The sequence below is a fragment of the Rhinolophus hipposideros genome (genome assembly GCF_964194185.1).
Source record: "Rhinolophus hipposideros genome assembly, chromosome: 3".
NCBI classification, from domain to species: Eukaryota; Metazoa; Chordata; class Mammalia; order Chiroptera; family Rhinolophidae; genus Rhinolophus; species Rhinolophus hipposideros.
In genome coordinates, this window is record NC_138049.1 from 89,640,654 (window position 1) to 89,784,832 (window position 144,179).

The following is a 144,179-nucleotide window of genomic DNA, read 5'->3' on the forward strand; positions in this document are numbered from 1 at the left end:
AAATAATGGTAGAGTTCTTTCCTAGAAAAATCTAGATTGAAATTATCGACTCCCAAGGAACTCTGAATGATTCAATGAGAAAAATAACATGGTAATCACTTTCATAGCAGAATCAAACAAAGGTAAAGATCAACCTACGAAATAAGTGAGGAATATTTTCACTTGTGCCTCTAATGAAGAGTTGGTATTATCATTTTTACTTTTTCTCCTTTCTTGATATGGACATTTAGACTACATTAAAAATGATTACTTCATTGTGAGATTAGTCTAAAAATATTTGTGATTAATCTTTTACATGAATGATAGAATTATGAAAATAAGAAAAATCCATTTAAAGTTCATAATGATTCTTTTGTGATGTAAATATTTTATAACGTTTGTTACCCATCTTTGAGAAGCACTGTTAGGAATCACGTTAAGATTATTACATTACCATAATAGGAAAGGGACTAGAAAAGTCGAACTCATACCTTGGCCTATTAGGCCTTCTACAATTTATGGCCCAGAAATGAGGATTTTCAAGTGAGTAGTTGCCTGTTTTCTAGATTAGTCTTAGCTCATTGTTTGAAAAACACACAAAAGAAGAAGAAGAAGAAGAAACTTCAGATGAACCTTTATACAGATAGAGGACAGCCTCCCATCTGGGCAAGGATAAGAGTTATGCTCTTAAATTTTCATAACAGAATGTCAACTCCTGCCTGCACATATGGTATCTCAAGCATATGGATCTTTCTTTAATCAACGACCCAGAATATAGACACTTCAGGCAGTTTTCAGGAAATTTAATCTTTAATTGCCTTTATTCCTGTACTTGCTACAACCTTGTTTGGAGATATCCAATATTAGGAAAGACAGAGTAAGTTACATGTTAATACTCTCTTCCTTTAGGATCTCTGAGCTCCACACCTACATTAGTTAAGTCATCAGAAACAACGTTATTCACCTCCATTATATTAGGATAATAAAGGATTTCACTAACCTAAGCTGTAATGCTATGCCTTCCGTTGTTATAGAAATCATAAAATAAAGGTCCATGTAAAAATGATTTCTAGAGATTAAAACAAGATGTCAAAAATAAACTCAGGTAGCCATACTCTTGCCCACTCCAAACGCTAAGATATGGCCTAAAAGACGTAGGACCACACATAGTAATAGGGTTTATTTACTGAAATGGTTATGGGTGTAGAAGTTATGGATATGAGGATAGAGGTGGAGATAAAAAAAGAAATAGAGAGCTAGAGATATCTATTCATCTATAACAATAAGGGAAACAAGCAGGCATGTCATTTAGGGGTAAGAAATTTTGAAGAATTCTTGAAAGATTGAAAGATGGGATTGAGCTCTTAGAAGAAAAAAGCAACCAAAATATACACAAGAACATGTCTGCTAAAGTAGAAGTGGTTCTGGGAGTGCTTCGTTCTTGAGGCAACAGAGACATGGAGTGGCAAAGGGACCCATGGCAATCATCACAGCCATTATTTGAGAAATCCATTCAGAGCACCTGGGTATCCTGGCTTCTATCCTTCCACAACTTGTCACAAGTAGGTTGCAGTAAGACATTTAGCTCTAGGCTACAGCAGAAAGTCTGGGTACACAGGGCAGGGAGGAAGAGCAGCACCACAGGGAGTTAGTAACATCTAGAAGAAAGAGGGAAACACTTCACCCAAAAGATAAATTATGGGCACACTTGTCCCAATCCTACATCCTGACTCTTCCCAATAATCATCTAAAAGTAAGGTGTTGAATAAGAATTAACATGTGTGAATAGACAAAGAGAGATTCACAAACACAAAGATAAGAGCAGACAAGGAAATACCACCAGATATTTAAGTTCAACTAACACCATGAAAACGAAACACCAAACTAAATCAACCAAAGAACTAATACTTGAGAAAAGAGCATTAACATTGCAAACTGACAATTTTTTAAATGTTATCTTACTGACTTTCACAGAGATCAGAAAAGTTACACCATCCATTAAAATTAACACAACTAGCAATCTTGGAATAACAAATGATTCTCAGAATTTGAAACATACTGAAATGTATGGAATAAACAGCAGAATGGACACAACAAAGTTGGGAAGGGGTGGGAGAATAAGTGAAGAGAGTCAAAGAACTCTCCCAGAATAATCACTAAATGACAAAGTACCCAGAAAAGTACCCTGAGTACTCAGAAAATCATTCAATAAAAATAGAAACACATTGAGACTATGTCCAGAAGGCTAATATCTACTTAAAAGAGTTCTAATGCGACCAGAAAGAATGGAAATGGTGAATGGGGATAAACTAAGAAATAATAGAAGAAAACTATCCAGAGCTAAAGACAAATAAGACTGCATATTGAAATATTCCATATTGAGTAGACTCATTCTTCAAGGGAATGAGAAAATAGCTATCCTAAGCATGCTTTGGCAAAATTTCAGAAAGATAATTAGAAAATCACAAAAATTTTTGAAGAGGAGATTATTGCTCACAAAGCCAAAAGAATCGGGTTGGCATCAGACTTCCCACTGAAAACACTGGGTGCTAGAAGACAATAAAGCAATATTCTCAAAGTTTAGAAAAAACATTACTTTGACCAGAATCTTATCCCCAGTATTCGAGTGCAAAGCAAAAGGAATTTACTGCTTACAGAAACTTTCTTTTTAAAAAAGTTACAGAAAGTTACATTCCATTAAAACAAAAGCATACTTAAGAGAATATTTTAGATACAGAACATTCATAATAAAGTCTGAATAATTCATATGCATAATGTAAAGAAAATAATCTGGAATTAAAATCTCAAATGATCTCAACATAAGAGACATGGAGGAGGAGAAACATGAAAACATGCTAAGCTTTTTTGTCATCTTCAGAGGAAAGAAACATACTAATTAAAACTAAACTATCACCCAAAAAGTTTAGATACATATGTTCAGGAAGTTTAGGATTGAAGAAAATGAATTAATAACAACAATTTAATTGATCCCATATGAAAGTCAGGAAAGGAGTGACAAAGAAAGGAGGAAGAGAAGGAAAAAGAAAGAAGGAAAAGAAGACTACATAGCAAATAAACACACAAGGAGGATGGTAAGGCCATGTTCAAGCATAGTAATAATCACACACATCTAAACTTATTAAATTCTTCTATTAGAAGAGACACTCAGGCTGGATAGGGAAAAACACTATGGCTTACAGACAGTAAACATAACACAAACTGATATAAAAACTTTGAGACCGAATAAAAATTAACTAAAATTACAACACGAATAAGATACAATATCTGCAGTGTTTATTTTTAACAAAAGGTTAATTATCCCTAGACTAGTTAATCAGAAAAGGAAAAGAGAAACTATCTAACAGATAATTGGCTAAGTATGTGAACAAAATGCCTGCCTGAAAGTAAGCATTGGGATTGTGAAAGATTTAAAATGGGATATGATTTACACCCGTCAAATTTTTAGAGTATAACAATTTGCAAAAGAAAAACAGTAAACAACTTAAATGCTCATCAAATAGGGAGCTATTAAAGAGATTACAGTATGTCTACACTACAAAATATTCTGCAATCATAAAAATAACGTATGTTTCTATAATAAATATTAACATAGTAAAAATAAAAATAAAAAAATACCTGTTACACCCAAACTCAAATTTTAGAAGATAGTGTGATCCCATTTATGCAAAGAAGAAAAAAATGTGTGTGTGTGTGTGTGTGTGTGTGTGTGTGTGTGTATACATAAATAGAAAAAGGTCTATAACGAAACATGCTAACTGGTAACAATAGTTTCTTCTATAGAGACAGTGGAAATGTAATGGCTCTGTGCGATGTCAGAGGGATAGTAAATGGGAGGAGGGAGGTTGACACAGTGTGAGGGATATAAATGATAAATGTCTAACTATTACATTGTTTTGTGTACCTGAAACTAATAAAAAATTATTAAAAATAAATAGTTCCTCTGAGAAAAGAAGTAGGATAGAGTATGGGTGGAATAGAGAGAGCTAGGAAAATAGAAGACTTATTTTTTATTCTGTATCTTAGTTTTATTTGACTCTTTTCTGAAAAAAAATCTATTTATGCATGGACTTCTATAATTACACATGGATATACTATGTAAACCCATTTGACGACATCTACAATTTTTTCTTATGTATTTAGCAAACATTTACTGAATACCTATTATGCTCAGACTATGATGGCTGATACGTAAGAAGAACAAAAATGAATCAGTTCCAGCCTCCACAAGAAGGGCAATTTAGATTTTAGTTACATTAAAAGAAGTTTATTACAGTGGGGGAGAGATAGAAACTGATGCTAGAGCCAGTTGTAGATACATGAAAATACAGGAATGAGACTATGAGTTTATAGGTAAAGTTGTTGGTGGAATAATACCAGTGCAAATTTTGGGTTAAAAACAGCTTCTCTTACAACAAACACTCACACATAAATGCATTTACACACAAAAATGCAGTACCCAAACCCTCAGTTTTGATATTGCTTCTTTGTTCTTTTACTCACATGATCACAAGTCACAAGAGCTGGAATACAGGGCAATATCTCTAACTTTTGATTATGACAAATATCTTACCCATGTATAATAAAAGTTTATTATTTTCTTCACTGAAACATGTGTTTCTTGGTCTTCCCATACCTTAGTCTCCCCACTTAAAAAGCCACATATATGCTCAATGTCTATATTGTGATGCTTGTTGTCATTTGGAGAAAAAAATAATATGTAAATATGTGTCATACAATATTTCATCCAAGGTTCTTAGGTATCCACCTGTTAAATCTGAAGAAGGTATAAAGTTACCTTTGTAAGGCTGCAGAATATTTAATTTATGGCACTAGAAGCAGCTAAAGCTATGGAGAATACAAGTGAAAATCAGAAAATAATACAGTAAAATACGTATCTTTGTTTAGTTCCTAAGGCTCTAATACAATGTTGAAGATACATGATCTTGTTTTCATACACTATTTGGATTTAAAGCTGGTATATTATAATGAATAATTTAATAAAGCTACAGCCTAAATGCAAAGGGGAAAAAACCAAAATGTAATTATAACCTTGTGAAATGCCTTCCACAACAGCAAGAAGTCTTAAGGGCAAGTGGATTTAATAGATTCAATGACTAGCATATCATAATAATTCAAATTTGATTTCCTTTCTTCTGCTTTCCCAACCTCAAAAATATTGCTTATTGTTTTATTAAATATCAAAAATGCCGAATTCTGATGGTAGAATGACATTGTAAATTTGAGTTGAGGATTTATTTTTTTAGTATTAATCTTTACATGTCAATTCATAGATTTACTCCAAATTAAGATCTTTCATTATCTAGACCTGACTATGTAAAAGAAGTCACTAAAAAGCTAATATTATAAATTTCATAAAAGGATATCAGCTCTTTCCACCATCTTTCCACGGTGCCATAATGGTGAGCATGAATGTCTTGACTGACGCTCTCGAGAGTATCGATAAAGCCAAAAAGAGAAGCAAACGCCAGGTTCTTAGTAGGAGATGCTCCAAAATCATCACCCAGTTTCTAATTGTGATGATGAAGGTTGGTTACATTAGTGAGTTTGAAATCATTGATGATCCCAGAGCTGGGAAAATTGTTGTGAACCTCATGGGCAGGTTAAAGAAGTGAGGAGTAATTAACCCTAGATTTGATGAGCAACTCAAAGATCTAGAAAAATGGCAGAACAACCTGTTTTGGATCAGTTAGTTTGGTTTCTCTTGTACTGACAACCTCAGTGTGCATCATGCACCATGAAGAGGCAGGAAGAAAACACACAGGAGGGAAACTCTTGAGATTTTTTTTTCTAAGGATGGAATACATAATGCAAATAAAATGCCTCAGTGGAAAAAAACAAAAGCATATAATAATTACTTGGCATCGTCCAGCAACTGAGTGTTTTGGGAACTTAATTTTGTTAAATAAGGAATTAATCCCTGTTTGTTTCAACCTATTTGGGAAATCTTTAAAAAGTACACCAATACATCTCCTTCTTAATGAGTGAAGTTGCATTTCTTGACAATTGAGAGCAATATTCCTTAAATGTGCCATGAGTGGAAACACCACAGTTGGCAAGATCAGGGCTCATTAAAAAAAAAAAAAAAATAGGAAGTTAGGATTAGAACATTAAGGTTAGCATTAAATGCATGTGCATGTATTTTAAAAAGAAAAACAAATTCTTGAATATAAGTGTATATCAAAAAATAGAATTGCTACATAACTCTTTTCATAAATTACTTTCTTATGTAATTCAAGAAACATTCCTGAAGAGCAGATTGTCTCCTAAAATCTATACTGTTTAAAATTTTCCATCTAGCACCTAGCACTCTGAGATTTGAGGTCTCTTGTACTTTGCATGCTCCCTTGTCTGTTTCCCAAGTCTCAGCAACCTGTTTTGTAACCAATTGAACTTTACACAGATTATCAAAATGCCTAAAGGTTACACAATCAGATGTACAAAACAGTACATTTATTTTAGTATCTGATATTTATTTCTATTTCAAGCAACACAGCTGGGAACTCAATTTCAGTCAGTTAGGGATCCCACTCTCTCCTTGTCCTGGAGTCATATAAAAGCTCAAAAATCTTCAAAGATTTTGTATTCAACTAGTCTTTGGTGTATCCTGCACCCTCATGGGCACACTCTGACATAGCCACACCTCTGTTCACTGTGATGCGACTCTGGGGTACTTGGAAAAGCTGCAGCTTTGAACGTAGGAAACTCTTCTTCCTGAAGCTCTCAGGCACCTAGAAACATTCTGCTGCTCCAGTGCGTGACATGCCACAGGCAACTCTGAGACACTTTCTCCCGATCATCTGCCTACAGAGACAACCGTATACATCTGCTCTCTCATCATGCTGGGAATGGGGAAGGTGTACTGTTTCTCCACTTTTGCATACCCTGCTCTGGGATTGGATACAATTTTTCTCAGGTCCTCAAACCTATCTGGGGGTTTATCAAATCCTCTACCCAGATTTTGACCTGCATGGTGTGGGCAAGGACCTCTCAGGAACCTACCGCCATCTCAACTGTCTTCACTTCCCCTCTGAATCCTCCCCTCCCAAAGGAACTTCTCTCGTCTTGAACATGGAAAACATTGACCTCTGTCATTAGAAATTTTTCCGTATCCTTTGTCTTATATCTGTTAAGCAGGCAAAACAGTGTGTTCATTCTTACTTTATGGGAAATTTGTGGCATGGCCTACTGGCTTTTGTTTCCAAAAGCCTCAGCCCACTGAGGAAAAGGGGCTTGATGAGAAAGGAATTTCTCCTAAAATAAATATATTCTTAGGAATTCTGAAAAGGAGGATACAGAGTATGCTAGGACTCCTTGAAGCCATGGAGATCTACAGCCTTCATGAGGGAGTGCCATAGGTAGGGAGTTATATTCCGGAGGTAAATATGCTCCATCCAGGGCTCCCACCATACCAGTTGCCAGTGGCTCACGTTTGACATAGAAGGACCTGAGATGTGTGCCTGGTGCAACCTGCAAGTCCTTACGTGACGTGTCTGTCACCTACATCTCCACCCCAGCTTAGAAAGTGCAGAGAAATTCTCATCCTCTAAACTCTAAGAACAATAACTAGTTTAGTTAAAGTAGAGTTATGTTTTAGATACCTGTGGCAACTACAAATGTATAGCAGAAAATTGGAAGGAATCAAGCGTGTGAACTGGGCTGGAGAAGATTTTGTATTTTTCAGTCTGGTGTTAAATCAGGTAGGTGGGTGAGATTCCCCAAGAAACGAAGATAGAGAAGAGGCAATGAGAGAACAGAGGTACAAGAATGTTTAACAGAAAAAGGAAATGAGGAAAACTGGAAAGAGAATGGGAGTGCAGAGAGGAAGAAGGGGAGCCCAGAAGAGAGTCAAAACTGGTGAGCCTTTCAATAAGGAGAAATTACGGATCTAATACAAGAATTACGGATATGGATTTTTGGTAGAGTGGTGGCAGAGTAAACCAAACTGTGATGCATTACTGTCATCTCAAATATGTCTGACAAAATTTCGGGAGCTAGACTATATCTAGATAAAAGAGAAATATAGGAAGTAACTTATAAATTCCCTTACTCAGTGTGTCTCCCCTGGTCCCTGAAAGCTAACAGCTATTCTTTTCTACCTTCCTCAGTCAGTCAGTCAATGAGTCAAACACCAATCTTAATTTTTTATGTTTCTGTGAGGTAGGTATGCGTTCTAAGCATTGTGCTTAGTTAGTACTTTAGTTAAAAAAAATGTATGGTAGTTTTCCTCAAGGAGAATGTGGATAGGAATAAATATGAAAATAAAGACTTATGAAACAACATTGTACTGAGTTTATTGCTTCTAGTAATTCCAATACCACCACTCTGTTCCGCTGGACCTAGGACTGGCAGCTGCTTCCTGAAGTTCTTATATTTCTGTTAACCTCAGTGTTCTTGTCGTGCTTCTTCAGTCCTCCAACCCCTGTTTAACAAGTTCCTGTTATTATGTTTTCTCTGTTGATGTATCTAGTGCTGTTTCTGATTTCCTGACCTCAACATCTCCATGAATAACTCTTCATTTAATACTTGTCTTCAGTAATTCCCGAATGACAGATAGAGCATAGGAGGGATAATATTCACCTGGCACTTGGCAGTATAACTGTACCAGTTGATTTCCTCCAACATCTGTTCTGGTTAGTCAGTGTCGAAGCTTTAACGGCTGTAAAATATTTTGAATATCAGCCATGCCTGTCACTGCAGACACTGAGATAACCCCTTTGATATTTAGTATTGCTGATGTCTGAGATTTAATTTGTATATACTTCATTTGCCTCTAAATGTTACTGGCAGACAAAAGCCTGGTACATTAGGGTTAAAGAGTGACCAAGGAAAGTTCTGGCCTGACTTTCTTTAATCTGATAGTATATAACACAGGGCAAAGGAAGGTGCTTACTTAGCCAGTTACCTATGCTGTTTGCTTAATGCCAGTTTTATGTGAATATGAACAACTCTTTCTGAATCAAGTATTCATCCTGTGTTTCTAAATCATCAAATAATGCTCAATTGTATCCGTGTCAGAGATAAATGTGTCCCCTTTACCCCCTTACGGTGTTGACAGAGCTGACGGGAATGGAGGAGAGTATGGAATCAGAAGTGGGGATGTCACCAAAATCTATCTTTATGGTCATAAAGACGACATAGAGTTTAATGTATCTGGTTGTTTAAGACAGTACTTTGTGGCTTCTGGGAGGTCAGAGCTTCTCTAAACTCTGTCATTCTCTAAACTCTGTCAGAAATCAGCTGTGTTGGAAATCTTCAACACTGACCCAACTTGTGAAACCTTCCATTTGTCAACAGAAAATCTTCCAAAGGAAATCTTGCATAGCCTCCTATAGACTTGATATCTAAATGAAATATGATTGCTTTTGTCCCAAATCAGTTCTCAGCATGTTTCTCATGTGGACATCTGAAAGCCAACAACAGTATAGCCACTGAAAGAGATTGTAAAAGAAATGTTGCTGACTCAGATTTGGTGGGAATGAATTCTAGGAATGTGAAATAATATTTGGTTTCCATTTTGTTGCTAGGAATTGATAATACCTTGTAGTGTGTTGCAGAACGATGAGCAACATGCATTGAGCATATATTATGTGCCAGTTCTAAGCACCTCACATGAATTAACTTATTTAATCTTCAGGGTAATCCTGTTATTATCATTATTGTAGAAATAAGAAACAGAGGCATAGGAAGTTACATAATGTGCATAAAATTGCACAACTCATAATTGTTAAATTCAGGACTTGTACCGATACAGTCTGGCATCCATACACTCAACCACAGCACCACGCTGCCTATGCGATAGCCATCAAGGCTCACACGTGGCAATTAGTCCACTCTCGGAAATCTCAAAGTTCCAAAGAATCATCAAGATTTCAATGCTTAATTTAATATATATGTAGTCATGGGATGTGGAGTACAGCATAGGGAATAAAGTCAATGGAATTGTAATTGATATATATGATGTCAGAGGGGTAGTAGATTGGGGGAAAGGATTATCACTTTGTGAAAGGTGTAAATGTCTAACTTACATTATTTTTTGTACACGTGAAACTAATTTAAAAAAACCTTTTCAACACTGAACTTTATACATGAGAAAAATAAAAATTCCTATGCCAAAATCCTCTCACTCATATCTAAAAACAAAGAAGTAAACCTAAAACTTTTACAAAGAGTTACTCAAGAGCTCTTTAGTCATTTAACTTTGGTGAAATATATTTTATAATGTCAATCAACTTAATCAACAAAATACGGATTAAATTTACCTGGAAATACAGCTAAGCTTACTTATTTTTTTTCTTTCAAGGAAAACACATTTGGGATTACTCTATGCCAAGAAAGTTTAGAAAATATTTTGAACTGCTCTGAATACTTGAAACAATTGCATACCTCATCCTACCTCACACGTGGTTGATCTGAAAGCAGAGAGATTATCAAACTACTGTATTAACACACGGATGTCTTACAATACAAAAGACAGAATAGACAGAATGGTAAAGGACTAAGAGGAATGCTTTTTTAATAGGAGAGAGATTTTTTGTGATTTGTTTCACCACATTTGAATGTGTTTTATGGGAAGGAGACAAATATTGTGGTATAAATCATCTGTCAACCAGCTAATGTCTTTTAACAGTCAGCAGGTGCTTTTATCAAATTTATCACTCGAAATTAAATGTTTTGCTTTTATTATACTTAGTTGATAGTTTCTATGATTATGGAGGCTATCAAAATATATTAGTTTAGTTTGTCAAAGCAATAATCCTTTTTGAAAAAAATACTGATTTAGCTTCAAGCAGATAAACTTTGTTGAGAACATATTTCCTTATTTTTGTTGATCAGTGAATGGAGAAGATTATTTAAGCAGTCTTTTGATACAGTAGGATTTCATAATATCATGATAGTTCCAATATCAGTATCTGAGTTTTTACGGCTCTGGAAAGGTTTTACTTTCCTTTTCTGTGCAGCTAGAATAGTACTTGATGTTTTTAGGTTGTCATGTAAAGTTGCATTTCTATACATAATTTTGGATCTAGTTGTGGGATTCACTAGCTTCTATTAGCTGTTTGAATTTTTGTAAATGGCAGCAAGGAATTATTGGGGAGTAGTTTTTAATTAACTAATTTTATTTATTCATTTATTTAAGTTTAATTAGTTCTAATTAAGTATAAGTCTTAATCTAATCCTTCAACTACATACACAAAAATATAACTGTCCTCTTGAATCAGAAGTCCCTTGTATTCTTTGATGTTATTATTGGAGCTAAAACAAAAAAGAAACAGTAATAAGTTATTTCTAGGTGATTAGATTCTTCAGAGACCTAAAGAAATTTTCCTAACTTGTATTTAAGCTTTTGTTATCCATATGGAATTAATATACCCTAGAACTCACCATTTTTCTGACATTTTTTCCCCAGTTTTATTGAGAAATAATTGCCATTCATCACTGTATAAGTTTAAGGCGATAGCATGATAGTCGATTTACATATATTGTGAAATGATTACCACAATAGGTTTAGTTAACATCATCTCGTACAGACACAATTAAAAGAATAAAAGAAAAAAAACTTTTATCCTTGTGATGGTAACTCTTAGGATATATTCTCTTAACAGTTTTCCTATACTGAGGGTGCCAAAAAAAAATGTACACACATTTTAAGAAAGGAAAAAACTGTATTAAAGTTGTAATACCCCTCAATATATACTGATAAAAAAAAGATGAATACAAGTCATGTGTATACATTTTTTGGCACCTCCGGTATATCATACAGCAATTGTAACTATAGTCATCATGTTGTTGAATTCACCATTTTAAATTATAAAATTCAGTAGATTTTAGTATATTCACAAGATTGTGCAACTATCACCTCTATCCAACTCCAAATCATTTTCATCACCCCAAAAAGAAACCCCATGCCCATTAGCAGTATTCTCCTTTCCATGTGTTCTCAATCCCCGATAACCACTAATCTACTCTCTATAAATTTCCTTATTCTGATCATCTTAGATAAATGGGATAATACAATTTGTAGGCTTCTGTGTCCAGCTTTTCATTTGGCATAATATTTTCAAATTCATCCATATGTGTGTATCAGTACATCATTCCTTGCTATGGGTGAATAATATTCTATTGTATGGATACGCGGTTGGATAATTAAGTTCACGAACTTTCCACCGTGTAATTGCATACCACATTTTTATTTATTCATCAGTTGATGGACATTTGGGTTGCTTCCACTTTGTGAATATTGTAAATAATGTTGCCATGAACATTCTTGTATAAGTTTTGAACGAGCATATGTTTTCAGTTATCTTGGGCATATACCTAGCAGTGGAATATCTGGGTCCTACGGTAACTCTATATCTAACATTTTGAGAAACTGCCTGTTTTCCAAAGTGGTGTACCATTTTATATTTGAAGCAGTAATGTATAAGTGGTCCAATTTATTCTCATCTTTGTCAACACTTGTTATTTTACATTTTTTAAATTAGTCACACCTGGTGGGTGTGAAGTAAAAGCTTTTAATTTTTTTTTCTTATTTCTATGTCATTAAATCAGAAAGAATAAATTACTCAGTTATCAAATAGATGTGGCATATACATCAGTTTCTGACACACAAGGAAAATTCAATTAAAAATAGACTGTGTAGATGAACACACATGAAATGTACACAGAAGAAAATATAAGTTAGTCCACACTCACTGAATATAATGCAAAAATAAAAACAATAAAACTACATGAACAAACTCTCATATAACCTAAAGCCTAGGTCCTAGACATCTGACAATAAATAAAACAGACTTCAAAATAATTCATGGGTCATGAAATTAAAAATAAATTTTTAAAAATCTAAAGGTGAATCATTATGAAAGTGCAACGTACACTGCGTTTCCCCGAAAATAAGACCTAACCAGAAAATAAGCCCTAGCATGATTTTTCAGGATGACATCCCCTGAACATAAGCCGTAATGCGTCTTTTGGAGCAAAAATTAGTATAAAACCCAGTCTTATTTTCGGGGAAACATGGTAGTATAGACCAAGATGTATATGATGGAGTTGAAGAAGTCCTCAGAAGGAAATTTATAGTCCATATACATTTATTGTGAAACTGAATAACATAAAGAGGGCTAAGTGTTAAATTAAGAAGTTCAAAAAGTACAAAACAAACCCAAATAAACAGAAGAAATTAATAAAATAGGATTTCTGTAACTTGAAAAGGAGTGTCAACTAAAATCATCCAGCTAATATCATACTTAACATTGAAACATTAGAAGGGTCTCCATTAAAGTCAAGAACGACTTAAGAATGTGTGTGTGTGTGTGTGTGTGTGTGTGCGTGCACACACACACACACACAGAAACATGAGTGGCCTGTATAAAACAGGATTAAACTTGGTTATTAAACTAGGTTATTTTTTGTTAATTATGTGATATTTAACTAGATAATTCACAAAATTTAACTAAAAAAAATTAGCACTAATAGGAGAATTTAGCAAGATTGTGGAAATTAAGATCAACATAGGAATCTAAAAAATATTATGTGGAACAAAATAAGCCAGACGCAGAAATGTACCTGCTATATACATTTATATAAAGTCTAATAATAGACAAACCAATCTCTGGTGATAGAAATCTAAATAATGGTTGCCTCTGGGGATGGACTAATAACAGAAAATTTTGAAATGGAATAAAAAAGTTGGCCACCTTATAAAAACTTAGATCCTTACCACATACCATACACAAAAATATCCCTGGATTAAAGACTTATATCCAAAATATAATGGAAAATTATTAGAAGATAGAAACAATTATTTATACTTTAGAGTTATATTATTTATAACTTTGAGCTTACCAAAACTCAAAAAGCAAGATTCATATAGAAAATAATTATTAAATTTGAACAAATCAGAATTAAAAACTTTTGTCCAGATAAGATACCTTGAACAAATTTTTTAAAAGAAACTAACAGGAGAATTTTGTTTTCAACTTATATTACAAAGTCATAGTATCCACAGTGTATAAAGAGTCTCTACAAATCAGTAAACAAAATCATTCTATTGCAAATATGGGCAAAGTTTCTGAACAGGCAATTCATAGAAGAGGAACTACAAATATCAGATAAACATATAAAATATTTTCAAATTTAATATCTTATTGGTTGAAACTATAAAATACTATTTTTCATTTAGCAGAGTGGCAAAATTAGAATGTTTTGCAGTATGAAGTGTTGGAGATGTAAAACAATTAGAATTTTAATATTCTACTGATGATAGTGCAAATTAACATAGCTAGTTTAGAGGTCAAATTGTTAGGACATCCTAAAATTATGTATTTCATATGAGCCAGAGATTCAATTTTTTGGTATACAATGCTGAGAACCATTGGCATATGCACACAAAGAGACAGATCCCAGAATTTTCAATCATCATTACTTATAATAGAAAAATATCAAAACAACATCAATAAATGAATAAAATTTTTTTATGTATATAATAAAATACTATACAACAGTAAAAAGGAATAAACTAGATCACTATTATATCAACACTGATACCAAAAACATGGGTGAACAGCAAAAACGAGCTGGGAACTATACATGCAGTAAGAAATCATTTATAATTTTAAAAACACACACATGCACACACACATACCAATGATATATTTTCAATGGATTCAAATATAGGTATGTAAAAAGACTAAAAGAGTAAAATAGTTCATCCAACACGTTACTTGCCTATAGGAATGATGATAGAGAACCATAATATGGTAAAATAAAGATCAAAGAAGACATTAGTTTATTTTTTATGTTGTAATTTCTTGAAAAATAAAATGTTTTCATATACTACTTGTGCTTTTAAAAATATTAGGAGTGATTTTTTTTTCTGAGTAGAGAATATGGGTAAATATTATTTTCTTACTTTCCCAAAATATAGAAGAGGTAAGTGAGAGGAAAGAGGAGAAAAAGGGAGATAGCAGACTAAATAGTTAAATTACTAGTAGTGCCTGGTGTAAGAAAAGCATTTTCTGGTGATCCCATATATCCCTTTACTGCCAATAGTGTCTCTTTGATGTCAATAGTCACCAGGATCTAACACTAATAATGAGCTGAGTAGGCCAAACATCTTCACTGAGTCTCAATTTTCTCTTCTGTAAAAAGAGGAGGCTGGACTTAGTTTACTTTTAAGACCCCTTCTAGATGGGCTATTTTATAGTCCTATAAGGGTATAATACTTCTCCTTTACAGTTGGGGAAGGGAAGCTCCTTTTTCCTCTTTCAACTGGGTATGTGTCCCTAAGGCAAAAAGGGAATTTAGATTGATCAATCACCTCTCTTTTCTACAACCAGTAATTATTGCCCTCAACAGTCACTAAATATATATTGAAAAGACAAGAAAGATCACCCCCCAGTATACTGTTCCCTTTTTCATTTCCTTTTGTTTGCTCTAAAGAAGTGTCACCTATGGTAGGCCATCGGTGATATGGTGAGACTTATTACCCTTTCGTAACTGTCTTGAGATAAGCTTAGGAGGTAGGTGAAGCCTGCATTCCAAGCCTCCCCATTACCCAACTCAGGCCACTTCTTCCATCTCATTGGTGCCCTCCACTTTTGAATGGCCAAACCTATCTCCAAGTTTAATTAAAAGCTTATTGTTAGGAAAGTACCTGGTGCCCTTGGTGAAATATAATATGTTATCTTTGCCAAGCATATTTTAACTTCACCATTGAATAAAGCTACATGTTAATGGCTTCAATGATATGTGAGGGGAACGCTGAAGCTTTTCAGAGCCCCCTGAAATTTCAACAATCGATATCTTTCTACTTAAGTTACTTGAAAGCTGGCTCCTCTCACTCTCACTGAAGGGGAAATTTCAGATGCCAATAAGTCAAGTCATTGCCTTTATATCTCACAAAGAACTGGGATTAAAATCTGAATTCATGACTTCTGAACTCTTGGTCTTGCTCTCGGTAAGATACACTGGACAACTTTCTCTCTGATCTCTTCCATTTGCCTAGCATATCTCTAAAAAAAATCCCCCTTCCACTTTAACCCTCTTGTTATCATTAATTGATTCTAGATGTCTTGCTGTCCTTATCTCCACTGCTCTGACAGCTTTAACTAATGTGGTTTTTGTAGCACTTCCTGGACAGTTTTGTCATAGCCCATACCAAGCTTACATGAAGCCTCAGTGAGGGTTTATTAATTTGTTTCTCCACCTTTCTCTTTCTGAGGAATTGCAGTCTAGAAAGTTGCAATTATAATTGTCCTCAAGACTGTGTTTACACCCTACCACTGTACTGAGTTTTAATATTTTCTATTGTTCTTACTTGATTCCTTAATATGCTACCTCAGAGTTCAATTCTCTGGTACTGTTGTATTCAGTTTTCTCACTTTTATTCTACTTATGTACCCATCATCACGTGAGTAATAGTATTAAACCTATCTCTTGTTTTCTTACTTCCAGTAAAATCTTACCTGTTCATAAGCGGGAGATCTAACACAATTTCTTCAATTACATTAGCTGTGGTTGGTAACAGAAAGTCGCAGTTCTCCAATTCAGAAACTCCTTTGATCCTTCATGGGTCTTTTACCCAGCAGATGTCTGGGGAATCCAAGTCCCTTTGGAGTTCAAGATTATGAGAGTTCAACTGACCTCAGCAGCTGGTTTTCCCTCACCTACCATTTCAATGGCCTATAGCAGATGCCCCCTAACACTGTCTTTGTTTTATGTTTTTTTCTCTCTCTCGATCTCCTAAACCCAGAGTACCCTATGCCTCTCCAACCTCTATATGCCTAAACTACTTTATGTAAAAATTTCAGGAAAATCATGTTAATCAAAATTTCAGAAAAATCACGTTAATTATTCTAAGGTGGAGGGTGTTATTTTTTTGAGGGGAGGGGATAGTGATGGTCAGAGAAGAAAGGCAAATCTTATTTTGTTATCATTATTGATATCATGCTCTTTATTCCAGATTACCCAATGTCCAGTCAGGATTGTGGTTCTTTAAGCCCATAATTGATCTACTTAGCACCCTAAAGCCTAATTGCTGAGGTCCCACAACGCTGAACTGTTAGAAGGCATTCCTACTCCCTAACTTTCCCCAGGCAACTGGAGAGAACATACAAGAATATTCTATTTTCTACCCATTTCTCAGGAATCACTTTAATTTTTACCAACTATGAACTGAAAATATACTTGAGCTGCTAAATTCAAGAGATTTCATCCCAGTGTGCTCCAATAGCAGATGATTGGAAAATCATGCAGGTTGGTTCAAATGAAATTCCTCTGTAGTTAGAATCCAAGCAACATTATGCAATGGAGTGATTAGAGGTTCAGATTCTGGAGACAGAAAGATTCTAGTTTCAATCCTGTCACTGCCTCTTATTATGTGTGCTTAAGTAAGTCACACAACCACTGCAGGCCTCAGTTTACTCCTCAGTAAACTGCTGATAATAATAGCAATTTGCCTCACAGGATTATTCTAGGAATTGAAGGATATAATCAGTTTAGAATGCTTAGCGAAGTTCCGAGGACATAGTAAACACTTCATCAGTATTACCTGTCATTATTACATGCTCTGAAAAATATAAGATTATTTTAATATTAGAAACACCTACTTTATGTCACTCAATTGCAAGATATTTTTGAATTTCATCTTCTTGACATTATTTCAATTTCCTATTTATGAGAAAATCAAGAACTGACTATATTTTGAAAAACAAATATGTAACATCACTTACTCAGAATCAAATTCTGCCTTAGGACAGTCTACCACCAACTGAATTTTTACAGATTGTGATAATTCTCTGTTTAGCATCATAAAGTCAGAGAATTTTAGAACTGGAAGGTATCAATGTCAAGTTTATTAGTAGTACTCTAGAATTTCATAAAAACTTTACAGTATGTTTCGTGAATGATGCCTCCTAAATCCCCATGAGGGAATCTACCATTACTACCAGTATTTCAAAGAATAGCAAACTGCAGGTCAGAATATTTGAAATGACACAAAGCTAAGTTAGTATCGTCGTTGATGAGAGATTTGTTGGGTTTTCTGAACGCTATCATTCCTAACCAGGAAGAGACTACTACCTCACGTTACTGGACAAAACCCACTATATGTGACAGAGTCCCAGAAATGTATACACTCCATCAGTATAAGGGAAAGGCCGCCAAGTATCTGTACCATGTCCTTCCTGGTGAACTGGGCTAAATACTCACTCCATGCTGAAGCTTCACGACCCTGTTTGGTTGCTAAGAATCTCAATTCCAATTCCTAAAGAACTGTGAGGCTAGAAGTTGGAGGAAGCTTAAGAGCTCTCCTTAAGGATACACTTAGTGAGCGTGCACATTTAACAATACACTCAAAGTCCTCTTTTTGAAATCCTGAATGATAGATACTTCACAGACAGGTCAGTAGGACAAGAACCTGGAAACAAAAATGTTCCTCTAAAAAGTTGTATTCTCTCAAGAAGCTATTTGTTTCATAAACCTGTGTTAAAAAGAAAACTAGTCCAGAAGGTATGAGGGCATCTGTCCAGTGACTTGCACAGTTATAAAATTTTTGCAGTTTTTCTGGAATTAAGGACAAAGGTAATTAAGTTCATGCAGCAATGATGTTTGTTACTATAAGAACTTCCCCTCACAGTACTTTATTAATTCTCCATTGTCTTCTGTGATGCTTTTATACCTTCAACACTTCAGTTTATTCATCTATCCTTGAAGACCATAACCATTAGGAAATTGCCCAAAGAAGAATTGTGTGATTATTATTATAATAGACAAGAACCACGTCAGAAAATGTCTATAGGTGTCAATTTCCTGGCAATGGAGAATAGAGATAACACATAAATAGAGGCAGACTATAAATAGAAGAGAGGCAATAAGAATAATCGAAATCCATAGATAGTTTCAAACATATTCATTTTCACATGTTAGCCCATCAAATATTATCCCTGAGTTACTAAGCAATAGCAAGGTGAAGGAGGTTAAATCACATACTTTTCTTTGCCTACCCACCCATTAGATTTGTTATGCATCAAATTAGATGGCAGACAGTAAAAAGAAGTAAGAGGCTTAAACTATTCTCAGGAGAAATAATCAGTCCCTGATATGTTTTCTCTGCAAAATCCAAGATACATAGATGCCAAATTATCAACTGTCTCTTTATGCTTTGAGGTCAGTTAAGATTTAAGAGCAGAAATGATCAAGTTTCCTGCTTTCAATTCCATCATCCAAAGGTTTAAGGCAGGATTTCTCAGTCTTCATGCTACTGGCATTTGAGGCCAAATAATTTTTGTTATAGAAGCTGTCTGTAGGATGTTCCACAGTATTCCTGGCCTCCACCCACTAGATGCCAGTAGCGTGCCCCAGAGTTGTAATGACCATAAATGTTTCTAGACAATGTCAAATGAGAACCACTGGAGTAGTGGCTATTTTTTTCCTCTTGTACCAACTGTTACTTCTGCATGATTCTTTCTGCTATAAGGAAAATCCCAACAAAACTGACATAGGTTGCCTTGAGTGTGCCTCTCCATTTTGCTTTCTGTTTTTGTCTCGTGTTCTCGCTCTCTCCACACACACACACACACACACACACACACACACACACACGTGCACCCGCACACACGTGCACGTAAACCTTTTATCTTCCAAGCCTGCATGTTAAAGATGAAAAGGAGCCCACGGGTTTGTGCTGCCACATTACCACTTAAACCTTTTCAAACTTACAAGTCAGCAGATAAAGCGTTGTACGGTAACACGGTTTGCCAGTTCACTGTTCAAACCTGATAGTAGTGCCGTGCCATAATTTCAGCCAAAATAAAAATTTTAAAGCAAAAAACCAAATGACTCCCTCATATAGTTAGCACTTTACAGTCCAATATGGAACATTCTTTTCTTTATGAGCTGTGTGCTATAAAGAAAGTGTATAGAAAGATGTTTAATGTGTCGTTGTGAGTAAAATTATTAGCAGATTATATATGATGCGGTCATATAGCAAAAGAGCTGAAGCTTGTGTTTGCCCTGAAAGGGAGATGCAGTCATATACGAGAGAGCCTTAGAGCTAGGGTTTACTGTACTTTGGGAATTAATCACATAAACTATAAATTGGGTTCAACAGGCTGGCTGGGTAAATAGGCGCAGCTAATGAGGACACTATGAGATCTTATAAGAGAGCTGACTGCCCCAGGACAAATAGTCCGTGGCGCACCTGATGGAAAACTAGAAGACATCAAAGCATAAAGGATTAGTGCTCTCACAGTGTTGAGAAATGGCCGGGGGGAGATTCACCAACTTATTACCCACATCCAAGCTAATCCTGTTATCTGCAAAATATAACTGTGTTCAGGAACTGCCACCACCTCAACTTGCAGGAAGATAATTTTGCGTTTACATGAACAAAAGTGCAGAAAATTTTCATCTGACTAAAAAAAATAGAAGATGATTAATATTTTTAAAGGTTTTTTTTTTTTTTCCCCTTCTCTCCACATTTGGCTGCATGTATGAAACCATACAGAATACAAAAGCTTCTGTGTGTATAAGTGGTGTAGCTGGGAAGGAGACAGGGAATGGAGAGGTATCTGCAAAGAAGTTACTGAAAACTGTCAGTGAAATGAGTATCAGTGGAAGAAGGGATACATGTCATTTATAAAGAACTCTGCACTAATTTCAAACAGACTGGATTTACCTTTTCAAAGCAGGCAGGGAAGCGCTCTATTTGAAAGGTGAAAAAAAAAACTAATCAAAGCAGAAGTCAGAAACTGCCCAGCCCATTTGCTGCCCTTCCCTGCCCCAGCAGCTCTCCCAGGGTATTGATTGCTGGGGTGACACCCACCTGATCCCAACAGATGATCTCTGCAGGGAAAAGGGGCAAAACCCCTGAGCTCCCTGCCAATCTGCCTTGGGGGAAATGGCTCCCTGGGCTGGAGCTGACATTCAGTTCAGGCTTGTTTATGCAATCGAGGGTTGCACTGTTTGGAAGCGCACTACAATTTATCCCCAGCCTTTACCGATTATGAAGGCACAGGGTAAGAGTGAAGCTGTTTCATCCATCAGCCAGCCTCCCAGGAGCACCCTTTGTCTAGCTGAGCTAACAATAACATGGATTGGAGGTGAGTGGAGAGGGGAGACTCCGCCTGCCTACCTGCAGGGCCACGCCTAGCACAAGACCTGGCTCCCAGGAGGAACTTAAATGGTTATCAAGTGGGCCTGTGAGCACGCCAAAGATTTGAGTGACAATGTCAGCAATTAACACTCTATGGAAACCTAGGGAAATATACTGTTTCAAGTTTAAGTTATATCGGAGCAAGTTCTGCAAAATAGCTCTTCCCTTGCAGAAAATCTGAGAATCACATTTGTACTATTTGCCTGAAGAAATAACAAAAGAGAAAAGATCTTTGAAATGATACACACACACACACACACACACACACACACACACACACACACACACATGAATTTTTCCATCTTCATTCTAATAGATTTCTCTGTTGTAATCAGAATTTCTGAGGATTAAAGGGCCCAGTTACTCCTGTATCCCTGTCCTCTGCTCTACTCATTTTCCTGCAATTCATTTTCTCCTCAACTTCTAGATATTCTGCTCTCCTGATTTTCTTCTGTTCTCCTTGAATATTTACTCTGTCTCCCATGCAGATTCCTCTTGCTCTTCCCACATACGTCCTGGCAATGTTCTTCTCTCTTTCATTTTCATTGCAGAGTTCCCTCATTTTCAACATTTCAATGATCTCTCTTCACTAATAATTCCCAGTGTTTTCTTGTTAGCTCTGCCTTAAAGCCAAGATTCCTGCATCTATGGCAGCAGCACCCTTCTGGACACTGCCAATTGAGGAGATCACTTTCACCTCAGACTGATTATATGCAAGATTTAAGTCACTTCCATCTCCAAATCAGCATCTCTTCCTACTTGATATCAGAGGAGTGGAGAATTTCTGAGTTTTTCATATTCCAAACATTGCAGTCATCTTTTATTTATCCATTTCTAGCATTATAGCCTCATAACCAAACCTGTTTCCCTTTAAGCCATCTAGAATATTCCTTGAGAATGACGGCCTCCTCTTGCATCCTGCCACCCTTAAGCCTGCATTACCTCACCGCAATTCCGGCTTCCAGAATTCTAGATACTTCTCACTCCATTTTTTCATAAAATTGCCACAACACACACTATTTCACATTCTGGTCCATCCAGAACTCTCAGGCTTTGAGTCAAATGGACTTGAGTCCATTTATTTACAGGGTGAACAGAGGCCAATTACATAACCTTTCTGAGCCTCATTTCATCACCTGTAGGATGGGGAAACTCAGGCCTACTTTCTCTTTTTTTTAAACATTTTTAATACATTATTTTATATTGTTTATTCTTTTTCCCCCCTTCTTCTGCCTCCTTCTCCACTCTGGTTCAACCAGTTGTTTCTCAGTCTAGCGGTGTAGGACACAGCTCCCTGGCCCATGCTGGTATTATGAGCCTTGCGCTTTCCTTAGCTGAGGCAGTCGGTCACCAGTCATCGGTCGGCCTGCTCACAGCAGCTCACGGCAGCTCACGCTGGCTGCCGGCCACTCATGCTGGCCACCGGCCACTCATGGCAGCATACAACAGCACACAGTGGCGCCCTTGGAGTTAGGAGCACAGCGCTCCAACCATTTGAGCCACTGAGCTGGCCCAGGCCTACTTTCTAGATGGTTGCGAAAGCACCTGGCCAAGGCGTGGGATGCTATAGATGCCCTGTCCATGTCATTCCTGCCACTCTGCTTTTTCCCTTTCTCTTTCGTTGGTGCTGTTGTTAATTGGGTTGTCACCTTTAACCCAAACACCTGAAATCCAAATGCAATTTTAGGTAATTTGGCCTCACTCGTCTCTTCCAGGCTGTGCCCTCAGCTGGCCCCTCACCAGCAGGACAGCAGGTCATATTCATTACTGTTTCATTACTGTTTTCCGGAAGTACCTCTCCCTCTCCCTAGGCCAAGGTTACCCACTCTTCAGGAACCAAATACAGTCCCTCTTCCTCCCCAAAGCCTTATCAAACCAGTCCCTCCAGGATCACTCCTCTCCTGGGCTCTTACTACCCTTACAGTCTCCACCATACATTTTAGAATCTGTATTCTTCAGGCTGCTAAGCAACCATGATGACAAGACAGCCTGTCCCCTCAATTTACAGAAGACAAAGAGGGCTAGTGAGTTATAGAATCACACAGCTCATTTCTGGCAGAACTAGAAACAAATTACTGGTACTTAGCATGTAATTTTTAAAATACATTTTTATTGGGTTTCATGATTGTAATTGTATTACTCTTGTTGATCCAAGAAAATTGTAAGAAATCTAAGGGCAAGCTATCTATGCTTCCTTCTAACATCTAAAACATACACACACACAGACACACCTGAACACACATGCACATGCACAGGCCACAATGTAGGAACTCAATAAATGCTTGGAAATTAATTTGAGTTTATTATCCCAAAAAGATTAACCACTACAAGACCTGTGAGCCTCTGTCATAGGGAACTTGAAGTGATTTGGAAATTCCTCCTCTTAAGATCTTTAAACAAAGGGAGAAAATTGTCTAGTTTAAATGAACCACTGCCTGAAGGCAGGGGGATAGATTGGCTTTAGGAGTTTCATTTCATCACTATAATCCTATGATTATCTCACTTATATCCCTGGAAGGAAGATAGAAAGCAGGTTGAAAAGGAACCATAAATCATCTTCTGTGGGCTCATGAATCCCAGCCCTGCCATCCCTCTCCCTCTTTCCTCAACACCTTTTCCGTGGACAGTACTTATGTCACCTGCCCAGCCTTGTTGCTCAGAGCATTCCTCACATATACCTGCACTCGAGAGCTCCTAAAGCAAATCTAAGGCTCAGAATAAAACTGGAAATTATAGTGGTTTCCAGTTTTAAGAACACAATTTTTAGAATTAGCCAGACCCGTTTTCTATGTGTGTGACTTTTAGCCCTTTGCTTATCCTCTGCACACCGAAGTTTCCTGCTCTGTAGCATGGGGGCAATGCTCTCCCAAGGTTTTATGGAGATTCAGTAAGATAATGCAGGTGAAGGTCCTGCCCTGATAAGAAGCTGCTCTGGATGTCATCAGACCTGAGCTGATATACACGCTCCATACCTGGCTCTGTTTGGAGTTGGTCATTTCAGTCTCAGTGTCGCTGGAGCGAGCTGGTAGATAGTCCTAGTAGGAAAATCATACCACTGTTGGCCCATATTCCCCAGCACCACATATCCACCAAATGTCTTGAGCTCCTGAGGAGTACAGGCATGTGCTCCAATTCCTCCCAGCAGTTTGGGGGGACAGCTGGGATCAGAAGCCAACTCTTCTGAACCAGAGTCCCTATTCTCTTCCATCTCTTTTTAAAAAAAAAAGGTTCTTCAAAGGGTTTTGCCTTTCAAGTGGATCTTTTTTTGAACTATCAGTGATGGAGTTACACTAATGGATTTTTTTCCCCATTCCTTTTTTTCCAGCAGGGCTACAACAAAGGTATCCATGTTAAAGAAGCAGCCCAGTGTTCTGCCTGCTGGAGCCCTCAAGACATAATTTGAGTAAGTTTAAGGTAGTCTGCAAAAGAGAGAGTGACAAGGATCAGATTGGGGGGGTACAGTTCCTTCATCTTTTTAGAGAAGTCTTATCATCAGAACATTTGTTTCTGTGATTGAAACACTTTCACCATCAATACCTTCAATAAGAGACAAGTTTGTTTTATTGAGTTATTTATTTGATTTCTGGAAAATTATAAAAACCAGCCACAGTGGGCTAAGTCCCCTTCTTTTCAGAAAACACGCATCCTTTTGTGTGATGTGGCAAAGGGCCCGCACCTCTTGCCCATTCTACTCTTTGCTTAGAAGATAATAAGCTGCTTCTCTCCCCCAAACTTCATATCTGCCTTGGGTTTAGGGCGTTGATAGGATCGTGCAGAGGCAGGAAACCCTGGATGGTTCCCCAGAGAATCCTGGGGTGGCATCTTCCTGGGCTTCCATCTTTCTGCCCCTGGTCCAGCCACCGTCCACACAGGCTTTGCCCAGGGAAGAGCTGCCATGGCTAGGACACACACCTCAGAGTTCTCCCAGCCTGAGCTAAGCACACCCCAGAGTTCTTATCCCCAGTCCTCAGCAGCCATTCCAAAACTCAAAAAGCTCTGAAACCCAAAAGTTGTTTTCCCATTGTTCAGCAAACACATTGAAGAAAATAATTAAGATGTGTTTTTTTTTTTTTAATCTTTATCCCATTTGGTGTAATAGTCACTGTATTTTATTTAAGAGGGCTACCCCTAGACCCCACTGGGGCTGTTAAATAATATACAGTGTATGTAGCATGTTTCCTTTTTAAAATACAAAAAATTCCAAATTCCAAAACTGGTCCCAAGAGTAAGACAGGTGACTTGAATTACCCTTTCAGAGCAGCAAAAGGGAGAAAGGGAACAGAGGTGCGGAGCTATAACAACCACTCTATCTGTGTTGTGCCTTAGAGCTGTGACACTTTCACAATGCTTCCCACACACATCTCTTGGAGGACCTGTTAGAATGCAGATTCCCATTCAGTACATTTGAAGTCGGGCCTGAGACCCTGTATCTCTAAACCGCTTCCAGTGGTGCCTGTGCAGCTGCTGTGTGGACCACACTTTAAGTAGAAAGATTTAGAGATCTAGAAATGTTGACATTCGAGAAAACCCAGAGCCATGAAAAAGGCAGGTGCTTCTTACTATTGCAGCATGATTTAATACAGGGTCCCAGAGGAAACGAGAGCGGCCTAGTTTCACATGGCTAGAAAATACAGTCAGTCGGGACCCTGGCGTCGTCACCAGCTGCCCATCCTCCTTCAGGGTACCACCTCCTCCAGCAGGAAGCACTCGGGATGAACAGCTCATAGAAATTGGAGCAGCAGAAGAGGAAGTAAGAAAAGAGTTACGGGAAGATTTCCCAACGAAAGCCACTTTAATTAGTAATACATAGTATGAGAAAAGAGCTATTGTATAAGGAGAAAGGAAGCCAGATTTTGAGCTCTGGGTCTCACCAACAAGATGGACATAAGTGACCTCTAAGGTACCTTGCAACTCTAGCTTTCTCTTTTCTCTTCCAGTTGATCTAGAAGAAGGGAGCAAGCCTTAATGAATTCTCACTTATCACTGTCCCTCAGAAGAATTCACCACCACCCTTTGTGTTTCTCACAAGACGCAGGCTTGTATGATGGGAAGAGCGTCCAGAGACAAACTGCCTGAGTTTGAATTCTATCTCTAACACAGAATTAGTTGTCACAACCTGAGCAAGAGCCTTAATTCCTCCGTGCCTCAGCTTCTTTATCTATGAAATGGTGATGATCATTGTATTAGGTTGGTGCAATTGCGGTTTTTACAATTATTTTTAACCTTTTAAACCGCAGTTACTTTTGCACCAACCTAATACCTGCCTCACGAGGTTGTTATGGAGACCTCATGAATTCACATGAGGAAAGCATTTGGAGCAATGCTTGAGACAAAGTGGCCTTTTTAAATGCATCTCTTAAGACTTTTGTTCATTTCCACTACCTACAGCAAGGCTTACTTGAAGAACTGAGCTTCATTATTTTGAAATTCCTGTGAAATACTTGTTGATTATGTGACTATGTTTCTCCCAATGAAGAATATTCTTTTAGGAATCAAGGAGGCCAACAGTGAATTTTTATAAGTTGTGAGCCTCGGACATCCTAAATAAAGGGGGAAAAAAAAAAGGTTTGCTATCGATTTTCATGATACTGGTGAAGATGAGAGAAATGTATTGTTCTCCGGACAGGAGGGGGAGGAGGGGTATTTGCAGAGTTTAAGGTAAATGAGGGGATGGACATTTTAGGAGCCCACCTCACCCCTCATCTATGTGCTTGCATCTGGTTATCCCAGGTTTTGACAGGTTGTTATTAACATGCTCGCATACCCCTCGGCTTCATCTGATCAGTTACTCTCCCTCCTTAAAATCACTTTTGTGGGAGGATGAAAGGGAAAGCAAAATGATTGAGGTGACAGGTCCCGTGGTGCATTGAAGAACTGTGTCAGAAAATGCTGCCAAAAGCTATTTTCAACTGGAAAGGGAACACCCTTTTGCGCTTTGTAATTCATGGGTGGACCACAAGAAAGTGAAAATAGTTAATGTCTATGGAACGTTGCCACTCACACATAGCAACGGCCTTATTTACAGATACAAAAATCATTACTTCTTGCTGTTCCCTGAAGCACAACTTTAATGCTGGGGAAAATTCCTAGGATCACAAATACACAAGGCCAGATCTTCCAGGTGGCTTCACTCCAACATCCAAAGTTGGAACAACAACCTTGTGCACGCAATTTTGACTACTTCTTCCCACAGCCTATTCCATCCTTTCTGCTGTCATATAAAATTGATTCGGGCAGGTACCAGAAGAATGGTTTGAAATTCAGTCCCTGGTCTTGATTTATATACAAAATAACATCTGGACTTTTTTTTAAATCCATTTTCTATGTCCACTGTATTTTGCCCTAGTGAAAATACAATGTCTTACAGAGTATTGAGTCTAATTCTTTTCCCTTATAGGAGAAACCTTTCCTAGGTTCTCCAAGGGGTCTCTTCTTTATATCTTGTATTTCTACAAGGTGAAAATGTTTATGTAGACCCTATTCATAATTCTGGCAGTAATTATAATACATAACACGGAGGCTGTGTTATGTGCCAGGCACTGTTATAAGTGAAATATATGTGTATATATATATGTATACACATATATACACACACACACACCTATATATGACATATATATCATATATATGATATCACACACACATATATATATGAATATTAAGGAATATATATATGATAAATGATAATTATCCTTATTTTGCACAGATAGGTTCAATAACTTCCTAGGTCATACAGGTAACAAGCTCAGAACTGGGCTGCATAAATCTATTGGGCTCTAAAGTCCAATTCTTAACCACTATGGTATTTTTTCTCTCTCTGCAAGAGAGGACACAGTCAGAGAGAGCAGAAAGACACACAAGCAAAGTTTTTCTGCCCCTACTTTTGTTTCGCAGTCTGCTGCTGCCCCCAGTTTTCTAAAATACTTTTGTAAGTAGAAAAGACAGATTTCATTGTCAACACATGTTGCCTGTGGTAAGAGGGTAATATTTCCAGAGAGCTAAAGAGTATGTAGTTTCATAACTTGGGAAGGGATAGAGGGGCGGGAAGTGTCCCGTAGATCTACCTTCAAGTTGCACTGCTTCCCAACAAGGACTATTTTGAGCCATCTATATGGCAGACTATCAAAAGAACAAGTCTGGAATGTGACAGGCCTGGGTTCCAGTACTCACTGGGGATGGGCTGTGTTACTTTGGGGTAAATGCTAAACTGAAATTTCATTTCCCCACTTGCAAGTTGGATGTTCATTTATTTTTCCCCTTAACTCTCTTCTGAGAAGGCTTGCACCAATGATGTATGCATTAATAGAAAATACAACTATGAATAAAAAGAAAAACATCAAGAAGCATAGAAAGTCAAAACCAGAAACAAGTGGGGCAGGAGCAGGCACGCCTATGCAGGTAGTATGAGCCCTCACGTGGCTTTTGACATTCAGAGTTGATTCCAGACTATCTTCAGAAAAAAAAAATTGTTAGTTTCTTGGGAGAAACTAAGTCTTTTCTAAAAATTATCTCTAAATGAATTTTATCACATGGTTATTCTTAGGGAAAGTTATCAATAATGTGATAAACAATATCCTCAACATTCTAAACATATGTAATAAAGATTGCACAAGTCTATTTCTTAAAACCTCTGCAAAACTTTGGGTTCAAAATTGAAGCGCAGTTCAGCATGGTTTATTCTTAGGCAAGGAGGTAAATGAGCAAGGCAGGGGTGGACGCCAAGGCTCAAGATAATATGATAAAGGATATAATCTTTGATAATCTGGCTTGATCCAAGGAGAGAATCTAGGGCAGGGTTTCTTTTTTTTTTCCTTTGTTCATGAGTCCCTTTAAGAATGTGAAAGTTACAGACCTTCTCCTTAGAAAATCATACATGTCCATACATATAAACATTTTTGTGTATTTTTAACAAGCTGATAGGTCTCAAATCCCATCCATCAGCTACTGACTGCGGGCCATGGGATTTCAGATGAGGAACTGTTCCTGGAAGAAGAGATGGACTACATGCCTTTCCTATAATATTCCATAGACATTGTTTCTATCATCACAGCTTCTGATAGGCATGGAGAAATAAATTAAATGTGAGTAATTATAGAAAACACATAAGCAGGTAACTTGTTGAAGAAATCAAGCAAGAAGCCCTAACAAAACTCTCGCTTCATGGACAATATTCCGATTTCCTCATGGACACTCCAATTGGCAATTCTCCAGAAACGGTTCAGTCCACTGAACTATTATTTAGTATGACTAAATAATTTATCAAATACCCACTATTGTTATTCTTAAGTATTTCCAAATTAACTTTGACAGTCATAATATTCAAAGTAGACTATTATTTTGAACAACACCGTTGACTAATGAATCTGCCAAGGCAAATTAGTTGTTAAGTGTAGAGGTCAATAAAGACCTTTGTAAACAGACTCATCGATACAGAGAACAAACTGACGGTTACCAGATAGAAAGGGAGATGGGAGGCTGGGTGAAACATGTGAAGGGATTAGGATGTACAAATTAGTAGTTACAAAATAATCATGGAGATGTAAAGTACAGCATAGGGAATATAGTCAATAATATTGTAAAAACTATATATATTGCTCGGTGGGTTTCAGACTAATCGGGGGAATCACTTCATAAATTACATAAATGTCTAACCACTGCACTGTACACCTAAAGTTACATAAAATAACATTGAATGTCAACCGTATTAAAAAATTTAAAATAAAAATAGTTAAATAAATAAAAAGATCTTTCTTGAGACCTTATATGATTGAATAAGAAACATATTAAGTTAAATATTCTACTTTAAATACATTATTATTATGCTGTTAACTGTCTCAAAGAATTTTGTACATATTTTTTTTTAACTAAAGTTTATCGGGGTGACAATTGTTAGTAAAGTTACATAGATTTCAGGTGTACAATTCTGTATTACATCGTCTATATCTCACATTGTATGTTCATCCCCCAGAGTCAGTTCTCCTTCCATCACCATATATTGGATCCCCTTTACCCTCATCGACCCCTCCTCGCCCCCCTTACTCTCTGGTAACCACTAAACTATTGTGTGTGTCTATGAGTTTTTGTTTCTCATTTGTTCTTTGGTTGTTTTGTTGTTTTTGTTCTTTTGTTGTTTTTGGTTCATATACCACATATTAGTGAAATCATATGGTTCTCTGCTTTTTCTGTCTGACTTATTTCCCTTAGCATTATAATCTCAAGATCCATCCATGTTGTCACAAACTGTCCTATTTTATCTTTTCTTACCGCCAAATAGTATTCCATTGTGTATATATACTACAACTTCTTTATCCATTCATCTATCGGAAGACATTTTGGTTGTTTCCATGTCTTGGCCACCGTAAATAAAGTTGCAATGAACATTGGAACACACTTGTCTTTATGTATAAATGTTTTCACATTTTTTGGGTAGATACCCAGGAGAGGGATTGCTGAGTCATATGGTAATTCTACTCGTAATTTTTTGAGGAACCTCCACACTGCCTTCCATAACGGCTGCACCAGTCTGCATTCCCACCGACAGTGTATGAGGGTTCCTTTTTCTCCACAACCTCTCCAACACTTGTTACTATTTGTCTTGTTGATGATAGCCATTCTAACTAAGGTGAGGTGATATCTCATTGTGGTTTTTATTTGCAATTTCTCTGATGATTAGTGATGTTGAGCATTTTTTCATATGTCTATTTGCCATTTGTATGTCCTCTTTAGAGAAATGTCTCCTCAGGTTGTCTGCCCATTTTTCAATTGGGTTGTTTGTTATTTTGTTGTTGAGTTGCATGAGTTCCTTGTATATTTTGGATATTAGCCCCTTATCGGAGGCATTGTTTGCAAAAATCTTCTCCCATTCAGTTGGTTGCCTCTTTATTTTGTTGATGGTTTCTTTTGCTGTGCAGAAGGTTTCAAGTTTCATATAGTCCCAGTCATTTATTTCAGCTTTTACTTCCCTTGCCTTTGGAGCCAAATTCATGAAATGCTGTTTGAACCCAAGTTCCATAAGTTTAGTACCTATGTTTTCTTCTATGCAGTTTATTGTGTTAGGTCTTATGCTTAAGTCTTTGATCCATTTTGAATTTATTTTGGTACATGGTGACAGATAGCAGTCCAGTTTCATTCTTTTGCACGTGGCTATCCAATTCTGCCAGCACCATTTATTGAAGATGCTGTCTTTTCTCCATTGCATGTGTTTTGCTTCTTTGTCAAAAATTATCTGTCCATATTTATGTGGTTTTATTTCTGGGTTTTCAATTCTATTCCATTGGTCTACATGTCTGTTTTTCTGCCAATACCATGCTGTTTTGATTATTGTTGCCCTGTAGTACAAGCTAAAGTTAGGGAGTGTGATACCTCCAGCATTGTTCTTTTTTCTTAGGATTGCTTTGGCTATTCGGAGTCTTTTGAGGTTCCAAACAAATCTGACGATTTTTTGTTCTATTTCTTTAAAAAATGCGATTGGGATTTTGATGGGGATTGCATTAAATCTGTATATTGCTTTAGGTAGGATGGCCATTTTAACTATGCTGATTCTTCCAATCCATGAGTACGGAATGTCTTTCCATTTCTTTGTGTCTTCTTCAATTTCTTATAGTTTTCAGCATATAGGTCTTTCACATCCTTGGTTAAGTTTATTCCTAGGCATTTTATTCTTTTTGCTGCAATTGCAAAGGGAATTGTTTTTTGTATTTCTTTTTCTGAGACGTCATTGTTAGTATATAGGAATGCAATGGACTTTTGTAGGTTGATTTTGTAGCTGGCAACTTTACTGTATTCATTGATTGTTTCTAATCGCTTTTTGGTGGAGTCTTTAGGGTTTTCTATATATAGCATCATGTCATCTGCAAAGAGTGACAATTTAACTTCTTCATTCCCAATTTAGATGCGTTTTGTATATTTTTAAATCTTGAGTTTTATGAAGAATAAATAATTCATTTTGTTCTTTTGTTTTAAAGTTATATTGACATATAATGTAGAAGGTGGCACTAAATTAGTTAACCCAATGTTAGCTTTAAAAGACTTATGATTCAACAGTTATCCATTTTTATTAAACAGTTTTACTTCCTTTTTTTGTTTGTTTGTTTAGCAGTTTCCTTTTTATATTTTGAGGTCAATATGTTTTCTTTGCTGGATTCAAACATTTCAAAAGCCCTAGCAAAGCTCCTACTCATTAGGCTCTGAGTCCAAAGAGTCTAAAACAGCCCTGGCGAAGTGACTCTATATTAATAAACCAACTTGAACCCGAAGTTTTGCAGAGGTTTTAAGAAATAGACTTGTGAAATCTTTACTACGTCTGTTTGGAATGCTGAAGATATTGTTACCACGTTATTGATAACTTTCCCTAAGAATAACCATATGATAAAATTCCTTTGGAGATAATTTTTAGAAAACACTTAGCATCTCCCAAGAAACTAACAATTTTTTTACTAGATACAAAAGAATTAAATTTGGGAAAATTTAGTAATCCTTTTGATTTCAGCATTGTTGATAGTAATCCATTTTTCTGATGACAACTGGGTGGCATGACCAATTGTCTATTGAGGCTATTCCTCATTCATGACAATAGAACTGTAACATCGACATATGGAAGGAGAAGTAAGACAAAGGGGCATACATCCAGGTCTTCCAAAATATGTTGGAGATCTTTAAGAATTAAATCTCAGTACATTTGAAATTGCCGATTTTTACTTTCCAGGGGGATTATCCTGAAGCCCTGAGAGTTGAAGTCATGTTAAAATACAGGTTTTGCACTTGTATCAGTCAGTGAGCCTCAACATTAAAGTCGTGTAGCTTATTACATAACTGATTTCTATACATGAAACTTACATCAAAGAGACATTATAAAGGTAAAAACGACATTATTCTAATTTTGATGGATTTCACCACAAAATTGCAGAGTTTAAGTTATGCATGACACAAAAGACATTCCTAAAAACTGTTTGATCTCTTCTTGATCATTATATAAAGTATTGGCCTCAGAAACCAAGATTTATATTTTTTTTGAAGAGAAAATAGAACATAGTTTAGAAAGACCGCCCACCAACAGAATGGATGTATAATATTGGTGAAGAATATAACTCACTTCAAAAAAATAAATCAGGTTCATCAATATTTTTCAAACTGTTCAATTTGAAGCCCTTTCTTCTGGGTAGATTTGTTGTCCACACCAAAACCAGAAAAATTCAGCCTTTACCTATGTACTGGACTTCCAAGTAAATGATCTTTGAAAAAGAGATTCTAATGCCTTAAAAAGTAAGCGTTTTGAAAACCAACGGGGTAAACTTTCTTAGCGTTCCACCGAGATGGGATCACACCTGGGCAGTGAATCAGGGTTAACCTGTTGGGAGAGATCAGCACTCACAAGTCAAAACAGGCTCTGAACAGTTTGAAGGCAAAAGGTCTTCATTCAGTATTATCTTTAATTTAAGCTTTTCAACTGATAAACTATCTGCAGAAGTTTTACTGTCTCTAGCTGAGATGGGGTTTAGGGACTTATAATTTTAGGAGTGTTATCTTAAAACCATATTGCTGAGAAAAGGAAGTCATCTGTAATATTAACATATAATCTTCTTAATCTAGTTTGCAGATGAAACAAAAGCTAAAATTACTGGAAATTGGAAGACAGGAGCAAAGCAGAGATGTAATTTGCAACATTTTACAAAATACTTTGAAGGTAAAAAGCTTAGGACTGAAGAGAGAACACCAACCCAAGATAAGGCTATGGAGAGATGGAGATACAAAGCACGTGGGTTTTTTCCTAAAAATGTCATTGTCACTAAATTGTATAGCCAGCTGGTTGCTTTCTTCACAGGAAAGAACAAGTCGGCAAGCTGGAATGACTAAACGCTTACAGGCTGTATTAAAGGGAAAGGGAAAAGAGAAGGCACAAAACTGCCCAGTCTTACTTGGGCGGACGCTTCTCTGAGGCAACAGAAAGACAAAAGTAAAGGGGGCTGTGAAAGCCAGGTAAGGAAAGGAACAGATATTAGAACAATGTTGTAGAATAATAAAGAGGAAAAAGATGAATGAAAGAATTCAAGGTCTTCTAGTAGAAATAACTATAAATAAATATCATTTCTAAAGGCCTCCAACCAGTGGTGTGTTGGTATATTTTCAACTGGTTCTTGGGAAAAGGGAAGGGATGGGGAGCCCCTGTGTGTAGTGGTTGCTGACTTCCAGGGTGTAGATGTTCTCCTCATGATTAAGTGTGACGTCAGTGAACTCAGAGTTGGGAAAAGACACACACATTCAGCTTTCCTGAGCCAGGTCAGTCCTGCTCCAGTGCAGGACTTGCAGAAGATTCTATCTTCATCGGTGTTCCTGTGAGCTACTAGACACCAGCTTTATGCTTTCACATGTTTCACGTACTCCTCTCCTCTCTAACAGCTAAGTATTATTATCCAAATATAGGGCTCAGAGAAGCCACCTGCTTGTCCAGAGACATAGAAGATCTAATGCCGCATTCTCCGATATGCGAGCCACTAGTCACATGTGGCTGTTTAGAGTTCAACTTAAATTAATGAAAGTTAAATAAAATGAATAATCCAACTCCTCAGTCACACTAGCCATGTTTCAAATGATCAATAGCCACATGTGGAAAATAGCCACCATATTGGAGAATGCAAATATGGAATATTTTTACAATTGCAGAAGAAATTCTACGTGATAGTGAAGGTTGGATGTCTTTTAAGTTCAAGTCTCAAGCTTGGGCCTAATGGTCAAAGGAGACCAGACGTCTTAAAAAATAGAAAGTACTATACAAATATAAGTTCTTACAATACTTTGTTTCTGAACTTATTTCACCTGTTCTCTAGTGATGCAATTATCCCCCAGTGTTTAGCTCAAAGATTTGGATTCCTATAATTGTGAGGAAGAAATCTGTGCTTTAAAAGGCCAAAGGGAATTGTAGAACGCTTTTAATTGAAGAAATTTAAGAAAAAAATGAGTTTGATCACCCAGATTTCCCTTTTGCCCTCTACAATAAGCTTTCACACAGCATCCAGAGTGATCTTCTTGAAACAGAGATCTGAACATATATCTCTTCTGCTTGAGATTTAATAGGGTTTCCTATTAAACTTCAAATTAAATAACAAATTCTTTACTTGCCTCTCCCTACAAAGCCAATCTCATCTTGTATCATTCTCTTTCTTCCTTACTTTGCTCCACTTACATGGACTTTCCTTCAGTTCCATAAAATTTCCAAAGAATTGTAGACGTTAGAATTTTGTGCATGTCCCAAAAGAGTCAGAGCTTTATTTTCATTCAGTAGAATAGGGCTACATAGTAGGTCCTCAGTGATTTTTATTATTAAAAGAGCTGCAACACATATATGCTAAAAATATAAAATTATACAATTAAGTCTTTCTGGAAAGGGAAAGCATAAATTGCATTTTTTTTTCTATTTCAAGAGGAAAAATAAGATAAAGCAATCAAGGTTGTCAGTCATGATCTTTCTGCCAAAGTACCTCACCTATAACTTATAGGCACTATTTTGAATTCTCTGAGGGCTAAGTATATGGTTTAAACTAAATGGAACCACTCAGTAGTGTGTTAATAAATGCTTAACAACCGGCTCTGGGGTGAGGAGAAGGGATCTCATTTGTAGCACTCACCAACTTCCATGAGCCAAAAACTCCCACCATAGACATTGTCAAGCTACTGTGCCACTGAATGTAGATATGGGAAACGATGTACCCAGGAAGCTCTTGCAGGCCAGTTCTAGTACACCACTGAATCCACAACACATACATACAAACACACACACACACACACACACACACACACACACACACACACACTCCCCATCCAGAGTCTCTTAAATCAGGGTTTCACAATTTGATCCATAGTTCATTTTCAACAAACACTAGAGGTAAGTCTGGTACACACAAAAGTGTGAGAACCTTTTTATAGAGGTAGCAACACTAGCAGCAGCTGGTAGGCAATTAGCTACAGGAAATATTTCCCATCAGAAATGAGAACCACAAGTTAACTGAGAATCCCTAAGGTAGGCAAGAAGGGCTGGGAATCAGTACACATCAGCACAATTTATAGGATTCAAGGGACCACAGAGATAACTCTCATTTTACAAGGAGGCCCCATCCCACAAAGGAGAGGCAACTTCTCTTTGACTGTTAACCATTTCAGGGGAATCTCTTCTCTGGGTTCCTTCCTTACAGCTCTTCTATGTCTCCAATGCTGCTGTAGCACCTTTTCATGTTCCAGGCTGTCACGAACTCATTGTGTGCCTGGAACCACTTAATGTCTCTGAATCTACATTTCCTTCTAAAGGTAAAGTGAAGATGGGAACGTTTGCACTGCACACATCACAGAATGGTTGTGATAAAGTACTGTATATGAAAGTTCTTTGAAAAGAATATAATGCTATGGAAATTTCAGGTAGTGTTATTACCTGCTAAAGAGTGCTTAGATCTAAAATCCTATCAAACTTCCACCTAAGGGCCTCTAGGCTCTGCATAAGAAGTCCTGTTAGCCTTTGGGGCTCACTCTGAGTCACCACCAGCTAAGAGTCTTGGCTTTCTGCCAGTTTATGTATTTATGCATCAATAGGTATATATTCCTGTACCTGGGTGCTCATCTACAGAGGATGATCGTTTACTTTGTATGCCAAAATTGGAGTCTCAGGGTGGTCTCTAGTCTCCTGGGATAACCTAAGCGATCAGACGATAAACTACAGACAAAGTTTTGACTCTTGACCAAATCAAGACAATTCAGCTTTGGAAATGCGCCCATCTACCCAGCATGTGTCAGAACAAAGAAATGGCAAATAGCAAAAAGAAGGGTGTGTAAAAGAATCTCACACCTGCATCCTGATGGAGACTATAGAGAGAGTTTATTTTAATCGCTAATTAAAATCCATGAATTGAGTATGAATACAGACTTTTTTTTCCCCTTGCCATACCAGAAAATCTAAGGACACAGACCAAAAGCTGTGTTAAGGGCTTTTGCCAACTTTGTCATAGTTATTCTCCGTAACAACCCTGTAGGTGGTCCTGCAGGGTGGCAAATATAATAATACTAATTAACTTTCATTGATCATTTGCTTGATACTGAGCACTGGGAGAGGTGCTTTATGTACACTTATTTAATCCTCAAGAAAACACTATGAGATCATTACTCTCATGGTCCCCATCTGAAATATCAGATAACTGAAGTTCAGAGAGGTTAAGTAACTCATCCAAGGATATACAGTTAGCAAGTGATGGAAATGATGCTGAATCTGAAGTTTCTGTGCCAACACTCTTTCCCCATCCCCCAGAGAAATGTGGGTATTTCAAATGTCCTGCATCAACTTTCATTTTCTCTTCATTCAGAAATGTGAACAAACTTGTGAGCATAGTCAGAAAGTTGCATCACAAACTCTATTCCTGGTAAGATACGCACAGACAGAACAAGACTCTTCAGGCATATCATCAAGGAGTATGTTTTAACAATCTGCTTAGCTTCTAAATTGGAAGAATCTCCTTTCCTTATGTGTCTGGCCATGGAACCAAAGGGGAAAAGGGGGAGTGGCCTATGGAACTAATTGATCTTCTGTGTGTACAGGCCACGCCCACACTCTTACATGAATGTGTCAGAGACAGGGTCTGCTGAAAGTCTTGGCAAATATAGACACACCAAAGCACAGACAAATACATAAGGAAGCCGTTTATGGAAACTTAATAACTGACACAATGATTTAGGTTCTCAAATGAATTTCTGATGTTTATCTTTATGAGCTTGTTAGTACACTGTAAACATTACTTTTGATATAATCTCCCCTATACTGCAACTGGGTGATGGCTGAATTCTAAGTTACAATGAAAGTATTGTGCAACGTGCCATGTGATCCATGACATAATAGCTATGTTAACCACTGTGTTCATGCAGAGTGTAATAAATAAGTCTAGTAGGAAACAGGATCACAGCTTTTTTCTCAGGGGAAGACACAACAGAATTCGACTCAAGCAAACCATGAAGAAAAGAACTAAATCAGAATATGCCCTCAAAATTCATTCAACATTAATATGTTTGAGTAAAAGCTTTAGAAAATGAGCTGGTTTTCCCTCTACTTATTTGTTCTGAACACCAAACACACCGGTTTTGTTTGTTTGCTTGCTTATTTGTTTTTTTAAACTGCTGCTTTCACCACTGAATAATTCTTCCTCATCAGGGTTATTAAATCCCACCCAGTCAAATTTGTTGTCAGGTTCAGATCCCAAGGAGATTTGGAAGAAAATGAGATCATCAGACTCAAAGATACGCCATGTGGATTTGCAAGAGAAAGTGTCAAGTACCACTTGGTTGTGGACAAGGGCTAAGGCTATTCAGTCCTAACAGAGGGTCTAAGAGTTGTGCACTGAGTTCTGAGATCCAAAAATGGAAAGGTGCCTCTTCAGGTCCCATGGTATTGTATCTTGTCCAGAGATACCAAATACACATTTGGCTTCAACCTTTCAAAGGTGGGAAAGGTGGTTGAGATGAGGAAGAGATGGTCACGATCTTGTCTCCCTCCTTCTCACTTCTACAAACTCATCAGTGAGAGAGGAGGAACCTTATAGATTCCTTACCCTGAGTAGCCCAACCAGTTATGGCTTTGAAACCTGCACTGGCTAAGATTTTAATACCATCTGTGGTGTGAAATATCTGTGCAATGCTATGCAAACCACTTAATGACTGTATGCCTCATGTGACTACTTGGAGAACTGGGAATACAACAGCTGCACTAATTACCCTCCTCGGTTGTATAAATATGAAGTAAGAAGTAGCTAGGAAAGGGCTCTGAAACTGTGAGAGGCCTATAATACAAATTTTCATTATTTCTACCCCTCATACCTATACTACTCTATTCCCGCATCATCTCCAAACTCAGCAGCTGTGGGAATTGGGGTGAAACAATGTAGGGCTCTCCATACCTATGTTCTCTACCAGCATCCCCAGACACTACTGTGGCCAGACTAATTCCTGTTCTATGTGAATTGCAGGAAAACGTCACAGACTTGCATTTATATTTTTATTTCATGATTTTTTTATAACACCCTTGGGCTTGCTCCTTCCTGGATCTTGACTGATTAATAGCAAACTAGGTTTAAAATGGGATTATGTCTAATTAATTCCACCTCAATCTTAAACTTCTTCATGCATAACTTCTCCAGCCCACCAACCTCCAGACCTCTGGATAATAATAACTGGCGAGCTACCACTTGAGAATGGGGAAAAAGTTTCAATGAACTAACTTGCTGACATCTGAGGTGGGGCAGTCTTAAAGATGCCCCATAACCAGCCCTAACATTATAGAACCCCTCTACGACCAAAATTTCCTTCCCTTTGCAATTAGATATGTGCTGTTCATCACACAGTGTTCTAAGAATGTCTTTAAGGGAAGACCTATCACCCTAATAAAATTGCTTTCTGGGATTCTAGGGAGTGCTAAGTGCTGTAATGTGCGTGGTGGCTGGCTTCGAAATGAGACGAAAACATTCGGTGATGAGAAGGAGGATAGAGCTGAACTTTTTAAGCTGAGAGGTGAGGAGAAAGGGTCCAGGGTCCATCCTGTCTGGTTAGCAGTCAACACACTGTAGGCCTGCTTGCAGGCCAAGTCGGGTTGGAAAGCTCTAATTAGATTAGCGATGTTTTGCTAGAAGGCAGAAAGCTTAAAACATTAACTTTTTAAACAAGTACATCAGTTCTGAGTAAACATTATTCTTTTATTTAGTCGTATGGTCTGAGTCAGCCTATTTCCAGGACAGTGGTAATGCATGCGTTTTGATTCCTGAATGCAAATATGCTTTCAATTTTACTATGCAAATCCCCTGATTTTGGAATGCTTCTCCAGGGCTTGCAACTAGCTATCTGCTGCTGTCTTCTCTCCTGCCTGATGGGGTTCTATTCCTGCCAGGTGCCATCAGACAGCCTGTGGCACCCTTGGTAGTCCTCCCAGAGCTCCCAGTTCCTTGTTCCTGCAGGTTGAATGGCATTTTGTTGTCTGTGGGATAAAACCCACATTTCTCACCAAGTCCATAAAATTAATCCAATTTTTATATTCATATATAAGAGGGTCATGAATCTTTTTTGAAAGTAACCATCGGCAACAACAATCGAGAAATATTTTTTAAATTTACACAGATTGGAGTAGAATTCTAAGACTATCATGCTGATGTGTGGCTTGGTCAAGACACAGTTTTCACATTTGTCAAATGTGGATATTTCATAATTCTCTGATTTGTTGCGAGGATTAAAGAAGACACCATATCAAGGGGTGAGCTCAGTGACTGCCCTTTACACAGATAACTCAAATTAGTTCCCTCCAGCCCCATTCTATCTGCTCTTTCATGGTTCAGGTGAGAAGCCAGAAATAGATGTGAAATGGACATCCTAAGCCCACTATCTCTCCATAGTGGGGATGAGAACCTGCGGAATTATGTGAGGCCTTAAATGTCCCCTTTCCAGCATCATCTCCCATTAACTCAAGCAAACCCATACCCCGCATTCCAGCCATACTCATCTATTCAGTTACAAAAGTTCCTATACTTTTTGCCTCCACACATGTGATTTCCTCTGTCCTTAATTTGCTTCTCATCTTTCTACATATAGCACAAAGTCCTATACCTCCATAAAAACCACTTCAGTATCACCTCCCTGGTGAAGTCTTCCCTGCTGGCTTACTCCTCATTACAAGCAGCGTTATCACATATTCACACACAAACACTAACACTTACCCATGCCTGTAGCACAATCTGGGAGTCCTTCAGCCTACTATAGAGTTATTGGGTATTCATTTCTCTCTGTGTCCTTCCAGTCTATGGGTTCCTCAAAGGCAGAAGCTTATATTTGAATCCCTGGAATCTCACACAATAGACAACACACATTCAACACTAAATAAATATGTACTGAATGAATAAATGAATAAATGTCATGACTGGGCAGCTCTCTCGATGAAGAGTGGAAAAGTTCATAAAAGAAAATCAGCCCAGTAAAACGTTCCCTGATAAGGACACAGCCTTTCCTCCAACAGATGTCAAATGCTCACTGAGCAGTCGGTGCTGCACTAGTATGGAGTGGGGTAATGTCCCAGGCATCGCTCATGAGCCCCTTGACAGTGTTGAATGTGGCTCTAACCGCTGTCCAGCTGTAACCACCATTGCCCCTGACACTCAGTTTCATGCTCCAGCCCATCATGAGCTCCTGAAGGGAAAGAAGAAAGCTGCTATGCCACTAGTCCCAGGAGCGGCGTGTTCCAGGTGAGCGATACTAAGTAAGCTGCAGCCAATAAAGCAGAGAGGACAGAAGGGAGATGGAGTGCTTTCATCTCGCATCCTCAAAGACAAAGACAAAGACATAGTGAAGACAGAAGAGAGAACTGAGGAGCGATGAATCATCTTTGCGGGCAGTTCTGCTTCACCTTTGAGTATGGTGGTCCCACAAGGGGTTTCCCATGTGACATGTGTCAACTGTCACTGAGCCACACGTAATGGGCCAAGTTACAAACTAGGGGCATTTCAGAAGTATGAAAAATGCCTGGATCTGAGTTTTATGCAAGGCTACTTGCAGACATCAGAAAAGTTAAAATAATGTCTTTCTCCTTTCCTTATTTGCACCTTTACTCCATTCGTTTATCTTTCTCATCGCCTTCTTCTGAACCACAGCTGGAGTGGGGGAGATTGAATGTGAAGGAAGAATGTTTAGAGAAACTTAAGAGTTGTCCCCAGGATCATACACTTGATTACTCCCGGCTGTATTGTGACTTTCTGAGGAACTAAAGAAGAACTTGGAAAGTGCAAGTGATTTTCATGACATCAACTGCAAAAAGTAAGCTCTGTCATTCCAGAAATCATTTTAAGTATGCATTAACAATCATGCCTATAGAGATTAAACCAATCCTTCATAAACATATTCATATATTCAATTTGTACTGTATTGTTGAGGTTGATTGCCTCCATTTGTTTAAAAAATACTTATAAATGTATAGAATGTTAAGATTAGATCTTTGCTCTAGTTCAGTGTTTTTTGACAGATTTTTTACAAACTAATAATAGTTTCACTTCAGTTGAGATACTGACATAGGGTTGCCAACATAATATTTTATCATAGCAAAAACAGTTTTAGAATCACCAATTATCATCATCGTTTCATAAAAGAAAGATTCTTAGCACCAGGAATTAGGATGGATATCACCTCAGAAAGAACAAAGAGATTCACCATCCTTACACTGTCACAGGGTACATACATTATGACATCATCCTTACAGGTGCCTACACTATGACAATGTAAGGATGGCAAATCTCTTTTGATTGGGAACACCAATCCCTGTTCCCTAGGGAATTGTTCATGGAGACCAAATCTATTGCATTATCAATGAGAAAAACTGAGGCTTAGAAAGTCCATTTAATACATATTCATTAAATTCCACGTATGTATGAGGTTCCATTCTGAGTAGTGCAAGAAATTTAGAAACCTGTGAGATAGAAGTCCCTGTCACCCCAGAGCTTACAATGATCTTGGAGAGATGACATATGCAAAAATAATGGTAAAACAAGACATCCCACGTATTTGAAACTCAGTTCCCTGGCAATCTCACCTATCTAGAGCAGTGTGGAAGTCATATGTTAGGGCGGAAGGAAGCCTTCGGGAGCCTAAACTCATGACTCAAAGCTTATGTACATTATCTATACAAAAGCCTTCTCTTGGAGCTTCGTTTTAGTAAAATGTAAAACGCTTGGTGGCCAGATGTACTAGTCCACGAGAGATGAAAAGAATAAATCAGAAGAGATTTGGGACTGCCAGGAAGACCTCTGGAGAAAGATGCAATTTGACTGCGATGCGATGTTGACAACGGTGATAGTTATCAACAAAGGGGATATAAAAACTACTGAAATCTACAAGGCACTGGATGAAAAGGCAGAGTCTGGAGCCAGTTGGCATAGTGGCGAGTAACTCCATACCCGCGAATAAGCACTGGAGACACCACTGCCTGAAAGCACAGGACAGGAACTGATGGCAGCGCGTAAAGAGTCTCATGCAGTGGTCACCCCTACATAATGACCAAAGGGTCGATGTATTGTTTGGGGACCTTAAAAAATGCCCATTTCCTAAGATATTTACTCATGTGGAACAGTTCCTTTCACAGCCATGCCTGATTACAGAGTTGGCCCTGGGTTGACAATTATTTCTGTGACTAGTACAATAAGAATTCAAAGGGACTATAAGATCTGGCTTTCTACATTATTCAATATTCTCAGACAAGTATGGAGAATCAATGTCCTTATTCAGTGTGTCAGGATTGTGTGTGTGTGTGTGTGTGTGTGTGTGTATTTGCCTACTATATCTTTTTCTGTTTCTTTTTCCCCCCTAAAAAAATCCCAAAAAAGTCCATACTGGTATGTTTTCCCTTTTTTTTGGTGCTCTGGGAATGAAGGACCTGTTTTTCCTCTGAGGTGAAAATTCCTGCCCCTATTTTCATTTCTGCCCTATTTTCATTAATCATATAATCAACCAAATAATGCTAATCTGCCTGCTGTTATTAGAAAAAAAATACAGGTATGTCCACACTTGTCTCCCATGTCAGCATCATGGGCAATAAACCCGCATTAGTCATCGAACATTGACAATCTCATTATGTTTTGTTCATTTTGATACCTGACCTTGACAAAGTGGCTTTTGATTCCTAAGGGGTGGGGGAAGTGGGTGGGTATAGGCAGCCTTGTAGATGAAAGCCCTTTCAAGCAAAAGAATGCTGACTGGGGAGGAAGACATAAAGCAACCAGCTCGAGATTTTTTTAAATATATTTTGCCGAGGAGCCAGTGTGATGCAAATGGCATACCAGAGCAGAATGTGTACACTTTTTGCAGAGTTTACTTCCAATACTCACCACAGATGTTCTCTAATAAAGAACACTTGGCCAGCCCCCGCTGGTGAATACACTACTTCCTTTTGGAGCAAAAGGGTTCTTTGTAAGGGGGCCCCCAAATCATAAACATCTGAAAGAACCTGCAGCCATCAGAGCTGCTGCCACTCCCTTCGTGATGACCCTCTCAATCCCCCAGTCCCCCTGCTCCTGTAAGTGCTATCTTTTCATTCCCAGCCACAACTCATGCTTCTGAAACACTCAGCCACTATTCGCACCATGATTCCTTTCACCAGTATTAATGGTCACTTGAACCATGAAGAACACAGCCCTGCCCGCGCGGGGTGAGCTGTGTGTATGGGGAAACAGTTAGGACTGACAACACATTTCCCTAGGAGGTCCAGGTCCTGGAGAAGGGCCCATGGAGGACTCAGAAATAAGATGGGTTCTTTTAAGTATTATAAAAAGTGTTGACAGAAAGGAAAATGCTCCAAGAAGGAAATAAGTTAGATAATAAACGAAAATCAAAATGAATGAGGCAGGTATGTTGAACCCTGAAGAAACAGAGTTAATTAATTGAGTTTCTATTCCAGGGCACTAAGGGAGTTGATTTTTCTCCTTCATCCTCGGAAGTGAACTTGTATGCGAGACCAAGATTAGGGCGAGAGTGAGGCAGGGTTGTGCAAGTACAGGGTAGGATCCTGTCTTCATTTTAAAAGAGATTTTTTTAGAGCAGTTTAAGCTTTACAACAAAATTGAGAGGGAGGTACAGAGATTTCTCATATACCCCCCACCCCCACCACATGCAACATGCACAGCCTCCCGCATTGTCACTACCACTTAACAATGGTTTGTGTGTGTGTGTGTGTGTGTGTGTGTGTGTGTGTGTGTGTGTTTTAACGGAGGATGAACCTACATTGACACATCATAATCACCCAAAGTCCATAGTTTACCTTAGGGTTCACTGTTGATGTTGTACATTCTATGGGTTTGGACAAATATATAATGAGATATAGCAATAATCATATATCATGAAGCATTTTCACTGCCCTAAAAATCTTTCATGCTCTGCCTATTCATCTCTCCCCATCTCCCACCCCTAGCAAACACTAATCTTTTTATTGTCTCCATGGTGTCTTTTCCAGAATGTCATACAGTTAGAATCATATAGTTTGTAGCCTTTTCAATGTAGCCTTTTCATCATATAGAATGAAGCCTTTTGGCTTCATTCACTCAACAACATGCATTTAAGTTTTCTCCATGTCTTTCATGGCCTAATAGCTCCTTTCTTTTTAGCACTGAATAATATTCCATGGTGTGGATGGACCACAGTTGATTTATCCATTCACCTACTGAAGGACATTTTGGTTACTTCCAAGTTTAACAATGATGAATGAAGCTGCTATAAACATCTATGTGCAAGTTTTTGTGTGGACATAAGTTCTCCACTTCTTTGCAGACATACCAAAAAGCATGATTGATGCATTGTATGGTAACAGTATGTTTAATTTTGTAAGAAACTGCAACTGTTTTCCAAAGTGGCTGGACCATTTTGCATTCGCACCAGCAATGTATGCGATTTCCTGTTGCTGTGTATCTTCAAGAGCGTTTGGTGTTGTCAGTGTTCTGGATTTTGGCCATTCTGATAGGTGTGTAGTGGTAATCTCATTGTTGTTTCAATTTGTAGTTTCCTGAAGACATATAATGTGAAGCATTACTTCATGCTCATTTGCCAGCTGTATTTCTTTGGTTAAGTATCTGTGAAGGTCCGTGGCTCATTGTTTTAATCAGGTTGTTTGTTTCCTATTGTTTAGTTTTAAGAGTTCTTCATATATTTTGAATAACAGTCCTTCATATGTCTCCTGCAAATATTTTCTCCCAGTCTGTGACTTGCCTTCTAATTTTCTTGATATTGTCTTTTGCAGAGCTGAAGTTTTTAATTTTCTTGAAGTCCAACTTATTAATTGTTTCTTTCATGGATCATGTCTTCGATGTTGTACCCAAAAAGGCATCACCACACCCCAGGTCATCTAGGTTTTCTCCTATGATCTTTTCTAGAAATTTTACAGTTTCGTGTTTGACATTTAAGTCTATGATTGATTTTTATTTAATTTTGGGGAAAGGTGTAATATCCATATCTAGATTCATTTTTTTCTATATAGATGTTCAATCTTCTCTTTAAAAAATGCTGATATTTTGTTCATTATGGGTTTTTTAACATACATTTTGATTGCTTCAAATATTGCATTACAATATTATTTATCTTGATTACTGAGGTTTTTTTATAACTCCTTAAACTTTGCACCAAGGTAAGTGCCTTACTCTTGTCTTATCTCTGCTTGAGTGGGAAGAATTATCCCTTATAAAAATCCTACCATGTACTAATAATACAGGGTAGCAAGAAGACATTGGGTTTGGAGTAACAGGTCCAAGTCATAATTATCTGAACCTCCAGTTCCTCATCAGCAAAATGGAAATAGAACATCACATAGAGAATAGAGCCATGGAACATAGAACATAGAGGCCAGATGAGATAAAGGGTCTGAAAGTGTTTTGAAAATGTAAAGCAGTACATTAAAGCATTATCATGATGCTGTGCCTTCTATGATATTTCCTTTGTGGGTTTGTCAATAAAACACAAGACCCCTTGATGAAAACAGTGACAAAATCAGCCAAATCCATTTTTTTCCCCAAGGCAGTGAAAATATCTGCATGCTCTTAGAAGATATAGAGCTTTTCTCACTTACATTTGGTGCAAAGGCATTAACGTTGCATGTACCTTTTGAGCTCAGGGCACTTTTTACCAAGAAGTCAGATATCAGGTAGTAAGGCAAGACTACTTGCCCACTGCAGAGTACAATTATGTAAAAAGTAGAATTATCAATTTCTTAGGGGCTTTGGGACGGGGGCGCGGGGGGTGGGGGGGAGTCTCTTGTGACACAAGACTGTCAGTGCTAAAATTGGGACTATTCCAAACAAACTGGGAGACAATTTAGTCACTCAGAGAAGCATGATACAGTCATCAGGAAGAACTTGGACTGAGAATTGGGTGTCTAACATTTTTCTCTTAGCTGCAGTACCTGCTGATGTAGTGACTTTGGTCCAGTCACTTACCCTCTGATACTTGGGTCCTCTGTGTGCAGAACTGGGGGTTTGGACCTAATATCTACCTAAATGACACACATATTAAGCATGTACTATATTTCAGATCTGTGAGAAATGCTCCTAGGACTTACCTCATTGAAAGCTCCCAACAACTCTATAAGTACTATTATTATTTCCCACTGACATATGAGGACACAGAGAATTAAGAGAGGACAGGATTCAGGTCACACCAAGTGAGGCAGAAGTCTATCACAGCAGTGATGAGCATGGCATCTTGAGCCAGAGCTCAATTCCCAGCCACCCTACCTGATGCATGTGTTACCTTAGGCAAGTTCCTTCATCTGTGTGCTCACTAACATGGGGGCTTCTGAGAAGGTCGTTTGAGAGTGCTTCAAACAGCGCCTGGCACAAGTTAAAGGCTATAAGCACATATTTGTTAAATAAATAAAAAAGAGGCATCCATGCTCTGAAACACTCACAGACTGCTGCCCATCTCAAAGACCTCTTCCAGGTCTTATGAGGCTATGACATTATGAATGGCTATGTCCCATTGTTTGTTCCTCTGCACAAAGGTGAAAAACAGAATGCTAAATGCAAAGCATTGTTGTGATAATGAAGGGTTAATAGACTGCCCTTCATACCAAACCACAATCTCAAAAAAACACTGCTAATTCTCATGGAGTATCTGTGTGATGGAGAATCTGTGAATTCACTCCTGGGCATCTTTAAAACGAAAAGAAATCAGCACAACATTTGTGTTATGCCTTCACATTAATCTGCAGACCTTTGCCAGTTTATAAGTCATCTGGAAACTTTAACATCACTTAAGCTTCGAGTTTCTTTGATGTAATTATCTAAGAAGAACAGAGAAGTTTTTAAATCTTTGACCATCATGAGAAAAGTTGTTTCATCTCTCAGTGAATCATATGGAGGCATTTTTTTTTCCATTATGTTCCTGACTATTGTTTAAATGCAATGTCCAGGATAAAGGGATTGATTTTAATTTCTAATATTCTGGCAAAATAACCAGATAGCTTGTCAAATTAGCTGTTGCGTTAGCATGTCTATATTTGCTAGTTCCTGTGTATAATATACCAATATATTACAGTTCATAAAATACATTTTTACTGAGTTTGTATTATGTGCTAGGCCCATTTATTTAACAACTTTCTTTGAAACAGTTCAAGCAGTTTCCAGGATATGTGTTGTAAGTCTCCTAATTTGCCATTCAGAGAAAAAGACAACTGTCATAGGAACTCAATGTTACATCAAACAATTTACAAAGAGCTTCAGGAAGCTGATACTGTGATTCATAACAGAATATCAAGTTGGCTAAGTCCAGTCCATTACTAGAATCGTGGCACAAGACTCCTTGCCAGCTACAATCAGACGTAGATGGGCAAAAGGCTGATTTCCTCATTCTGCTTAGAAGTGTTTACTTCAGTCTTTAACTGGCAAACTAACCTGAATTGTTATGGTTTACCCAGTTCTACGTGCAATTTTAAAGATGGCTGCTGGTAGGAGCTTTTCTTCCTGTGCATGGCTGGGTCACACCTTTCCATTGATGGTAGAAGGAACAGTGGAGACCCATAATTCCTCCAGCTCCTTTGCCGAGCCTAGTTTCAGCAATAGTAGCTGACAATGTAATACTCATTCAGCAGCTGATTATAATTAAAAATATCAGAATAATTAAAGTCCTCAGCTTGACAAGCAGAGCCATAACTTTGCCTTCAGACATTCCTCTCTAATTAGTTAATTAATCCTAATGCAAATTATAAGCAATAATTAGTCAGCCAAGCTTGACATAAAAGTCTGCTGACTTACAGCTAAAAGGCTTTCTGCTTGCCGGTTTGTAGTTTCTAAAGGTGTCTTTTGTCCACTCATGGTTTCTGTATCCATCCTACTTCGAACTTTCTGCCGACACATAGATACTCAAAGCAATTTAAGCTGGAGAAAACCACAGCTATAAAAACCTGTATTACCACAGGCATTTTTCAGTTTGACATAATAAATTGCATGCTCAGTATCTGTATTGAATATCAATTTGGGGTATATCCTATTCAGGGGAGAAAAAGAGAAGGCAGAGAGGAGGCGGGGATATTTTGACCCAAAACATCGTCTGTGATATAGTCCACATTCATTTGCACTAGATTACTGGGGTGCTTTTTAGCATGTGCCAAGAAATTGAGTCATAATGAAGCATATCTGAAATTTGATATCCTTGTAATAGAAAAGCTAACATTTGATCCAGATTTTCAGTGAATTTAAACAGATCCGGAATCTGTTAAGTGAGATAATTTCAATTATCTTCCGATAAATCTAAACCTGAATATTGTACTTATTACATATCTCTGCTATTAATGAGGAAAATTCTCTCCTCCTAAAACTGAGAGAGGTACAAGAGCATGATCTTACAGAATACTGGGTCAATAGTTTCCGGACACCTCAGACAACTGAATACTCTACCACCAGTCACTCCAAATATTGACTGTCCAGTGGCCTGAACAGTCTATCCTATGGACTAGACCAGGGGTGTCCAAACTGTGGTCCGTGGGCCAACTGTGGCCCACAATCCAGTTTTTTATTGGCCTGTAGCAAATTCCAAAAACATATTTAGTTTACTTAAATAAACCAGGTGAGGCAATACGTACTTCACCTCGAGTGAGTGGCCTGGCTGTTTGTGTATTTTACCGCATATGGCCCTTGGTGAAAAACGTTGATAAAAGTTTGGACACCCCTGGATTAAAAGGTATCTCCTGAAAAGATGATGTCAGAGTAATAACAAAGCTAGAGGTAAATCAACATGGAAACTCATCCCTCAAATTCTATATTTGGCCATATCTCAATGACTTGAAAAGACTATTTTAGTATATTGATAGAAATACATTTTTTTTTTTTAAAAATGGCCTGGATATTCCTTTCCCTGTATCTATGCCTCTTGCAATGTGATTTTGTACTGAGCCCATTAGGAAGTTGAATGTATTTCTCCAGGGCTTGAATTTGGGCTTGTCTTGTGACTTGATTTGCCCCAAAGAATGAGGTGGTAATGACAGAATGCCAGCTACAAGCCTAGGCCTCCAGACATCTTGCAAACCTCTGCTTGCTCTCCTGAAACCCTGATTCTACCATGAGATAAGCTGAGGCTAGCCTACTGATGGATAAAAGAGAGTATGGGATGGAAATAAATCATCCCTCCTGGGACTCTCTCAGACAAGTTGACTCATTCGCTGATGGCAAACAAATGAGAAAGCCTAGCAAAATTCAACCAAGCCAACCAAGACTAACTGTTACACAAATGTCCTATAAACTCATGAGCTAAATAAATTATTTTCGATGCAAGCCACTAAGTTTGGAATGTATTGTTACACAGCAATACCTAATTGATGCAAATATGAACAAAACAGCTTCGTCCAGTGCCTCCTACTCTAATGGAGCAGAAGAAGGGGACCTCACCTCACTATATGTATAAAATCTCCAGATATTCCTTCATGTTAATATACAGTACTCTTCTTACTAGGGGAACAGAAAGGGAAATAATACAGATTATTTCTTATTTGAGCATTCTCTCCTATAACTTCTCTAGTTTCTTTGTCTCAGCCTAAAAAATTATTCAAGACTTTCTCAGCCTAAGTATAATGCTTCCCTTAATAATACTCCAATGCACATCACCTCACCACTCCCAAGTACGACTGTAACTTTCTCTTTTCCATAAGCAATAAAGTTTTAAAGAAAGATCCATTCTTCTACTTCCTCACCTTCCTTTTGCCTTCCAAACCACTGTAATCTAGCTCCTACCCCTATCATTCTGCTGAAGTTCCTTTTAATAAGGTTATCAATGACTTCCTAATTGTCAAATCTAATGATAATTCCCCCATCCCACATTTTTCTTAATGTAAGTTTATACTGAAGTATCTATTTCTATATATTCATACACAGTATAATCCAGAGTAATCCTCCAATCACAAAATGCTCAAATTAACCATAAGCAAATCATTCTTGCCATGTAAGGTAATATATTCACAAATTCCAGGGATTAGGGAATGGATACCTCTGGGCAGCCATCATTCTGTCTAGCACACCATGTAACCATTACCCAAACAGAACCCAAAAAGACCTCTTGTGGCCCCTTCCAGTCATATCTATCTCTCAGGGGTAACCATCACCTAATTTCTAATACCATGAATTGCATTTGTCTATTTTAAATTTTATATAAATAGAATACTGCAGGATGTATTTTTTGTGTCTGGTTTCTTTCAGCCAATATTGTTTGAGAAACTTATCTATAATGTTTATTTTTATTATGGTATGGTATTCTACCAAATGTATATACCACAATTTATTTAACCATTCTACTACTGATGAACATCTGAGTTATACCCAGTTCTTGGCTATTACAAATAGTGTTTCTATTAACATGCAAACATGTCTTTAAGATCACATATATATTGCTTTTTCACCTTTAGCAGATGTAGTTTTCCAAAGTGTGTATATTAAAATTATAGCGGCTCCCCAACCTTTCTAACACTTGGTATTGTTTGCCCTTTCACTGTCCCATCATGTTGATCACTTTGTAGTAATTAACACTTTAGACTTTTGGAAAAACTCTCCTCGCTTGGCTTCCAGAACATTCTCTCGTAAGATTTTTCATACCTCTCTGAATATTGTTTCTTAGTTTGCATTGTTAGAGCCTCCTTTCTCGTATATCACCACCTACCTCTATTTTTCCCTTCCTTTCAACCACTTCCTTTAAATTACTTTCCAATGTTATTATCCAATTTCTATAGTAAGGTAATACAAGGCTCTTTATAATTTGGTTCTGAATTATTGCTTTAACCTACCTGGAGCAAAGGATGGCTGCCCACCAACACTCTCTTTCTGTTCTTCATCCTAGACATACACCAAAATATATTTCCAAGCCTCCTTGTAGTTAAATGAAGCATGTGACTGAGTTATAGACAATGGAATGTGGGCAAAAGTCATGTCTGATATTTTTAAGCTTAACACCCATTTCCCAAATTCCCCATGCTCCATCCTTTTTTCTTTCTCCTCTTAGGAAATCATACATGTCATATATTGAAGACAATGGTACCAAAAGATGGAAGGATTCAAAAGATCTGAATCAGTGCTTGGAAGAGTTACCTGGCATACACTGGATATGATAAGAATGAGAAAGATCTTTTAATAGTGTTAAGCCACTGGGATTTGAGGGTTGTCTGTTATGTGGTTAACCTAGTATGACAAATATAGAAGTCAGTAGCTTGATGTGGGATGCTGCAAAAACAAATATCTCAAATATGTAAAATATATGACAAAGAAACAGATATAGCAGACTCTTGATCTGTATTATGCGGTGGTAAATTATTTGGTAAAACTGTCACCTGAAATAATGTGAGAAGGAGACCATGGGCTTCCTGAGCTGGCAACTCTACAGGAGGTGGTTGGAAGGAAACACTGTGATAGTGTGTGTTGGCTGCTGTTGGCTGTGCTTGACAAGGTATTTCAAGAAAGAGATGAGCCCATGATAAATATGGCTGGTTAGAAAGAAGCAATAAACAAAATTGAGAATAAAACTAAAGATTTTAAAGCTTTAGAAAAATGGACTTTTTCTAGACCCCAAGAAGTAGAAAAGTAAGATTGATAAAGCTTTTGACAAATAAAGATCCCTTAATAGCCATCGTTGGGAAAAAGGTTGGCCATCTCACAAAAGCCGTACCTTCAAGGTAACAAGCAGGAAATCTAGAGAAAAGATATGCATAGGAGTAAAGAAGTAAATAAATATATTTGGGGATGATGTCCAGAAAATAAATTTGGGTATGATTTCTGCCACAAGGAAATTATTGGAAACAAATAGATCAGAAACGTATTAAGTTTTTAAGGACTGCATTGTCAAAGAAACTTAGATTTTAAAAGTAGCTCACTGCTTAAGATTTAAAATGACTCCTTTGCCCCACCCTCATCCCCACCCCAACTTTTCAAGAACAGGAACATTTCTTCAAAATGTGCACAGCCTCAAGGACAGAAGGCTCGACACGACCCACCCACTTCAGAAAAGCACCTGGGAGATAACCAACAAGCCAAAACTTCTGCAGAAGGCAGAACTATAGAGAAAAATGGAAAGAAGTTTCTCCCAGAGATCTCATCAAATAACTTCTCCTCCTACAGGGGACAGAGACTTCCTTGATTTCCAGTTCTGTTACAGACCTATTATTGTTCTGTCTCTCCCTTTCCTGGATGGCAGTTTGTAGTTATCAAAATGATGCATCTCCTGGATCCCACTACAAGACAAAAGGATTTAATTCCCCAGATGTTAGGAGTGCTGAATAGAGATCTCAGACAGCATTTTTTAATAATGGTCTCAGCTGAAGAAAATTGCCTCATACTTTGTCCAAGGTCATGTTCTTTTCCAGGAGTATTTAAATCAAATAACTAGTCACCTATGGTATACGTAAAGGTCCTGCCTTCTCGACCAACCTTGGGGCAATTGTGAAGGGCCATTCCAGCTTCCTCATGGGATTGACTAAGGACTGTGTTGAGACTGCTTTTCTCCCTTTGCTTCTACATGTTAGGTTCTCAAGAGTACTCCCTGAAAAAACTACTGCATGGCAATCTCTGTCTCAGAGTCTGTTTCCTGGGAAGCCAGACTGTGACAGATATTATATTCCAATTAACTTGTCCCCACTCCTCCATTTTATATTAAGTGGAGATGGGATGTAAATAATTTGCCTTTATTGTTCTTATGTCACCACAACCTGACTATATGTCTGGAGGTCCTGGATGTGAAGATAGATACAATGACTAATGGGACTTTGGGTTGGAGGAAGCAAATGGAGACCTCATGACCAGAAGGGTAAGAGGTGGCAGAGATCGCCCCTTTTCACTCATATCTACGCTTCCAGTGAGAGGATAGTAAGGGTCCCCAAACAAATTTCACCAATTTCAAATTCTTTTGAGAAATGGCTTTGATGTTGTGCACTTTAAAAGCTAAGTTTTCTCTTGTGACACCATCTATCACTGTTTCCTGAACCAATAAATCAATAATTTAAATAAATCAGTAATTTGATTGCTGCATGTCTGCATATCTTCATTGTTGCTGTTGTAAAAGAAAGTGAAGGGGCTGGCATCTATTGGGGAAATAGTCATGAATGAGGAAAAGGAAGTCCAGGCTTTTCCATTTCAAAGAATGTATCTGACTATGAAGTGATAGTCCCTCCCCAAAAACAGAAAATGTGCCCCTTACATCTATGTGACTATGATATTCACCAAAACCCCAAAACCCAAATTTGGAATGAGAGGAAATGGTCTATTAAGAATCTCCATCTTTAGGTCATATGACATATCCACTAGTACAGACTCACAGCTAGTAAAAAAAAAAAAAAAAATTAACCACCCCTTAAAAGGTTCATGCTTCCGACTTTTCCCTCCAGCATGCATTTATTCTTATCATCCTCCTCATCCAATAGTATTTATTAAATGGCCACATTTGCATGGCACCATACCTGTGATTTTCCATTTCTCTCAAAGGATGATTTCCTGGTTTAGAAGTTTTAATGGCTGCTCCTTTGAAAATGTCTTAAGAGGGTTTTGATTGTAATTCCTTTTCTCCTAGCACTTATTTAATAGGTACCGACCGATGCCTACCTTTTGCCTGGGGTATTGGGCTAGGGAGAGGAAGATTCATTAACCATGGTGAGTTATGGATTTCAATGCCCTGGCTACTTCATTTCTCATCTCCAAGTAGATCATTTCCTTCCTGGTCCTCCTGAGCCCAAGGAGTCATATATTGTAAGGAACCCTTAATCGGCTTCATTAGACATTTTTTTTCTAATTTTTAGAATGATACCACCAATATTATCATATTACTTCTGGTGATGTGCATGGCAGTATAATTATACACTCATACTAGCTGGCCGTGATAGTCGTGATTTAATTGTGATCGTAAAAGTAAAAAAAACATACAATTTTAAAGCTTGAGACATTGAAATTAATCTCATTTTCAGGTATAGAAAGCTAGATCCAGGGAGGGGAAGTGCCTTGCCTAAGGTTACACACTAGTGACTAGTGCCTGAGAAAGTGTCAAATCTTTGGTCTCCAGACTCATCACCTTACATGTTTCCTCAATGCACTTTAAAAAAAATATTAGGGTGGTACTGGTAGCAGGAAAGGCACCAAGGAGTTTTGGAGTCTGATATAAATAGTGGCACCTCCAATGGTTATTATAAAGCATACAACAAAAGAGAAAATGTGGGGTTAGGAAACCCTGGACACATTTCAGTTAGATAATTCTCCCTCTTTGTGTTTCAATAAATAGTCTTACTAGGACTTATGCCTGGGAATACTAGCTGCAGATTTCTCCCTATGAGACCAGCCCTATCTTCTCTTGGCAGACCAGTGTCTCACAATACTCTTCAATGTATCCTCCAGCTTTCAGCATCAACTAAATGAGCCCTAACAAGCAAAATGGTATCTGTTTCTGAGAAAAATGGTAACTAGTTTGGTTCAGGGACTGTGACTTCTGCTCAAATCTAGCCATGACAAAACCTGTAAAGTAGGTGAAGTTCATTTTTTATCTCTTCCCTGGAGCACTGATTCCCAACCGGGGTGATGTTGGCCCCTCCCCACAAGGGATATTTGACAATGTCTGGAGACATTTTTTTTGTCATCCCAGCAGAGGCAGAGTTATTGGCATCGCAAGGGCATAGATCAGGGATGCTGCAGATCTCCTACAGTGCACAGGACAGGCCCCACAACGCAAGTTGCCCAGTCCAAACGTCAATGTGCTAAGGTTGAAGAACCAGCCTTAGAGTATTCTCGCCCCCTCCCAGATCTCCTGACATTTTGAAGCCACTGGTCTACACCACTCTTTGGGGACTTGCTCTCGGCTATCACAATAACACAGGACTTAGGAAGCCCATAGAGGGAAGACAAGGATTCTGGACTAGGAGTAAGTTTTCCTGGCTTCATAAACTTCCAATTATATGATCATCTACAAAATAGATATAATTTATTCTTACTTTATTGGGTTGGTATAAAATAAGAACTTAAGATAGTATCTGTTAAAGTGTTTCATAAACTCTAAAATGCTACACAAATTCATGATATAGTCATAGTATGTACTAATTACCATCAAAGAAGGGCATTTCTAAGTGGGGAATTTCAGACATATGACAGCAGGTGCTTCTGGTGCATACGCTTGCACTGTAATTCCACAGAGAGCTGGCAAATTCTTCACCAATGTTCAACACCACTTCTGTCTTTACTGGTTTTAAATACTCTGTGTTTAGATTAGCAAATGAAAAAGTGCTCTCAGTGCTAATCAGAAGTAGATACTTAATAAACTATTGACATAAATTATACTACATAGTTCCATATATACCGTGTTTCCCCGAAAATAAGACCGGGTCTTATATTAATTTTTGCTCCCAAAGACACATTAGGGCTTATGTTCAGGGGATGTCATCCTGAAAAATCATGCTAGGGCTTATTTTTCTGGTTAGGTCTTATTTTCAGGGAAACACGGTAGTTATAAGGAGAGTTTTCCACCTCTTCTAATTCTAAAAAACTCACATTTAATAAACCTGTCCATGGTTTTATCGTGTTTCCTTTTCCGGTCATCATAACAGAGGTTGGTTAGTGACCCCAACAGAGTTTATTTACAGAACTTAATTTGATTGAGCACTTATTACATACCAGACATTGTGTGAGGGACTGAAGATGTAAATAATAACAGGCTAGCATGTATTATAGTCTAGCCCTGTGTCGGTCACTCTTGTATGCATTCCATCACCTAACATTCCCAGAAGCATGTGAAGTATGCATTTATTCCCATTTGATATGCGAGGCAACTGAGATTCAGAGAGTTTACATGATTTATCTAAGACACTCAGCAAAAAGCAAAGTATTAGAACTGAGATTCAAACTCATGTCTATCTGACGGAAGATTCCATATTCTGCCCCACTAACCCCAACAGTCTCCTGTAATTCTGGGCGTTTGCTAGAAACAACACATGGAACTCTTGCATATCCAGGTACTGTGACAGGAGTCAGGAAACTTCTGTGCTACACAATGGCATGGTAATGGCGACAATACCCATCAATCCCCATCAGATGGTAGCGTCTCTCAAGTCAGCACCAGTGGTACACATTGTTAGTGTGAATGAATAACAAAAATGCCTCAATCCTTCTCTTTTCTCAGCTGCTTAAAATTTGTTCACGAATGTGTTCAGCAACTCATCGGTGGATATTCGTAGGGCAAGTTGTCCCAAACAGTGAGGTGATAAGGGCTAGATTAGTGTGACTCTGAGGATTTGTGTTGCAATTCCAAATGAATGAATTCTGACTCAAACAAGTCTGTTATTTCTTACCCATTGGATTCAATTCAGTTACATTCAGTGAGAACTTGCTGAGCCACAACTGTGTGCCTAGAGCTGTGGGAAACAACAATGGAGTGACATGATGAGTGATAATGTCTTTACTTAAATGTGAGGGGTTCATAGTTAATAAGAGCATAATAAAAGTCAACTGGATCCCACATAGTAAAGTTCGTATGATCTAGTTTAGTCATCAACACACTTGTTTCTTCTATGACAGACTCCTATAGTCAGTGAACATGGGGGTGCTGTGGGGTCCCATTCCCCACCCTCAAAGCACTCTCATTTAATGGGCACCAGTGTACAATATGGACAAGTAATATAGTATAACAGACTGGTGTTTTCAGGTGTGACCCGGAGACTTCAAGATGGCAGGAGAGACTTAGTAAAGAACAGAGAACATTTATATTGTCCTCTAGGAATGTGTTTTGGGGCAGAATCTGGTAAAATTTTATTCAAGAATCAATAATTGGCCACTAAACTTCTATGGGTTACAGGTGTTTGTAAAGAATCATGATGTGCCTTCTCTGAGATAATAATCTAAAAATAGTAACACAATGACACAGTTTCAATCAAATGTGGGGGGAAACAAAACCAAAAAAGTAATCTCACATCCCTTTGATGCAGGAAAATCTCTCTCTCTAATAAAAGTAGGACCTACTCTAGCATAACGAGGTAAGAATATATCCCCTAAGCATCCAAAAGCGCATGCCTCAATAGAAACTCTTAATCCTTGACAATAGGAACTCTCCTACATGCAAAGGAGAGGAAGACGTTTTACATGCTTTTCTTTATTTTACATGTATGGCAACATAATCTTTTCTATCTTTTCATCTAAGTGTTCCTTTAAAAAATAGTTCTGTAAGTGCTTTAAAATTTGCTGAAAAGTAAATTTAAAATAAAAGAATGCACAACAAGAAAAATATGGACATTCTCTCCAAATATAAGAATTGGAATGAAATTTTATCATACAAAATAAAATATGTACATTCTGTTCATAGTGTACGTAATTTAGGCTTAGAGAGTGCGTTGGTAACATTTATAGCCTTGAAGTCTCCTAAAAAGGATCATGAACTCTCATTTTAATCTAGCTATTACCAAGAATAGGGCTTAATTTTGTGGTCTGCTTTCAGAGACCAGTAACTAAATAATAGCATTATATGACTCACTAAGAGAATGTGTATAATGTAACACCATGTAGCTTCAGTATGTTTCTAGTTCATTACAAACACCAAAGGTCATTTTAACGTATGTATTAGTCAACTTCGCTGCAGTAAGAAATAACTCCAAATCTCAGTGGTTTACAACAAAAACATTTCTCTGATTTTGTTATGTGTCAGAGGCTGAAGTTTATCTGTGTTGGCTCTACTTTACTTGTTTTCTCATTCTGGTTGAAGAAGTAGCCCTTATTTGGGACATGCCTTCTAGTGGTAATGGGGAATGCACAAGAGAAGGCAGAAGCATGCAATGCCTCTTAAAACTTCCGCTTGGATCAGGCACTCTGCCTTCTCACATTCCATTGGCCCAGCAAATTATTTGACCACCTGACATCGAGGTAGGGAAGTAAATTCTGCCTACAAGATGACGTTTTATGGCAGGGAGTGGGGAGATATTTAATACTATAACAGGGAAGGGATCAAAAAGCTGGAAAAATAATACAGTTTATCACAATGAATATATGCATTTACTGATTCACCGTTTTTAAAAAAAATTTCAAAACATGCTATTATTGATTTTTTTCCAGTTAGTTGAAAAACTAATAGATCAGCTCCTAGATCACTGAATAGACTGTATGTTTGAAACATGGTTGAGGTAATGAAGGAGAAAGAATAGGGGGGAAACAAGAAATATATGTATCAGGGGTGTCAAAAAATGTACACATTTTAAGAGATGGTATCTATGTATTACTTTTGGAAGTTGAATTAAATGACGTAGCAATGTGTAGTATAATGTTCACTCAAAAATGGAGTTCATCAAATGAACGCTAGTGTCATTCATTGAATTATAATTTTAATGCAATTTTTTCCCTTCTTAAAATTTGTATACATTTTTTTGGCACCCTTTGTATACAACTCTTGTGTTGTAGATCTAACTTGGCTCACTTAAGTTACCTTTAATAACATGCTTGATAATTAGATTCTCTTGGCGTTAGTCACCAGAAACAAGAAACGCCCCATAGTGGAGTCTAAGACTTTCAAACTTAGTAATATTCTAGTCACATGATATTGAAGAGAAACATTGACTTAAATAAACCCTTAAAAGTTTAATAAATGTTTGGGTTTGTATGAGCAAATATATACAAACCTCTCAAGCTCCATATTTCATGGGCTTTTTCCTCTTATGGCTATTCACAATTTAGATCTGCAAATTTTAACCATTTAACTTCCTGAGAAAGGAAATTGAAACAACAAAAGCAAATGTGTCCCCTACTCACGTATGAAAGTAGTTACTTCAGGTTAATTATTATCAAGAACTGTGCAAAACTAAGAATGTGATTAAACATTAGCCCATGTGATATTTAACAGTGGGGTTCTACAATAAAAACAGAATATCGTTCTTTCTAGGTTTTTTTCCAAATGGTCCCAAACTATACATGCGGATGAAGCTAATGTCTAAATAATTAAATGATAATGTCATTGTTATTCAATGTAGGAATACACTTGAGAATCAAATTGAATCAGTTTTTTCCCCCTTGTGGCACAATAACAATTCATGTTCAACTGTACTTAATATATTCCTTGGTTAACAGAAAAATCAGTCTGTATACTCATTGGCTTCTAGAAAAGAGAACTAAGCCTAGGTAACTGAGGGACAGAGCAGTGAAAAAACCAAAAAAAAAAAAAAAAGAAACCAACAACAACAACAAAAAAAACAGCAAGAGCCCCGGGTTAAATGTGAATTAGGCTAAGAATGACAACTCTGCACCTTTGTCCTAAACTCCGTTCTCATTCCCAAACCTTAGGTATTCAGAGCCCTCTATCCGTGTTACACCTCAGTCCCTAAAACTAGTTTGCTCCTGAGAGCATAGTGTGCTGTCTCACCTAGGAGTATTTGCACTTTCATTCAGTCTCCTTTATGCATTGAAAAGCTCCATTCACTTTAAACATTCATACGCACTCACTGTCAGGCTTAGTTCTAAGCACATTCCATATATGAACCCATTTAATATGCACAACCACTCTGAAGTAGGTACTCTTATTATTCCTGTTTTACAAATAAGGAAACCGGAGTCACAGAGTGGATGGGTAACTCTCCTATGGCGAACCCATGCATTCTGATTTGAGAGTCTGATTTGAGAGCCTGTGTTCTTACCACAAGAGCTACACAAGAGGGAGATTCTCCCCTCCCCTCCCCTCATCATTGCCTCCAAATCCTTTCCATTATTATTTGGTTGTACAATTTCTAAATGTCATCTCACAGCATTAAAATCCACAGGAAGATACGATGGATTTTTTTCACAGAATCCATGAACACTAACTGGGACAATATTGCCCTCACAAGAGATAAGGAAATGTGTTTAGGAAGATGTCTTCACACACCCTCTGTCCAAGATCCCCTGAATCTCTCTAATCTGTTATCCCGTGGCTGACACTAAAGAGATTATTTAGCCAGGTGCTCCAATACTTTTCCATTAGTTTTGTTTCATTTGCTTTGATACTAAACTTCCAACCATGATTGTGAGATAATGGCAAATCCTGAAAGGACTGGTTACAACCCCTCTCTTTAATATTTTTCCTATATGCTGCTACCAAAACTGGTCATGGTAGAAAAACAACAGAAAACAATCCACTGAATAATGGGGATTTTTTTATTTTAAATCTGTTAAGCCTGTTAACAGCAACAACAAAAAATCAGGTAAGATGCACATAAATGTCTTCCTAAGTATTTTATTCTTTTTGATGCTATTGTAAATGCTATTAAATTTTCTTAATTTCTTTATCTAATAGTTTGTGGTTAGCATATAAAAATAAAACTGATTTTTGTATATTGATTTTGTATCCTGCAACTTCACTGAACTCAGTTATTAGTTCTAATAGTTTTGGGAAGAGTCTTTAGAGTTTCCTCTATGTAATATAATATCATCTGCAACACAGACAGTTTTACTTCTTTCTTTCTAATTTAGATGCCTTTTATTTCTTTTTCTTGACTACTTGCTCTGGTTAGGACTATGTACTATGTTAAAGGGGCAAAAGTGGACATCCTCATCTTGTCCCTGATCTTAGAGGAAAAACTTTCAGCTTTTCCCCATTGAGTATGATGTTAGCTATGGGCTTGTCAAGTATGTCCTTTATACATTGAGGTACAGTCCCTCTATACCCCATTTGTTGAGAATTTTTATCATGAAAGGATGTTGAATTTTGTTTTTTCTGCATAAAGCAAACCCAGGTGAAACTATTTTATATGCATTTTAGAATAAGAGAGGGTATATATTCATTCTAAAATATCAGAGGACAGCAGTTTCTAGAATATGGTGAGTGAAGTCATTAAGACCATCCCTTGATCTCCCTCCCCCAAAGAAACAACTAAATATGATGGTAAAAAAAAAATAATAATAATATTTTTTATGTTCTTAGAATATCAAAGAATGGGCAAGTTATAAATAATTATCAGGCAAAAATCTAAGTAAAACTTCTAATTTAGAGACCTAAGGGAAGTCACTTTGGCCTTGAGATACTTCTTTCATTTGGCAAACGCTGGCTTCCTAGTATGTCTCGGTCTATAAAATGGTCAAAAGCCAGAATCTGCCAATTTTGGAAAAGAATGAAATCAAGAAATGAAAAGTAACTAAAATTTAAAACTGAAAAATGAATTTAACCAGAGATTAGACATAACTGAAGAGAAAATCAGGGAACTGGAGGTTAGGTAAAAAGCACTTTTCTAGAACATGGGAAAGAAAAATAAAATAAAAAAGAAGTTAAAGGACATTGAGAATATATGGAATGAAACAGTCTGACCTACATTTAATTGGAATCTCAGAAGGAGATGAGAGAGAACATATGGCAGAGGCAATATCTGAAGACATAATGTGAAGGAATTTCCCAGGTATAGACTAATCCATAATTCAGGAAGTACAGGGTATCTGAAGCAGGATAAATACAATAAATTAATACCTGGATACAATGCAAAACTGCAAAACACAAAAGGATAAAAAATATTAAAATCAAGTGACAACCACCAAAAAAGTTGATAGACTGGTGACTTAACAGGGATGACAAACTGACAACCACATTAAAACAACAAATGGTTACACACATCAGTGGACCAACATTCTTAATATGCTTAAAGAAACGATTGACATTGCTGAATCCTCTGTCTACCAAAAATATATTTTAAGAATGAGAGAGATTCAAAGATATTTTCAGATACCTCTTCCCCTCCAAAAAAAAATGGCAGAAAGTTTAGTACGAGCAACCTACAGTAGAGAAAACTCTGACATGTTTCTGGTGGAAAAAAAGTGACCTTAGATAAAAAGAGTGGGATGTGATAATAAACAAGTAGCAAAGATAGAGAAATCTGTAGGGGCAATTCCACACTAACACTTATTAAATAAAATAATAATGCCTTGGAGTTTTAAAACACAAACGCAAAAGTAAAATACATAACAATAATAACCTCACTTGGGAGAGGCATAAATGAAGTTAAATGTTCTAAGGACCTTGTATTGTCAGGATAGAAGGTGAAGGCAATGATTAACTTTTGACTTTGACAAGTTAAAAATGCATGTAGTAATTTCCAGAAAAAGCACTGAAAGAAGTATAACCTATAAACCAGTAGAAGGAAAAAGTGGAATTAACACAAAAGAAAGGAAGGAAGGAAAGAAAAATATGTAACTGGCACGAGAGATAACACAGATAAATTGTAATTATAAACCCAAATATGTTAAAATGCACTAGTAATAACATTAAATAATGTAGACTAAATACTCGAATCAAAGACAAAAGTCATAGGTCTCAATTTACATTTATATATAAATATACATACATATTTGTGTATATATGTATATATATTCACACATCTAATACATATGCATACAGAAAGATTGAAAGGTAACCCATGTAACTAATACCCCCCAAAAATAGCTGTTGTAGCTATATTAGTATAAAGCAAAATATATATTTTTCTTATTAGAGTGAGACAGATTAGTCACACAATTTAAAAAATGTTCAATTCATAAAGAACGTATAACAATTTTTAACTTGGTTGCGTGAAAGATTATAATCATTAAGCATATAGTGTAAAAATATTAGGACTTCAAGTTGAAATAGAAAAATTCAAAATCATAGTAGAAGATTTTAAAATACTTCTCATTAATTGATAAACCAAGGCAACAAAAATGAGGGTAAAGATCTAGAAGATAAGAACATAGAAACGAACAAATATTAACTATGGATGTACATAAAATGGTGCAGCCCAAACTGAAGAAACCATGTTCTTTTCTACTATATATGAGACATTTACAAATGTTGAACTTATCCTGCAGGATAAGCAAAACGCAAAAAATTTCAAAGGATCAAAATCATACAGTGCATGATTTTCAACCACAGTGCAATTAATTCACATATAAATAATGAATAATAAATAAGAAATCATTGTATGCTTGGAAATTAATAAACACACTTTTAAAAATCCATAACCAAAGGAAGTATCATAACATAAACTTGAATATATTTTGCAATGAAATTATTACATATCCAAACTAGGGAGATGCAGCTAAGGCAATATTAAAGAGAAAACTATAGCATTTAATGCACATGTTAGAAAAGAAGAAAGGCTGAAAATTAATGAGCTTATAATATCAAGATCTGAGAAAAGAACAGGGGGAAAAAGGTAGAAGAAATAATAACAGATAAAATGAAAATTAAGTAAATAAGAATGAAAAGCATTCAACAGAGATTATCAATTAAACCAAAAACTGGTTTTTAAAAGTCCAACAAAAATTCCCAAATTGCTGTCAAGATTCACTGAGAAAATCAGAAAGAAGTCACAAATAATCAATATTGAGATTTAAAAGTGGGATGCAGTAAGAAACTGCAGACATTAAAAAGTCAATACAAGAATGGTATGTTATGTCAATAATTTTGAAAATTTAAAATCAAAGGAAAAATTCCTAGAAAACATATTTTAACAAATTGACTTAAGAAATAAGAACTTAAATAGTGCAATAAAGATGACAGTAATTTAAGCATTATACACTTGTCACTTTTTAAAATTATCCAGTGTTTCTTCCCTTCAAGCAATATACCCTTCTTGATAATATCATGAAAAAAAAATCATGATATATGTTGAAGAGAACATGTGGACTTCTTGCTCAACTGGTACCCTTTTGGACACAGAAGCAAATATCCCATTATGAGCTAAAAGAATTAGTTCATGAGCCACTGAGATAATGATTTTCTGACATTCTATAGATCAAAAAAAGATCAACTGCCTGCTTGGGATTTTCTGTGTGGAGGTGGGATATGATGACCTTCAGATTAGAGAACCAGAGCCACCATCAGAATAATTGAAATGAGTTATTACCCAAGACAACTTGGTTGTACTGACTTTTTTTTTTAATTAAAGTTTATTGGGAAGGCAGTGTAGAGGTTCTTCAAAAAATTAAAAATAGAATTACCGTATGACCCAGCAAGCCCTCTCCTGGGTATCTACCCAAAAAATCTGAAAACATAGATCTGTAAAGATATATGTATTGACTTTTAAATGCTCACAAAGATCAGAACTTAGAAAAGAATTTTCTAGTTTTACCACATTAGCACATTACTACTATTTAGATCCTTGTGTTACTTAATGTCACACTTAACATGTTTCATTAGCATATAAAAAACCATCACGTGGAAAAAAATCCATTAAATGATTCAATGTGGAAAAATCAACCATCGTAGTTTATCTCTAGAAAGATAATACTAAACCTCCTCTATTTACATTTAGCGAGGAACATATAGTTTTATTGCTTACAGAGCAGAGGCATAGAGTCCAAGCGACAATGCAGCTGTTTCAGTTTTCTTTTGGATGGTTTATAGCCAGCCTGCATGAAGTTCACAGCAATAGAAGGACATAACAACCCACAGGAGAAGGGAGGAGATGCAGAAAAAAGTGACAGCCACTCTCTCTATAAATTAACTCATCTAATTGTGATAAAGGAAGAAAGGCTTTCATAGGTAACATAAGTACCAACGGAAGTGTCACATAAATACAATGCATCGGTATTACTCTCATGAGTCTGACATGAACACAAGAATAGTGAGGCATCATGGCCAAGTGTATGTTTTGGCATAGATACACATTTTCTGGTAAGACAACTGATACTTCGAAAGAATATATCCTTTTGAATCGTTTCCAAATAATGCTACTTTCCTGTTCCGTGAGTATCCCAATAATAAAATGCATGACATTACTGTGCAGTGGACTTTGATATGTTTAAGTTCCCAAATGTGCGATGGTCTCTTACTAGTCACATAATTGACTATTTACGTGCCATTATGTGATGTGGATTTCTTGTGACATTTTTGTGAACTTGGATAGATATATCACAAAGTTTCATGATTTTGTTTTTATCAAAGAGCAAATTTCCAGGTTTATTAGCTGGGTTTTTGTTTTGTTTTTCCCTTTTTATCCCAATACAGGTTGAGCTACTATTTTCCTAAAATTTTAGTGAAGCATGTACTTTTAAGATGAGAGGGATGATTTCTGACATTTGCCTATTGAAAAATTTACAACATCCAGGAAAGCACAATCTCCTATTTTTAATACCCATTTACTTTGCAATCCAAAATTTGTTGGTCATACAAGCTAATAAAGATTTTTCTATGGACTTGCAGCCACATTGTTAATAATCTTTATATTATTACTAGTCATAGTTGTATTGGAATGTTTAGAAAACTCACGTGAATTTGTATAATTTATAAATAATTCACTTAAGTACTTCAATTGAAGTAGAAATTTCCTGGTCCTGAACTGGACTTTCCAATCCCTGATTGTTCTACTTTCTCCCGGTTAGTCTCTGTCTGCCTCCACTTCCACCCCACTAAACTGAATACTTAGACTATCACTTCAACTACTCTGTTCTAACTATTCAATACTATCATTCCTTTTTCTCTCTGCCCATCTTTCTGCCAAAACCCTAACCCAGAATCAAGCCTGCATTAGTTTCCTGTTGCTGTTGTAACAAGTTACCACAAATGGTGGCTTAAAACAAGAAATATGTTCTCTTATAGTTCTTGTGATCAGCAGTCCAAAATCAGTTTCAATGGGGCTGAAGTCAAGGTGTCAGCAGAACAAGTTCCTTCTGGAAGCTCTGAGGGGAGAATCAATTTCCTTGTCTTTTTCAACTTCTGGGGGCTGCCTATATTCCTTGGTTTTTGGCTCTCTTCCTCCATCTTCAGACACATCACTCTAACGTCTTTTTCCAGTGATCACATCACCTTATCCTTTTTGTCAAGTCTCCCTAGGTCTCCCTCCTATAAGAACAACTCTTGATTACATTTAGGACCTGCCTACCGTAATAATCCAAATAATCTCCCCATCTCCAGATCTCTAACTTAACCTCGCCTGTAAACCTCCTTCAACCGTATAATGCAATAGTCACGTGTTCCAGAGATTAGGACCTGTTTATTTTAGAGAAATATCATTGTGCCTACTACTCTGTGCCTACTGGTCCCCAAAGACTCGTATCAATCCCACATGCAAAATATATTTGCCCCACCCCAACATCCACAAAAGTCTCAACCCATTTACAAAGCCCAACTTTCATTTCACCTCCATAAGGGCTGTTGAAAGCATCAGTCAGGTGTACAAAATGGAGCCACTAGAGAGTCAGAATTTTTCAAGTGGGTCTCAGGCTGCCTAAGAGATCTCCTGAATTTTCTGGGTCATCTCTCTCTCTCTCTCTAGTTTCTTTTCATTGTTATTATAAGGACTTTATTTTTTAGAGCAGTTTTAGGTTCACAGCAAAATTGAGTGGATGGTATATTGATTTCCCCTCTGCTCCCTGGCCCCACACATGTATAGCCTCCCCCATAATCAACATCCCACACCAAAGTGGTACAAGTGGTACATTGGTTACGATTGATGAATCTAAATTAACACACCATAATCATACAAAGTCATACTTTATATTAAGTTTCACTCTTGGAGCTATACATTCTATGGGTTTGGATATATAATGACAGGTACCCATCATAATAATGTACAGAGTGATTTTAATGTGCTAAAAATCCTGTGTTCCACCTATTCACCTGTTCCTCCGTCCCTCCTTGCCAGCCTGGCAATCGCTGATCTTGTAATTGTCTCCACAATTTTGCCCTTTGCAGAATGTCATATAGTTGGAATCATACGGTACCATATGATGATGAAGCCTTTCCAAATTGGCTTCTTTCACTTAATATGAATTTAAGTTTCCTCCATGTCTTCTTGTAGCCTGAAAGCTCATTTCTTTTCAGCACTGAATAATATTCCATTGTCTGGATATACCACACTTTATCCATTTACTATGAAGAAAAATGTCATGGGAAAAAAATCCATGTTTAGTTTTGTAAGAAATGACCAAACTGTCTTCCAAAGTGGCTGTACCATTTTGCATTCCCACCGCCAAGAAATGTGAGTTCCTGTTGCCTCATATATTCATCAGCATTTGGTGTTGTCAGTGTTCCAGATTTGGGACATTCTAATAGGTGTGCAGTGATATCTCATTGTTTTAATATGGAACATCTTCTCATATGCTGATTTGCCATTTGTATATCTTCTTTGGTGAGGTGTTTATTAAGTTCTATAGTCCATTTTTATTGGGTTGTATTTTTTCTTATTGTTGAGTTTTAAGAGTTAGTGTATTTTGGATAACAGTTTTATGTCAGATGTGCCTTTTGCAAATATTTTCTGCCAGTCTGTGACTTATCTTCTAATTGTCTTGACACTGTCTTTCACAGACCAAGCAGAAATTTTTAATTTTAATGATCTCCAGCAATTCCTTCTTTAATGGATCACGCCTTTTGTATTGTATCTAAAAAGTTATCACCAAATCCAAGGTCATCTGTATTTTTTCCTATGTTATCTTCTGGGAATTTTATAGTTTTGCATTTTACATTTAGGTCTGTGACCCATTTTGCATTAATTTTTGTGAAGGATGTAGGAATTGTATCTAGATTCTTTTTTTGTGTGTGTGATGTGGATGTCCAGTTGTTCTAGCACCATTTGTTACAATGACTGTCTTTGCTCCATTGTATTGCCTTTGCTCTTTTGTCAAAGATCAGCTGACTATACATATGTGGGTTTATTTCTGGGCTCTTTATTGTGTCCCAGCAGTCTATTTGTCTACTCTTTCACCAAATCTTGAAGTCGGGTTGTGTCAGTCCTCCAACTTTGTTCTTCTCCTTCACTAGTATATTGGCTATTCTGAGTCTTTTACCTCTTCATATAAAGTTTAGCATCAGTTTGTCAACCACAAAATAACTTCCTATGATTCTGATTGGAATTACATTGAATCTACAGTCAAGAACTGATCTACAGTTGGAAAGAACTGATAGCTTAGAAATACTGAGTCTTCCTATCCATAAACTTGGAACATCTCCCAATTCATTTAGTTCTTTGATATCGTTCACCAGGTTTTGTAGCTTTCCTCATACAGTTTTTTTCATATTTTGTTAGATTTATCCCTAAGTATTTCATTTTGGGGGTGCTAATGTAATCTTTCTAGTTTTTCACTACTATTTCATACCTACCCTGTTTTCTTCAAACTGATCATTCTGTCAAAACTCTCTTCAGCCTCCATTCCCAAAACTATTACTTTAGTTCAGGCAGCCTTCATCTTGGGCCTAAACTACTGTAAAAGCTTTTAACTGAGTTACCTGTTTCAAACAGTAATAATCATGAGTCAGGAGGCTGTTGAAGTGGTCCATACAACAGTGATGAAAGCCTAAACTGAAGCTCTGGTAATAAGATGAAAATGAAACGACAAATATGAGTATATTTACAGGGGAGAATTGATACAAATTGCATGTGTCAAGGAGGGAGGGAGTTGGAAGTAGACAGGAAGACTCCCCAATTTCTGGCTAGGGAATCTAGATGAATGGCTATATCCTTAATGAGGATCAGAAATAAGATGCTGGAGGAAGCGCGTAGGGGAGGTGATAAATAAATGTATGATGAATTTGAGGATTCCACAGTAGATCCAAGTGATAACATCAACAAGCAGTTGGCTCCGTTGTTCTAGAACTCTGAATAGAGAGTTGAAACAGAGATACAGAATTTCACATCATCAGAAGATAGGTAAAGTCACTGCCTACATAAGGTCACCTGAGGACATGGTGTAAAGTGGGAGTAGACAGCTGAGAAAAGAACCCACCCCATATTTAAGGTTTAAGTGTAGGAAGAGAAGACCATGAAGTCAACTGGAAAGATTCCAAGAGGAAAGAAAGAATTAAAATGTCGTGAAAAAGAAAAAAAAAAAAACAACGACAAGCATATACAATTACACAAACATGCCCCATGAAGTCAGAACTGAACATTATCCATGGGCTGGGTGGTTACAAAGTCATTAGCCTTCATGGAGGGGAGGTGATAAAAGCCAGGTTGTCAGGGACTGAAGAGTCAGAGGCAGTGGGAAAGTGAAGACAAAGCTGGGAGAAAACTTCAACAAAATTGAAAGAAAAATAAGGAGACAGAACAATAGATAGAGGAGATACAAGAGCAAGAGAAATGTGGTTATTTTTGAAAATCATCATTTTGTTTAAGACATGAGAAACTAGAGCATGTTTATAAGTAAGAGGAAAGAATCAGTAGAAACCGCAATATAAAAGTTGTGGAAGAAATACTGCAGCAACAGAGAAATGTTAAGAAGATCCAGAACAGAGGTAAAATCATTGTCTTCAAATAAAAACATGTCTTTTTCTATAAAACGTACCATGAATTTCCTCATTTATAACACGGGGGGTTAAAAATGTACCTTATTCAGGTTACATACATAATGCAAGTAAGAGAGATGATGATAGATTGATGGATAGATAGTTAGACACTCAATAAACAGTGTCCGTTAGGTATTACTGTCTCTTGTTTTGACAGAGGAACAATTTAAAGAACAAAAAGACACAACACCCCAAATGTGAGCTAGCCATCAAGAAGAAGTAACACAAGCTGAAAGATAGACTTCACTCAAGCCACGATTTAGCCTAGGGCCAAACCTGTTTTCTGTCTGCTGTTCAAGATGAAAGAAACATAGTCAATGTAGGATGGATGTGGATTGCAACTGTGACCAGGCCAACCTAAAAGGGTCATTTTTTGCTGAGCCCTATGATACACAGCCATACTGGTTCACCTGCTTTATGCCTATTTCTCAAATTAGCACAGCCAACTTCACTAAAAAGTCCCTGTATTTCCAGACCTTCTCTTCACTGCATCAAATGTTCTAAGAACAAAAAATTGCAGAGCTCTCATGTCACCTTACTGTGGGACAATGCATTTTAATTACTGCTGCTTTTGAGAAGGCAGGAATGGCTCCCACATTCACAAAGTGTTTTCTTTCCCAAATGTCATTGAAAGGCCCTGAAATCCACACCTCAAGAAGAGTTTGCCATAGATGGAAGGAAGCTGCTTTTTTTTCTTTAAAAAGAGAACCAAAGCATAACCTTGAGACCACCCTCCCAAGTAAGAGATAGAAAATGTCAAGCACCGTTGAGCACCCAGCAAATTTCCACAATGGATCAGTAAGAAGTTATTTAGCACAGGTGTTTAATTATGATGCATTAGGGAAATGGGTAGTGTTCAATGGCCCTCAAATATGAACCTCCACCTGTGCAGAGGTCTAGCATTGGTTCATGGAGTGATAATACCGAGGGAAGCAATTGTGTTCCAGTGCTGCTCAAGGGCCTTTCTTTTCTTGGTTGGTTCAACCAAGTTCACTGCCAGGAAGCTATGGGTTTTCCCCACATGAGCGGGTCCATCATGCAAGTTTATAATCTGCATCTGGGTTATCTCACCAGGAATTAGCCACGTTTGAAAGCAAGTGAAAAATCAGAATCATTCCAAACGCCCTTCAGAGAAAATCTCTCCAGGTACATTCCCAGAACTCCGGTTTCATATAAACAAAAGACACCAAAATCCAGGCCAAATGACCAGGCAAGGTCACCATGATTCATCCTTAAGCATAGCCAGTTTCCTTCAGCTAGGCTGGGTACCATTCCATAGTCAGCGCTTCCAGGGGGCACAGTTATTGAGCACCGTCCAAATGCGTTGTATACATCATCTCAATTAAATCCTATTAGGTAGATACCATTGTAATTCCTATTTCAGAGACGAGAAAACTGATTTATTAGAATTATTAATGTTTATTAGAATTTTTATTACATTATTAAGGATTATTACTTGCCAAAGTCAGTGCTTATGCTTTTTCTTGGGCTATTAGGCTTCCCAAGACTCTGCTGTAGCATGCACAAAACTAGAGCCTAGAAGGCATGTAGGTAAAAGAGTAATGTAGGCAATGTTTGTTTCCTGCGTTCCTAAATCTACCACCTCCTCATGCCCTCTCAGCACTTACTTCACCTTTCATACAATTTCCTCTCCTTCTTTTTTTTTGGAACTGAAAGAAAAAAATCTGTTTATTGAGGGCAACAGGATACAAGCAATATAAAAATAAAAAGCTTATCTGGCTTTAATTTGCTTTTCTTTCTCTTTTCAAGTGTGAGTGGCATTTTATTTGTATATTTTCTAAGGGTCCCAATCTGCTCATGAAATCCTTACCGGGGGAAGCTGTGGGGCCGGGGGATTCCGTAAGTGACCTATTGGAAGAACTCTTCCCAGGGTGGGCGTTAACTGCTCAGTGCCGCCTACTTCTTTCCCTTCTGCTTCATGTGTACTACAAAACAGTCACTGCACGCAATGGTGAGCCTGGCGATTAGCAAGAAGAAGCTCTAGGAGCCCGCTCTGCCATCTCAGCACTGGTCCAGGTCCTACATTATTTTGTCCACGTCCAAAGGGTCTTTTGATTGTCCAGAAATCCAGGGAACTCCTTTTCCAGGAGCACTCTCAGGTCCTCCTTTGTTAAGTAGCCTTTACCTCTGGCAAATTGTGAAACACGAACATCATGGTTTCCATGGCGTGTTCCATATGAGACACATTTTAGTGAGGCCTACTAAAACAGGACAGGCTTGGCAGGAGGTGCTTCAGGATGGCCCCACTGGCTGGGATGCGCGGCCCTCCTCCTTCCTCTCCTTAATCGCTCTTCCCAAAGTACACAGTTCTCAGTGGCCACCCTTTTACGGGCAGGGAAGCAGATCCAGTGAGTGAGTTTCAAGCAAAGTTGTTCACGCTTAGTGTGAAATTAGTGTAGTGTGGTCTTCTCTTGTAGGGACTAGGCAGGAAGAGACAACTGTGTGTATGTACTATGTATGTAGAGGGCAAAACAGTGATGTTCTTGTCAGGAAACCTGAGTTCTCCCATAGATTGAACTGCTAGCTGATGAGAGTTATGTACATTAACTTGTTCATCTAGCTCAGGGCCACGTACATAGCAGAAACTATGTATGTTTGTTGAACTGGATGGAAGTAGTTCAGTTTCCACTTTGGTAAAATTTTATGCAGGCCACTCTGTCTCAGTTCCCTTACCTATGCAATGTGAGAGTTAGACCACATCAGTGGTCTTCAGACCTTTTTTACCATGAAAAAGTTTGTTCACATGAAATAGAAGCATAAATGCTAAGGACTGAGTATTTGTGTCCTTGCTGTCCATATGTTGAAACCGAATGCCCAGTTTCACAGTATTAGTCGGTGGGGCTTTTGAGAGATGCTTGGGTCATGAGAGTGAAGCTCTCATGAATGGGATGGGTGCCCTTAAAAAAGAAACCCCAGCGAGCTAGCTTGCTCCTAACACAATGTGAGGTTACAGTGCAAAGCTAGCTGTCTATGAGGCAGAAGTCCTCACCAGGCGCGGGATCTACCAGCACCATAATCTTGGACTTCCTAGCCTCCAGAACTATGAGAAATATACGCTTATCACTACAAAGCCTTCTAGTTCATGGTATTTTGTTACACCAATCCAAATGGACCAAGACAATGAGCATAAACAAACTAACGAGATAAAAGTAGAGCGGTTTGGACTGAATTCATAGGCTGTCCCCTTCCTCTCTTCTCTAAGCAGGAATACAGATTGGAAACCACTAGGATTGGCAACAACTAATTTTTATGGTGCTAAATGTTTATTAAGTACGTGTTTTGAATACCCCAAAGGCAACTGTGTTTAAATATAATTTTTGTATTTAGTTGGATTAATTTAGTTTAATTTTGATTTGCTGGACAACAGTGTCAACAAACACTTAAGACCTTCCCCATTTAGCAAGTGGATGACTTTGGGAAGTTTATTAATTTTTCTGAGCCTCAGATGCCTCATCCTGAAAATGGGGGTAGTATGCTAAATGGACACAAGGATATAAGGAAAGTTGTGCACCCACCCAATACCTGCCACAGAGTTCATTTATATTTAATGCTCCTGTTGGAGTAAAGAGTCTTTGGACCAGGATGTAGATTCCAGCACACCAACATAGACCAGCAGTGTATCTGGCTTTCTGACAGACATGAGGGTGGCTCTGTAGGGGGCAGGCACACTCAGGTGGTGCTGGGAGGATGGGGTTACATTGCCAGAGACTACTAGTGGCTATGCCAGCAGTAAGTACCTTCTAGAGGGTGCAGAACCCTTGTGTATGGTAGCTGGGAAAAATAATCAATCACAAATTTACCATTTTCTCAGGAATTCATTTTTCCCCAGTCACAATAAAGTTTAATTTCTGTGAAATTAATTACATCAGTCAAGACTCCCAGGTTTGGTCATAAAGATTTTTAAAGCCTGTAAAACCCAACCATTTAGAATCAACTAGTTAGATTTCTTCTTCTCCAGGAAATTTATCAAATTGAACATTAATAAAGTTCATTATTATACACTATTCCAAGTATGGTCATGAACTATTCAGATTATTATTTAGAAGAATACCTACTAATAATTTCATACCATTGCTAATCAGCAGTGACATACTTGAAAATATTTGAAAGTTTTGACTCAGTTTAAGAATATCATTAAGTATTTTGGGTAGCAGTTACACTGTCAAAATTCATTAAACTGAAGAGTTGAGATCTATTCGTCTTATTACACATTAATTATATCTCAATTTTAAATGAAATATCACAAATATTCAAAATGGCTACATACCAGAAGTTCTTAAGACTTGGTATTGTTATGCAGGCTAATGCTCCATATAATTAATATGTGAGATACGAGCACTTTCCATTTGTTCTTAATAGAGGTACCTAACCACCTTCTTTATCTTTAGGGATTCAAAGAATGTAAGCTTCGGTCCTGGGGTCAGTGACATGCTGAAACATTTGAATTCTCCCATTTGATGAACCATCAGTTCTCTTCCCCCCCTTAAATTCTTTTATGTGACTGACAGTTTCATCCATTTTTTCCTGAGGCTACCATTGAAATGCCTTTGTACTTGTGGAAGCAAGTTTGCTGGTTCAAGAATTTTGTTTTACCTCTGCCTCGAAGACTTGTCAACGGCCAATTAGGACAAGGAATTCTAATTTATGTTTCAAAGGCCTCAACAGTAGTGAGAAGTATTTTTATTTATGCCCCCCCCCAAAAAAAAAGTGTCAAGTCAAGATGATGAACCACAACACACTACTGTACAATTATGAGAAAATTCCAGGAGGAGTTGTGAAATATGAGAAGCAAGGGCAAGTGGGGATAATGCCAGCTAATCCTAATAAGGCTCCTTCCTGCAGAGCTCAGGGCAGCAGCTGGGATTGCTCTGGAGTGAGGCAGAGTGATTGTTTGGCCCTCGCTTGTTCACATTCCCACTTGTATCCCACATATAATTTCTCCACATAAACACAGACGTATTGAACAGTTGAAACCGTCCCTGACTTTCTACTACTACATCATAAACTTAATCCAAATACTAGTTGAAGTATTAGCACAAATGGTGGATTTATCCTGATTTTTCTGTTGACATATTATAACGACTACTTTTAAATATTCAGAAAAGTTGAAGAATTCTCCAGTGAATGTCTATGTACGCACCGCTTAGATTATCTATAACATTTCGCTATATTTGCTTTATTCCCTATCCATCAATTTATCCATCCTGCTATCCATCCATCTCATTTTTCTGAAGCATTTCAAAGTAGACCACAAACCCCAGTACCTCTAAATCTCAGAGTGATTGTTATTTTCCTGGTGCTACTCTTGTCCCTGGTACTTTTAGCCTTTATTCTAAAAATACAATTTTTTTTCAGTATTGAATCTGTTTACTTGAATGAAGGTATTTTATTTATTAGATTATTCTACTGGCAATATTATGGGGAATATGCAAAGTGGATGTAAAGAGGAATACATTTCTATCTCAAGCTCTATTCAGCACAGTGCAGAAAATGTAATCTAATCACACTAAGGTAAATTCAGTTGCTTACATGATCATGATTTTTCCTTAGACATTTTAGGTTTCAACTCAGTGAAATTCTAGATTCACCCTCTACCCTTCTCCTCCTCTTAGAGTTGATACTACGGTGCTGAGACATTGGTGGAGACAGGTAGGTGTATCTAATTCTCAGTCTTGATCACGATATTTCTCCTGTGACGCAGTCATTTCAGATACATCATATCCTGTCTGGTCCTCAGACATGCGTCCTCTATGTCCCCACTAGTTGTGACGTAACAGGGTCTCTTCCAGTCCCTAGAGTGTTGTTCTGCCCCATATCCTCTAAAGAAGCACCTCTGCAAGGACCAGCCCCTGCATGACCCCTGACACCTTTCTTAACCAAGTTTCCTTCACACTTGGCAAGGGGACGGAAACGAAGCACAAGAACGTTTGGATATTCCCATCTCTCTGTGGCTGCAGGAAACTCAACAGTTGATCCTCTCACACCAATGCAGACCACACTACCATTTCTACTCTCTGGCATCTAGCCCACCATGGAACATGGGCATTCTCTGATTGTTTTGGCTTCGCTGACAGGGAGAGGCAGTGTGCCCTTTAATCTCAGATCCTCAAATTTAAAGAAAGTTCTATTCTGCCCCCTCAGCATCCACACATAATTTTCACACTTCACCTAACACTTTTGCTTCCTTTCCAAAATTCTAGCCTGTCTATTTCAGCCCAGAGGGTTTTATATTCATTCCCTGTGCCAGGTAAAACAGGATCGTGAAGTATCCTTCCAACTGTATTGCTTTATCTAAGATCTAGTCCTTGGGACATCAGGAGCTCAGTATTACCTTAGTTTGTTTTTCTTTGCATTTCAGCTATAACTCCTATTTCCCTGGTGCACGGAGGCCAAAGCATAATCTGAACAGAGGAAAGGTGGTAGGATTTAAGATTTTTTAAAACAACAAAAAGATAAACAAAATCCATCAGTAATTCTCCCTAGCTATCTCTTCATATCTGCACTATGTGGGTTAATCTGTTGTCTAGACCACTGGTTTTCAATTACAGGTGATTCGCGCCTCTCCCCTCAAAACCCCAACCCCACCACCACCACCAAGGGACAGTCACCCACGTCTGGAGACACTTTTGGTTTTCACAACTGGAAAAGGTGGGTGCTACGGGCATCTAGTAAGTAGAGGTATGGGATTCTGCTAAACAGCCTATACTGCGTAAGGTAGCCCCACAACAAACAACTTTCTAGCCCAAAATATCACTAGTGCCAAGGTTGAGAAACTCTGGTCTAAACTAATGCTGAAGGATACAAACTTTCAGATATAAGATGATTAGGTCTGAGGATCTAATGTAAGACATGGTGACTATAGTTGATAGCGCTGTATTGTATACTTGAAAGTAGCTCAGAGAGTAGAACTTAAATGTTCTTACCCCCTCCCCCAAAATGTGAGGTGATGGATATGTTAATTAACTAGATGGGTAGAATCCTTTATATATATATATATATATATATATATATATATATATATATATATATATGGATTATATATATATATGTGTGTGTGTGTGTATGTATATATATATGATTATAGGATATATATATAGGATATATATATATATATATATACACATATATATATATATGTATATATATATAATCCTTTTATATATATATTAGCACCATAACAATTACCATTTGGGACTAGACACAGTAATCCAAGGCATGAGAATGATGGTCAAGTCAGTAAAAGAAGAAATAAGTGGAGGTAAATGACACTTTATCTGAATTAGTGACTGCTGACCAAATGATCTGAGTGAAAACTTACCATTTGTATATTCATATGCCATAAAACAATAGACATATATACTTTCAAACACTGTTCTCTGTCATGAGGAATACAACAAATCCCCATCAATAATAATAGTAATGACTGTCAAGGGCTCATAATCTGTGGAGGTAATGGGCTCTCCTATGGGTTAAGTATAGTTCACAAAGACCAGCTCTGCCTATCCCACTGCCCAAGTGGTTCTGCTCTATGTACACCAAGCATTAGAAGACAGGTGAGAATCCTTAGCATTGATTTGATTTTAGCTTTATTGATTGGTAAAATTTACTTATCTGGAGAAATCTCATTTGTACATACTTAGACCTCTTTATTTCTACCTTGTTAACTCTCAGCCCCATCTTCACCCCATCCTCTACCACGCACATTATAAAAATAATTTAATCAATGGACAGCTCTTAGAAGAGCTTAAATTATAAGGCAGAAAATTTTTCCCTGCATGGATTTCAGTGATATAATATTTTATACTGCTAAAATAACTTACATCATTATTAGCCAATATTAATGAATCATCTTCAAACATATGACAATGTATGTAAATGACAAAATTGTCACAAAATAAAGATATGCTTTTAGCTGCTAAGGGTTTAAAATCTAGGAAAATTTCAATATAAAAAATGTTAATATAATCATGCATAACGTAACCAGATTTTATCTGGTCAATGAAACATACAGTGTGAATCATACATATGCATACACACAGAGTTTTCCAATTCTACTGTGAGATTTGATGGTATTATTATTACTTCATTTCATCTTATTTTGTTTTATACAGATGTAATGATAGAATAATAAGGGAAGTGAAACAAAAAACAAAAAGAAAATGAAACTGAAATGTATTGAACTTATATTCTGGGTCAGACATTATACTTAAATGTTTTTTATTTGTTCTTACATAATTTACACAAGCATTTTGAAGTAGGAAATTAATTTTCTATTATTTTTCCCACTCTACATACGATGAAATCGAGGTTTAGAGAGATGAAGGAACATGACCTTTGCAAGTCCATAGCTTTAAACCCAAGTTAAGTCCAATTCCAAAATCCCTTATCTGACTACTCGACCATGCTAAAGAGAAGATACATTTGACAGACTTTTATAGTGTGCCTATTACATGCCAGATGCTTAATCATGGAGTTATGAAAGAGGAACTTGGAACACGAAGAACTTTTATTTTAGTTATTTCATTCTACACATATTTATTGGGTGCTTATTCTGTGCCAGACAGAGGAAAAGCTGCTACCTGGAAATGTTGACTTGGATTAAAAGACAAATATAGTCGATTGCTGAATATTACTGAATCTCACCCAATCCTGGTGGTCAGACTCCCAGAAAGGCTTCTGCACTAGAGTTGGTAACATCATTATTGGGGACTTACAATTCCCAAGAATATATCTACTTATCCTCAGAACCCTGATTTCTGGGCTCATTCTGACTTCCATGACTTATTTTTATCACAATTTTCATAGGACCTGCAAATTACTGAATCTTAAAAATTCAAAGTCTTTCTTTAAAAAACTTACAGACATGATTTTGTATCTATTGTAAGAGTTACATAGAACCTAGTTCACAGTAGGCAGTCACAGAGGTGGGTTTTTTCTTCCTAGAAAGGTACTTAGAGAACATTAGACCAACCACTCATTTTACTGATAAGGACATTAAGACACAGAGAGATGGCTTTATTTTCTGTGTTCATATAACTACTTACTAGCAGAACTAAGATAAAAACTCAAGTCTCTTAACTCTTTGGCTAGTACTATTTACAATCCTGTGTCCCTGATCATTTGGAATTGAGGCAGTTCCTCAACGAGGGAAGTTTTTTCCATTTATAGCTCTAATTATGGGTGTAAGAGTCACAAAATTCTCTGCCTATTTCCATGCCCATTCTCTAATTAAAGAAGTGGTAAAAGATGTGACTGACGTAATGAACATCAAAAAAGGAAAAATAATGAAATAAACATTATGAGGTTATGAGTTGGCTTGAGATCAATTCACTGGTCTTCATTATACTTATTCATACAAACTTGGATTTTACCCAAATGAGCTCCAACTCTACATTCTCATTCAGCTGAGTGGTAGCTTCACAGGTTTTATGAATCCAAAAAAAAGTAAGAAATCAAATTCAATCAAAAATGGCTAAGTTGCAATGGACACTGGAGCACATATTGCCTTACAAATAAATGTTCTCAGATTTTTTTGGTATATACCCAGGAGAGGGATTGCTGGGTCATATGATAATTCTATTCTTAATTTTTTGAGGAACCTCCACACTGCCTTCCATAGCGGCTGCACCAATCTGCATTCCCACCAACAGTGTATGAGGGTTCCTTTTTCTCCACAGCTCTCCAACACTTACTATTTGTCTTGTTGATGATAGCCATTCTAACAGATGTGAGGTGATCTCATTGTGTTTTTTATTTGCATTTCTCTGATGATTAGTGATGTTGAGCATTTTTTCATATGTCAATTGGCCATTTGTGTGTCCTATTTGGAGAAATGTCTATTCAGGTCCTCTGCCCACTTTTAAATTGGATTGTTTGGTTATTTTGTTGTTGAATTGTATGAGTTCCTTATATATTTTGGATGTTCAGTGCAGCTTTGTTCACAGTGGCCAAGACATGGAAACAACCAAATTGTCCTTCAAATAGATGATTGGATAAAGAAGATATGGTGTATGTACACAATGAAATTCTATTCTGCCATAAGATGAAATAGTGCCATTTGCGACAACATAGATGAATCTTGAGATTATTATGCTAAGCAAGATAAGTCTCATAGAAAAAGTTGAGAACCATATGATTTCACTGATATGTGGGATTTAAAACTGAAAGCAACAAAGGAATAAGACAAACAAATAAAGAAACAAAATCTCATAGACACAGACAATAGTTTAATGGTTACCAGAGGGTCAGGGGGAAGGGGGTGGTAGATGAGGTTAAGGGGGATCAAATATATGGTGATAGAAGGAGAACTGACTCTGGGTTGTGAACACACAATGAAATATATAGATGATGTATTACAGAATTGTACACTTAATACCTATGTAATTTTACTAACCATTGTCAACCCAATAAATTTTAATTAAAAAAAAAAATGGTTAAGTCCCTGTATGCACAAGATAATATTATAGGCAATACAGGAATAGAATGTTTCTAAGACATAGTCCCTGATCTTAAAAAGTATTACAATCTTTTTGTAACAAATAGCAGATTTCCATTAGGAGAAGAATCATGTCATTCATTCATTTATTCATTCACTGGCCACATTATTTCTTTAGCATTTTTTAGCAAATTATTTCTTTAGCAATTATTTCTAACACAGCAAGCACTGTGTTAAAGAGACTATCAGCAAAAACAAGCAAACGAAACAAGCACAGATGTGGGTGCATTCATTAAGGTTTGTTGCATAACAAATCACCCTAAAACTTGCTGACTTAAAAAAACATGAATGTATTATCCCACAGTTTCTGTGAGTTTGGAGTCCAAGCATGAGTCAACCGAGTGCCTCTGTCTTAGAATCTCTCATGAGTTCAAGTTAAGCTGTCAATTGGAGTCACTGTCTCATCTGAAGGCTCAACTGTGGAGGAGGGGATGTGGGAAAGAACCTGCTTCCAAGTTCACTCTATTGACATGAGTCAGTCCCTTGCCTTGTGGGCCTCTCCATAGGGCTGCCTTATGATATGGCAGCTGGCTTCCTTTAGGGAGAGCAATCCAAGACAGAACACATGAAACAGAAGCTAATAATCTAATTTATAATCTAATCTCAGAAGTGACATCACACCATGCTATCACATACATATCTTATTCATTAGAAGCAAGTCAGTAAGTCTAGCCCACAGGCAAGGAGAGAGAATGACAAATTGGGGGTTGGGTGGGGAGGAGTCACTGGGGCAATCTCAACTGCCTATCACAATAGATCGCGCCCATGGAAAGCTTAGAGCCTTTTTATGTTGACTTTTTATGATGTTGCCCCTTAAAAAGTGACTGGCATATGGCAGGTTCTCCACAATTATTTGTATAATGATGAGTGATGAATCAAAAAGGTACATTGGGGCTAAACTGAGGAGGTCCTGGAATGCCTGGGTAAATACTTTATACTTAATTTAGTGGAAAAGGTGAAACCATTCATATCTGAAACACTGAAGACCATAATTACCGGAGAGAATTTTTTTCACTCTAATATTACCCTTTCCCAGAAATTCTGTTCTCACACAAGTGCTAAAGAGAAAGTTTCTTTCCTTGTTTCTACTTAATGGTGACCAATTGTCCCAGTTTGCTTGGACTAAGGTGGTTCATGGGACCTGGGACTTTCAGTGCTGAAATTAAGAATATCCTGGAACCAGTTGGTCATCCTACTCTACTCCCATACTCCTTTCTTCCATCAGGAGGAAGAATGATCATTATGATTGGTCTGCATCTCCAGAGGGTACCACAAAAACTAACAGGCTCTCTCTCACCATCCTGGGCCACCTGTGCTTAGACTTGGAGAGGTTCATCTTACACTTTCACTGCCCACTCAGGAAACAGGCTTCTGCTCTCAGTCACAGCCTATTCACCTGTGCCTCAGGAGATTAGATGAAAGAGGAGTGGGAGTTAGGAAGCGCGGCCAAGTTATTTTCTGTGGTTTTTGCTAACGATGAAACAGATGATGTACACTGCTTCACTGTACCTATTTCTCAACTGGGCAGAACTCAAAGAAAAAAGCAACAGTTAGGATCTCCCATATGTACAACTACGATTGAAGCTAAATGTTCAACAGATTATTTAGCAAGTATTTATAAAATGCCTACGCTGAGCCATATGAAGTATTGGAGAAACAAAGAAAAATAAGGCAGTCGTCACCCTTGTAACACTCACAGCTGAATAGGAGGACAGATATATAAACTAATATTTAGGTACACCACATTAAATTATAGTCATTTATTTATAATACCATGAAAGCAAAAGGAGAGAAAGGTGGACTTTTTTCCTTAAAACTCTAATTATTGGTATGGTTGCAACCTCCCCCAGATGTGTTTTGTTATTGTTGTTTTTAGAGGGAGGGACGCTTGAATTGAATCTTGAAAAATGAACCCAAGTTTGTGAGGCAAATATATTAAAAAGGGCATTGCAATCAAAAGGAACAGCATGTGCAAGTACATAAAAGTAGGAAGATGATGGGAAAAACAGAAAGTAATCATTTAGATTGTCTCCACCAACAGGAGAATGTAGAGGCATGATAGAAAATGAAGGTTAAAGTTTGTCTGGGAGTTGAGTGTTCTGGAATAACAGATTATGTCAAAAGTCTGACCAACCGAAATTATAGATTGGAATAGAACCGGGAGGTGGGAAGAACAGCTGTCCACTGTGAAAATGGTTGAAGGGAGTGTGAAAACTAGAATTAAAGTGGTTGTCATGATGGGAAGAGCAAACTGGACAGATAAGGTAAGGAGCAGAATGCACAGGACTTTATTGGTAAAAGAGGAATGAGAACACAAAAATCAAAGTTGATACCAAGGCCTCGAGTTGGGAAACTAGAAGTGCCGTCAACAGAACTAGGAAAGTGAGAAGAAACTTGTCTTTGAGAATTGGCTTAATTGAAGAAATGTTTACTTTGAGGAGCTGGTAGGACACCTAACTAGGAATATGAAACGAGCAATTGGGAATATGGACTTGGATCATAAAAGATGGCAGCGCACCAGACACCGGTATGTCTAGAGATGACGGATGATAGATGATAACCCCCAAAAAGAGAAAAGAAATTGAGAGAAAAGAGACAGAGACTGAATATTTAGAAAAACCAGTATTTGGGGAGGTGAAAGAACAGAGTCCAGTGAAAGAAGCAGTGAGGAGCAGTGAGGAGGTGTAACTTGGAAAAGGGAGGAGAGATTTTAAAGGAAGAAGAGATGGCCAGCTGGGTTGGAGCTATCGGAGATGTCAGGGAATTTGCTGACATGAAAGGATGGACATTAATGAACTCCAGCCTTAGCAGAGAGGGCAATAAACGTAGTACAGGTGTGATGGATGGGGAGAACTTAAGAATTGCAGGACAGATACTACTTATCACAAGTACATATTTTTAGCATTCCAAGAGCTATGAAGGGAATCCCTTCAGATTATTAGGCTATTTACAACATTATTTATGAACAATATCAACATCAAAATTAGTCCTAAATTTCTCATTCATTCATTCATTCATTCATTCATTCATTCATCAATTGATTCTCTCATCTATTCAACCACTCAAACAAATAAAACCAGGCAGTGGGCATACCAAACAAGAGTGATTTGTAGTCTCTATCTTCCAGAAGCCATCAGCCTATCAGTCTGAGTCAGAAACACAATTGAAGAGGCCCCCAAGCGTGAAGTTGCTATGGCACAATCCCAGGGGACAAAGGAAGTTCAATGGACAAACTGAGATTTTAGGGCTTGCTAGTAGTGCCAACAAAATGTAAAACGTTGAGTCCTCCATAGTACAGTGGAAACCAGAGTAGGTCCACAGAGACCTACTGAGAAGGTAGAGACCTAAGAGAAGGTCATTAGTCTCTCCGTACATCTGCCAGATAGACAAAATCAAATAGAGAATAAAGAACTTGAATAAAAGAAGCAGAGGGAACCTATATCTCAAAGAACGAAGGAACCAAACAAGTAACTTTTTTTTCTTTTCATCAGAAATATTCTCCCTTCTTTAACTGCAATTTGTGACTACATGGAAAACATACAGAAGCACAATGTAAGGGTTTTGTCTTACTGTAACTAAAACTCACACAATCTTTCTTACAAAGAAGGTGTTATCAAATAGATAAGGCCCAATACAGCTCGGGCATGAAAACCCTATGACTTACCCATATGGGCACAGTGCAAACGAGGGATAGAAGCTGTGATTACTGCTTCTGCAAAGCAGAAACAGGCAAGATTGCTAACGGCGTCCTGATTCACCGAGTACAGCCAAGACTGTTCTCCTTTCAGCAAAACTGCTGAACTGTGTGGTTGAGGCTGGATGATTTTCACACAAAAGGACTTTTCATCACACACAGATCTGCAACAGCAAAAGAATCTGTGAGGCCACAACAGATGTGCCGTGTTGAAGAGTTCCCTCCATGTGAGCAGGTGCCAGGAGAACAAGTGGAAGAATAGATCAGCCCAGCAGGGGCCACTTGTAGTGAAGGAAATTGGCAAGTCAACTCACAGGCCAGACTTTCTTGTTCACAAGGCTGTGAAACAGAAAGGAGCAATATTCAATAATTCATTGTCATAGAGACATCGCACCTTTCTCGGCACTCTTCAGGCTTCAAGTCATCCACAGTTAACACCATCATGGCTAGTTAGCAATGACAAAAAGCCACAACACACCAACAGAACTTACAGGCACCTAACTCACGCCAGGCAGTTGTTGAGAGGCAATGAAGGTTTCCACATACCTTTTCTCCCTGGATAAAGGTGGCTGTGGAAGGCAGGTAAAACCAGAAATGAATTACACCTGGGAGAGTCTTCCTCTTTAAGAGAAGGTGTGGCCTCCCACATTTATCAGTGGAAGAGGATATTGTCGACTGGACAAATAATTTTCCAGGTACTCCGCCAAAAGGAGAGTTTATTCGGGAAGAGAAAAAGAAACAAAACCACTGTAACAGTGAGAGAACGTGCACCTCCAGGCCGCCGTTCATGTGCAAAAGTGACTCTCCCCTCAAGATGTTCCTCCCCCAGGAAGTTAGAACCATAAAGTTTTAACAGGAAGTCAGGACTAGAGAGTAACAGCAAGTCCAGCTCTATCCATAGACGTCCCAGTTCTTGGGTTAGTTTTCTTAAAATGCCAGTTCACATTTATCAGCATACAGAGGAGACTAGGCAGGAAAATACCCCATGCCCCCATGCCCATCAAACATGGGGGATGAATGGGGCTGCATATATAACTAATCTTCATTTTGTGTGGCCTCAGGTAAGAATGCGAAGTGAATGTCTATGTCCAAGATGAGAAGAGCCATTTTAGACAACCAGAACTGGTTATACTCCTCATTATGCCTTGGAATCCACAGTTTTTATGGTTAAAATGGCTTTTTAGGGTTTATCTGCTTGAACTCCTTTATTATAGGGGTTAAAGTGAGACTCAGAGACATGACATATTTAACACGACACAAATAATTGAAATATCTAAAAGATGATGTTTACCTCATTTTATTTATTCTGGAAAACAAAACTTTTACATTCATATTACCAAACTTATTGAAGTCAAGTGGGGATTTGTGGGAAATGATTGGCCCCATACTCTTCAATAAGAAAGATCTAAACTTCCCAACCATATTTAATATAATGTAAGAACAATGAGTTCTAAGCCGGCATCCAGTGTCTTCTCACCAGGAAGAGGTAATGCCTGGCGTCCATTACTTACTACTGGGTCTTCAGTACAACTGCAGATGATGAGTTAATCACCTTTGTGTTTTAGCTTTTGGAAAAGCATTCTATGGCCATCGTCAAAAAGACCAGAGATAAATGCTAGTGAAAATGTGGAGAAAAGGGAACCCTTGTGCATGATTGGTGGGATTGTAAATTGGTACAGCTATTATGGAAAACAGTATGGAGGTGCCTCAAAAAATTAAAATAGAATTACCATTACAAAATTGTCACAGGGATGTAAAATACAGCATAGAGAATATAGTCAATAATGTTGCAACAACTACGTATAATGCCAGGTGGGTGCTAGACTAATCAGGGGGATCACTGCATAAATTATATAAATGTCTAACCATTATGCTGTACACTTGAAACTAACATAATGTTGAATGTCAACTGTAACTGACAAAAAAAATTAATTAATTAAAAAATTAAAATAAAAAATAAAGTAGAACTACCATATGACCCAGCAATTCCATTTTGGGGACTACATCACAGAAAACAGAAACACTATTTTGAAGAGCTAGTTGTACGCACGTGTTCATAACAGCATTACTTATAACAACCAAGACATGGAAACAACCTAAGTGTCCATCAACAAATGAATGGATAAAGAAGCTGTGAGATACACACACACACACACACACACACACACACACACAAAATGGAATATTATTCAGCCAGAAAAGGCAGGAAATTGTACCATTTGCAACAACATGGATGGACCTTGAGGGTATTATTCTAAGCAAAGTAAGTCAGATGGAGAAAGACATATATAAATATATATATATATATATATATATATATATATATATATATATATATATAGAGAGAGAGAGAGAGAGAGAGAGAGAGAGAGAGAGAGAGAGAGAGGAAGGAAGGAAAAACAACTCAGAAAAAGATCTCAGATTTGTGGTTACCAGAGGAAGGGGATGGGGGAGGAGGGTCAGATTAAATCAGTCAAAGATACACTCTTCCAGTTATAGATAACTAAGTACTAGGAATGTACAACATGATGACTATAGTTAACACTGCTGTACAATATATATCAAAGTTGTTAAGAGAGTAAATCCTAACAGTTCTCATTACAAGGAAAACTTTTTTGTTTTCTTTTTTCTTTTTTGCATCTATATGAGATGATGGAATGTTAACCAAACTTATTGCAGTGGTCTTTTCACAGTATATGTAGGTCAAATCATTATGCTATACATCTTAAGCTTATATAGTGCTGTGTGTCAATTATCTCAATAAAACTGTAGTGTGGAGGGTGGCATTCTAACCTGAACACACAGTATCTGAGTTCTTTCTTTGAGGATTGAAGCTTCTCTGGAGCGCTTTGTTTTTTCTTTTCTCTTTTGTACAATGACTATGAGAAGGCCTTTTTGGTAGGCAGGGTAGAAGCAGGAAGAGCTGTAGCAGGGGTTTAGTGGGCTGACTCCAGAGTCCGACTGTCTGGAGCTCTGCCCCTTGCTAACTGAGGGACTTGGAAAACTCATTGAACCTCTTATTCCTTTCTTTACTGTGAAAAGCAAATGATAATAATAATAATAGCAACCTCATTGCAAAGATGAAATGAAATGATAGGGAGAACAGTGCTTTGAATAAAGTTTGAGGCCTCAAAATGTTAGCTATTCTATCTTAAAATTTTAAAAAGTTGTCCTTATGTGTACCTTGCCATAAAATATCCTGTATCAGATAACAGTACTTTGGGCACTACTGCTTAATTATTACTTGCTTAATATGATGGATTTGCAGGTAATTACTGCAGAACTGGAATAGAATCTACAGAATCTAGGTATATTTTTAGGGTGTTGTCTTTCTATAATTCACTCCAGTTTTCTAAGCTGTCAATTCCATGTTTTCTTGCCACAGGGTAGCAATGTACATCCACAATCACAACCCCAAATTTCTCTTTCCTCTCAACCATAAATATAATATAAATTAGGCAGAGGCTAGATCGTAGTTTTCTGGTTTTCTATGACTTGATGGGAAGGCCTAGATTCCACTTCTATTTTGAGATCAACTGCCACTTAACTATGACACAAACCTGTTATTCTGATATTGTTATAAATGGGCCTATGGCTTTTTAGCCATTGTAATGTTTTAAAACATGTTTAAAGGTAAATACCAACAGAGAGAGAGGGGACAGAAAACCTAACCATATTAACCATATTATTCAAAAGCAGTGATGCTCAAAGGGCTATGAAATGAGCTCAGCAGATCTGTTCTTGAATCTAGGGAATCAAATATGTGATCTATTCAGAACTAAACTTTTTATTACAGGGAACTGTCAAGTCAGTCAGGATATCATGACAGTGCTTGCCATTTGCCACCGGACAAGGTCAAAAACTGCTTTCAAAGAAGAAAAGCCATTCACTCCAAGTTTTTCGCCATTCATTCCAAGCCATTCATTCCATTCATTCCAGTTTTTAGCCATTCATTCCAGTCGTCTTATTTTATAAAATGCTCTATCTTTTATACCATACACAAAATCAGTAAGAAATATGTATTCTCAAAAATCTTACCTAAATTTGCATTTACAAGCCAGTTTATGCAAGGACATACTTCAGGCATTCCATCAACTTAAACAACAAATAAAAGCCATCAAGTTTAGTTTATGTGTTTTAAAGATTATTATTGGAAGACATTTATTTAGTTGCATTTTTCACAAAAGAAAGAAACAACAATAATTACAACATTCAAACGTTATGTTAAAATTCTAACTATTCAAAAACAGTTTTTCTTCGTTCATTATAAGCCAAGATCTTTGATGTGTTATTGCTTTTTCATTTCATTCCAATAGTTTCAAAAATACATAAAATCATCTTTTATATGCCAAAATTTCATATCCTAAGAATACCAAAGAAATTGGTGGCAGTGGGTGAGTATTCACCTTTTGTTCCATGTACGGTTATATAAATACATACAGCCACTGATACAAATTAAATATATAGAGCTATTGCTTTAAATCACACATAGGAAAATGTTAATATGTGCAGAGTAGTTTTTTCCAGAAGAGTTAAAATATAAAAGATTAATCATATCAGAAAGATTCATCGCAGGATATATCAGAGGGTCTTTTTTTTTTTTTTTCTCCTTTCCTTTTTCTGGATCTAAGAATATCCATTTCTAAATTCCATTGGTCCTGCCCTCATCATTGGGTCACAGTTCTCTTCAATTAAGAACTTCTTGCCATATGCCTCCACATCTGAAAGAGGATACTAAGAGCTGCTCAGACCCCAGAGTGATTTCAAAAAATGATGTTTATCTCAGTAGTGATACGGAAACTGTACCAGCAGGTCAGACATCTCCATCAATGGCATATGATCTGGCTTCAATTTGGTAATCCTACAATTAATATAATCTTGGCCGATTTCTTTTCTCCTCCCCCCTCCTTCCCTCCCTTGCTCCCTCCCTCCCTACCTCTCTCTCTTTGACTGTGTCAAATCAAATCAAAAAATAAGCAATTTCCAATTCAGTCAAGAAAACCTGAAAGGAAACCTTTTCGGGCTATATAAAGTGACAGATATGAATAGCACCATTGCTTAATGATCAGTCCCTGTGATGTTAGCAAAGGAAAAAGAGGAAAAGAATCTACAGTTGTGAACTGAAACAGGAAAATAAACCCGTTTCCCTTTTACTATTTCCCCTCCCTTTATTAGTAACTCCATCATTTTGTGTCAAACTATACATAACATAAAGTGTACTGTTTTAACTACTGTTAAATGTATAGTTCTGAGGCATTCAGCACATTCACATTGTTGTGTAACCATCACCACCATTCATCTCCAGAACTTGTTCTCTTGCAACACTGAAACTTTGCACGCATTAAATAGTAACTCCATGTTTGTATTTTAATTTTCTTAAATGGCCAACATATGTCAGTCCATCAATCTTTTTAGCATTTGCTATCTACTTATCTAATAACAAGGGATAGTGAAGACGATGTCTCTGTGCCCGGAAGCTGACAAATGAAGACAGAAAATGGACAAAGATGCCGCCTCCTGAGACCCCTCATTGAGCACACAGCGGACACTGCAGCAGGTGTTGCATTTAAGTAAATTTCAAAGTAGAATGACTGATAGTTCATTTTCAAAGTTCTCACCAGTCATACACGATACATAACACTAATCTAGGAGGATATGCTATTTTAAAAAATGATAGGTTCCTTCAAAGAGGAAGAATGGGGCTGTTATTTTAACTGCATTTCTCAGAATGTTCTTTCTGAGTGTTCATTGGTCTTTATTTTACAAATCCTCTGGGGTAATTTTAAACAAACTGAGATAGACATTGCCAATTTCTGAAGAGCCCAAGGCATCCCAACATTCTCCCTGAACTGCTGTTGGCTACAGTGAATAGAGGTGGGGTTGCAATTGAGAATCCTTGTGTCCTTGGGGCCTGTGTGTGAGCCACAAACCACTCTGCTTTCCAGACCTGTCATATCAGGATGTGACAAATAGCACCTGAAAACTTCCAAGCCCAGCCTAAGAAGAGGTTCAAATACCATTTGCCCTTATTAGCAAACATTGCATTTCCCTGAAAATTGGTTGCCTCACTCACAAACAAATATCTCTTATTCACCTTTCTGTCTCAGGAGGTCAACACTGCAAATTTACAGTCCAATTTTTCTTTCTTAAATGGGAATCAGGTGTTGTTGTTGTTGCTTTAATTGTTGTTCTTATTCTATGGCACCAAACAGAAAGAGGCATGCTGATATATTCCGAATTGACTTTGTATTCTCTTTGCTAGTGATCATTAATTTCAGTTGGACAGTTATTCATATAAGCAATTTGCCACCGTGATGACTAAGAAAAAACATTAAAGTGCTAGGCTTTTAAAATGGTAATATGTGGAAAGAGATATAATTCTCTTGCAAAACATTGTCCCTGTTTTATATGTGGTCTCTGGTGATATGAACCATAAAATCGTGCTAGCTAGTCCAAACTGTTTTTATTGAAATCTTGGTTTGGGATAACAAGGATTGAATCTTTTAAAAGCTCATTTGGAATACAAATATTTGGGCTCTCGCTATTGTACATCTACAAAGATATCTAGAATTTAGGAAGATAATATGAATGGAAAAGCATATTTCTTCAGCTCAATTTTCTCGTGGAAAATGACATACATGCTGCTTTAAATAGCTGCTGCTGTTTTCATGAAATTCTTCAAGAAATGATCTTTTTGAAAGGATTTTGTTCAGCGCACTGTTTCTGCTGGTGCTTCGAGACTATTATTGAATTTATATGGAAATGAAAGATGGAGACAGCAATGCAAACTCAGTGGTTTACAAACTTGCCTTTGCTTAGCCTCACGGAAAACCACGCAATTGACCTCATTAGATCTGTCACTAGCTGGCTTATTTCTCAGCCTCAGTCTCCTACCTAAAATAACATTAGAACTATCTAAGTCTGAGTCTCAAGACACCATCATAACAGAACATATATCACTGGAACAGGAGTACCCAGACCTGGTGGCATGAAGCAATACTGCAGAAGAGTCACCCAAGGGGACCAAACAGACATCTTCTAATTAGACTGGACTTCCTCAGATAATGCTAACTCTTGGCGTCATCTAATCCAGTTCTCAAGACTTTTGTTAACTGCAGTTAACTTAAGCTTTGAAATAATCATTTGTTTACACTGGACAAAATACACAGAAGATAATCTTGATGTCAAAAATACCATGGAAAAAAGAGCGGGTCCAACATCTCAGTTTTTTTATGTAAAAACGTTTAGTTACATATATGAAGAAGAACTAACCCTGGAGTGCTGATTCTCCATTTATTATTATAATTTCCTACAAGTCATTTACAGAATGATGCATATTTGGTACTTCTCCATGGAAGGAAAGTTCTTTTAAAATATAATAGGGACTAGAAAATCTTTATGTATATATATAAACATATGAAGTGCATCCTCAAAGAATTCTTGTTTTCTTTAATCCTTTTAAACCATCTTTTACTATCTGTACAACATGGGCTTCTCCCCAACAAGCAAATACATAAAATGAAATCCCTCTATCTCATTCTGTCAAATAGAACCTCACATTAATTGAAAGCTTGAAGAATTATTGTAATCAGTTACTATTTTCCTTTAATGATTTTCAAATTTTGAGATGGAGCCAAATACCTTCCTGAGTACAAAAAAGTACAGCAATTTATAAAAGTGATAGATATTTGGCAAGATTTGAAGGTAAAATAGATTTTGTGAATGTACATATTTGAGGAGATTGTCTTATAGGATATACTTAAAGACATCATGCTTAAAAGCTCGAAGCAATATCATGTTTATAAAAATTAACTGCTCCTTTAGTTAATGTACAAGATCTGAATTCATGTTTTAAAATGATTCTTTCATAGCTGATGCTATCAGAGTTGGCTAAAATTTTACAATAAAATTTTGTAATAATACAGTCATAAGATTTAAATGGTCATAAAAAGGTCCAATTTTATTTCTTTACATAATTTCTTTACTCCAAAGGTGGTTCCTCAGTTACAAGATAGCATTATCTACAAAAGCAAGTTATTGGCCTGGCACAATCTCTATGTTACAAAACATAAAAATAAAAAAATTATGGGATTTTTAGTGTCTGTTGTGTTGCAGGCACTGGGCTAGTCACTCACATGCATGAGATCTACCCTAATCAACCCACTTAGCGTTACGCATTTGCCATTGTACAGCTCATGAAACTGAGGCTTGAGGTGCAGCTTGCCCAAGGCCTCACAGCCACCAACTAGTAGAACTAGAATTTGAACCTCCTTCTATCCAAATTATATACTCTATCCTTCACAGCCTTCCTGGATGATGCATAGCCTGGGAGAACCAAAATATAGATACATTTTGATGATAAGAAGGATATTAGGACCAAGGGAGCCCACAGAGACAGCATGTGTGGCCCTTGGGGATGCTTGATGACTTCTGACACATTCTGCCTATGGCAATCCTTGGCCGATGCTTGATTATTTTGGAGGCCTTTTGTTTTCTGTAACACCTAAATCTATCAGTCAAGAAGCATATATGCCCACTATATCAAAGGACCTGAAGGTATAGTTTCTAGGTAAAATACAATATGTCTCATGAAATACTTGGATGTGGACATACACTAAAAAATTTTTCGTTGTTCATATGACATTTAATGGGGTATACTGTTTTTCAATTTTGTTTTGTTTTTGCTAAATCTGGCTAAATCAGTAGGCAAAATATATAGTAGCTTTGTTTCATTTTGGTTTTAATTGCCTTTCTCCCTCTTGGTGAAACAATACAGAAAGACATGAAAAGAAGCCAACAATTCACCGTGGTATTTGATACCTGCCACGTGACTAGTGTATATCTTGAAAATAAGACCAGGTTTCATATTAAAGTTTGCTCCAAAAGATGTATTAGGGCTTATGTTCAGGGTATGTCATCCTGAAAAATCATGCTAGGGCTTATTTTCTGGTTAGGTCTTATTTTCTGGGAAACACGGTATCTTTGGTCTATCTTGAAAAGGTTCAAAACTTTTCTCAGAAACGGCTTCAAGAATATACAGCACTCTCTGCCCAGATGTCTTTCCAGCCTAGATAAGCTGCTGTAGTTGGTGTCCTTTTTTGCAGTGATTCATTTTTTTTTCATTTTTTCAGGCACTTTAGAGTCAGCAACCCAGCAGGAAGATGACACACTCAGAAGAGATAACTAAGGCGAGTATAGTAAAGGTGCAGAGAGAGTTAAGAAAAACTAACAAAGAATGTGAAGTCCATGAAGGCTAGCAACCTTGGGAAACCCTCTCTGGGAAGCCATTACTGGAATTCAATGAGAGCTTAGATGTAGAGAAGAATGAAAAGTCAGAAGCTGGTAAGAAATGCAGCCAATAGCAAATGGTGGCCCAGCGGAGCAAGAGCCAGGGGAATAAACAGCTGACCTCCCTCACGTTGCCCCTGTTGGTGTCTCCCATTGACCAAACCCAAGCCGAAAAGAGAGCAAGACAGGCCTGCTGAGAAGGGCACAGAAGTCAGCTGCAGCTTACAAGTGCACAGAGCGAAGGGCGGGGCGTGATGTGTAGGTCTGAAAGGGACAGAGAGAATATCCAGCACATTCTCTCGTGGGGAGTCATTACTTTTTGTGCACTCCCTTATCATTTTAGACATGTCTGCATAGCATCTGTCACATCTTACTGTATCTTCTTGCTTATTCATCCTTCTCTCTCTCTCTCTCTCTCTCTCTCTCTCTCTCTCTCTCTCTCTCTCTCTCTCTCTCTCTCCCTCTCTCAGTGGTCTGTGAGCATCTCTCCCTAGAGCTGATGAGAAAGCTGTATGTGATTTTGATCATTTCAAGTCTACCATCAGGACAAAGAAGGTAGAACACGGTCTACTAAGTTTTGATTGCCCGTGTCATAGGGGAGAAACAGAGAAGGGGATGAAATTGCCTTTCTTCAGGATGAGGGGATGGTTTGCTTGGTGGGAAGCCCACTGAAAGGACAGTAAGGGAAGAGGGGACAAGGCAAGTCTACCTTCCTAGGGAAGAGCCTAGAGGAAGGTTTTCCATCTCATGCCTACTTCCCTAGGAAACAGCAACTCATTTGAGAGGGGATGTGCAGTCCCAAGTACAGTAGCACAAAGTTTTATTTTTGTCAGCTTATGACTATGTCCAATGCAAATCGATTATTCTGCATCACAGACTATTTATTCACAAACATTCCACAGAACTTTCCTTTTTCCACTGAGCCTCTCGTAGTATCAGTGTCCCGTGAAGCAGGAGAAACACCTGCAAAAGAAATGAGTAATGCTGTCCTGGAAACTTAAATTCTAAAATTATCTGAGGCTCCTTAACCGCTCTATGTATGCAAAGGTCTGTTACAGGTCTGAGAAATGACAGACGCACCTCTAACTTTCCATTAAAAAAGCATCACTTGCCTTGTACAGTAGTACTCTGGGGACATAGTGATGTGGCATTTGTTCATTAACACTGTCCGAGTCCTCCTAATTAAATTGTATTAGATGAGCTTCTCATCATGGAAATGGACAAAAGCTTCTACCTGAATGTTATCAGACTGCTGAATATTAAAGTTTCTAAAAGAATTATACAAATTTGATTTTGACAAACATACTATTTGCTATCACTATATATGTACTTAATTAGCAGTCATTATGATATATTAATGTGCCTCTTCCCCCTACCCCTCTCATACATACTTTTCCAACTCTGGTTTTAAAGTGTGTGTGAGATTGCGTACTGACATCTGCCTTGGCTCTTGGCTGTGCCTCTTTGAAGTGTTTTCATGCAGCCATATCCTTCTTCTCACTGTGGTCAGAAAACTAAAGTGAGTGAGTAGGAATGTGGGTTCGACGTTTTTTGTTTTTTGTTGTGAAACTACAGCAATGTCACAGTTATCTAGAAATCTAACATTTGAAATCCAACTCAGATGTAAGCTCAAACAAACAAGAACAACAACAAAATCTTTCCAAATGTCTCTGCAGTAACTGACATAAAACAAATAATAATAAGAAAATAACTTTCTGAACTTCTCTGCAGCAACCTGATACTCTTAACTCCATAAAAGAAGTCTTCAAGGGGGCCTATTATTTCTCTAGCAAGTAGGTTATCTGGATTCCTAGAGCACAACATATTTATGGCAACAGTATGATGCAGTTGCCAAGAGATGAGACTCTGGCGTCAGATGTACCTAGTGTGTAATTTAGCCACAAATGTCTTCCTTCTCTGTGCTTCAGTTTTCTCCCTGCAGTAGGAGGCCTCTAAGATGGCCCCCAATGGTTCCTGTCTCATTGGTATTTGTGCCTCTGTGGAATCTCCATCCTCTTAAAGGTGGGCTGGATTTAGTTACTCACTTTTAAGAAATGGAATACATCAGAAGCAATGGGATGTCACCTCTGAGATTAGGTTAGAATTTCCATCTTGTTGGTTCTCTATCCCATTCTTCTCTATCACGTCCCTCGTTCCGGGGAAAGCAAGCAGCGTCATGGAGAAGCCAGTGTAGCAAGGAACTGATGTCTCTTGCCCACAGGCAGCAAAGAAATGAGGCCTGTCCACAACTGAGTGCACTTGCAAGTGAATCCTCTGTGCCCTACCGACAGCTATGTGAGGGAGCCTGAAAGTTGGTTTTCCTCAGTTGAGCATTGACAGGACTGCATCTTGGCTGACACCTTGATTGCAGAAAAGATCCTGAGCCAGAACCTAGAGAAGCCACTCCTTGATTCCTAATTCTCAGAAAATGGAAGACAAATGTGTGTAATTTTACAACCACTAAGTCCTGGGGTAATTTGTCATACAGCAATAAATAACAAATACAGATTGGGGGAGGGGGGCAGGAAACGTATGGTGCTGAAATATGGACGTGGCTTTGGAACCAGGCACAGAGTGAGCTTTGAATAAAGTGTTAATTAACGCTCAAATTACTTTGAACACACTGTAGAATTTCGGACTGTGAAGACACTGAGGCTTATAGAAAAGTGAGAAAAGTTTTACTGGAAACTGTCTGCGAAGCAATAGATGACTGTGCACATCACATAGAGTTTTCCGGATGCTTAAAAGAGTTAATGCATGAAACATTTAGCACAGTGCCTAGCATATAATAATCCACTCAATAAATAATTTAAAAAACAGATTCATTGATAAAAGCTGACAATAGAAACAATAATTTAGAATATTGAATAACTGCAGTAAAATTATAAAAGTGACATGAAAACAAAAAGGCAGGTATTCTAGGGACATTTACTGAGAAGGAAACATCTCAGCAGCCCCTAGATGAATAATTGTATTTCTACCCTGTACAATAATGGCTCTTTCTGTAATTATTCTTGTCATCTAACATATGTAAGAGAGGATTTCATCAACAATTTCTCAAAATCCGTATCTTCCATTTTTGTTTCCGTTGACACACCTCTCCTTCTCTAGTTCTTATCTAGAAACCGCAGTCTTCTCTCTTCCTTGCTTTCCCAACCCTAACTTCATTCATTATCAAACCCTATTGGTTCTTCTAAATGTATACTCCACCCTCCACTTTATATTTCAGGCACCTTCTGGCACTGTCCACACCACCCCTAGCCTACTTTAATTGTTGTACAACCCCACATCCTGCCTATGATGGTTAATCCTTCTGTGACTGTCAGCACTGATACCCCATCCACTCAGACACCCAGGAATGGGACTCGGGAACCCGTCCTGATTTCTCGGCTTCAATTCTCACATTTAATCAGTAATTGAGTCCTGCTAAGGACTGTAAATCAAGTGAGACAAGATGAAAGTCAAAGATACACTTTATGAGAATACTAAAATCATTGCAGAATTTTTGAAGGAGACATACTGCACCCCAAAATTAAGAAAATAATTCAAGGAGACGTGGCTAAACAAGGGTGAAAGCAAAAATAAGGACATCTGACTAGACAAACACTAACATAAATTGAGCATCTTTTGTATGACAGATGCTACATAACTTCATTCTTTCATTTATTCAACATTTATTAAGACCAACTATGTCCCCCATACAATGTAAGATACCAGCTAGGACACACAGCCATAGGACACACAGCCATGAAAAATATAGACACTGTCCCACTCATAGATTTTATATTAATTATCTTATTTGACCATTATAAAAGCCCCAAGTTTAGTATTATATGCTTATTTTTCAGATGAAGAAACTGAGGCTCTACTGAGTTATATAATTTATCAAAGATGACACAGCTGTAAAAGAATGGGATGAGCATTAAAGCACAGGTCACACTGATTCTCAAGTCATGTTCTTTCTACTGTATGACCTTGAAATTTGCATTGAAATTTGGGCATTGGAATTGGCAATATACATAAATAAGTTCAATTTCTGTAGGGTGGTAGAGTAGAATACTTTATTCCCCTATAAACTCTGAAATTTTGGACTTTCTAAAAAGTCCAAACACATGAGCCAAAATTTTCCCACAGGATTGGTCAATCATTCATTTAAAAAAAAAAAAAAGGCAATACCATAAATATGGTATTCTAGGAATCCAGGCTGTTGTAATAAAGAATTTAGTTTTGGAGTTAAACAGCTCTGATTTGAATCCCAGCTCTGCCGCTAAATGACTGCATCTCTCAGCAAGTTACCTAATCTGCACAAGTCTCAATTTCCTCATCCATAAAATGGAGATGACAATAGTACCTATTTCATTGAGTTGTTACGAGGATTAAATGATAGAAAGCATGTAAAACACTTCTCCTGCCATATGAGATGCATCCTTGGAATGTTAGTTTATTAGATGTTTCATGGTATAAAATAATAACTAAGCCATTGTTACCAAGAGTTTTCATTCTAATAAGGAGAGTTAGGCGTGTAAAAACAAAAGCATAAATACAACAGGTAGCATGAAACAATAAAACTATATGCAAAATGCTTTTGGAGAATAGAGAAAGGGGCAATAACTTCTATCACAGGGAAACTTATTTCAGTGATTATATAATTTTTTCACAATTATATGATTTGGGGAAGACATATCTCATATTGCAGTTGTTTATTTAATACATGGGTAGTTTTGGTAAATGTATTTTAGAAGCAATGTATTTTAGAAGCAATGGAACTATTTAATTTGGAAAAAAAAAAAAAATCCCAGGAAGATCCCTTGTAGAATTTCCAAAAAGGTTTGTCCCAAACTGTCCCTTCCTTAATTCTCTTTCAGTGCTTTCCCACTCTAAACAAAACAGGTGGAAATGACATTCCAGGTCCCAAACAAATGAACTGACAGCTGCTCTCTGGAAGAAGGCACCGTGTGCCCGAGTAAAATGAGGCTCTGGTGCCCACATGAAATTTCAGTCTTGCCTGCCTTCCCTCTTCAGGGGCTGATGTGTGTTCATGTTCTTATCCCGTCCCGGAAATGTGAATATGCATGAGGGATGATGAGATGTCATTATGTAACCTCTAAGTAGGTTTCTAATTTCTGTGATTGCTTTCCTGGGGTAAAAAGATGATAAATAAATGATGCTAAATAAAGTTATCTACAATGTTCATGTGTTCCACCTGCAGTATAAAATGTGGCTATTGTTTTGTCTTGGTGTTCTGGAACTAAAAGAGAATAGCTGTTTGACACTCAAAGGAGGAAACACTCCTTTAAAAGCACAGAGCAAGTATTCCTATAATGAAAGGGAGAAAGAAAAAAAAAACAATACTATTCCTGCTTGGATAACAAGCAGTGTACTGAACCAGTACACCAATATTCATATCTACTATAAATGGTTTTGTTTCAATTAAATGCCACCTTTTCTTTTTACTGTGGAATACATATCAATTAAAAATGTTTACCTTTGTTAATAATTAAATAAGTACAAATTTTAAAAGGCTTACAGCATTTTAAAAATTTATTTAACAGATGAGAAAAACATACAATGCCCAACACTCAGTACTGGTGAGGTAAGGTTCAATTTGGAATTCTCATTTTCTATTGGTGGCACAGTGCTACCCTTCTGAAAAAGCAAACTAGCCAAATATAGCAAGTGACACAAAGATTATCATGTCCTTTAGTCCCAACCCTATCTTGGGAATTTATACTCAGGAACTATTTCAACAGAACCAAATGATTTAAGAAAGATCATAGAAGAATATTTATAATAGAAAAAAAAATTGGAACAATGTAAAAGTTCACCATACAAGAATAATATTTAGAATTTGGAACTATTATGACATCATGCAGTCATTAAACAGGCATTCACACTGTGTAGACACATGAAAAATGTGTAGTTAGTAAAAAAGCAGACAATAAAATGGAATGTATATATTAGACAATTACATAAAATACAAATATATAGAGTAAAGGGCTAAGAAGTTATATGCAAAAATGAAAATAAATTTTATGGTAATGAGATCACAGACATTTTCATTTCGTCAAAATATTCTTATAGTTGTTCATAGCTTTGCTGTTGTTTTTTCAAAAATAAGAGATCCACATGCAAACCAAAGAAAATCTAAAACTTCCCCTTTAAAATATTCTTGTGCAAACTTCATTGTGACTCCATTTATCAATTTCTTATATAGATCTTACATTTATTTTATCTTATTTCCCAAATTTTAGATGTCTGAGAAAATCAATAATGATATTAGTATGTCTCCATTAGTCTGGGTCCTTGGAGAAGCATACTCCAAAACAAGTTTAAATGTGCAAGAATTTTATTAGGGGGAATGCTTGTGTGAAAGGAAACAGGGAGGGAGTTAGAAAAGGTTAGGGAAGCCTTCAGACCATGAGGGAAAGAGAGAACAAGGGATTCTTGGGCAGAAGTGACCTAGAGTGCCCTACAGTCTCAGAAAGGTGGGACAGAAGCCTGGGCAAGTCCTTCCAGCAAAGCCGGCTGACAAAGGGGTCTGGTGGCTCCCAGGAACCTTGGGATCCCGGCAGCTTGCAGTCTTTGGCAGGCGTAGCCCATGGGAATTGTGGCTTCAGGGAAAACATGGCTCTGGATTTCAGAGCTCAGCTTCTGCGGCCCTTGGTCAGTTACCTCCTTCTAACAGGTCAGCTAGGCACATTCTCCAAACTGCCACAGTGCCCAATCACAATTTAAAGAAGTTAGCTGTACAACAATACTTCGGTATCAGCCTGTCAGTCCTGAACATTTCATGATGACTAGACAGTAATAAAGAAGCGTTGAAGGAAATTGTTCAAAGGCATTCAAGTTAAGAGGTAATAGTCTAAATGAAACACTATTTGGAACTATTTAAAGAACTATGCTCCGTTGTTTGGTAGGTCACTTTAATCAACCATAGCTACATTAAAACTGGCAAGCAGATGCTAAGTGGCCCTAAATAGGTTATGTGTTAAATTAAATATCTGCCCAATACAGTCTAACTGGAAGGTTGTACAAACTAGTGAGCCATGATATTTCAATGATGAGTCACAAATCTCTTCATAGGGTCTCCCCAAAGACCCTGGAGACTGGTGCCTAGTAGTTCAAGATTCAGCTTCTGTTCTATAGCTTAGTTGCTGAACAGCCTTAGAGAGGAAATATGTTTTCTTTCAGCCTGAGCATCCAGGAAAGCTGGAGTAATTATACTGACTTCAAATAAACATACCCACTTCACCTGCATCATTATAAGGTTTAACAAGAAAATATACGTAGACCCTTGGGACTATGCTTACCACATATTAGCACTCAACACATATTAACCTACTCCCCCTACACAAACCCACACTTCCATCAGGTGGACTGGCTCTTTGTTTTACTATGGCGTCCAAGATAAATCCAGCCTCTTCAGCATTTCCTCTGCAGTCATATTTCTTCAAAACCCATTTGAACAACTGTACCTCCCATGTTTCCCAGCCCAAGTGTCCTGCTCCAGTCAATCCGATCTTGGGATTTTCCAAACATCCCACATTCAGTTTCAGCAGCAAATACTGCATCTGCTGGACACACACACCCTTCTCCCTTCCTCTCTGCTTTTCCAAATTTTACTCACATCTTATCTTTTTATGGAGCCATTAATCTCTCACTTCTCTGACCTTCTATAGTACTTATTAACATATTGTTCAATTTGATGGTAAATAACATATACTTACCTTACCACTATCTACCATCCTTTAGCCTCCTTGGCTTCTAGCAAGAGATGATAAACCCACAGTGGATTTTGAATTGATTCTTATTTAATTACAGATGCTCCCTCCATTCCAGCTGACCCTCTCTGCATCCGGTAGAGCTATGTGCTCTGACATACCTATACATATGACAATAATTTAAATACATGGAAAGATGTTAATTTGTACTTGAAATAATCAGTTTACCTGGTTCAGAGGCATGTGTATGAACAGGGACAATCAGAAATGAGCTCTAAAATAATACTCTATAACATTACTGCAATGCTATTTCAAATTTAGAAGAAATTAACAGAACACTCATAAATGTGCAAATGAATAAATGTGCTTTCAGTGGCTTCAGGGACATAAGAAATGCAGATCTGATAACCACTGATCTAATACAAATATCTCATACTACAGCTTTATTCCAGAACCCAGTAAGAATCCACTCAGCCTTTAGACACTTTAAAAAATAAAGCAATATCTGAAAACCATCAAACATTATTTAGCATAAGTTTACATCTAATTAGGACCCATTCAAAACCCTATAAAAAACAAATTATCTAGATGCAACAATAGCTTCTATGCTTCTTAGATCAAATGGGCATTATCTAAAGAACATAGTACCCAAGTGAAACTATATTAACATACAGAAAAGAGATAATATCAGGCAAGAAAGTCCAATGGCAAAATTTTTATCAATAAATAGCACTTTGTTGAAATGGGGGCATGATATGGTGTGACATGATATGACATGACACGACATGACATTTTGTTACAGGTGTCCATAGCTAAGGCACAAGAGGCAAACCCTAGAGGAAAGAGACTTTACCATTTTAATTTGAGATTTACTTTTGTGTCTTGCCTTACATTCCTTGGTATGATAAAGAAAATCTGTTTCCCTCAATCATAGGAGGTAGCACCAAAGGACAAGGAGGTGGCAAACTATTTGTAATGATGGCATTGGGAGGCTATGATCTCAGGAATAGAATATGTTTGCCTAAGACAAGTACTTTGGGGGCGGGGGGCAGCCAGGAGAGGCTAATGTGCCTGAGGAAAGAGATGGAGAAGAGTGTCCTGGAAGTACATGCTGGAAAATGTTCAAACTGCTGGCAAAAAAGACTACCACATTTACTGATGAGGCTTCTATAAAGATGAAAAGCGGTGTTTGGATAGTGCTTTAAATTTCTTAGCAAAGGGGGTTATATAGACACACACAGGGAGACTATGAAATCCAGAGCCATCATTTTTGGGGGGACATGTCTAAGCAGCAATACTTTCCCAGCCCTACTAATTTTCCTTCAGAATCAGTTTCACTTGCCCTAAAGTTTCAAAAAGAGAACAGCCCATGATACTGAAAGGCCCTACAGTCAGTAGGGGCCTTTCTCCAGCAGTCGTTATCTGGCAAAAAGCGAAGTCCAAAATGCAGGCATTGTTTGATAAGGATGGGTGCTTAAGAGTGGAGCAGGGAGGAATGGAAAAGAAAAGTCTTTCCTTTGGCCATTCTGTTTCACTTTCCACAGGGGAACTATTTTCTTCATCATTTATCTCAACTGACAAGTACAAGCACTTTGAGCCCTAACTGAATGTGAACATTGTCAAAAGGAATTGGGCTAATGGGAGGCAAGTGCGGCGCCATTCCCCTTGCCTTCTGGTGGCAGTCAAGAGAGGCTGGTGGGCGGACGCCCCCGCACACGGAGGCTCACGTACTGTGTGCATCATGACCAACCATAAAAGCAGTCACAGTGAATCAGCTGTGCAGCGGAGAGGCTCCTTGGACCTTCACTTTCGATTTCCATTTGGCTGACATCTGCAGGCTGTAGTCAACGGCTCGATTAGGCGGACATTGGGAACTAACGCACAAGTCCAGGCCCACGGTTTCTCACTCGCTGGCCTAAGTCAGAGGTTGGAGAGGTATTATTGTTTTGAGAGAGCTCATGGTAGATTGGACTGTGTTTGCAAATGGGTGAGGGCTTCATTTTTACAGAATATGTGTGTATCAGTGCATGCTTTCTGACCTCTTGAACTAACAGTTGCTAGAAGGGGTCTGAGCTACAAGAGGAGAAAAATCCATTCAATGAGGAATTCCGATACAAATACCAATTTAGAAAATGAGCTAATCCACCTTGACAACATGTTATCACTGCAGAGTTGCAAAAAGGAATTACACATAAATACGACTTTAAAAATTAGAGGCCCCAAGATTTAACAGCTTAAGTTTGCTTCAAAGGGACATCAGCAGGGAAGCAGCCGTGGGTTTCAGGTGACAGCTTGGAATTCACTGGGTTCTCCACTCTGTTCAAGTAAAAGGTCTGATGGTAACATGAGCTTTCCAACCTGTTTCAAACTGAAGCATTATGAAAAGGTAAATTATGTTTTGTATTCATGACTGAAAGCATTTTACTTTAAAGCCAGTGCGGCTGAGGCTGTCAAGGTAAAGATTCAAGTTTTATGTACAATGCCTCCAGCCCAGCCGATGTGAGTGAGGCAACATGACAGCTTGTAATAAGTAATTTTTATACAGTTACATTTATCACTCAAGTAGGCTTGGCGATATTAAACAAAGACCTTAAAATACCGCTGAAGAGGAGGACAGGGGCTGGAGGCCATGTGGGGTTTTCTGCCCCCTTGGTGCAAATGCTGGTGCAGATTTGGCTTCTTTTACATTTTTTTTTTCAGCGTGTATTCCTGTTAATGTGGCACTTTTTAAGATATGCATCCAAATGCTTTCCTACTGTTAATATATCACTAAGAGGTTAAGAATGAAATGACCCCATTTGGCTCAAAGGATGTTATTTCAGCCTTTAATGAATTAGATATTGCTACCATTTTCAGGTGAAAATCAATTGCCTCAATTAACCAATTTCCACCAATCCAAATATTTACAAAATGGAAGGCCCTGAGTCTGCAATTTCTGCTACATTATACCTTTGTTTCCCCTAAAGCTGTTCCTTTCACATTCTTCATTAGCATCTCATTTTTGCTAAAGCCACAAGGCCAACTATGTCTCTGCAGTGGCATGAGGCTTTCATCCTTTTAAAAGCTGACAATTTGGATATTCTTTCTCTAAGATTTTCTATGGAGTGAGGTTTTGCTTTTGATCAATTATTCAATATGTTTAAAGTTGGGGAAACATAGAAATTCATCTAATTCCTCTACCTGGAATCTATATCTATATCTATATCTATATCTATATCTATATCTATATCTATATCTATATCTATATCATCTATATCTATATCCAGATATAGATATAGATATAGATATAGATATAAATATCTATACATATGTGTATATGTATATATATACAACCCATGTATATTGTGTGTGTGTATACACATATACATATATGTATCTGTGTTACTACTTTTCAGACCCAGGTATACTAGATAAGTATGTATATGTACATATGTATATCTATATATCAGATCTGAAAAAAAGTACTATTTAACAGTATATCTTTTAGGAGTTTTAAGCACATTTATTCATTTTTACTCATTTAATCTTCCAATTATCTTTATGAGGTGGGTAGTATTTTTAAATTCATGTACCTATTAGATAAGAAAATTAAAGTACAGCAAGGTTAAGCAATTTTTGAAAGGTCACACACTTAATAAATAGTGTATCTAGGATATGAACTCGGCAACCTGACAATAGCATTCTTAAGCTCTATGCTAAACTGCCTTTAAAAACAAAATATTGGGTAAAAGAGACTCTAAGAAAATAAAGATACAGGTTTATTTTTTTCAGCTGAATTAGATAGAAGGAACTCTGTTCATTAGGAGAAAGCTATGTTCACACCAATTCGCACTTATTTGTGAGAAGATGTCGGATGCTTTTATAAGCATTTAATTGGGCTACTCACATTGTTCTTTTGGGTTACCTATAAAGTAAATGTAAAAAGAAGCAAAATACTTTTTATCAAAACCCTAGCTGAAACAAGTTAAACTGAGTTAGTCTGGATTCATTTGAACTATGAAATCAAAATTCCTTTGACCTACACACCCAGGATTCAACTAGTTTCCCAGTATGGCTCCCAATCATGCATTTGTTCCAAAAACATATATTGAATGCCCATTATATACCATGCACTGTGCTAGGACCTGGAGAGAAACAGTGGTGAACACAACTAAATATAATTCCTCTCTCATGGAATTCATAGTCTAGTATTGTTAGCCTGGAAGTTTCCAGTGACTATACTAGATAATGAAGACACATAGATAAAATAGACATGGTTCCTGCCATCTGGAAGCTGACATATACAAATGGGAAGCAGATATATAAGTAAATAAGCACCATTAGTGTTAATATTACAGTGCCAAGTGTATGTATAGTGGACCACATGATTATAGCAACTTACAGATAGAGTATTGGGGCCAACTAACTGTCTCTTATCACCCAACTACAATACAAACTGCCATTGAGAATAGCAAACACATGTTAAGAGATATAAATAATTATATTTTCTTTGATCTCATTCAAACATGGTGATGGAAGCTAAAGAATATATTAATTCTGATTCTTACCAATCCCAAATACAAATCTCACTACCATCTCTAGAAATTACACTTATCATCAGCCGCATGTGTTGGAAAGAAAACAAGAACTCTGAAAACTTCTGAATGAAAGCTAGAAACTACCATTTCTCCACATACAGGAAAAGTGAATCAGAGAAGTCAAGTATCTCTTCTGATTCAACTTAACCCAGAGATAATTTTGGTAAAGAAGCTAATGTGTAAATCAATTTGTTTTTTTGTTTTTCTGGGTGTTTTTTTTTTTTTCTTTCTGGCATTTGTGTAGAGACAGAGAAGGAATTCATCCACATGATTGTATCTTATCGTTGGAAGGAGCTTACCGTCATTTGGATACTTAATGTGATTTCAATTACTCTGAAACAGTGGTTCTCAACTAGGGGTGATTTTGCCCCCTAGAGACCTTCGGTAATGTCTGGAGATACATTTGGTTGTGAAACTTGTGAAGTTACTATTGGCCTTCAGTGGCCAGAGGCCAGGGCTACTGCTAAACTTCCCACATAGCCCCAAAGCAAAGAATTCTGTGGCCCAAAATATCAATAATGCCAAGGTTGAGAAACCTGCTCTATAAGACAGCACAGATCTGGAAATAATTTGGATTCCTACTATCTCCAAACACAGCACATAGACAAGTCTTACTGACCACCAAGGGCTTCACCTCAAATGCTGTCACATGGCATCTCTTGGACCTCCGGGGAGTGTTGCTAGAAAGTGGTCAGAGAGCAGGAAATGGCTTCTAATTAGTAGTGTCCTCACAGGATACAACTGCAAAAGACAATTTCCTGCCCCCTTATTTGATGGGAAGATTAATCTCTTACCGAATTCCAGATGAGGAAGATTTTCAAAAGTTTCAAATAGCAAGAGTGTAGCCGTAGAGCAGGCAATTATGTGCAATTTGTACAGTGTTCGACAATCAAAATGTAAATCCGATGAGTTTATTGCAGTAAATGCATACGGCATGTTTACCTTAAAAAGTATCAGGCTGCAGAAATTCTAATGGCTTCTGACAGTTGGGAAGAATTATCTTTTCATATTGCAATTTTTATCTGTGAGATGAAAAGGGAAAATAAGACAAGAAATTTACTCCTAGGGAACTATTATCTGTGAGGTGATTTTTTTTTTTTCTGATAAGGAGCAATATAGATGTGGGGCTTTGAAGAGATAGAGAGTTGATAATTTCAGTGTTCTAGGCAGACTTATCTGCACGGAGACAATTAATTTTGTTGCCTCCGCAGTGTTCTGTACAACACCTCAAATGTGATCAGATCCTCAATAAATGTTCTCTCCCTGTCATATAATAATGTATATACCTAATGCCGTGTTTGATTTTGGTCTTTATTTTCTGGGTCAGAAAGGCTACCCAGTACTGTGAAAGCAAAAAGCCTGTGCTCATTTCCACGGGAAAACAAAAACCTAGCTTCCATCTTTGCTTACATGTAAAGCAGCCAACTCAGTTCGGCAGAGAGTAGGCACCCAACAAATAGTTATATTCTTTCATCCGTTTCTCCCTTTCCCTATGAATCACGAAAGGTTTTCCTTTTTCTCTCTTGCTGAAACTTCCACAGCCAGAATAAAAAGAGATATTTATATAATGGAATAGCCTACGTAAATGTATTCTAATACAAATACCAACTTCCTGGGAGTATGTTGGGTGGTTGTGGTTTCATAATAAAATGGCAGAATAGAAGATTCTGAATATCAATCAATACTGGCCATTTTGCGGCCTTCTCTCTAAAATCTCAGTGTCTATCCAACCAGACTCAAACAAGAACAAACATCAAGATTCAGCCTACTCCCAATAGGATCACCCTTCCTACTGCAATTGTCACCTGATGCCTTTTAGCATCCTTACTGGAGAGCCCACCATAGTATATGCATATGAGACAGAAGGGCTCTTCATGGCTGGCTGACAATGTCTGCCCATGGAAACAATGTGCTGGGAGCACCTGACACAGATCACTTCACTGTCACAGTTATTCACCTGATGAAGCTTAGTCCAGATGCTACCCATGCAACTTGCAGCTCACACCACAGCTGCCCTGAAATGTGATGCTTGTAAGCAGGCCAAACCACCTGGTAGCTGAATTCCACTCTAGGGAGCACCTAAAAGTTCACTTTATCTCATTTATTTGACTAAAAGTAGTTATTCTTAGAAAACTCGTTCTGGGTAAAACAGCTATGAAGAGGTTTTGTTTCGCTTTTGGATATCAGAAAAGATCACAAATTTAGGCTAATGTTAAACATGCGGTACATACACAGTGCTGATAATGATGGAAAATATAAAATGTTATTATTTTAAAAAGCAGAGGAAAACTTGTAAGTATTATATCCTATTCTTTTTCATTATGGGTAAGGGAAGTGAGGCCCAGAATGGTACAGTAACCTAGCACAAGTTCCTTGATTTAAAATTCTTTGTACTTTCCAACATGCCATCTCATTTCATATAATGTAGTCAATAATTATAAACAAACAAAAAAAACCACTATAGTTTATCCATAAAGTTTACTATATTAATACAACTGCTGTGAAGGAAAATTTGGTAATATGTATCAAAAGTACAAATATAATTACCCTTTATTTCAACAACCTGAGTTTTAGTCATATGTACTACAGATACACTTACTTACGTACAAAATGACATTTGCACAAGATTATTTATTTGCAGAGTTGGAAACAATTCAAGTGTCCACTAATAGTGAACCGATTAAATATAGTACACCACACAACTGAATGGAATACTATGAAGCTATATGAAAGAAAAAGAAAGTTCTCTGTATTGATATGGAAAGATTTCCAGATCTCTAGGGTATATTGTTAAGAGGGAAAAAAGCAAGATATAGACAAAATATACATTGTACACTACCTTTGTGTAAAAAGGATTCATAAGATTATATATTTGTATTTGCTTTTAAATACTAGAAGTATATAGAAGAACCTAACATACGTGATTATAGGAAGCACTGGGGACAAGAATAGTTATATGAGCAAAAATTCTCCATGCATACATGATTATAATTTTTCTTCTTGGGTCACATGAGTATACTACTCAATTAAAAAATAAATACAATATTTTAAAGAATAACAAATATGAAAGTGAATCCCATGAAAAAATAGATTTATCATTTCCTTCTGAAAAGTTTTTTGCTACTCTTATAAAAATCATTCACAGAAAATATAATCTGTGATTTCTGGTTCACCATGTAAGAAGCTTAGAAATCCTTACTCCATCATAGCAACAAGCAAAAGCCTGAAAAACGGAAAATATCAACAGCTCTTCTTAGATACATAAGAGAGCAAGGTTACAGGGAAACATACTGTCCCCAAAATTGGAAGGACTGATATGTGTGTACCGAGAACCGCAATGCACAAGAACAGAACGCTCTGCTGGAACCAGTGCAGGGACAGGAAAATCTGAGTGTAATTGATAAATTGCTGGAGGCTCAGTGCGGACAACTCTGCGAGTTAAAAACTCCAGGGGACCAAGACATTAGGGAGTGCAGGGGGCACACTTTTGTGAGCTTTACCTCCTGAGGCTCTACCAGGTTTTCAAAGTAAATAGCCAAGAAAATATCTACTCTGGGAGAGGAGAAAAGAAACCATTTTGAAATATGCCAGAACATTCTGTCCTTCTTAACAAGATCTGGCCCCAGGAGAAACTATTTAACCAGAGCCTAACCTGCAAGGATTTTAAAAGAGCCTAACTGACCTGGGGGAAAGGAAATACCCAGCTCCAGCACATTTGGCCTTTCAAATGGGAGATGGAAAAATATCCAGTTCCAGGCCACTCTAGCCCTCCTATTCCACCTAAGATGGAAAAAAGACTGAGAATCACATGTAAAGTTCACAATCCAGAGGCAAAGATTCACTAAAAGATTGAAACCTTTTGAAAAAGATAGAACATTTTTCTTCCCCTCATCCCTCATTACCACATTTACAGCAGTTTATTTTACTCAGTATATCATACCCAGATCTTTAAAAAAAAATTACAAATCACACTAAAGGCAAAAGAGACAGTTTGAAGAGATAGAGCAAGCATCAGAACTACATTCACACATAGCAGGGATGTTGGAAATATCAAAACAGAAATTTAGAACAACTATGAAAAAGATGCTGAGGGCCCTAATGGGCAAAGTAGACAACATACAAAAACAGATGGCCAAATGTAAGCAGAGAGATAAAAATTCTAAGAACGAAAAGAAAAGCTAGAGACCCAAAACACTGCAAAAGAAATGAAGAATGCCTTTGATGGACTTATCAGTAAACTGGATACAGCAGAGTAAATAATCTCTGAGCTTGAGGATATCACAATAGAAACTCAAAAACTAAAAGCAAAGAAAAAACAGACTGAGAAAAGCAGAACAGAACGTCTAAGAACTGGAAAAACTACAAAAGGCATAACTTACATGTAATGGAAATATTAGAAGAAAGGAAGATAGGAACAGAAGAAATAATTGAAACAATAATGTGTGAGAATTTCCCTCAAATTAATGTGTGACACCGAGGCACAGATACAGGAAGCTCAGAGAACACTAATCAAGATAATGCCCCTTTCCAGAAAAACAAAAAAGAAAACAAAAAAACCAAAAAAACCCCTGCATCTAAGAATATCATTTCAAATTACAGAAAATCAAAGATAAAGAAAGATTCCTGAAAGAAGCCAAGGAGTGGGGAGACACCTTATTTATAGTGGAACAAAGATAAGAATTACATCTGACTTCTCAGAAATTGGCCAGCAAGGAGAGAGTGAAGTGAGATATTTAGTACTGAGAGGAAAAAAACACCAACCTAGAATTCTGTACCCTGAAAAATTATCCTTCAAAAGTAAAAGAGAAATACTTTCTCAGACAAACAAAAATTCAGGGAATTTGTTGCCAGTAGACCTTAAAAGAAATGTTAAAAGAAGTTCTTAAGAGAGAAGGAAGATGGCACAGGTGAAAAACTTGAATCTATATAAAGAAAGGAAGAGCAGTAGAGAAAGAATAAATGAAGATAAAATAAAAAAACTAAATTTTCTTATTCTTAATTGATCTACCAGATAACAGTTTGCTCAAAACAGCAACAAAGTATTCAGTTATATACACTTATGTGTGTGTGTGTGTGTGTGTGTGTGCACGTGCTTATGTATTCTCATGTATAAGCAAAATGAGAAGCAATGACACAAGAGAGAAGGGGGGAATTAAGATTACTTTGTTATTATAAAGTATTAATACTACCTGTGAAACAGGATAGTGTTACTTTAAAGTGGATTTGAATTAGTTGTAATGTATACTGCAAACTCTAGGGCAACCACTAAAAAATACTTTAAAAAGTAGAGCTGATATACTAAGAGAGGAGAGAAATGGAATCATAGAAAATATTCAATTAAAACCGCAAAAGGCAGGAAAAGAGTGGAAGACACAAATAGGAACAAAGAACAAGGGCAACAAATAAATAATAGTAACAAATATGGTAGATATTAATCCAACTATAACAATAATCACTTTGAATGTGAGTGGTCTAAGTGCACCAATAAAAAGATTGATTATCAAAGTGGATCAAAAACACAACATAACTATATATTGTCCACAAGAAATCCACTTTAAATATAAAGCTACATATAGATTAAAAGTAAAGGAGTGGAGAAAGAGATACCATGCCAACACTAATCAAAAGAAAACAGGAGTAGCTATATTAATTCCAAACAGAACAGATGCCAGAGCCAGGAAAGTTAACAGGGATAAAGAGAGGGCATTATATAATGATAAAGAGGTCAACTCTCCATGAAGACTTACCAATTCTTAACATGTATGTTTCTAACAATAGAGTGTCAAAATGTGTGAGGCAAAAATTGATAGACCAGCAATGAGAAACAGATGAATCCATTGTAGTTGGAGACTACAACACCCCTCTCTCAGAAATGGGCAGATCCAGCAAGCAGAAAATCAATAAGGACGTAATTCAACTCAACAATACCACCAATCAACTAGATATAATGGACAGCTCTAGACTATTTTATCTACCAACAGGAGAATATACATTCTTTTCAAGCTCGCATGGAACATTCATCAAGACAGACCACTACATTCTGGGTCATAAAACACATCTTAACAAATTTAAAAGAATAAAAATGTACAGTGTCCACTTACAGACCACAATGGAATTAAACTAGAAATCAGTAACAAAAAGATAGCTGGAAAATTCCAGAATATTTGGGGATTAAATAACACATAGATCAACAAAGAAATCTCAAGAACATTTTACAAATATTTTGAACTAAATGAAAATTTAAAAACAACAACAACAACAACAACAACAAAATTTGAGGGAATTAAACACTGCCCTGAAAGCAGTGTTTATAGGGAAATTTATAGCACTGAATGCATACATTGAAAAAGAAGAAAGATCTAAAATCAAATATCTAAGCTTCCATCTTAGGAAATTAGAGAAAAAAAAGCAAACTGAATCCAAGGTTAGTAGAAAAGTATTAAAAATTGGAGCAGAAAGCAATGAAATAGAAAACAAGAAATCAGTTTTAAAAGTCAGCAAAACCGAAAGCCAATTATTTGAAAAGATCAATGATATCAATAAGCATCTAACCAAGCTAATTAAGAAAAAAAAAGACACAAATATCAGAAATTAAAGAGGGGATATTACTACAGATTCATGGACATTAAAAGGTTAGTCAAGGAATATTATAAATAACTTAATAACCCAAATGAAATGGAACCAACTCCTTTAAAAACACAATCTGCGAAAACTCACACAAGAAAAATAAGACAGTCTGAATAGGCTAGACTCTATCTACTAAAGAAATTAATAACCTTCCAAAACAGAAAACATCCAGCCGAGATGAGTCTACTGGTGAATTCTATCAAACATTTAAGAAAGGCATCATACTAATTTTCTACAATTTCTTTCATAATATAGAAACAGAGGGAATATTTCCTAACTCATTCTATAAGTCCAGCATTACCCTAATACCAAAACTAAACAAAGACATTATAAAAAAATAAGCTACAGAATGATATTTCTCATGGACATCAATGCAAAATTCCTCAGCAAAATAATAACAAATTGAACCCAATCAACTACACACCACAACAAAGTATTCCAAATATGCAAAGTTAGATCAATGCTTAAAAATTAAGAAATATAATCCATCACATCAACAGTCTAAAAAAGAAAAAAAATTGCATGATCATATCAATAGGTGAAGAAAAAAGCATCTGACCAAATCTAACACCCATTCATGACACAAATGCTCAATAATTAAGAATAAAGGACAACTTCCTCAAACTTGATAAAGACTATCTACAAGAAGTCTACAGCTATCATCATACTCAGTGGTGAGAAACTCAAAACTTTCCCACTAAGATCACGTACAAGGCAAAGATGCCCCTATCATCACTCCATTACAACATCATCCTAGAAGACTTAACTAATGCAATAAGACTGGGGGAAAAAATAAAAGGCATACAGATTAGGAAACAAGAACTAAAACTGTCTTTATTGGCAGATGCCATGAAAGTCTATGTAGAAAATCCAAAAGAATTGGAAAAAAAAACTCCTGAAGCTAATAAACAATTATAGTAAGGTTGCAGGATACAAGGAAAATATACAAAAGTCAAATGCTTTCTTATATGCCAACAATGGACATACAGAATTTGAAATTAAAAACCCAATACCATTTACATTAACAACTTCAAAAAATGAAATACTTAAGTAAAAACTTTGTTTTTTTGTACAAAATCTATATAAGGAAAATTATAAAACTCTGATGAAGATATCAAACAAGAGCTAAATAAATGTAGAAAGATTCCATGTTCATTGATAGAAGACTCAATATTTTCAAGATGTCCATTCCTCCCAACTTAATGCATAGATTTAATGCAATCCCAATAAAAATCCCAATGTTATTTTGAAGATATTGACAAAATGATTCTAAATATATATGGAGAGACAAAAGACCCAGAATAACCTACACTACAATGAAAAAGAACAAAGTTGCAGGACTGACAGGACCTATGATACAGCTACAGTCAAGAGATTGCAGTATTGCTGAGAGAAAAGTAGATCAATGGAACAGAACAAAGAGTCAGAAATAGATCCACATAAATGTAGTTCAACTGATCTTTTTTACAAAGGAGCACAGACAATACGATGGAATAAAGATAGTCTTTCCAATAAATGATGCTAGAACAATGAGAAATCCATTTGTAAAAAATGAATTTAGACACAGACCTTATACCCTTCACAAAAATTAATGCAAAATGGATCACAGACCTAAATATAAATGCAAACAGATCAAACCCCTAGAGGATAGTATAAGAAAATCCAGAAGATCATGGGTGATGACTTTGTAGATATAACACAAAAATCATGACCCATCAAATAAAGAATTGATAAGGTACACTTCATTAAATTTAAAAATTCCTTCTCTGTGGAAGATACTGTCAAGAGAATGAAAAACAAGTCAGAGACTGGTTGAAAATATTTTCAAAAGGCGCATTTGATAAGATTGTTATCTAAAATATACAAAGAATTGTTAAAGTTCAATAATAAGAAAACTGATTTTAAAATGAAGTAAGGATCCAAGATGGCAGAGTAGATAGAGGCTGTGCTTGCCTCCTTCCCTGACCACACTGGAATTACAACCAAATTATAGATCAACCTGGAGAACCATCCAAAGTCTAGCTGAACAGAAGTTTTATAACGAAGATATAAAGAAAAAGCCACGTTGAAACTAGTAGGAGAGGTGGAGATGCAGAGTGAGCCGGCCCCACACCTATGTGAGGAAGTTGAGAATTGGACACAAAGGTCCCCCCTGGAGGAACAAGGGGTCCCATCTCCACATTGGGCCCCCCAGCCCAGAATACTGGTGCTGAAAAGAGGAGCCCCCACAACATGTGGCTGTGAAAAACAGTGGGGATTCCGACCATCTCGGTGAGACAGGAGGCAGTGGAAAATGCAGAAATTTTCTTAAAGGGCCCACGTATAGACTCACTCACATGCAGGAACTCACGCTGGGCTCTAGCAGAGGAACTGCAGCTCAAGAGGCATCAGAGACATATAGGAAGAGACTGAGTTGTGTGGCTTCAAGAATTGGAGGGACAGCCACAATTTTCCCTATGTTGGGTCCTTGTCCAATGCAGCCAGATGGTGGGCACCATCTTTCCTGAGTTGAACCCTCCACCATGTGGCCAAATCTAAATCTGCACTCACTCTACCCTGATGACTCCCTGGGACCACAGTCTACCCAACTCATACAATGCCAGAAGGACTTTCTCAGCCAGAAACCAGTCCTATACATGTTGCACTCTTTCTTGAACAACTCCCGGGGGTCTAGAGGCCCCAGGCAGGCAGCCATTGGCCTCGGTGTTCTCTGAGACTTTTGCTGAGTGGCGCCAGGCTTAGCACTGGCACCAAACCAGAATCTACGTTAACCTGGTGAACACAACTCATCTCATCCTGGTGATTCTCTGTGACTCCCACCTCACCCAACTTGCATACTGCACAAGGCTCTATCAGCAACTGAGGCTTATTGGAGAAGGCAGGTAGGCAACAGACCTTGGGGCAGACCTGGGCATTTTACAGAGCTACCCCAAGCCTGGTACTAGTGGCAGCCATCTTCATTTCACAGCATGGCCTCTTCCACATGCCACCAGGTCCAGCATAGGCAGCGACCAACGGCAGATCACTTTGTAGCTCCTACCAGGTAGTCCCCAGCCAGTCACAGGCAATGGGTGACCCGGCCTGCAATGAAGCCCCTCCCAAGAGTCCCCAGAACCAACATACCTGGAGGTTAGCTTCCAATCACAGCAGAGCACCACCCAATTAGCCCTACAAGCAGCACACCCAAGGCACAGTCTCAGCAGGGACCAGAGACTGCTGTGGTACATCCTGCTCCATGGGGTAAGCCCCTAACACAGCAGCCCACAAGCTATGGACATGGCCAAACCTCACAGCCAATCACCCTCAGGGATAATCCCACTCATTGACATGCCAATAACAATCAAGTCTCATCTATAACAGGACAACAAATGCAACCCACCCAAGGGACACTCCTGGAGCACTTGGTTCAAGTGAGCAGGGAGACTGTGCCAGGGCCCCACAGTGCATCTACTACATAAGAGCACCTGGCCAAGACTGGGGGACATAACAGATGTACCCAATACATGGAAACCAACACAGAGTGGCAGCCAAAACAAGGAAACAAAGAAATACACCCCAAATGAAAGAACAGAAAAAAATTCCAGAAAAAATACTAAATGAAATGAAGGCAAGCAACCTACCAGAGACAGAGTTCTAAACAATGGTCTTAAGGATGCTCAAGGAACTTAGTGAGAATTTCAACAAAGAGATAGCAAGAATTTAAAAGGGACATAGAAACCATGAAAAACAACCAATCAGAAGTGAAGAATACAATAATTGAAATGAAGAATACACTACAAGGAATCAAGCAGACTAAATGAAGGAGATGATTGAATCATAGATTTGGAAGGCAAAGTAGAGAAAACACCCAATTGGAACAGCAAAAAATAAATAAAATTTTTAAAAATGAAGATAGTTTAAGAGACTTCTGGGACAACATCAGGCATAATAACATTTGCATCATAGGGGTACTAAAAGGAGAATAGAGAATGCAAGGGATTGAAAACGTATTTGAAAAAATAGTGACTGAAAACTTTCCTAACCTGGAGAAAGAAATAGACATACCAACCAGGAAACACAGAGAGTCCCAAACAAAATGAACCCAAACAGCCTCACACCAAGACACATTATAATTAAAATGGCAATGGTTAAAGACAAAGACAGAATCCTAAAAGCAACAAGAGAAAGATACCTAGCTACTCACAAGAGAGCTCCCATAAGATTGTCCAGCTGATTTCTCAATAGAAACTGTGCAGGTAAGAAGGGATTGGCACAGGACACTCAAAGTGATGAAAAGCAAAGACCTACAGCCAAAACTACTCTACCCAGCAAGGCTATCATTTAAATATGAAGGAGAGATAAAGAGCTTTCCAGACAGGAAAAAGCTAAAGGAGTTCTTCACCACCAATATTATAAGAAATGTTAAAGTGACTGCTTTAAGAGGAAGAAGGGGAAAAAAAAAAGAACATAAAGATGAATAATAAAATGACAATAACTATGTATCTATCAATAATCACTTTAAATGTAAATAGGTTAAATGTTCCAATCAAAAGATATAGAGTGGCTGTATGGATAAGAAAACAAGACCCATACATATGCTGTCTACAAGAGACCCACTTCTGATCAAAAGACACACATACTGCAAGTAAAAGGATGGGAAAAGCTATATAAAACAAATGGTAATGAAAAAAAGCTGGAGTATCAATACTTATGCCAGACAAAAGAGACTTTAAAACAAAAAAGCTATAATAAGAGACAAAGAGGAACATTACATAATGATAAAGAAATAAATCCAACAAGAGGATAAAACCCTTGTAAATATTTATGCATCCAATATAGGAGCACTGAAATGTGTAAAGCAAATATTGAACAACATAAAGGGACAGATCAACAGTAATACAATCATAGCAGGGGAGTTTAACACCTCATTGACACCAACAGACAGATCTTCCAGACAAAAAATCAACAAGGAAACATTCACCTTAAATGATACACTCAACCAGATGGATTTAATTGATATTTTTACAGCATTTACCCCTAAAGCAGCAGAATATATGATGTAACCAACATATATGGTGAATGCTGGTGCCAAGTGCCATCCAACAGAAAGGCTAGGATCTTCAATATGGGAAGCAGCGTGTCAGACCTTAGTAACAGTGCGTGACAATTTCAACATGTTTAGTGCAATCAGTTGGATGTGAGCTACGGTTGAGAGAAGGTGTGTTTTAAAGTGTGTTGTACATCATCCTCCACTGTGACAATGCTCCGTGTCAAACATGGCTTCTGGCAATTTCTGTCAAATAAAAACATTACGGTGTGTCCTCATCCACCTTATTCACTGGATCTGGTACCGTGCAACTTCTGGCTCTTCCCCAAAGTAAAAATGACCATGAAAGGTAAACATTTTGAATCAATTCATACATTGAGGCAGCCACGACAGTGGCAAGAATGATAGGATAAGTGTATTCAAAGCAAGGGGGAGTATTTTGAGGGCAAGTAATGGCAATGTGTCTTTTAGTATAAAAACAATTTTTTTTTTCATTTAAACATTCACTGTATTGTTTGATCACAGCTCATACATTCTTTTCAAGTGCACATGGAACATTTTCCAAGATAGACCACATGTTAGGCCAAAAAACAAATCTCAATAAATTTAAGAAGAATGAACTCATATCAAGTGTGCTCTCTGACCACAATGGTGTGAAACTAGAAATCAATTATAAGAGAAAAACTAAAAACACACAAACACATGGAGGCTAAATAACATGCTACTAAATAATAAATAGGTCAACAATGAGATCAAGGAAGAAATCAAAACATACTTTGAGACAAATGAAAATGTGCACACAATGACCCAAAATCTATGGGACAGAGCGAAAGCAGTCCTAAGAAGGATATTCATAGCAATACAGGCCTACAACAAGAATCAAGAAAAATCTCATATAAAGAATCTATACGTACACTTAAAGGAACCAGTAAAAGAAGGCAAAACCCAAAATGAGTAGAAGGAAGGAAATAATACAGATCAAAGTGGAAATAAACAAAATAGAGTCTAAAAACACAATATAAAACATCAGTGAAACCAAGAGCTGGATCTTTAAAAAGATAGACAAATTTGATAAACCTTTAACCAGACTCATCAAGAAAAAAGGGAGAGGACTCAAATGAATAAAATCAGAAATGAAAGAGAAGTGACAATGAACACCACAGAAATACAAAGGGTTATGAGAAAATATTATAAGCAATTATATGATAATAAATTGGACAGCCTGAAAGAAATGGATAAATTCTTAGAAATATACATCTTCTGAGACTGAATCAAGAAGACACAGAAAATATGAACTGACTGATTACAACTAACGAAACTGAATCAGTAATCAAAAAACTCCAAACAAAGTCCTGGACCAGATGGCTTCACAGCTGAATTTTACCAAACATTCAAAAAAAACATTAACATCTAGCCTTCTCAAACTATTCCAAATACTTCAAGAGAAGGGAAAGCTCTCAAGCTCATTTTACGAGGTCACCATTACCCTGATTACAAAAGCAGACAAAGACATTACAAAACATAAAGGAAAATTATAGGCTAATATTTCTTATGAACATAGATGCAAAAGTCCTTAATAAAATGTTAGCAAAACAAATTCAGCAATACATTAAAAAGATCATACACCATGATCAAGTGGGAATTATTCCTGGGATGCAAGGTTGGTTCAATAACTGCAAATCAATTAATGTGATACACCATATAAACAAAATGAAAGATAAAAATCATATGATCATATCAATAAATGCAAAAAAAGCATTTGACAAAATCCAGCATCCATTTATGATAAAAACTCTCAGCAAAGTGGGAATAGAGGGAACACACCTGAACACAACAAAGGCCATATATGACAAACCCACAACTAACATCATACTCAATGTGGAAAAGCTAGGAACTTTTCTTAAGATTGTTCTTAAGGTTGTTCTTAAGATTGTTCTTAAGATTAGGAACAAGACAAAGATGCCACTTTCACCACTTTTATTCAACACAGTATTGGAAGTCCCAGCCACAGCAATCAGACAAGAAAAGGAAATAAAAGGCATCGAAATTGAAAAGAAAGAAGTAAAACTGTCATTATTTGCAGATGACATGATGTTATATAGAGAGAACCCAAAAGATTCCACCAAAAAACTATTAGAACTGATCAATGAATTCAGTAAAGTAGCAGGATACAAAATTAATATTCATAAGTCAGTTGGATTTTTATACACCAATAACAAACCGTCTGAAAGAGAAATTAAGAAAACAATCCCATTTACAATTACATCAACAAACAAACAAACAAACAAACAAAAAAGCCTAGGAATTAATTTAACCAAGGAGGTAAAAGACCTGTATTCGGAAAACTATAAGACGCTGAAGAAAGAAATTAAAGAAGATACAAATATGTGGAAGCATATATCATGCTCATGGATAGGAAGAATTAACACTGTTAAAATGTCCATACTACTCAGAGCAATCCCTATCAAAATACCAATGGCATTTTTCACAGAACTAGAACAAATAATCTTGAAATTTATATGGAACCACAAAAGACCCCAAATAGCCATATCAATCTTGAGAAACAAGAACAAAATTAAAGGTATCACTCTACCTGATATCAAATTATACTACAAGGCTATAGCAATCAAAACAGCAAGGTACTGGCATAAAAACAGACACAGAGATCAATGGAACAGAATAGAGAGCATAGAAATAAACCCATTCCTTTATGGTCATTTAACCTATGACAAAAGAGTCAGAAACATACAGTGGGATAAAGACAGTCTATTCAATAAACGGTGTTGGGAAAACTGGACAGACACATGCAAAAAAATGAAACTGGACCACCTTCTTGCATCGTGTACAAGAATTAGCTCAAAATAGATTAAAGACTTAAGTGTAAGACCTAAAACCATAAAACTCCTAAGAGAAAACATAGGCAGTAAATGATCTGACATTGATCTTAGTAATATTTTTTCTGATCTATCTCCTCGAGCAAAGGAAACAAAAGAAAAATTAAACAAATGGGACTACATCAAACTAAAATGTTTTTGCACAGCAAAGGAAACCATTAATAAAATGAAAAGACAGCCTACTAAATTGGAGAAGATATTCACCAATAATACATCTGATAAAGGCTTAATATCCAAAATTTGTAATTAACTATACAACTCAACACCAAACAAACAGACAAACAAACAAACAATCCAACTAAAAAATGGGCAGAGGACCTGAATAGATATTTCTCCAAAGAGGACATACACATGGCCAATAGACATATGAAAAGGTGCTCAGCATCACTAATCATCAGAGAAATGAAAATTAAAACCCCAATGAGATACCACCATACACTTGTCAGATGGCAATCATCAATGAATCAACAAACAAGTGTTGGAGACCCTCATGTACAGTTGGTTGGATTGTAAATTGGTGCAGCCACTGTGGAAAATGGTTTGGAGGTTCCTCAAAAAAGTAAAAATGGAACTACCTCATGACCCAGCAATTCCACTTCTGGGTATTTATCCAAAGAAATCAAACCCTTATTCAAAAAGATATATGTACCCCTATGTTCAATGCAGCACTATTTACAATAGCCAAGATATGGTAGCAAACCAAGTGCCTGACAGTAGATGACTAAATAAACAAGAGGTAATATATATATACATTCTCGGCCATTAAAAAAGAATGAAGTCTTACCATTTGCAACAACTTGGATGGACCTAGAGGGTATTATGCTAAGTGTAATAAGTCAGACTGAGAAATATAAATACCATGTGATATCACTTATATGTGGAATATAAAGAACAAAATTAATGGACAAACAACAGAAACAGACTCATAGATAGAAAAAGCAAAGTTTACCTGTGAGGGTTGACAAAGGGGAGGGAATTTGGGGAGCTGGGTGAAAAAGGTGAAGGGACTAAGAAAGTGGTAGTTACACAGAGAATACAGTCAGTAATGTTGCAACAACTATGTATAGTGCCAGGTGAGTACCAGACTAATCAGGGGATCATTGCATAAATTCTATAAATGTCTTACCACTGTGCTGTACACCAGAAACTAACATGAAATAATATTGAATGTCAACTGCCACAACATTCAACTGAAAAATAAATAATTGTTTGAAAAGTAAATAAAATGACAAAATGAGCTAAAGACCTTAATAATCACTTTACCAAAGAAGATACAAAGATGGTAAAAAAAGCATATGAAGACATGTTCTACATCACATGTCATTAACAAATGCAAATTCAAACAACAATGAGATATCACTGCACCCCTATTAGAATGGCCAAAATCCAGAACACTGACAACACCAAATGCTGACAAAGACGTGGAACAAGAGGAATTTTCATTTATTGTTGGTGGGAATGTAAAATGGTACAGCCACTTTAGAAGACAGTTTGACAAATCTAAACATACTTTTACTGTACAATCCAGCAATCATACCCCTGGTATTTACCAAAAGTATTTGAAAATTTTTGTCCATATCAAAAGCTACACACAAATGTTTATAGCAGTTTTATTTATCACTGCCAAAACTTGGAAGCAACTAAGATTTCCTTCACTAGGTGACTGGATAAATGAACATCCCAACTGGAATATTATTCAGTGCTAGAAAGAAATAAACTACCAAGCCATGAGAAGACATGGAAGAAACTTAAATGCATATTGCTAATTGAAAGAATACAGTCTGAAAAGCTACATACTGTATGATTCCAACTATACAACATTGGGTAAATGGCAAAACTATGGAAACAGTAAAACGTCTGTAGTTACCAGGGGGAGTGGTGGAGGGAAGAATGACTAGGCAGAACACAGGGGACTTGCAGGGTAGTGAAAATACTCTGTATGGTACCATAATGATGAATATATGTGTCTATATTCATAGAATGCACAGTACCAAGAGTGAACCCTCATGTAAACTAGAGAGTCAATGTATGCTCATCAATTATAACAAATACGCTACTCTGACGGGGAATGTTGATAATGGATAAGGCTATGCATGTGTGGGCTCAGGGAGTACAGAGGAAATCAATATACCTTCCAGTCGATTTTGTGTGAACCTAAAATGCTCTAAAAATTTAAGTCTACTCCTACTAACGGTTCAATATTTACTTAATTGCATTACTATTCTCAAATTGTATTTACAATTTAAAACAGAACTTCTGCCTAAATTTTCTTCTCTGTCCACATGGGAAAAGGCAGAATCATGAAATCTTTTTAGATTATCTACAGCACCTCAAGACAACTTGGAATCTTCCAAGACAAGTGATTTTCAGGCCTGCCTCATTCCTTCTCCTACATTCCTATCATCTGTCCGACGTCTTCTGAATGTGCTGGGATTTCTCAGTCACTCTGACCCTCAAAAAGCAAATAAGGGTACATGATAACAAAATAACCACTAAGGGCTCAGGCCAGTATGAGGATTAATTTGAAGAAATTTTCTATTGTCATACCAACCTGTCACTAGGCAACAGGTAACATTTCTCCTAAGTTAAAATAATTCACTCAGAAACATAGCCAAAGTAACTGTACCTATCATTTTAATACAGTTACTTCAGTCATTCAAACAATCAATTTACCTTAGCTGTGATGAAATTTAATCAATGTTATGCCAATTAAGCAAGGTTCAAACACCCTTATCAATCAGTCATGGAAACTGGGACTCTGTATTCCCCTCAGTTGTTAAAACTTTTAACATATAACTGTTTGCTTGAAACCACACTAGAATAAGGGACCAGTAACAAATGTGTCTTACTTCTGGTACCAACTACATGCCTAACCAGGTAAACTGCTTGGCACTAGTCTTCCCAACTTAAAAAAAAGTTACTAAAACAGTAAGGATAGAGTAATTACGATAACTGAGATAATAACAATGAGCCTGATTCTCCCTCTGCTTTGAGAAACAGCTATACTTCAACCCCTGATTTTCCACCCATGGGCAATGGCTAACTTATAAACTTGGCCACACCAGCTTCAGTTATCAGATCTCAAATTCTGCTTTAAGAATAGACAAAAATCAGGTCCAATAATAAGTACAAGTGTTATGGGAGAAATCAATGTTTGCTAATGCTTTCAGATCTTGATTGAAAACTGCCTGGGGGAGAACATTTTTTAATAATTATGTTTGCATTCTGTTCACATAAATTCACTCAATTTTCAGTGTGGCTGAGGTTCAGCTCGCCCTCAAGTTTTTTCTATTACATTCTACCTTGAGAAAAATCTTGTGGAAGCATGTTTAGAGTGTTGTTTCGTTGTTATTACTAATCTTTATTTATTTATTTTTTTTGCGAAGTAGGTTTTGAGAAATTCCGTTTTCCTAGAAGATAAAATTTGTAACTAAACAGTAAGTAGTGGACAGTATCCACATTGAAACTGTATACCCTGTCTCCAGACAAGGTAGAATTAGGCAGCTGCAGTTGACATCCCTGAAAACAGTGACAGACAAGATAATAAAAGCACAAATAGATGTGGGTAGAGACTGCTATAATAAACTTAGACAACTGTCCAATTAATAAGTTTTTAAAAAGAACCAATTCTTCCTAAATGCCAACAGAGCTTTCATTTCAAATAATTTGTTTAATTTCATGTGCAAATGATGGAGCCGTACTTGTTTCCAAACTATTGAAACAGATTTTGGAGCCATGTTGTTTGAAGTGACTGTAGTTCAGAAACATCTCTTTTCAATTAGCTCTGAAACCTCTTTCAACAGCCTTTCATAAATAGGCCAACATCAATGGCATGCTCGGATTCAGTGCAAAATCTCTAATGGAAATGCACAATGGGCCTTGCGCCATGCCTGCAGGGGCAAACATCTTCCATTTCAAACACATCCAATGAGAAGTTTTGCCAGCTATTCTGGGTCTCTCACTTTTTGGTCTCAGGTTTAGCTCATCGCAAATCAATGCCTGTGCTTTTTAATTACATTGTACAGTCAGTAATGATTTGTCACTCGTTGAACCTGGGCGGTTTCCGAGCTATCTCTGATGTAAACTGCAAAGGCAAGGTAACCTTAACTGCCAGGGCTCCACACTGGGAAAGGGAGACATTTCCCTGACAAAAGGCAATGCTGAGTTTGGAAGAGAGTGAAAAAAAGGCAACGTCCTTTTATTTAAGTTTCTCTAAATACTAGAGGACTATTTTTTCACTGCCCAAAATCCTGGACTGGAAATTGCTACCCACCAGTTTATGTAACTCTCGTATCTCCTGTAGCAGTTCATGATCTGGGTAATACTGGACATTCAGTAGATTGTTACTGATGGATAGGAATAAGTTTTATCTTTTTTTTTTTTTTTTGATATTGTCATTTCCCTCCAGTGGATAGAAGAGAAATTCTGAAATTGAATTTACGTTCCAACAACTAGGAATAAAATGTTGCATGGTACTCAAGAATGAAAATTTTATTTTTCAATAAATAACTATTTCACAATCTGTGATGATCACCAATATTTATCATTGTTACAGTGTGGGCAATAATGAATTAAAAAAAATAGTTAACCTACTAGTTAACTATTACACCAACTAGTATGCCCTATCAGTGTTTGTATCAGGCCTGCCCAGAAAACAGGTCACTGATGCTAAGCAAGAACGGGGGGAGTAAGAGGGAGAAATACAAAGAAATAAAAAGCTCCATTCTAAAATCTCTCAATACTATCTGTTTTCCTTTTTTTCTGTTAGTTCTGCATTCATTTCTGTACATTAAATAGATTTAATCCCATTGCTCCTGATGCTGGCAATAAGAGGATTTTTTAGTTATATATTAATATAATGGGTAAGAGAAACAAGGTATCAGTGTACTACTCCTAACATAAAATTAATACGCAAAGGTATGATCTGTTTTACAAAAGGTAAATTAATATATACCCCGTTTGCAAAACACACATTATTGTACTCCTAGAATCCTTTAAATAGCAAGAATCTGCAGCGCCTTTAAAATACACTATTTCAGTAAAACACTAGAGGCATTCTCATTAAAGTTGGGAAAAAAGGCAATGAAGTCTATTAGCTACCTCATCTGAAAATTCCAGCCGATATAGTAAAGAAAAAGAAGTAAGAGATATAAAATTCAGACAGGAGAAATCAGCATTTCATTATTTGAATATGATATGATTGCCTATGAAAAAATATTCATGATTATATATGAGGGTATAAAGCATTAGAATGCAAATATTAATTTCTTTAACTATTAAGCGAAGTTACATTTTCAAAAAAGTAATTGGAAATTCACAATACTAAAAAATATAAAACACCTAGAAGCAAACTTAGTAATATATTTGTACAAGTTCCAAATTAAGAAAAGTGGGCCATAAGAGTTAAATTAATAGAAAGATACATTATACTTCAGTAAAAGAGAAAATATTGGAAAGATATTAATTCTTTCCTAATTTAGCTTATGAATTTAGTTCTATTTGAAATCACAATGTGGTTTTTATAATAAAGAAAATAAATTTAAAGTTCATTCAAAAGAAAAACCTGGGGAAAATTATCAAGAATTTCTTTTAATTGAAATTCATTGGGGTGACAATGGTCAACAAAACTACATAGGTTCCAAGTGTACAGTTCTATAATACATCTATATATTGCATTTTGTGTTCACCACCCAGAGTCAGGTCTCCTTCCATATATTTGACTCCCTTCTACCATCCCACTGCCCCTCTTACCCTCTGGTAACCACTAAACTGTTATCTGTGTCTGTGAGTTTTGTTTCTTTGTTTGTCTTGTTCCTTTGTTGCCTTCAGTTTTATATCCCACATATGAGTGACTTCTACTAAATACTATTTTATAGAACAAGAGTATTATATAATATTTCTAATACTATGCTAGTGACATAAGAATTAAATAGCAGAAAAATTAAGCCTCATAGACTGGTAAGAAACACACACACACACACACACACATATGGAAAAGCATGTCAAATCAATTATATTTTTTCAAATAAATGATATTTAAAAATCAGGTAACTTATTTTCAAATAAATGATATTTAAAAATCAGGTAACTATTTTAAATAGAGCTTTATTCTAAACCATACAACAAAATAAATTTCAAATTGACTAAAGAGTTAAATGTAAAAACTGAAATCATTAAAAAATTAGATACAAATGAATGACTCAAAAGGAACAGTTAATAAATCCACACATTAATATATCTTAAATGCATATTGCTAAATGAAAGAAGCCAGTCCTAGAGCACTACATAATGTATAACTCCACTTACATGACATTCTAGAAAAGGTAAAGCAATAGATATGGCAAACAGATATGTGGTTGTCAGGGGTTTGGAGATACGTAAGAGGGGATTGAAAAGGTAAAGCACAGAAAAATTTTAAGACTGAAATTATTCCATATGGTACTGTTGCCATGGATACATGACACTGTGCATTTGTTGAAATCTATATATCACTTTACGGTATGCAAATTAAATGTCAACTAGGAAGGCGGGGAATCCAGAATGAAATTTAGGTGTGACAAATGAATCTACGTATTATAGTTGTATTACAGATGTATGATATAACATCAGTGTAGAGGTGGGGTAGAAGAAGTACTGACCTCAGTAACTTTAGAAATGACTGGAAACATAAAGCTAAAGACAAATGGAACTATATGTAAGCACTGCATGCTAGTTTGAAATTGTTTCCTACAGGCTATGGGTTAAAAACTCTGAAACCACTATACATGCACACTGAAACTGAACAAATAAGTAAATGGATAGTGGATGGTGGGAGCCAGTTTTCTCATTATAGGAGTGTGAATATACAGAAAAACAGCTAAGACTGGAGTGAACCATGTGGTACTAGATTAGAGTTGAAACATCAGTATGACCTCATGCTTAGCTTAATCAAACGGATGGATATACTTAAAATAATCATAAAAATTAATTATAATTTTTTTAAAATTATAGACATGTGTATATACATCGGTTAGTACACACCATATATTTTCTTGCTCTGTTGGCTGAGACGGTCTAGAGACAACTATTCCAAAATAGCAATGAGCACACCAGCTCTCAAATTTTGGTTTGAGAGGAAGCAAAAGGAAGCAGGGCTCCTTAAAGAAATGACCAGTTCTAGGGTTGGGGAAGAAAATACACAAGATAATCCTGGAACATTTTACAGTGTCAGAATATAAGGAAGTGCTCAACAAACAAAACGAGTGGAGAATGTCAAAGGGCTCCTAAAGGCCCAAACTAGAACAATTTGAGCAACAAAATGAATAACATTGTATTGGATTATAAACCAAGGCATAAAATTAATTACTCCATACAGCTATGAATAAATCTTTGAATGAGTAAATATGTGGGAAGAAATAACTAATGTCCTGTAGAGAAGAATTCCAAACAATTTATGTAGATATCTCCCAACGACTTCCAACGACTTCCAACGACTTAAGTATGTGAGCTGTACATAGTGACTTCCTTCCAAAGATTATGTAAAGGGCATGGGGGATGGGGAGTAACTTTAGAATGGAGAAATCTGATGAATACTACCTTAGCAGGTGATCAAGGTCAACATAAAAAGTGATATCCCCTTGATAGTATATATCCGTGATAAACGACAAAACATAACTTTACCCCTGTGTTCTTTCTCCCAGAAACCTGAACCTCAGTCTCATCATGACCAAAAAAATCACACAGACTCAAATTAGGGAACATTCTACAAAATATCTGACTAGTACTCCTCAAAATTGTCAAGGTTATCAAAAACAAAGAGCATGAAAAACTGACACATCCAGAGGGAGCCTAAAGAGATATGATGACCAAATGTAATGTGGTATTCTAGACATGATCCTAGATGAGCAAAAGGACAGTAGGTGAAAACTAAGTAAATATGAGTAAAGTATAGCCTTTAGTTAATAATAATGTATAAATATGTGTTCATTAGTTCTAACAAATGTATCATACTTAGGTAAGAAGTTAAACTGAGATTAGACTATATGGGAAATCTCTGTACTATCTTTGTAACTTTTCTGTTAAACTATTCTAAAATAAAAAGTTAGTTTTTAAAAAAATGGATGAATATTTATCTGATCTCCAAGTGGAGAAGTTCTTTCTAAGCACAATGCCTCTATAACTAAAAGATTAATAGATTTGACTACATATAAATTAGTAAGTCATAACACAAGGAAAAGGCAAACTGTGAAGAAACTATTCACAACATATCCTTTAGAGAAACAGTTAATATTTTTTTAACATTTAAAGAATGTTTTTAAATCAATAAAATAAATTTTAAAAGACAACCTCATGACCTAGTAGTTCTCAAAAGAAATGCAAAAGTCCAGTAAGCATATGAAAAATGTTCAACCTTGCTAAATAAATATATGTAAATAAAATCAAAATCATCTAGTATAAACCATGATTTTTTAAAAATAACAACATACCAAATAGTGCAAAAGGTAATAAATAGGTATAGTTGTAGGTACAATTTTAGGTGAGCATGAAATTTAGTATACTTTTTCTAGAAACAAATTTTGGCCACACATATATAGAGGCTTGAACATAAAATTCTACTAATAGGAATTCATCATAACAAGGTAACAGAGCATACAAAAAGAAATATTTATCAGTAAAGATATTCAATAATAGATTTAATAAATACAGTTATTATATGAAACATAAAACTGGGTAACTAATAAAAATCAGTTATAGATTATTATTTAAACTAATATGAAAATATTTATAATATATAATAAATAACAGCAGTTAACATATTTTTTAAAATCTACACATGTAGACAAAAGCAAGCAAAAACCACACCCAACAGGCGTTTCCCTATGGGAAGTAGAATCGAACATAGGGGAGGATAGGAAGACTCTTATTTTCTTAATTTAAAAATTATATTGCTTTTAAATCATTCATGTGTTATACTTTATAATTTTAAAACTAATAAAAATTTTACTTTTATAAGCCCAGTTCCAAAAAAAGTACTGCCCGAGAAATCCCAGTTTGTAAGTTAGGTAGATAGGTATAGAAAAAAAAAAAGCTGGAAAAACATATACCAAAATGTTAACAATATCCCTTGCCAATCTATAGGATTACTGAAGATTTCTTTTTTCTTTTGCTTTTTTTTGGTGTTTTCTGAATTACACAATGTATGGTGTATGGTTTTCTGTTTGTTTGTTTGTTTAGTTTCAGGTGTACAAAGCAATGTAATAGTTAGACATTTAAATCCCTCATAAAGTGATAACCCACCCCCAAGCTACTACCCCTCTGACATCTTATTCAGCTGTTACAATACCATCAACTGTCTTCCCTTGTTGTACTCCACATCCCATGACTATATATACCTATATGTTTAGTTATAGTTGACATTCAATATTATTCTACTTCAGCTTTTCTGGTGTATAGTGTATTGGTCAGGCATCTACACAGTCTATGATGTGATTCCCCCAGTAAGTCCAGTGCCCATCTGACACCTTACATGATCTTTGCAACATTGTCGATTATATTCCCCATACTGTATTAAGTATCAATTTATATTTCTTAATGACTTCACCTTTTTCACCCTGCTCCCAACCCCATTCCCATCTATCACCCTGATAGATCTAGTACCTATCTGGCACCATACCTAGTTATTACAATACTGTTGACTATATCCCTTATGCTATAATCTACATCCGCATGACTACTGTGTAACACCCAATTTGTTCTTCTTACTCCCTTCCAGGAGGGCACACACAACCCACACAAGGGATGCACTTGAAGCATGTGGCTCAGGTGACCAGAAAGACTGTGCCACTGAGCCCCACAGCACACCTAATACATAAGGCCACTCTACTAAGACTGGAAGACATAGCAGCCCTACCTAATTCATAGAAACAAACACCAAAAGGCAGCCAAAATGGAGAGACAAGGAAACATGTCACAAATGAAAGAACAGAACAGAGCTCCAGAGAAAGAACTAAGCAAAACAGAGATAAGCGATCTATCAGATGCAGGGTTCCAAACACTGGTTATAAGAATGCTCAATGATCTCATAAAAATGGACATGGAAACTATCAAAAAGAACCAGTCAGAAATAAGGGATACAATAATGGAAACAAATACTATATTACAGGGAATCAATAGTAGATTAGATGAAGCAGAGGATCCAACTAGTGATGTAGAAGATAAGGTAGCAAAAAATACCCAACCAGCACAGCAAAACAAAAACAAACAAAAAAAAAATGCAAAAATTTGAGGAGAGTTTAAGGGGCCTCTGGGACAATATCAAGCATACCAACATTTGCATAATAGGGGTAACAGATGGAGAAGACAGAAAACTTCCCTAACCTGGTGAAGGAAATGGTCATACAAGCCAGGAAGCACAGAGATTCCCAAACAAGATAAACCCAAAGAGGTCAACACCAAGACACATCATAATTAAAATGCCAAAGGTTAAATATAAAGAGAAAATCTTAAAAGCAACAAGAGAAAAGAAGTTAGGTACCTACAAAGGAAACCCCATAAGACTGTCAGCTGATTTCCCAACAGAAACATTGCAGGCAAACATGACTTATGCAATTTTTAAGGAAATAAAGATTATTAAAAATTTTCTGTAAAAAAAAACCCATAATTTAAAATATTTTCTTAAATCCAAAACAATTCATATACAGTTATTTTAATGTGAGATCTAGAATACTAGAATGATCCTTAGAAAATTAAATCTCATTTTATTTTGCTTTATTCATTCACTTATTCGGGTTTTTATTGATCAACTATTAAATATTAGACAATTTTAAAATATAGATATCTGATATTACAAAGAAATACAGTATTAAAGTTTAAAAATCTAAGAAAATCCCAGAATAGAGAATTTTTTTTTTCAAATTATAGAATATAATTTTTTGGCTTTTAACAAGCTTTAAATTCTTGAAATTAAACTTGGAGCATATCTGTATAAGTGTAACATAACTGGTCAGCATAATTTACTGTTAATGGTGACTGAACTGAGCTTTCTAAACTGTTCTGTTGTTTATGGAACAAAATAAATAAGGCAGAATGAACTTAACTCACTGAATCTCAAATAATGAAAATAAAACCTTTAGATAATTCTGAATTCAGTGGCCAGATATCAGAATCACCTGTAGAGCTTTTATTTTTATAAAAAAAAAAAAAAAAAAAAAGAACAGCACAGTTTAATTCCAGTCCTGAGGAGTCCAAGTCTCAGCAGCGAGAAACAGCACGTGCATTTTTTTTAAAAGCTCCATAGATTAGTCTGATATCCACTCCAACATTGTGAATTTGGGCTCTAAATAATAGATTTCATGTGCTAGAGCCTGAATTATTCATTGAGAGAACTACAGAAACATGAGTTTATTAATGGTTACTCACCTAGCTCCCAATGTCTTTCTTTTCAAGTTACCAGATAGTCATGAATGTTTTGAGTGGTTGCTTACTTTGCACCACATGCTGAGCTGGCTATTTATCCAAAATTCACCATCTTCCAAAAGAACCTGTATGCTGTAATAAATTTGCTTTCTTTAAAAAAGAAATTTTATATATTTAATCATCTCACTGTACGTAGTATACTTGGATTTAAATTACAACAATTACAAAACCTACAGAATTTCTAAGGCAATCAAATGGGATATTTGGCAACGATACTCATCAGGGAAAAAACACCAAGGGTAGGGGGCTGAATTAGTACTACACAAGCCTTTGGAACTTACAACCTCATACTATCTTAACATAATGGTATAAGATTTTTGAAGTGGAACTAAATTTATAATCTAAAGGAATTTCTGAGGATAGAGGTCTCTCCCAAATTAAAAAAATCCAGCAAAACATAGCAATCCTTATCAAAGTTGAATTGCCCCCAAAAAGTGCCTAATGTGATTTTCTTCAAAGGAAACTGCAGTTGTGTTTCTAAAACAGGCAGTAGTGAAAGTGATTTGGAATTCACTGTTTTAACCAAGTTTAACGTGAGGAAAATTTCCTATTGAATGTCACCTATTCTATCAGTGGGATCAAAATTTAGGTCCTGTGGGTCAGTAGACATCAAAACATAAGGCTGTGTCAATCAGCATATCAATGTTAGCTGAAATCACACCTCTGAATGACAATAGCTAATAGGAGGGCAAAGCAGTTTCCTCCCAAGGAACATTAAAAAATATGCTCTGCTTTTCCCAGAGCCATTGTTATCTTTTATTGAGCTTCTCTCTCTTTGCATGTTTCAAAGAAAGTTACAAAATGAGCAGCTGATTTCCACACACAATTTCGTCTCCTTATCATCAAATTCTCCTACTAGGACGTTTGAGGCATTGCTTCAGGAGCTCTGGACTTTAGTCCTCTATCTATAATGAATTAATTATACGAGCTTGGGCACACTTGGACATCAGTTTCCTTATCTGCAAAACGAGAGTTGCAAACTGAATGATTTCTAATTTTCCTTCCAGTTTTACATCTCCTCAGTCTCAAAATAAGTGAGTGCTTAGTGTATTTAACTCACAAAAATCAGTTTTTAAATAACCTCATTAAATCACCAAACTGAGACACATTATTTCCTAGATTGTAGGAGTGTTAACAGCCTTAGAAAAGTATATTAGTCAAATGTTGCTTTTCTAATGCTGCATAACAAACCAACCCCAAAATTGGTGGCTTAAACAATTATTTATTTAATAATTCATATTATTAAGCAACTCACTCATATGCAGTTGGTTGAGATATCTCTGTTTCAGCCTGTAGAATGCATGGTGGCTGGGCAACTCTGCTCTGTGTTTCATTCTGAGGTTCAAGTTGGAAGTGTAGCAAATACCTAGACTAGAGTATGTTCTATTATGCAGACGTTTGGAAGCTCCCAAAGGGTGCCTCATAAGACCAATGCTTCCTAAGACATCTGAAATTAGCACACTGTCACTTCCATCTACTCCCATTAGTCAAAGGCATCTGTGGCCTAGATTAACATGAATAAGGCAGGGAAGCAGACTTCTTCCACTGAGATGGGGATGGGGAAGGGTGCAAGTACTCATGGGAAAAATTCTCAACTACTGCAATGACAGACAGAATCCCAAAGAAGGGATTCATGCATGCAATTTTCTAGGTGACTTAATTCAGGGGATAATGATCATTTACTCAACAAATATTTCGGAGGACCTCTTCTACGTGCCACACAGTATTCTAGAAGTACAGACACTTGCTGGTAGATTGGATGTTGGAGGGTAAGGGAAACAAATAAACAAACAAACAAACAAATAAATAAATAAAATGACTCATTGATTTTAAGCTTATCTTATCTGGATGATAGTATCATTTGCCAAAATAGGGAAGATTCAGGAAGAAGCAGGTTTGGGGTGGGGAATCACAGGATCTGTTTTGGATTTGGACACATGTACCAGTCTTCACACTTTACAAAGTGCTGTCACACACATCACGGCCTGTTAATTTTCATCTTCACGAGGTAGGTTGAGCAATAAGCTGTTTTGGTTTTCTATTGCTGCCTTAACAAATTAGCACAAATTTAACATCTTAGAACAACACAGATTTATTATCTCACAATTTACTTGGCTCAGGAGTCCAGGTACGAATTGGCTGAGTCCTCCGAAATCAAGCCTCCAGCCACTTGCATATCCTCATCTGAGGTTTGCAGTCCTCTTCCAAGCCCACTGATCATTGGCAAAATTCATTTCCTTCCAAGTGTAGGACTGAGGTCTTTACTTTTTGCTGCCCATTGGTCAGGATCACTCTCAGCTTTTAGAAGGCACTCACCCCCATAGAGATCACAACATAACTATTTGCTTTCTTCCTCCAACCAGCAGAAACTGTCCCTGACTTATTCTCTCACTGGCTAAGAAAGCTCTATGTCTTTAAAGGATTCACATGATTACATTAGGCCCACGTGGATAACCTCTGTATTTTAAGTTCATCTGACTTGGGACTTGCATTCCATCTGCAAAATCCCTTCCCAGTAGTACCTAGATCCCTGTTTGACTGAATAAGCAGAGGACAGGAATCTGGGAGGGGCCATCTTTAGAATTCTGTCTACTACAGAAGCCCTCTTTGCAGATGACACAACTGAACCCTGGTGAAATCGACCACCATTAAAAAGTGTATCTAGTGGCAAGGTATCTGCCTGACTTTGGTCTTGTGATTCAGTCCAGAGCTTCTCTTACCACGTCAGGTCTCCTCTCCTCCTCCTAGAACAATTCCTGCCATACAATGACCACTTCCTTCTGATGAACTAGAAATAATACCACACCCTACAGAATGATAATTGCCTTATTAATGACATGTTCATGTGTCATATCTCACACTTAATAAGCACTTGCTATAGGAATTAACCAAAGCAGGGTGTTTGTTCTGTGTGTTTAGAGAATCATGGCTGTGTACACCTGATGTTTGTATTTAACAGGAAAAGTCAGCATGGCCTAAAAAAGACGCGCATGCTGTGAGACCAGCATGTTAGAGCAGTGCTGATGTTAAGCACATTACCTTAAAAAGACTTTCATTATCAAATACTCCTGAGAAATAGTGAATTAAACAGTTAATCTAGTAATGAGGGCCTTTTTAGTCCTTTAATATGCTAATATGTAGATGGAGTGCGATATTGTGTTTATAAGATACACACACACATACACACACACACACACAGAGGGTGCCAAAAAATGTATACACATTTTAAGAAAGAAAAATACTGCATTAAAATTGTAATACTCAACATATATCGATAACTAAAGATGAATACAAGTCATGTGTATACGTTTTGGCATCCTTGGTATTTTTGTACATTCAGATGACCAAAATATTTTTCTCAGATATATTTGGTCTTCATCCACAGTTTTTGGGCTCAAAGCTCCCAAACCCCTTAGAATTTCCTAAGTGATGAGAACAACAATGGTATCTCTTGTTATGCTAATGAGATGACTTTTGAACCCCACCCAAGGGTAGGGGCTGGTTTCCAATAGGAGACAACCATGTGGTTAGAGGATTGGAACTGTTAGTCCCACCCCCTGATTTCCTGGGAGGGGAAGTGGCTTGAGGTTGAATCAATCTCAATACCAATGACTTAGTCAATCATATCTATGGATTGAGGCTTCCATAAACACCCCAAAGGACAGCTCATTGGCACTTTTTTCAGAGAGCTTCGAGGTTGGGGAACCAGAATGTATCTATGTACCACTTGCCAGCCCAAAGTTCCACAAGGACAGAAGCTCTTTCGTTCCAGACCTTGCTCTATGTATCTCAACATCTAGCTGTCGATTCATATCCTTTAATGTCTTTTGTAATAAATCAATAATCTAGTGAGTAAACGTGTTCACCTGAGTTCCATGAGCTGTTCTAGCAAATTAACAGGGAAGGGGTCATGGTAACCTCTGATTTACAACAAGTCAGTCAGAAGCACGTGAACTTGTGACTGGCATCTGAAGTGATGAACTAAGCCTTTTACTTCTGGAATCCGATTCTATCTCTGGATAGACAGTATCAGAACAGAGTTGAATTCTCATAAACCCTACTGGTGTCTGAGAATTGTTTGTTGGTGTAGAGGGAAACCCCACCACACACTGAAACTGAGTCTCAGAACCCTTTTATAGAGCAACAAGAAGGGAGATGTACTACACTTTTATGGACAGCCCTTTATCTCTCAATTATCTCCAGAGGCCAGCACTCCACAAAACAGTTAGCTAGGACCCTTCCACTCATCATAGTCAAGAAGTGCCCCTCCCATCTCTAGCTTTTGTTGTCATGGTTAGAGGTAGAATGGGTAAGCCCATTCTACCCTGAGAACTCTGTATTGTCAGAATGACCAGTGACAAGATGTTGTAGGCAGTCTAACGGTAACTAGCAATAGGTAGGCCCTAAATAACCAAAGAAAAATGCATTAAAATGGAGACCCGTTTTTTAGGCCGTACAGAATATATTCTAGAAATGAACCTAGAGAGAACACAAGGTCTAAAATGTGTCTTTTACATGAATGAGGAAAGAATACATTGGAAGAAAAAAGGGGAAAAAAAGGCCTCTGGCACAGACATAAATTTTCTTGTCAGGGGACCTCAGAGGGATAGCAAAGTGAATATTAAATTCATCCAGGATAACTAACCTAAAAGACCTAAAAATCGAATCTGACATCAACCCCCAACACTTGGTGATAAATCTCTGGCTGGACATAAGAAAGATGACATGCCTAACTTATACCAGGCGTGTCAGTTTCCAAAGTTCTTAAGGAAGCCTGGAAATGTACCACAGGTAACCCCAAATGTACACTACATGCCGGGTAACTCTTTTCATTCAGATTTTCAAATTAAGAGACATAATCATACCATTATTTTTTTCTTGATCCAAACAGATGAACTAAGCAACAACAACTAAAAAGGCAATTTATTATTTTGATGATTGCTATTTCTTCAAGTATCTTTCTCTGGTGCTTTTTTGACTCCTCTTTCTTGTCATCAGGAAATATTGCACATGGCCTGTTGCAGAGAAGAAACCCAACAGACCCATGTAAGTCTTGCTGGAGCTCATGGCAAGAGCTCAATTAACAAATCACTGGAAAATTATCACCAAATGGCCATCTCACTGTGCTGCCAATGGACAGAGAAGCATGTCCTAGTGTTTATGCACCTATCCTAGGAGTTTCAATAAGACCAATACAGAGATCGTACTCCTTTTAATTACTAACATCTAACAACTAGGAACTTAGTAGTAGGGGAAGTGGGGAGATACTAGGTTTTCTTTTCGGTAAGAACACATTACCTGTGCTTGCCCATTTCCTTTTTCCACATTCTCCATATCCACTCTTCAGTGCTTGTTGAAAGGGGCCATCATCTTCCTCCTGGGAACTACTAAGTGATTTCTCTGTTCAGAGTAGACTTTAAACACCAACAAATTAAACAAACATCTTTTGTTGCTCTTGGCACTCTTTTCACCAAACACACAGTGATCAATCTGGAGATAGTTACCTTGAAAATATCAGCTCTAGGAGTGAGCACAGAGAAAGTGTCCTCCCATAATTTTAAGCAGACTGATAGAGGAAGTAGTGTATTAATGTTCAGGAAGGTAACCATATTCGCTAATAGGTTCCTAGTAGTAGATTTGGCCTGCTCAGAAGTTCTGTATTCTTTGGTTTGTACAATCATTTATCCATGTATTCAGTGAACACTTTATCACGTGCTTAACATGTACAAACCCTGCTCTAAAAGCTGGAAATACAGTGATAAAGGATAACATGCCCATGTGGAGAAGTTCAGTTTGGCGGAGAAACAGACAAACATTTACAATACAGATAGATCAGAGTTATAATGGTAACTCAAAGTGACAGACGATCATAGAGGCCAGAGAGCTAAACCAGAAGGATGGAAGGCACAGTCCAAGAAGACAAAGGAGGGTATATTTAGGCTAGATTTGGAAGAATAAGTAGGTGCAGGTATTTATTTATTTATTTTCAGGTAGTTGGTTACTACCCACCTTGCTCCACAAAGGATTTAAGGAAACTTCCAAAGATACATGTAGTATCAAAAGGTAACAGAAATGCAAAATAAGTTTTGTGTTGGTTTTTTTTTTAAAGAGTCAGGTGGGAGGGAGTAAAGGGAAAAGAGTAGGGGAAATCAGTGGACCTAGGAATGAAATGAAATGCATACTATTAAATGCATATGTATTTGCAAGATGAGGACCACAAATTTGGTTCCAAGCCTTGTAGCAACCAAGTCAAAAGAAAGAAGTTATGGATTAGTCATCAGACAGACAGAAGAAATAAGAGCCAACATTTCTCAGATTAAACATTAACAAAACAAAGGAGTATGGAGGTAAACGAGCAATTTCCAGAGGTCTTAAGTGTAGACTGAGAGTGAGAAATGAGAATGGGTAAAGCTACAGGGTTGAAGGGCTGCATGGACATGAAGACATTTTGATGCCACAGTAAATGGAGCTGTCAGAGGATTTTAAGAGGGGTATACATTGCCAGATCTTTTTATTTTGGAAGGCTGAGGCAGTTATTCAGGTATGAGTTGACAAGACTTTAAGGTTATGGCAGTGAAGCTGTATAAAATGGGATGAATTCAAATTCTGTTAAGTAGGCAAAACTGACAGGACTGTGGATGAAGTTTGCCATACAGATGTATTGCACCTCTAAGACTTTGGATTTTGTGTGTTCCACCTGTATGATAGGAATTATATCTAGCCTAACTATCCACTTTTCATAAAAATAGATAAAAAGGTAAAGTCTAATGTGAACTAATGTATCTGTTACTTTCCTCCAACAGAAAAAGAAGGGAAAGAAAATATTAGAACAAATTGCATTACTTGGGGTAAAGCAATGTGGTTTAGGGAGGAGTTCACAGTTATGAGCAGTTGGGAAAGCAAGATGAGCACCCCTATAATAAATCTGGATAAAGAGGTGGGGCAGGTGATGCAAAAAAAAAGGGGGGGGGGCATGAATCCCAATGCATATTTTACATGGTTCAAAATTTTACCTACAACTTGCTCAAAGGAGATGAGATAGTCATGAGCAGCCCATGCAATCATCCAGTCATATACAAACTGGGCAAAACATTTTCACTGGTATGACTTGCTTTGAAAATGGCATTTCTAGTTACGGTTTCTTTGTGTGTCTTTTTTCTTTTTGTTTACTCTTAATTTGGGTTCATTATGCAGCCATTTCTTTTTAATCATTTATTTAATTTTTATATTGTATTTTTTTCTAGGGCTATTTCTCCGTTTTTAAATTTTGAATCCATTTTTAATAAATGATACTTTTTATAACCATAAACTCAACAGAGAAGTTAAGTTAGAGGCAACTGTAGTATAATGATAGAGATGGCTATATTTATTCAGTACCTAATTAGGTGCCAGAGAGTCTTGTAAGAGTTTCACACTATGAATTAATTTAATCTTCACAACAACTCTATGAAGCAATTACTATTAGTAGCACCATTTTACAGATGAGGAAACGAAAGCATAGAAAAGTGGGGTACATTACCCCAGAACCAACCGTCTTCACCAAAATCATGTCTGTACTGGAGGAATTTCACCAGAAAAGTCAGTGTGTTGATTCTCATATATATATATTGAATGAATGAATACATATTACTGATATTTGACACTCCCAAGTGACATTTACCCTTATTAATAATAAATGATCATATTAATAACATATTCCATTTGCTTTCATATTTTGTCTTCACAAGAACCCATGAGGTTAAGTGGGCAGAGGAAATTGAGGCACCATAGAAGAAGAGACAGAGAAGAAAGGGAACAGGCTTTCTGACTCCCATTCTGTGTTCTTTCTATTATATAAATCATTTTTCCTAAAGATAGAAACTTCTATTTCTGGTGTCTTTCTAGTTTATTCTATAATAGTCCATAATAGCTACAAGTGACCCCTATCAACATGAATGGTTATCACTCCCTGTTAACTGATATAGAATGGCCATCCAACTTTTCCAACTTAGAAAAATAGTAATATTAACTTCCTTGACTATATACAAAATCTCAGGACCGGCCCAGTGGCTCAGGCGGTTGGAGGTCCGTGCTCCTAACTCCGAAGGCTGCCAGTTCGATTCTCACATGGGCCAGTGGGCTATCAACCACAAGGTTGCCGGTTCAACTCGAGTCCTGCAAGGGATGGTGGGCGGTGCCCCCTGCAACTAGCAACAGCAACTGGACCTGGAGCTGAGCTGCACCCTCCACAACTAGGACTGAAAGACAACTTGAAGCTGCATGGCACCCTCCACAACAAAAACAAAGATTGAAGGGACAACTTGACTTGGGGAAAAAAAAATCTCTACATGCTAACACACACACACACACACACACACACACACACAAATGTCCAGAAAAAGCAATCTTGAAAATATGCAAATATTTATATATATAATGTGATGGCTCGGTGCGATGTCGGAGGGATAGTGGATGGGGGAGGGGGGTCCACAGTGTGAGGGATATAAATGATGAACGTCTAAGTATTACCTTGTCTTGTGCACCTGAAACTAATAAAAAACAAAGAAAAAAAAGAAAATATACAAAGATAAGAAACTTAAAGACAAACTAGTAGAGAAGAGCTTGATGATACTACTTCATAATTATGTTGCCATTATAAGCGATACAATAGCTGCCATATATGCCTGGGAGTAGAAATCAGTGCATCCACCACGGAGGGAAATTTGACAATATTTCTCACAATCATAATTATTTTCTCACAATAATATCTCACAATCACAATACGCATACCCACTGACCCAGCAATGCAACATTTGGGATTTGTTCCTAATGATACATTCTCACATTGGTATAAAAAAATTTAGACACAGATGGTAATGGCAGCACGGCTTTGAATAGAAAATGTTGGAAATAAGTGAATAGTAGTGGACAAAAGGTTAAACTAATTATAATACATTCAAAATTGAATACTATTCAGGCAAAAAGAAAAAAGATAATGCAACTCCATATACTCATAAGGTAAGACCTGCCTCCAAGATATGCTAAGTGAAAAAGCAACATGCAGAATAATGTGCACTGTATGCTACCAGTCTTGTTAAGAAAGAGAAGGAAGAAGAAAAGAAAAATACAGAATAACAGGAGGCGGAAAGGAAAGAGAAATAAATGAAATGCTTGTGTATGAATAAAGTACTCTGGAAGAATACATACCGAAGTAATAATAGGGGTTGGCTTTGAAGAAGGGTACTGTGTGGCTGAGAGACAGGTAGGAGGGAGACTTACACTTAAATACTTGCATTGATTGGGGCCGTCCAGGAAAAAGCTGCCAAAATGAAATGAGAAGTACAAGAGACGTATTGGGGAGAACATTTATAAAACACAACATAGAGGAGAGATTAGGAGAGGGCAGGGAGAGACTGTGAGGTGGGTTTGACACCTAGGAAAGGAGAAAAAGGAAGAAGATTAGGGGAGGAGGAGCCTGAGAGTGCAGTGCCGCTCTGAGGAATTCCCAGCCAGGCCAATGGGGCACCACAGAGCAGGGAGTGCCGGTCAGAGAGGTTCTGCATCAGGCCTGGCTCCACAACCCTCTTCATGTTCAGTGCCATCACAGTGTAGCCTCAGCATGAAGAGGGCCAGATCCTCAACACGACGCAACTGGCGGCCGTCAGCTGATGGCACTCCTCACAGCAGCTCTCAGGCGGGACTCCGAGCGGCATGCCTCTGTGACTACCCAAATGCCCTGTCATATGCTGTCATTTTCGTTTCGTAGGCATATGACAACTATATGCTGAGTAATTTTATAGGGATACTGATGAATAATGCTTAATGGTATGGTGAATTGTACATGCAGTATTATTAAGCTGAAGAAAGACTTAAAAAATAATTTATGTAGTGTAATGCCAGTCTTTTCAAAAAATACATGATATATGACTACATATCATGATATATATCACTGCATAATCCCCCCAAAATTGGGAGTGCAAAACTTTAACGATGATTATAGCTAAATGTTGAGAATAAAAGTTATTTTTGTCTTTTTTCTTTGTGCTTTCCAAAACGTTTTTTGAATTTTGCAGTGAAGATGTAAAGCTTTTTTTTTCTTTTTCTTTTTGTGTTGTTTTCAAAGAAACTCCATCAAGTAGTGCAAAAATTGTCTGGCTAATTAATTCAAAAGTGTTTTTCCCTCCTCCCATTTTTTTCAATGACTCGGGGAAGTCCAGAAGCACGAACCAATTATATCCTAAGGACAGGCCGTGAGTTCACATCCTCGTAGCTCACAATGAATTAAACATTCACGCCAATTACACAAGTCTCCAGAGCTACACACCTTAGAGACAGAGCTACAGACCCTGCTCTGTGTCTATACGAGGCTCTCTTACAACCGAGGGACCCCATAATATGAGGCTGACGTGAATATGCTTCCAAAGGAAGAGCGGAGAAGCACGGGAATGCAAAGCGAGATTACAGACCTGCCTCCCCAGCACCAAGCCACAGCACACTCCTCCGTGTCTACAGACACACTGCATGTGTAGTGGCAGCGCCAAAGGAACGTATATCCTGTCAGGAAAGAATTATTTGTATGCAAGTCTTGTCCTGCTGGTTAGTGTGTGCGTTCTTTTAAGGTTGAGGAACTGGCTTCGTCTGTTTGTTTGATCTCTGCAGTGCCAAGCGCAGTCCATTATAATAATAGAAACGTTGACACGTACTGAGCATTTACGATTAATTACCAGGCATTGCACTGTGCTAGGAATCTATATGTAATATCTCATTTAATCTTCACAAAACCCAGGAAATTGAACAATAACTATTTCATGTACAAGCAAGGCACCTGAGGCCTGGGAGGTTAACTAACTTGCTCAAGATGACACAGCTGAGAAATGGTGAAGGATTCCAAGCCCATATTCTAATATGCATTTGGTCAACGCTTCCAGTTAAATGCCCAAGTATTATAGCTCATGAGTTTGAAGGCTATGGCCCATGGGCCAAATAGGATCCGTTAGCTATCTTTGTATGGCCTGCAAGCCAAAAATGGTTTTTACAGTTCTAAATGGCTGGAGTGGGGGGGGGGGGGCGCACAAAGAGAAAAAAAATATTTTGTGACATATGAAAATTACATGAAATTCAAATTATCAGAACGTAGGCTCACTCATTCATTTACTTCATTATTTACTATCTGGCCCTTTATGGGAGAAAGCATGCAGACTGTTGTTACAGCGGAAAGCTTGTCCACGCATTTCCTCACAGTCGTCTAACGCGCTTTTTTATAAACCGGACTCTTAGGGCTCAGACATACTACATCAGACTCCCCAAGGGTAAGGGCCAAGAATCTGTTTTTGAAAGTTCCCCCAGGTGATCCAAATGACCAGCCAAGTTTGGCAGACAGTCAGGAAGGACTTTGGCCCTGGGCATTTACTCCTGGAGACTTTGATTCCTGCTGAGTAAAAATGGGTGGGGGGGGGCAGCAAAGACCCCTCCATGCCCAGAACAAACCACCCTCCAATCCCTGACATGACAGAAACTGGGCAAGATGAAAGCACTGAAGAATCAACAGGATTAAGGGGAGACAAGCCCCCTTTCTCTGCCTGCACACAGTTCATTAGAAACAACATTTCTGAAGAGGGAGGAAATGACTCTGTTAAAAGATCTACTTATCAAATTCAAGGATAACACTGGCAACCTGCTTGTCTCTCTTTGCAGATGAGCTATTCCGTTTAGGGCAGGGCAGCTGACAGGCTGCCGAAGCACTCCGTCCTCTCCCACTGTTGACAGAAGCACAGCATTAAGAAGGCCGCTGAACCTGTTTCAAGCCAAGTGTCTTTAAATGAAAAGTTTAGTCCTGACCTCCAATGCCAAGTTTAGTCCTGACCTCCAATGCCAAGTTTAGTCCTGACCTCCAATGCCCATTCTTCAGACTTCGCTAGCCGGCTTCCACATCTATCCCCACACTGAAATTTAGGCCAAGAAACTCCCCCAAAGACATCCTTGTTGCTAAATCCATAAGCTGCTTCACAGCCTT

At 37.2% G+C, this 144,179-nt stretch overlaps 1 pseudogene across 1 annotated transcript; it reads right to left on the minus strand.

The window, feature by feature from the left end:
* Positions 1–72,307: 72,307 nt before the first annotated feature.
* LOC308496018 (protein S100-A10-like) lies at positions 72,308–72,587 on the minus strand (annotated as a pseudogene). Its single transcript has one exon. The product of its transcript is annotated as a protein S100-A10-like (transcript).
* Between the last annotated feature and the right edge of the window lie 71,592 nt (positions 72,588–144,179).